Source organism: Ascaphus truei, unplaced genomic scaffold (genome assembly GCF_040206685.1).
Source record: "Ascaphus truei isolate aAscTru1 unplaced genomic scaffold, aAscTru1.hap1 HAP1_SCAFFOLD_905, whole genome shotgun sequence".
In the NCBI taxonomy this organism is placed as follows: Eukaryota; Metazoa; Chordata; class Amphibia; order Anura; family Ascaphidae; genus Ascaphus; species Ascaphus truei.
The window spans coordinates 11,595-151,618 of NW_027457244.1; the positions used below are offsets into that span (position 1 = coordinate 11,595).

General features: G+C 44.1%; 5 long non-coding RNA genes across 7 annotated transcripts; all 5 read left to right on the forward strand.

Moving 5' to 3' along the window:
• The first annotated feature begins 20,618 nt into the window (after positions 1–20,618).
• On the forward strand, positions 20,619–24,421 carry LOC142486496 (uncharacterized). Its single transcript, XR_012798992.1, has 3 exons — positions 20,619–21,542; positions 22,987–23,090; positions 24,322–24,421. It is a non-coding gene; the product is annotated as an uncharacterized LOC142486496 (long non-coding RNA).
• A 5,087-nt stretch (positions 24,422–29,508) lies between these two features.
• Positions 29,509–41,201, forward strand: LOC142486493 (uncharacterized). Of its 2 annotated transcripts, none has more exons than XR_012798988.1 (4): positions 29,509–29,614; positions 30,831–30,941; positions 33,464–33,583; positions 41,112–41,201. It is a non-coding gene; the product is annotated as an uncharacterized LOC142486493 (long non-coding RNA). The 2 variants fall into 2 exon arrangements; XR_012798989.1 differs by lacking the exon at positions 41,112–41,201 and adding an exon at positions 34,604–34,663 and having other exon boundaries at positions 33,464–33,585.
• Positions 41,202–66,218: 25,017 nt separating this feature from the next.
• Positions 66,219–70,026, forward strand: LOC142486495 (uncharacterized). The gene is made up of 3 exons (XR_012798991.1): positions 66,219–67,142; positions 68,587–68,690; positions 69,922–70,026. It is a non-coding gene; the product is annotated as an uncharacterized LOC142486495 (long non-coding RNA).
• Positions 70,027–75,108: 5,082 nt separating this feature from the next.
• Positions 75,109–86,818, forward strand: LOC142486492 (uncharacterized). 2 transcript variants are annotated; one of them, XR_012798986.1, is made up of 4 exons: positions 75,109–75,214; positions 76,431–76,541; positions 79,081–79,200; positions 86,729–86,818. It is a non-coding gene; the product is annotated as an uncharacterized LOC142486492 (long non-coding RNA). The 2 variants fall into 2 exon arrangements; XR_012798987.1 differs by lacking the exon at positions 86,729–86,818 and adding an exon at positions 80,221–80,280 and having other exon boundaries at positions 79,081–79,202.
• A 19,353-nt stretch (positions 86,819–106,171) lies between these two features.
• Positions 106,172–117,713, forward strand: LOC142486494 (uncharacterized). Its single transcript, XR_012798990.1, has 6 exons — positions 106,172–106,241; positions 107,683–107,794; positions 111,424–111,541; positions 112,530–112,627; positions 114,192–114,302; positions 117,615–117,713. It is a non-coding gene; the product is annotated as an uncharacterized LOC142486494 (long non-coding RNA).
• The last annotated feature ends 22,311 nt before the right edge of the window (positions 117,714–140,024 follow it).

Genomic DNA, 140,024 nt, shown 5'->3' on the forward strand with positions numbered 1-140,024 from the left:
TCAGAAATAGGCCCCTTGTTCAAAACAATATAACCATTTTCTCCTGGGATGTTGGAAGCATTAATATGCCTGATGACGCCATATGCTGGGCACAATGACCGAGATAGCAGCTGAGAGAAAGAGCAGAGAATGTAATAGTGTTTAAAATTGTTTCCCAATAGCTCAGATATAGCGATCAGTGAAAGAACAGTGTCCCATCAGCCGTGGCTGGACTGGATGTCTTGCTCACAAGTGCTATGTAATGTGGAAAAATGTTGCACACCAAAAATCAAAATAAATCTGAGATACTAATACCAGTGGGAGTCCGAGTGAAAAAATGGAGAGAAGGGAGAGTGAGAGAGAAGGGAGCGAGAAGGGAGTGGGAGAGGGAGAAGAGGTAGAGAGAGGTGATTAAAGATTGATTAGTTTGAGTCAGGGGAAGTGAGGCAAGGGTCATATAGAAGGAGATAAAGGGGGAGTGAGTGATAAAGGGAGAGAGAAAAGTTGAGAGATAAAGGGGGAGAGAATGAGCACTAAAAACAGGGCTGCTATAACGTCTTGAAAGCCTAAGAAATCAGATCAACATACATAGACCTGAAAATGGAGGATTTTTTAAACCGATCGAATTGGCAGAACCAGACTGAAACAGCTTCTTATCAGCCGTCTACCACTGAGATGTATATTCTTTCAGTGGTAGAGAATGTATCATACCCTCCATTAGCAGTGTCTGATTACAATGGCTGCAGTGAAAGAAGTTAGGGTTAGGGTATCCTGAAAACCTGGCCTGTTTGCGGCTCTCGAGGACTGGAACTGTGCAGGCCTGGCTTACAGCATAGCAAAGTAGGCCAATTCACATAAAGAGAGCTATTTAGAAGTGGTTTGCCTCACTTCAGAGTTACTAGAATAGGCCACAAAATCCTTTGCGGTGTACAGGAAAAAAGAGGCATAACATACCAAGGCTGCCATCTTTTAATATTACAAGGTTACTAGATGCTCTGCAGAATTTTATAAATGCAGTAATTAATTGAAGCCAACTAAAGTGTCACTAATTTTAAATATCTTGGCATTTGGTTTCACTCCCATTTAAAATTTGAGTTGCATATTGATAATCTGACATCCAAAATCATTGCCAAACTGGGTGTACTTTATAGGAACAAATCCTCCCTAGGCCAAGGTGCATGATGGGTTAACTTTTGTATCTTACAGACATGCTTAAATGTAGTTAGTACTGCATTGCTGTGAACAGGACACATAGTGGAAAGTTACCTTAATTAAGAGAAACTCTCCAGAGTTGTATGGGAGTCTCCTGGGCCCTCCCCTAGGTCATGCTTATAGTGCCAGCAACGCTACTGGCGAAGTGACGGGTGACGTCACCTGCGAAAGTTATAATTTAACTTTCGGGGATGTCGCTGGCGACATGGGCATTGATTGGTTCAGAGGCTGTCACATGTGGCGACAGCCTCTGAAAAATCTGATTTCCCCAGCTCCAAATTTTGAGTCGCCAGCATTACTCCCGTCGCGTCGCACTTACTATAAGCGCTGCCTAACTGGGATGTATACTGAATGCCTGGATGTGTTCTCTGACACATTTGTACAGCAGAGAAATGTGCCAGACTCTCAACTGTGGCAAAGCTGATAGTATACTCAGGACTGCGTGCAGTAAAAATTGATCACATAATAGCAACTATTGGGAGTCCCCTGGTTGTTGATGACATCATGAGCGCTATCCTGAGTGTCATAGAATGCTGAAATATATCCAAAGCTATGTATCCAATAAATTGAGCAGAAAGAGATAGGGGAAACTGTCCAAGCATTGCTGGAGTCAGAGGTAATATGGACCGCAGCCAGTTTGTTCAACTATCTGGGCTGTGGAAATACCAGATGGGTAGTGTAGGGTGGCTGTGCACTGTAGAACCCTAAACACAGTAGTGCCACTGTTGGTCGCTGTCATCGCTGACGTAGTTACTTTGGTGGAACATATGCTGTGAAGTATGTATATACAATTATACCAAGGTACAAAAATAGGAGAATGAGAAAAGGAACATAGAGTAGTACGTCTTTGGCTAAGAGAAGAAGAAACCACTTGATTGTCTCTCTCTCTCTCTCTCTCTTTTTATATATATATAAAAATATAAAAAAGTGTAAAATGGGGGGGTTTGCGAGGTGTGAAATAGGCCTTGCAACACTACCATTTGAGTAAAAGTTGTGCCCTAAAAAAAATGTCATGGTAGGTGTGCTATGGGGTAGGGAGGGGGGCCTGATCCTTGCATTTGTCCTGGGCCCCAAGATTTCTGCTGGCGGCCCTACTGACAAGGGATTCCTCAAATTGGGCCCAGCAGAAGCTACTTCCCAAGCAAGCAATTGCCTTTTTATATTATTTGTTCTGCTTTTTACTATTATCAGTATATATATGTAACATCGCCAAAAGAAGGGTCGTGCGGTCACTGCTGTATTTCATCTCCTGTCTGCACCGCTGATAAGAGGCATAGAGGAATTTGTGAGGGCGGACCCTCGCTCTCGCAGAGGGGAGGGGTTTGATGTCTGTCTGTCTGTGTGTGTGTGTGTGTGAGAGGGAGAGAGAGAGTGTGTGTGTAAGAGGGAGAGTGTGTGTGTGTGTGTGTGTGTGTGTGTGTGTGTGTGTGTGTGTGTGTGTGTGTGTGTGTGTGTGTGTGTGTGTGTGTGTGTGTGTGTGTGTGTGTGTGTGTGTGTGTGTGTCACCCACCCTGTTTCCCTCTGTCTCACTTTCTGTCGCCCTCTGTCTCACTTTCTGTCACCCTCTGTCTCACTTTCTGTCACCCTCTGTTTCCCCCTGTCACCCTCTGTCTCACCCTGTCACCCTCTGTCTCACCCTGTCACCCTGTGTCACACCATGTCACCCATTTTCTCCCTGTCAACCTCTGTATCTCTCGGTATCACCCTGTCATTCTCTGTCTCACCCTGTCACCCTCTGCCTCACCCTGTCACCCTCTGCCTCACCCTATCTCACACACTCTCTGTGTCTCACACACTCTCTGTGTCTCACACACTCTCTGTGTCTCACACACTCTCTGTGTCACACACACACGCACACTCTCTCTGTGTCACACACACACTCTTAACAAGGACTAATTGTAGTATAATGTAATACAATAAATAAACATGTCAAAAACGAATGTTGTTCTTACTAGGAATTTATTCAATTTTTTTTAAAGCGGGCCTGGGGCGGGGCTAGGTGATGAGTAGATTTTTTTGTTCAGCGAGTAGATTTTTGGGTGATTTGTCAACCACAATATATATATATATATATGTAAGGGGGCCACTCCCGGCTTCCCTGATGTTCCTTTGCCCCTTGCCTTACCCCTGTGGCAGTGGGGGAAGGGGATGGCGACTTTTCCCAGTTGGCGCTGCTATCTGTGCCGGCGCCGTCGGGGGCCCTGATGCTCGAGCATGCGCAGATAGCCACAGCGGCCATGTTGTGTTTGGTGCGAGGTTCGCGCAATACGCAGAGGTTGGCAAGGGTAGTGGTGGCCATTACAAGTGTACAGGAGATCTGGTAGGTTGCGCAGGTGCAGTTATGTGTAGCGGTGGCCACTACAGCTTTGCACAGGTGCAGTAGAGACCGCGCACACAGTCCCCATAGGAAAGAGGTTCTGAGTGGACTACATCCCCCAGCAGCCTCTGGTGAATGCCCTATGTTCCCTGTCACCTGCAACCAACCAGCCACTGAGACTTGCAGATTCTCTGCAGCAGGGAATTTGATACATTGTTTTGTGCAGTCAGGAAGCAGACTGGGAAGCACGTGAGTGAGTGAGACTTAGGGGACAAAGGGGGAAAGAAGGTGGGCAGAGAGCTGCGAGATTCTGCCCTAGGCCAGAAATCCCCAGGCTAGAGTTGAGGCCCTGACTTCCCACTAGTGAGGGTGGGTGGTCACAGGGACAGGCCCTAGTACAGGAACCTGTCACTTTAGAGAGAGAGAGAAGTGAAGGAAGCAGAGACTGTCGCAGCACCATTACAGAGGTTTAGGATCAGACCTCTTCAAGCACAGCAGCAACCAACCGGGTGGGATCGCCCTGGAAGGTAACCCTGACGTATCTTCACCGTCGGATCCTTTGCGAAGTCTGTTTGCAGGTCCTAGCGCTGGAGCGCTCGGCAGGTAACATCCATAAGTGCACCAACTATAAATCAGTACATAGTGGCTGTGCAGTCACACACACACATACCTTATTTTGGGGGTGGGGTTGTGGTGTGGGGAGTTGGACATGGTGTGGGTACACGGTGAGGGGTTGCATCCTGCGAGACACGTGAGTTACTGTGTCTCCTAGAAGAGAGACACTTAATGTATGACATGCATAGTTATGTTACTGTTAGAAAAGTCACTGTTCTTTTATATGCTGTGTGCGTGATATTATATTATTGTCCTGTGAGGAACAACTCCCGCTCTGCTTGGAGCCATCACAGGTGGAGGCGCTGCACCATATAGTATTGTTCAGGAGGATACACCCCAGGCTCTCATTGGCGGAGGCTCAGGCCTCCTGTGAGCCTCACAGGTAAAGCACCACACTGGTAATACATATAGCTCCCCTCACATGCACCCTATCTGCGATTGGGTGGGGGAATATGGGTTACATATATATATTATATATATATAGTACCGACACACTTTATTCGAGTGTGGCCGGTACCGCAAGCCGGGAGATTTCCCGGCTTGCTAGTGGCCGCCCCTCGGCGTGCCGCGCGTCATAGACGCGCGGTCACGCGTCTTCGGGAGCGTGCGCCCCCTGCACGCGCGTCCAGGGGCTCCCCGAGGGAGCCCTGGTGTCCCGCGATCGCGGGACAGCGGCAGGGGGTTCCGGGGGACCCGGCGGACCCGGCAGCGGTAGGGAGAGCGCCCCGATCGGAGGGCGCTCTTCCGCTGCTTCGGCGCGCGCCCGTCACTCTCGGGCGCGCGCCAGGCTACTGCTGCGGCCAAGAACGGGCAAATGCTCGAATAAACTTGGCCGCAGCAGTATATATATATATATATATATATATATATATATATATATACTTATTATTAGGCTATAACTGCAGCACTGATTATTGTGCTACCTAGTTCTTGTTGGTTCTTAATAGATTGCTATGAGGGATATTGTTATATGCACTTATGATATAATACACCTCATTTAGCAATCAGGACGCCACACTCCATATATTTTAGCACCCTCCCCATCAGTTACATATGTTGCTGGTACCATGGTTTTTTACCTCACTACTTCTTATTGGGACTCACACTGGTACTGTCATTTAGCGCATGAATATTTATTTTGTTCTAACAAAATTAACACAGTATAGGAAAATATGCATTTGTCAGAGGGAAAGGCCAATAATCTGGAGTCAGGTCACCCTAATGTATATTAAAAATAAACACAGGCCTGTCTGATACTCCCTGATATTATAAAGTAAAGAGGCCACTCTATAATAAATATTTACACAGGCCTTTTTAAGTCTGTCCCTAATAATCTGTAATCAGGAGGTCATTATAAGTGTTAAAACAGTAGTGGTACTGTGATATTAAAGTGACAATCCCATACAAGTTTAATTCAGCCCAAATCCACACAATAATGTTAATAAATGCATTATAAATATCACATGACCATATGTATACTGGCTTAGTTCATGGCTGTGTTATTACATCATTACATGTGTAATTAAATCCGTGACATTCTCAGGCTCCCCCCTTCTGTGACAATCATACAGCCGGGCCGTTACATTGCAACACACTAATCCCGCCCCTAGTGACATCACCTGATCAGTAACCAGTCAGAGAAGCTAGCAGGCAAAGAACTACATTTCCCACAATGCACCTCGTGGAGTGTGGCTAGCAGCTACACCTTCTCTCACTAGTTTGTCTCCTGCGAGCTTCCGTACACAGCGTCTTGTTAGAGTGGGGCGTGGACATGTGTAAACTTCAATGGTGGGAAAATGAGACAGTTTTAGCTGCTAGCTGAGCAGTGGTACAGCGCTCTGTAGAAGGCGCTCTCAGTCGGGTGAGTGATTTTTCAATGTGTGTGTTTATTTCATTTCTCATTTTACTTTCACTTTAAGTACTGCATGCTTATTTTTTTCTTTGGGCATTTAGAGATTTAAGTGCTCTGTGAGCCGATTCCTCCATTGAAGGAGGAGCTATGAGGCCAACCTATCACAGCTACTGTACCATCTTCAGTTGCTTTCAGTATACTGATTAATCCACGGCACAGAATATGCAACTTCAAATACATCTATCAACTGTCTATATGTTAAGCCCCCGGACAAGCAAGTGGTGAAACATGCATGTCAGGACTTGTCTGTCTCATCTAGGATGTGGTGGTGATCTCAGCTGTTTCTCCTTCTCTCCGCTGAATCTTGCAGTCTGTGCTCCAAGCAACCCTGGGAGCATGTGCTGAGACTCACTCTCCCTGAACCTACGAGCAGTTAAGCTGTGGATATATGCTATCACTCTGCTGGACACTTTGCTGTACACTCAGGACTGGTCTAAGTACTTTTGCTACCTATTTTGGCTTGTTAGTTATATCTGCCAATTTTTTGCTCATCTGTGTGTTTCATATCTATAGGCTTGGATCATATTACTAACTTATATAATTAACTTATTCATTTCCTTGCTTGTTAGTTATACACTAGTTTCATACAAGCACTTCACACAGGGGGCTTCAACTTAGGTAGTACTTGACCGGCCGGTCTGAGTGTTCTCATTTCCATATATTTCTTGCCTCTACACTTTATTTACACACTTTGTACTTATTACTGCAGTGTAGCATTTTTCCCCACACCTTAAGGTTCAGTTTATAACAGCTTTGTAGGTCACCACTGCTCCTCATTTTAACCATTTATGTGTATGTGATTAATAAACCTTTATTGATACAATTTGTGTATGTTAGAGTGCTATTCAGGGGATTCTTTTTTTCTGTGTTAGTTTTCATATATATGTGTGTGTGTGTGTGTGTGTGTGTGTGTGTGTGTATATATGTATATATTTATGTATATATATTTGTGTGTGTGTGACCTTGGGCAAGTCACTTCATATCCTCTGTGCCTCAGGCACCAATGTCATAGATTGTAAGCTCTATGGGGCAGGGACTTGTGTCTGCAAAATGTCTCTGTATAGCGCTACGTAAAACTAGCAGCGCTTTAAAAGAACATGCTGTTATTATTATTATATATAAATGTGTATGTATTTATTTATATAGCACTATTAATGTATATAGCGTTTCACAGTAGTAATACATGTGAAAATCCTATAAATAACAAATACAAATATCAGGTCATGGGAATAAGTGATTTGGACATAAAAGTAACATTTCGGAAGTGTGGACAACTAATACATCTTGTAGATTGCCTTTACAGTGTGATGTCATTGATTCAGTAGATTGTGTGCAGACCAGGACTGCAGTACAGTGTCACTCACATGGATGACTTGCGTGGTAGAAGCTCAAGAACAAGGATGTCAAACTCCAGTCCTCGAGGGCAGCAAACAGGCCAGGTTTTCAGGATATCCCTACTGAAAACCTGGCCTGTTTGGGACCCTCGAGGACTGGAGTTTGACATGCATGCTCTAGACGGAGCACAGCTGTGGGTGGGAGGTGGATTTGCTTTGCATCAAATGGTTTGGAGCAAGGTTTATTGTATGTATTATCATAATAACAATGCAATGCTTAACTTTTATTTCAGGAGGGATGACTGCAGAACAGAAGTGAATATTGAAGCCATGTGTTCCTTTTCTTGCAAAAGAGAAAATTTGAAGGACAGTTGAACAGAATGAAAATTACTACACAGAGACAGATAAGCAATGTGTATATTTCTCATTTACCATTTAGTATTTGTCGTTTTATTGACTCCACACAATCCAGCTGCTACGGGTTTCACATTGAACATTTTCATCTCTACTCTACCCCTTCCTGTGATCTGAACCATGCAAGTTTTCATTGATTCAATACATCATGAGTAGAGTGTGGCTACAGTATGAAGTAAAGACCCAAGGACCACATCTACTACCATTCATAACAAGAACATGTGCAGTAGCGCACAGCTGCAGTTCTATGTGATTGTTATGAAAGGTTGAGGTGGTTCAATTCTATGAATCTGGAGTGGGATGGATCCTGTTTGCATCACATGGTTTCATCTAGGCCAGTAGATTATATAACTCTCAGTACAGGTTACACATGGCATCAGTATTAGTGATGTAAAGAGGAGGAAAGCTTCAATGTGGAGTACAAAGCCAAGTAATGTTGAAGTTACTCCTTTTACCATTTACTTGGTCAGTCTGTACTGTCTACTCCCCACACAGCTGCTAAGGGTCTTCCATTTTAAATACTTTCACCTCCTATTCTGCACTGCTTTGCTGCCCATTATTTAGAAATGCGTTCCAGTCATGTTTACCACTCTGAATCTCTCTGCAGTCATTGATTCAGCACATCATGGGTAGAGCATGGCTACAGATACAGCAAGCTATTATTATTTTACCGGCTGATCACCCATAATATTGCATTAAAACATAGAATATCACTTAATTTCCAAAAGATTCAGTGATGCTGATAATGCAGAATCTCACAACATTTCCCATCATAATGCCATAATGCACCAGAGGAAGAAATAATCCTTGCTATATCTGTACATTGTGTGACGTATTACCTCCATGACCATTGATAGCAAGTACATCTTCTGTATAGAGCGGCTGTGTTATGATGCAGTTATTGATCATCATTGACATAATCACAAGAATCTTATGCAAAGGGAAATTGTCCGCAGCGAAGTGAGATGTGTGCCTGTTTTAAGTCCTCCAGCTTAACGCCCCTACACCTCCCACTACACAGACATACTTACTTATGCATACACTGACATCTGGCATACCTACACACACCCCAGGGCCACTTCCTTCCCCTGATGTCAGGGAGAGGATGGGCATGCAGAGTGCAGTAAGTCTCCACGTTACTCTGGCCAACAGTCTTGGCCTACCCCCAGCATCTGTCATCCACAACATCTGTTCCCTCCTTGTAAAGTGCTGAACTATCTCACCTGGGTCAGTGCTATAGCTGATCACAGTGCCCGATCATGATGTCACTGTGACAGGCAGCAGTGCAGATTGACCGGTCAATCAATGCAGTGCCGCACCATATGCACTAAATGAGATTTCCGTGCCCCCTGTCAGGTTACTCCCTGGGCAGTGACCCTGCTCACCCCCTTCCCTAGTTCCACCTCTGACCACAATTATCTCTCTTGGAGAGTGTAGCAAATTGGTGTTGGTGGAATCTCACCTCTGCCATGCATGGTCACAATCTGGGCACAGGACCCAAATAGTGGGCAATGTGGCACTTCTTACAGTAGAGAATAAGTAACTATATTCTTTACTTGTGTATTAAGGACCTTATTTGCATTAAAATTCAGTACCCATGGGACCAAGACTTTCTGGCTTACTGAACAAAGTGGAATTATTTCGTAGAGGGTGGAGAATTGTATTTTATCTGAAATTACCCCCTCTGCACAAAATACAAACAATTATACACATACATGTACCTTGTGGAAGTTGTTGCCCTCTATCTTCCTGTGGTCTCTCCCTGTTTCTCACCGTGCCTCCTCCCATTTCCTTGCACCTCTGCGTCTCCGCATATATCCCTATACTCAGAGCCGGCTCCGGTCAGTGACATGGGATGCCCAAATATGAGCATATCCATACATGGGCATCCATGCCACTGACCGGAGCCCACTCTGTTGCGGATATGGAGAGAGACTGGGAGATTTACATCCCCTTATAATTCATATGGTGCATAGTACCGGCACGTATTGTTTTACCGTTACTGTGTACCTTCCTACTTTCACACTGGTACAGTATGTGCTGCAGTGGGACTGAGAGGGATATATTGGTAACACATAGTTATTGTTGGGGGAATTCAATCCATTTTGAAAATAGTAATGCAATGTTTTATACTTTTTTTTTTTTGCAGTAATGAAGAATGAAAAAGTTCTGTTAAAATTGAATTGGAGGTGAACTGGAATCATCATCAACTCTGCACCAGTGTGAATTGATGTTCTTTAATGTTCTGATAAGGTACTTGCAACATCTCTTCCTCAACCCCTACACCACTCTCTGCCTCTTGCCTCTCTCTCTCCACCTCCCTGCTAAGCGTATTAACCCATCTAATGTAATCCACATTCCATGTCTCACTTTACTCTTCACTTCTCACGTGCCCTCTGGAATGTCTGCTCTCTGACTAACAAGGTCTATTTGTACATGACCTCTTCTGCTCTCATCATCCACCACTTCTCATTCCCCTCACCCCTGTCCTACTAGATACCTCAGCTTAATTGAACTCTCTCCTCTGACATCTACCCTTATCTCTAACCTCTCCTCACTTTCTGCTTAAACTAACTATCTTGTTAACTTTTACAATGCTATCATCTCCTCCTCCTCCCTCCTCCTCCCTCCTCCCTCCTCCATTATATATTTATATGCCCCTTCTAGGCTCTGACACACTCATCCCTCTAAGGCCATGATTATCATGGGCACATGCTTGGTCATCCACAGTGCGTGCGAGCGATGCAGAGCCGCCTCGGACCTCAGTGCAGGGATTGCTGCATACCCCAGCATCTGTCACCCACAAACAATACACACACTAATACTCCCCACAATACACACTATAATACCTCCTCAATACTAATCTCTCCAATAATATTATAGCTCCAAACACAATATACACAACACCCTTACACAAGATACACAATCTAGTACTCTCCTCTGCACCTCTACACACAATATAATACTCCCACACACACAATATACACACTACCCTCCTACCCCCATAAAATACAACCAATAATACACACACACTTTGTGGATGTTGGGACCAGCTCCCGGCATGCACCAGTGAAAGAGAGAGGCCAGCAGAAGCTCGGAAGAACTCCCTCTCTCCATCCGTGCCTCCCTCCGTTTCCCATCTTCTCCCTGTCTCTCTCCCTCCCTTTCCTTGCATCTCCCTGCGTCTTTACGTATACCCAGTCAGTGACGGCTCTGGTCACGTGATGCCTTAATATGGGCTTATCCATATATGTTCATCCACGTCACTAATGTGATGCCCGCACTGTTGCGGAGCTGGTACTTACGACGCGCACTTATTGTTTTATCAGTACTGCGTACCTGACTCTACCGGCCTACTTTCAACACTAGTACAATAAGTGCTTCACTACGAGTGAGTGGGGAATATTGGCATCACACAGTCACTGTTGAATATGCCATTCAATCCATTTTGAAAATAGTAATGCAATGTGGTTTTGTTTTGTTTGCTTTTTGCAGTAATGAAGAATGGATAAGTTATATTAAAATTAAATTGGAGGGGAACTGGATTCAGCATTTCATCATGAACTCTGCACTTGTGAGAATTTACCTTCTTGAATGCCCTGACAGGTACACGCAACTTTAAGACTATAATCTGCTGTGCAAGCTTTCGTGCTATACCTCCCCCTCAGGTTTTGATTTATACATTTGCTCCCTCAAGTCATGTCCTCTAATATTTGAAAGCTCTCTCCTAGCATTTTCTCTCTACCACAGAACGTCATCCCAATGTAACCTCTCTCTTGTTCTCTCTGCTTGCTGTTTCCTCACTCCTCTGTTAAACTTTTCTAATTTCTCTAACTTCCACACTCCTGCTTTTATCCACATGTTCTCTTTCCTTCCCCTACCTTTGCATGTGTCTACACACTGCACCATTTGTACAGACCTCTATTGCAGCTATTTCTGCACTGCTCAATGAAAAGCACTCTTTAATATCCTATTCTCTGTGCCCCCTCTCTCTGCGCCCCCTCTTTTGGCGCCTCCTCTCTCTGCGCCCCCTCTCTCTGCGCCTATCTGTCTCATTCTCTCTACGTCCCTCTCTCTCTACATAGAGCTATCTCTGTCTCTCTCTACACCTATCTCTGTGTCTCCTTCTATGTTTGCTGATGTGTGGGATATCTCTTATAATCTTGAACCTGCTCATATACACATCGGGCCTCCCTGCCTCTGCCTCCCTGCTAAGAGTGTTAACCTATCTAATGTAATCCACATTCCTTTCCTTACTTTTCTCTTCCCTTCTCCTGTGCCCTCTGGAATGTCCACTCTTACTAACAAGGGTCTAGTTGTACATGACCTCTTCTGCTCTCATCATTCACAATCAGTCATTCCCCTCACCCCATCTTACCTGTCCCACTGATTTTCCTCTGCTTAATTAAACTCTCCTCTGACATCTACTCTAACCTCTCTGCTCTCTCTCTCTCTTTCTGCTTAAACTGACAATCTTATTAACTCTTACAATGCTATCCTCTATATGCCCCTTCAAGCTCTGACACACTCGTCCCTCTAACCCACACCCTTGGCTAAATTCCCAAACATGTTCATCACACTTCCACTCGCTGTTCTTAATGCCTATGAAGGAAATCTCACACTTGATGTTTGATTTTTCTACAGTAAAAATGTCTCCAGTCCTGTATAAAGCTGCTCTCTGGGGCCAAACCACACTACTTTTTTTTCCATATTCATCAACACACAAATTTAATTTACGCTGTCTTTTTTCCCCTGTATTTGACTCCCTCCACTAACCTTCTTCTCACACTTGCCATCCTTCCTTCACTTCTCCTCAAGCATTTGACTACTTCAGAGGCAAGGTGGATGCCACCCACAAGGAGATTCCTTCTGTCCCTTCCCCCTTCTCTCCTTCTACCTAATTCTCCTTCTGCATTTGACTCCTTTTCTTCTCTTACAGAGCTGGAAGCTAATCATCTTCTCTTCTCCCTCTACCACATGCCCTCTAGATCGTATCCCCTCACACCTTACTGCATCTCTTAGTCCCCACTCTCACCCACATCTTCAATTCCTCCCTATTCTCTGGCTCTTTACCCTCTTACTTTAAGCCTGTAGTGGTCACCCTTTTCTCAGAAACAACCTACACCCTATACTAACCCTATACTAACTACCGCCCTGTATCCCTCCTGCTGTTTGTCTCCTAATTGCTAGAATGTCAACATTCTTAAATCACATTCCCTCCTGGATCCTTTACAACCTGCCTTTCGTACAGCTCGTTCTACAGACTGTGCTTAAAGCAAATTCCCAAGGTCACTTTTCCCTACTAATCCTACTTGATCTATCTGCTGCGTTTGATGCTCTCAATCACTCTCCTCCTTCATATTCTAAACTCTCTCTTGGTATCCGTAACACAGTTCTATCCTGGTTTTCATCATAACTTTCCTGTCACACATTCTCCATCTCTGTTGCTAACATGTCTTCGTCTTCTATTGATCTGTCTGTGGGTATACATCAGGGCTCTGTTCTGAGATCTCTCTTTCTCTCTACATACTATCATTTGGTGACCTCATCAACTCTTTGTGACAATCCTATAAATAACAAATACAAATATCAGGTCATGGGAATAAGTGATTTGGACATAAAAGTAACATTTCGGAAGTGTGGACAACTAATACATCTTGTAGATTGCCTTTACAGTGTGATGTCATTGATTCAGTAGATTGTGTGCAGACCAGGACTGCAGTACAGTGTCACTCACATGGATGACTTGCGTGGTAGAAGCTCAAGAACAAGGATGTCAAACTCCAGTCCTCGAGGGCAGCAAACAGGCCAGGTTTTCAGGATATCCCTACTGAAAACCTGGCCTGTTTGGGACCCTCGAGGACTGGAGTTTGACATGCATGCTCTAGAAGGAGCACAGCTGTGGGTGGGAGGTGGATTTGCTTTGCATCAAATGGTTTGGAGCAAGGTTTATTGTATGTATTATCATAATAACAATGCAATGCTTAACTTTTATTTCAGGAGGGATGACTGCAGAACAGAAGTGAATATTGAAGCCATGTGTTCCTTTTCTTGCAAAAGAGAAAATTTGAAGGACAGTTGAAGAGAAGGAAAATTACTACACAGAGACAGATAAGCAATGTGTATATTTCTCATTTACCATTTAGTATTTGTCGTTTTATTGACTCCACACAATCCGGCTGCTACGGGTTTCACATTGAATATTTTCATCTCTACTCTACCCCTTCCTGTGATCTGAACCATGCAAGTTTTCGTTGATTCAATACATCATGAGTAGAGGGTGGCTACAGTATGAAGTAAAGACCCAAGGACCACATCTACTACCATTCATAACAAGAACATGTGCAGTAGCGCACAGCTGCAGTTCTATGTGATTGTTATGAAAGGTTGAGGTGGTTCAATTCTATGAATCTGGAGTGGGATGGATCCTGTTTGCATCATATGGTTTCATCTAGGCCAGTAGATTATATAACTCTCAGTACAGGTTACACATGGCATCAGTATTAGTGATTTAAAGAGGAGGAAAGCTTCAATGTGGAGAACAAAGCCAAGTAATGTTGAAGTTACTCCTTTTACCATTTACTTGGTCAGTCTGTACTGTCTACTCTCCACACAGCTGCTAAGGATCTTCCATTTTAAATACTTTCACCTCCTATTCTGCACTGCTTTGCTGCCCATTATTCAGAGATGCGTTCCAGTCATGTTTAGCACTCTGAATCTCTCTGCAGTCATTGGTTCAGCACATCATGGGTAGAGCATGGCTACAGATACAGCAAGCTATTATTATTTTACCGGCTGATCACCCATAATATTGCATTAAAACATAGAATATCACTTAATTTCCAAAAGATTCAGTGATGCTGATAATGCAGAATCTCACAACATTTCCCATCATAATGCCATAATGCACAAGTGGGAGAAATAATCCTTGCTATATCTGTACATTGTGTGACGTATTACCTCAATGACCAATGAGAGCAAGTACATCTTCTGTATAGAGCGGCTGTGTTATGATGCAGTTATTGATCATCATTGACATAATCACAAGAATCTTATGCAAAGGGAAATTGTCCGCAGCGAAGTGAGATTTCAGCCCCCAAACATCTGTAATATTAATGCAATGTCTTACTTTTGTTGCAGTGAACACTGAAGAGACGGATCTACTACAACACTGTACAGGATGAGCATACGCTACAAGCAGCAAAATGATCTTGCAGTTGACAGTATGTTGTTCTGGTAATGTGCACAATTATTATTTATGGGCTACACACCACAGTGCTGGACATATTCTGTTAACTTCAACTCTACTCCTAACATGGAGATGTCTTCCTGGTGTTACTGATTCAGTACATCATATGCACAGTGTGGTTATGATATGATGGATTGATTTAATGAACCCACCAACCAATGATGACATCTGCATCATCTTCTGTAAAGTGCAGCTACAGCATGATATTATCAGCATTTGGTGCGGTATAATCAGAGGTATCTATGTGCTTTTGTGCCTGTTTTAAGTCCTCCAGCTTAACGCCCCTACACCTCCCACTACACAGGCATACTTACTTATGCATACACTGACATCTGGCATACCTACACACACCCCAGGGCCACTTCCTTCCCCTGATGTCAGGGAGAGGATGGGCATGCAGAGTGCAGTAAGTCTCCACGTTACTCTGGCCAACAGTCTTGGCCTACCTCCAGCATCTGTCACCCACAACATCTGTTCCCTCCTTGTAAAGTGCTGAACTATCTCACCTGGGTCAGTGCTATAGCTGATCACAGTGCCCGATCAGGATGTCACTGTGACAGGCAGCAGTGCAGATTGACCGGTCAATCAATGCAGTGCCGCAACATATGCACTAAATGAGATTTCCGTGCCCCCAGTCAGGTTACTCCCTGGGCAGTGACCCTGCTCACACCCTCCCCTAGTTCCACCTCTGATCACAATTATCTCTCTTGGAGAGTGTAGCAAATTGGAGTTGGGGGAATCTCACCTCTGCCATGCATGGTCACAATCTGGGCACAGGACCCAAATAGTGGGCAATGTGGCACTTCTTACAGTAGAGAATAAGTAACTTTATTCTTTACTTGTGTATTAAGGACCTTATTTGCATTAAATTCAGTCCACATGGGACCAAGACTTTCTGGCTTACTGAACAAAGTGGAATTGTTTCGTAGAGGGTGGAGAATTGTATTTTATCTGAAATTACCCCCTCTGCACAAAATACAAACAATTATACCCATACAAGTACCTTGTGGAAGTTGTTGCCCTCTATCTTCCTGTGGTCTCTCCCTGTTTCTCACCGTGCCTCCTCCCATTTCCTTGCACCTGTGCGTCTCCGCATATATCCCTATACTCAGAGCCGGCTCCGGTCAGTGACATGGGATGCCCAAATATGAGCATACCCATATATGGGCATCCATGCCACTGACCGGAGCCCGCTCTGTTGCGGATATGGAGAGAGACTGGGAGATTTACATCCCCTTATAATTCATATGGTGCATAGTACCGGCACGTATTGTTTTACCGGTACTGTGTACCTTCCTACTTTCACACTGGTACAGTATGTGCTGCAGTGGGACTGAGAGGGATATATTGGTAACACATAGTCATTGTTGGGGGAATTCAATCCATTTTGAAAATAGTAATGAAATGTTTTTTACTTTTCTTTTTTTTCAGTAATGAAGAATGAAACATTTCTGTTAAAATTGAATTGGAGGTGAACTGGATTCATCATCAACTCTGCACCAGTGTGAATTGATGTTCTTTAATGTTCTGATAAGGTACATGCAACATCTCTTCCTCAACCCCTGCACCACTCTCTGCCTCTTGCCTCTCTCTCTCCACCTCCCTGCTAAGCGTATTAACCCATCTAATGTAATCCACATTCCATGTCTCACTTTACTCTTCACTTCTCACGTGCCCTCTGGAATGACTGCTCTCTGACTAACAAGGTCTATTTGTACATGACCTCTTCTGCTCTCATCATCCACCACCTCTCATTCCCCTCACCCCTGTCCTACTCGATACCTCAGCTTAATTGAACTCTCTCCTCTGACATCTACCCTTATCTCTAACCTCTCCTCACTTTCTGCTTAAACTAACTATCTTGTTAACTTTTACAATGCTATCATCTCCTCCTCCTCCCTCCTCCTCCTCCCTCCTCCTCCTCCCTCCTCCATCATATATATGCCCCTTCTAGGCTCTGACACACTCATCCCTCTAAGGCCATGATTATCATGGGCACATGCTTGGTCATCCACAGTGTGTGCGAGCGATGCAGAGCCGCCTCGGACCTCAGTGCAGGGATTGCTGCATACCCCCAGCATCTGTCACCCACAAACAATACACACACTAATACTCCCCACAATACACACTATAATACCTCCTCAATACTAATCTCCCCAATAATATTATAGCTCCAAACACAATATACACAACACCCTTACACAAGATGCACAATCTAGTACTCTCCTCTGCACCTCTACACACAATATAATACTCCCACACACACAATATACACACTACCCTCCTACCCCCATAAAATACAACCAATAATACACACACACTTTGTGGATGTTGGGACCAGCTCCCGGCATGCACCAGTGAAAGAGAGAGGCCCGCAGAAGCTCGGAAGAACTCCCTCCATCCGTGCCTTCCTCCGTTTCACATCTTCTCCCTGTCTCTCTCCCTCCCTTTCCTTGCATCTCCCTGCGTCTTTACGTATACCCAGTCAGTGACGGCTCTGGTCACGTGATGCCTTAATATGGGCTTATCCATATATGTTCATCCACGTCACTAATGTGATGCCTGCACTGTTGCGGAGCTGGTACTTACGACGGGCACTTATTGTTTTATCAGTACTGCGTACCTGACTCTACCGGCCTACTTTCAACACTAGTACAATATGTGCTTCACTACGAGTGAGTGGGGAATATTGGCATCACACAGTCACTGTTGAATATGCCATTCAATCCATTTTGAAAATAGTAATGCAATGTGGTTTGGTTTTGTTTGCTTTTTGCAGTAATGAAGAATGGAAAAGTTATATTAAAATTAAATTGGAGGGGGACTAGATTCAGCATTTCATCATGAACTCTGCACTTGTGAGAATTTAACTTCTTGAATACCCTGACAGGTACACGCAACATTAAGACTATAATCTGCTGTGCAAGCTTTCGTGCTATACCTCCCCCTCAGGTTTTGATTTATACATTTGCTCCCTCAATTCATGTCCTCTAATATTTGAAAGCTCTCTCCTAGCATTTTCTCTTTACCACAGAACGTCATCCCAATGTAACCTCTCTCTTGTTCTTTCTGCTTGCTGTTTCCTCACTCCTCTGTTAAACTTTTCTAATTTCTCTAACTTCCACACTCCTGCTTTTATCCACATGTTCTCCTCTTTCCTTCCCCTACCTTTGCATGTGTCTACACACTGCACCATTTGTACAGACCTCTATTGCAGCTATTTCTGCACTGCTCAATGAAAAGCACTCTTTAATATCCTATTCTCTGGGCCCCCTCTCTCTGCGCCCCCTCTTTTGGCGCCTCCTCTCTCTGCGCCCCCTCTCTCTGCGCCTATCTGTCTCATTCTCTCTACGTCCCTCTCTCTCTACATAGAGCTATCTCTGTCTCTCTCTACACCTATCTCTGTGTCTCCTTCTATGTTTGCTGATGTGTGGGATATCTCTTATAATCTTGAACCTGCTCATATACACATCGGGCCTCCCTGCTAAGAGTGTTAACCTATCTAATGTAATCCACATTCCTTTCCTTACTTTTCTCTTCCCTTCTCCTATGCCATCTGGAATGTCCGTTCTCTGACTAACAAGGCTCTAGTTGTACATGACCTCTTCTGCTCTCATCATTCACAATCAGTCATTCCCCTCACCCCATCTTACCTGTCCCACTGATTTGCCTCTGCTTAATTAAACTCTCCTCTGACATCTACTCTAACCTCTCTGCTCTCTCTCTCTTTCCGCTTAAACTAACAATCTTATTAACTCTTACAATGCTATCCTCCTATCTATATGCCCCCTCTAGGCTCTGACACACTTGTCCCTCTAGCCCACACCCTTGGCTAAATTCCCAAACATGTTCATCACACTTCCACTCACTGTTCTTAATGCCTATGAAGGAAATCACACAATTGATATTTGATTTTTCTACAGTAAAAATGTCTCCAGTCCTGTATAAAGCTGCTCTCTGGGGCCAAACCACACTACTTTTTTTTCACATTCATCAACACTCAAATTTAATTTACGCTGTCTTTTTTCCCCTGTATTTGACTCCCTCCACTAACCTTCTCCTCACACTTGCCATCCTTCCTTCACTTCTCCTCAAGCATTTGACTACTTCAGAGGCAAGGTGGATGCCACCCACAAGGAGATTCCTTCTGTCCCTTCCCCCTTCTCTCCTTCTACCTAATTCTCCTTCTGCATTTGACTCCTTTTCTTCTCTTACAGAGCTGGAAGCTAATCATCTTCTCTTCTCCCTCTACCACATGCCCTCTAGATCGTATCCCCTCACACCTTACTGCATCTCTTAGTCCCCACTCTCACCCACATCTTCAATTCCTCCCTATTCTCTGGCTCTTTACCCTCTTACTTTAAGCCTGTAGTGGTCACCCTTTTCTCAGAAACAACCTACACCCTATGTGCCTTACTAACTACCGCCCTGTATCCCTCCTGCTGTTTGTCTCCTAATTGCTAGAATGTCAACATTCTTAAATCACATTCCCTCCTGGATCCTTTACAACCTGCCTTTCGTACAGCTCGTTCTACAGACTGTGCTTAAAACAAATTCCCAAGGTCACTTTTCCCTACTAATCCTACTTGATCTATCTGCTGCGTTTGATGCTCTCAATCACTCTCCTCCTTCATATTCTAAACTCTCTCTTGGTATCCGTAACACAGTTCTATCCTGGTTTTCATCATAACTTTCCTGTCACACATTCTCCATCTCTGTTGCTAACATGTCTTCGTCTTCTATTGATCTGTCTGTGGGTATACATCAGGGCTCTGTTCTGAGATCTCTCTTTCTCTCTACATACTATCATTTGGTGACCTCATCAACTCTTTGTGACAATCCTATAAATAACAAATACAAATATCAGGTCATGGGAATAAGTGATTTGGACATAAAAGTAACATTTCGGAAGTGTGGACAACTAATACATCTTGTAGATTGCCTTTACAGTGTGATGTCATTGATTCAGTAGATTGTGTGCAGACCAGGACTGCAGTACAGTGTCACTCACATGGATGACTTGCGTGGTAGAAGCTCAAGAACAAGGATGTCAAACTCCAGTCCTCGAGGGCAGCAAACAGGCCAGGTTTTCAGGATATCCCTACTGAAAACCTGGCCTGTTTGGGACCCTCGAGGACTGGAGTTTGACATGCATGCTCTAGAAGGAGCACCGCTGTGGGTGGGAGGTGGATTTGCTTTGCATCAAATGGTTTGGAGCAAGGTTTATTGTATGTATTATCATAATAACAATGCAATGCTTAACTTTTATTTCAGGAGGGATGACTGCAGAACAGAAGTGAATATTGAAGCCATGTGTTCCTTTTCTTGCAAAAGAGAAAATTTGAAGGACAGTTGAAGAGAAGGAAAATTACTACACCGAGACAGATAAGCAATGTGTATATTTCTCATTTACCATTTAGTATTTGTCGTTTTATTGACTCCACACAATCCGGCTGCTACGGGTTTCACATTGAATATTTTCATCTCTACTCTACCCCTTCCTGTGATCTGAACCATGCAAGTTTTCGTTGATTCAATACATCATGAGTAGAGGGTGGCTACAGTATGAAGTAAAGACCCAAGGACCACATCTACTACCATTCATAACAAGAACATGTGCAGTTGCGCACAGCTGCAGTTCTATGTGATTGTTATGAAAGGTTGAGGTGGTTCAATTCTATGAATCTGGAGTGGGATGGATCCTGTTTGCATCATATGGTTTCATCTAGGCCAGTAGATTATATAACTCTCAGTACAGGTTACACATGGCATCAGTATTAGTGATTTAAAGAGGAGGAAAGCTTCAATGTGGAGAACAAAGCCAAGTAATGTTGAAGTTACTCCTTTTACCATTTACTTGGTCAGTCTGTACTGTCTACTCTCCACACAGCTGCTAAGGATCTTCCATTTTAAATACTTTCACCTCCTATTCTGCACTGCTTTGCTGCCCATTATTCAGAGATGCGTTCCAGTCATGTTTAGCACTCTGAATCTCTCTGCAGTCATTGGTTCAGCACATCATGGGTAGAGCATGGCTACAGATACAGCAAGCTATTATTATTTTACCGGCTGATCACCCATAATATTGCATTAAAACATAGAATATCACTTAATTTCCAAAAGATTCAGTGATGCTGATAATGCAGAATCTGACAACATTTCCCATCATAATGCCATAATGCACAAGTGGGAGAAATAATCCTTGCTATATCTGTACATTGTGTGACGTATTACCTCCATGACCAATGAGAGCAAGTACATCTTCTGTATAGAGCGGCTGTGTTATGATGCAGTTATTGATCATCATTGACATAATCACAAGAATCTTATGCAAAGGGAAATTGTCCGCAGCGAAGTGAGATTTCAGCCCCCAAACGTCTGTAATATTAATGCAATGTCTTACTTTTGTTGCAGTGAACACTGAAGAGACGGATCTACTACAACACTGTACAGGATGAGCATACGCTACAAGCAGCAAAATGATCTTGCAGTTGACAGTATGTTGTTCTGGTAATGTGCACAATTATTATTTATGGGCTACACACCACAGTGCTGGACATATTCTGTTAACTTCAACTCTACTCCTAACATGGAGATGTCTTCCTGGTGTTACTGATTCAGTACATCATATGCACAGTGTGGTTATGATATGATGGATTGATTTAATGAACCCACCAACCAATGATGACATCTGCATCATCTTCTGTAAAGTGCAGCTACAGCATGATATTATCAGCATTTGGTGCGGTATAATCAGAGGTATGTATGTGCTTTTGTGCCTGTTTTAAGTCCTCCAGCTTAACGCCCCTACACCTCCCACTACACAGGCATACTTACTTATGCATACACTGACATCTGGCATACCTACACACACCCCAGGGCCACTTCCTTCCCCTGATGTCAGGGAGAGGATGGGCATGCAGAGTGCAGTAAGTCTCCACGTTACTCTGGCCAACAGTCTTGGCCTACCTCCAGCATCTGTCACCCACAACATCTGTTCCCTCCTTGTAAAGTGCTGAACTATCTCACCTGGGTCAGTGCTATAGCTGATCACAGTGCCCGATCAGGATGTCACTGTGACAGGCAGCAGTGCAGATTGACCGGTCAATCAATGCAGTGCCGCAACATATGCACTAAATGAGATTTCCGTGCCCCCAGTCAGGTTACTCCCTGGGCAGTGACCCTGCTCACACCCTCCCCTAGTTCCACCTCTGATCACAATTATCTCTCTTGGAGAGTGTAGCAAATTGGAGTTGGGGGAATCTCACCTCTGCCATGCATGGTCACAATCTGGGCACAGGACCCAAATAGTGGGCAATGTGGCACTTCTTACAGTAGAGAATAAGTAACTTTATTCTTTACTTGTGTATTAAGGACCTTATTTGCATTAAATTCAGTCCACATGGGACCAAGACTTTCTGGCTTACTGAACAAAGTGGAATTGTTTCGTAGAGGGTGGAGAATTGTATTTTATCTGAAATTACCCCCTCTGCACAAAATACAAACAATTATACCCATACAAGTACCTTGTGGAAGTTGTTGCCCTCTATCTTCCTGTGGTCTCTCCCTGTTTCTCACCGTGCCTCCTCCCATTTCCTTGCACCTCTGCGTCTCCGCATATATCCCTATACTCAGAGCCGGCTCCGGTCAGTGACATGGGATGCCCAAATATGAGCATACCCATATATGGGCATCCATGCCACTGACCGGAGCCCGCTCTGTTGCGGATATGGAGAGAGACTGGGAGATTTACATCCCCTTATAATTCATATGGTGCATAGTACCGGCACGTATTGTTTTACCGGTACTGTGTACCTTCCTACTTTCACACTGGTACAGTATATGCTGCAGTGGGACTGAGAGGGATATATTGGTAACACATAGTCATTGTTGGGGGAATTCAATCCATTTTGAAAATAGTAATGAAATGTTTTTTACTTTTCTTTTTTTTCAGTAATGAAGAATGAAACATTTCTGTTAAAATTGAATTGGAGGTGAACTGGATTCATCATCAACTCTGCACCAGTGTGAATTGATGTTCTTTAATGTTCTGATAAGGTACATGCAACATCTCTTCCTCAACCCCTGCACCACTCTCTGCCTCTTGCCTCTCTCTCTCCACCTCCCTGCTAAGCGTATTAACCCATCTAATGTAATCCACATTCCATGTCTCACTTTACTCTTCACTTCTCACGTGCCCTCTGGAATGACTGCTCTCTGACTAACAAGGTCTATTTGTACATGACCTCTTCTGCTCTCATCATCCACCACCTCTCATTCCCCTCACCCCTGTCCTACTCGATACCTCAGCTTAATTGAACTCTCTCCTCTGACATCTACCCTTATCTCTAACCTCTCCTCACTTTCTGCTTAAACTAACTATCTTGTTAACTTTTACAATGCTATCATCTCCTCCTCCTCCCTCCTCCTCCTCCCTCCTCCATCATATATATGCCCCTTCTAGGCTCTGACACACTCATCCCTGTAAGGCCATGATTATCATGGGCACATGCTTGGTCATCCACAGTGCGTGCGAGCGATGCAGAGCCGCCTCGGACCTCAGTGCAGGGATTGCTGCATACCCCCAGCATCTGTCACCCACAAACAATACACACACTAATACTCCCCACAATACACACTATAATACCTCCTCAATACTAATCTCCCCAATAATATTATAGCTCCAAACACAATATACACAACACCCTTACACAAGATACACAATCTAGTACTCTCCTCTGCACCTCTACACACAATATAATACTCCCACACACACAATATACACACTACCCTCCTACCCCCATAAAATACAACCAATAATACACACACACTTTGTGGATGTTGGGACCAGCTCCCGGCATGCACCAGTGAAAGAGAGAGGCCCGCAGAAGCTCGGAAGAACTCCCTCCATCCGTGCCTTCCTCCGTTTCACATCTTCTCCCTGTCTCTCTCCCTCCCTTTCCTTGCATCTCCCTGCGTCTTTACGTATACCCAGTCAGTGACGGCTCTGGTCACGTGATGCCTTAATATGGGCTTATCCATATATGTTCATCCACGTCACTAATGTGATGCCCGCACTGTTGCGGAGCTGGTACTTACGACGGGCACTTATTGTTTTATCAGTACTGCGTACCTGACTCTACCGGCCTACTTTCAACACTAGTACAATATGTGCTTCACTACGAGTGAGTGGGGAATATTGGCATCACACAGTCACTGTTGAATATGCCATTCAATCCATTTTGAAAATAGTAATGCAATGTGGTTTTGTTTTGTTTGCTTTTTGCAGTAATGAAGAATGGAAAAGTTATATTAAAATTAAATTGGAGGGGGACTAGATTCAGCATTTCATCATGAACTCTGCACTTGTGAGAATTTAACTTCTTGAATACCCTGACAGGTACACGCAACATTAAGACTATAATCTGCTGTGCAAGCTTTCGTGCTATACCTCCCCCTCAGGTTTTGATTTATACATTTGCTCCCTCAATTCATGTCCTCTAATATTTGAAAGCTCTCTCCTAGCATTTTCTCTTTACCACAGAACGTCATCCCAATGTAACCTCTCTCTTGTTCTTTCTGCTGGCTGTTTCCTCACTCCTCTGTTAAACTTTTCTAATTTCTCTAACTTCCACACTCCTGCTTTTATCCACATGTTCTCCTCTTTCCTTCCCCTACCTTTGCATGTGTCTACACACTGCACCATTTGTACAGACCTCTATTGCAGCTATTTCTGCACTGCTCAATGAAAAGCACTCTTTAATATCCTATTCTCTGTGCCCCCTCTCTCTGCGCCCCCTCTTTTGGCGCCTCCTCTCTCTGCGCCCCCTCTCTCTGCGCCTATCTGTCTCATTCTCTCTACGTCCCTCTCTCTCTACATAGAGCTATCTCTGTCTCTCTCTACACCTATCTCTGTGTCTCCTTCTATGTTTGCTGATGTGTGGGATATCTCTTATAATCTTGAACCTGCTCATATACACATCGGGCCTCCCTGCCTCTGCCTCCCTGCTAAGAGTGTTAACCTATCTAATGTAATCCACATTCCTTTCCTTACTTTTCTCTTCCCTTCTCCTATGCCATCTGGAATGTCCGTTCTCTGACTAACAAGGCTCTAGTTGTACATGACCTCTTCTGCTCTCATCATTCACAATCAGTCATTCCCCTCACCCCATCTTACCTGTCCCACTGATTTGCCTCTGCTTAATTAAACTCTCCTCTGACATCTACTCTAACCTCTCTGCTCTCTCTCTCTTTCCGCTTAAACTAACAATCTTATTAACTCTTACAATGCTATCCTCCTATCTATATGCCCCCTCTAGGCTCTGACACACTTGTCCCTCTAGCCCACACCCTTGGCTAAATTCCCAAACATGTTCATCACACTTCCACTCGCTGTTCTTAATGCCTATGAAGGAAATCACACAATTGATATTTGATTTTTCTACAGTAAAAATGTCTCCAGTCCTGTATAAAGCTGCTCTCTGGGGCCAAACCACACTACTTTTTTTTCACATTCATCAACACTCAAATTTAATTTACGCTGTCTTTTTTTCCCTGTATTTGACTCCCTCCACTAACCTTCTCCTCACACTTGCCATCCTTCCTTCACTTCTCCTCAAGCATTTGACTACTTCAGAGGCAAGGTGGATGCCACCCACAAGGAGATTCCTTCTGTCCCTTCCCCCTTCTCTCCTTCTACCTAATTCTCCTTCTGCATTTGACTCTTTTTCTTCTCTTACAGAGCTGGAAGCAAATCATCTTCTCTTCTCCCTCTACCACATGCCCTCTAGATCGTATCCCCTCACACCTTACTGCATCTCTTAGTCCCCACTCTCACCCACATCTTCAATTCCTCCCTATTCTCTGGCTCTTTACCCTCTTACTTTAAGCCTGTAGTGGTCACCCTTTTCTCAGAAACAACCTACACCCTATGTGCCTTACTAACTACCGCCCTGTATCCCTCCTGCTGTTTGTCTCCTAATTGCTAGAATGTCAACATTCTTAAATCACATTCCCTCCTGGATCCTTTACAACCTGCCTTTCGTACAGCTCGTTCTACAGACTGTGCTTAAAGCAAATTCCCAAGGTCACTTTTCCCTACTAATCCTACTTGATCTATCTGCTGCGTTTGATGCTCTCAATCACTCTCCTCCTTCATATTCTAAACTCTCTCTTGGTATCCGTAACACAGTTCTATCCTGGTTTTCATCATAACTTTCCTGTCACACATTCTCCATCTCTGTTGCTAACATGTCTTCGTCTTCTATTGATCTGTCTGTGGGTATACATCAGGGCTCTGTTCTGAGATCTCTCTTTCTCTCTACATACTATCATTTGGTGACCTCATCAACTCTTTGTGACAATCCTATAAATAACAAATACAAATATCAGGTCATGGGAATAAGTGATTTGGACATAAAAGTAACATTTCGGAAGTGTGGACAACTAATACATCTTGTAGATTGCCTTTACAGTGTGATGTCATTGATTCAGTAGATTGTGTGCAGACCAGGACTGCAGTACAGTGTCACTCACATGGATGACTTGCGTGGTAGAAGCTCAAGAACAAGGATGTCAAACTCCAGTCCTCGAGGGCCGCAAACAGGCCAGGTTTTCAGGATATCCCTACTGAAAACCTGGCCTGTTTGGGAACCTCGAGGACTGGAGTTTGACATGCATGCTCTAGAAGGAGCACAGCTGTGGGTGGGAGGTGGATTTGCTTTGCATCAAATGGTTTCGAGCAAGGTTTATTGTATGTATTATCATAATAACAATGCAATGCTTAACTTTTATTTCAGGAGGGATGACTGCAGAACAGAAGTGAATATTGAAGCCATGTGTTCCTTTTCTTGCAAAAGAGAAAATTTGAAGGACAGTTGAAGAGAAGGAAAATTACTACACAGAGACAGATAAGCAATGTGTATATTTCTCATTTACCATTTAGTATTTGTCGTTTTATTGACTCCACACAATCCGGCTGCTACGGGTTTCACATTGAATATTTTCATCTCTACTCTACCCCTTCCTGTGATCTGAACCATGCAGGTTTTCGTTGATTCAATACATCATGAGTAGAGGGTGGCTACAGTATGAAGTAAAGACCCAAGGACCACATCTACTACCATTCATAACAAGAACATGTGCAGTAGCGCACAGCTGCAGTTCTATGTGATTGTTATGAAAGGTTGAGGTGGTTCAATTCTATGAATCTGGAGTGGGATGGATCCTGTTTGCATCATATGGTTTCATCTAGGCCAGTAGATTATATAACTCTCAGTACAGGTTACACATGGCATCAGTATTAGTGATTTAAAGAGGAGGAAAGCTTCAATGTGGAGAACAAAGCCAAGTAATGTTGAAGTTACTCCTTTTACCATTTACTTGGTCAGTCTGTACTGTCTACTCCCCACACAGCTGCTAAGGGTCTTCCATTTTAAATACTTTCACCTCCTATTCTGCACTGCTTTGCTGCCCATTATTCAGAGATGCGTTCCAGTCATGTTTAGCACTCTGAATCTCTCTGCAGTCATTGGTTCAGCACATCATGGGTAGAGCATGGCTACAGATGCAGCAAGCTATTATTATTTTACCGGCTGATCATCCATAATATTGCATTAAAACATAGAATATCACTTAATTTCCAAAAGATTCAGTGATGCTGATAATGCAGAATCTCACAACATTTCCCATCATAATGCCATAATGCACCAGTGGGAGAAATAATCCTTGCTATATCTGTACATTGTGTGACGTATTACCTCCATGACCATTGATAGCAAGTACATCTTCTGTATAGAGCGGCTGTGTTATGATGTAGTTATTGATCATCATTGACATAATCACAAGAATCTTATGCAAAGGGAAATTGTCCGCAGCGAAGTGAGATTTCAGCCCCCAAACGTCTGTAATATTAATGCAATGTCTTACTTTTGTTGCAGTGAACACTGAAGAGATGGATCTACTACAACACTGCACAGGACGAGCATACACTACAAGCAGCAAAATGATCTTGCAGTTGACAGTATGTTGTTCTGGTAATGTGCACAATTATTATTTATGGGCTACACACCACAGTGCTGGACATATTCTGTTAACTTCAACTCTACCCCTAACATGGAGATGTCTTCCTGGTGTTACTGATTCAGTACATCATATGCACAATGTGGCTATGATATGATGGATTGATTTAATGAACCCACCAACAACTGATGACATCTGCATCATCTTCTGTAAAGTGCAGCTACAGCATGATATTATCAGCATTTGGTGCGGTATAATCAGAGGTATCTATGTGCTTTTGTGCCTGGTTTAAGTCCTCCAGATTAACGCCCCTACACCTCCCACTCCACAGGCATACTTACTTATGCATACACTGTCATCTGGCATACCTACACACACCCCAGGGCCACTTCCTTCCCCTGATGTCAGGGAGAGGATGGGCATGCAGAGTGCAGTAAGTCTCCACATTACTCTGGCCAACAGTCTTGGCCTACCCCCAGCATCTGTCACCCACAACATCTGTTCCCTCCTTGTAAAGTGCTGAACTATCTCACCTGGGTCAGTGCTATAGCTGATCACAGTGCCCGATCATGATGTCACTGTGACAGGCAGCAGTGCAGATTGACCGGTCAATCAATGCAGTGCCGCAACATATGCACTAAATGAGATTTCCGTGCCCCCAGTCAGGTAACTCCCTGGGCAGCGACCCTGCTCACCCACTCCCCTAGTTCCACCTCTGATCACAATTATCTCTCTTGGAGAGTGTAGCAAATTGGAGTTGGGGGAATCTCACCTCTGCCATGCATGGTCACAATCTGGGCACAGGACCCAAATAGTGGGCAATGTGGCACTTCTTACAGTAGAGAATAAGTAACTATATTCTTTACTTGTGTATTAAGGACCTTATTTGCATTAAATTCAGTCCACATGGGACCAAGACTTTCTGGCTTACTGAACAAAGTGGAATTGTTTCGTAGAGGGTGGAGAATTGTATTTTATCTGAAATTACCCCCTCTGCACAAAATACAAACAATTATACCCATACAAGTACCTTGTGGAAGTTGTTGCCCTCTATCTTCCTGTGGTCTCTCCCTGTTTCTCACCGTGCCTCCTCCCATTTCCTTGCACCTCTGCGTCTCCGCATATATCCCTATACTCAGAGCCGGCTCCGGTCAGTGACATGGGATGCCCAAATATGAGCATACCCATATATGGGCATCCATGCCACTGACCGGAGCCCGCTCTGTTGCGGATATGGAGAGAGACTGGGAGATTTACATCCCCTTATAATTCATATGGTGCATAGTACCGGCACGTATTGTTTTACCGGTACTGTGTACCTTCCTACTTTCACACTGGTACAGTATATGCTGCAGTGGGACTGAGAGGGATATATTGGTAACACATAGTCATTGTTGGGGGAACTCAATCCATTTTGAAAATAGTAATGCAATGTTTTTTACTTTTCTTTTTTTTCAGTAATGAAGAATGAAACATTTCTGTTAAAATTGAATTGGAGGTGAACTGGATTCATCATCAACTCTGCACCAGTGTGAATTGATGTTCTTTAATGTTCTGATAAGGTACATGCAACATCTCTTCCTCAACCCCTGCACCACTCTCTGCCTCTTGCCTCTCTCTCTCCACCTCCCTGCTAAGCGTATTAACCCATCTAATGTAATCCACATTCCATGTCTCACTTTACTCTTCACTTCTCACGTGCCCTCTGGAATGTCTGCTCTCTGACTAACAAGGTCTATTTGTACATGACCTCTTCTGCTCTCATCATCCACCACCTCTCATTCCCCTCACCCCTGTCCTACTCGATACCTCAGCTTAATTGAACTCTCTCCTCTGACATCTACCCTTATCTCTAACCTCTCCTCACTTTCTGCTTAAACTAACTATCTTGTTAACTTTTACAATGCTATCATCTCCTCCCTCCTCCATCATATATATGCCCCTTCTAGGCTCTGACACACTCATCCCTCTAAGGCCATGATTATCATGGGCACATGCTTGGTCGTCCACAGTGTGTGCGAGCGATGCAGAGCCGCCTCGGACCTCAGTGCAGGGATTGCTGTATACCCCCAGCATCTGTCACCCACAAACAATACACACACTAATACTCCCCACAATACACACTATAATACCTCCTCAATACTAATCTCCCCAATAATATTATAGCTCCAAACACAATATACACAACACCCTTACACAAGATACACAATCTAGTACTCTCCTCTGCACCTCTACACACAATATAATACTCCCACACACACAATATACACACTACCCTCCTACCCCCATAACATACAACCAATAATACACACATACTTTGTGGATGTTGGGACCAGCTCCCAGCATGCACCAGTGAAAGAGAGAGGCCCGCAGAAGCTCGGAAGAACTCCCTCTCTCCATCCGTGCCTTCCTCCGTTTCACATCTTCTCCCTGTCTCTCTCCCTCCCTTTCCTTGCATCTCCCTGCGTCTTTACGTATACCCAGTCAGTGACAGCTCTGGTCACGTGATGCCTTAATATGGGCTTATCCATATATGTTCATCCACGTCACTAATGTGATGCCCGCACTGTTGCGGAGCTGGTACTTACGACGGGCACTTATTGTTTTATCAGTACTGCATACCTGACTCTACCGGCCTTCTTTCAACACTAGTACAATATGTGCTTCACTACGAGTGAGTGGGGAATATTGGCATCACACAATCACTGTAGAATATGCCATTCAATCCATTTTGAAAATAGTAATGCAATGTGGTTTTGTTTTGTTTGCTTTTTGCAGTAATGAAGAATGGAAAAGTTATATTAAAATTAAATTGGAGGAGAACTAGATTCAGCATTTCATCATGAACTCTGCACTTGTGAGAATTTAACTTCTTGAATACCCTGACAGGTACACGCAACATTAAGACTATAATCTGCTGTGCAAGCTTTCGTGCTATACCTCCCCCTCAGGTTTTGATTTATACATTTGCTCCCTCAATTCATGTCCTCTAATATTTGAAAGCTCTCTCCTAGCATTTTCTCTTTACCACAGAACGTCATCCCAATGTAACCTCTCTCTTGTTCTTTCTGCTTGCTGTTTCCTCACTCCTCTGTTAAACTTTTCTAATTTCTCTAACTTCCACACTCCTGCTTTTATCCACATGTTCTCCTCTTTCCTTCCCCTACCTTTGCATGTGTCTACACACTGCACCATTTGTACAGACCTCTATTGCAGCTATTTCTGCACTGCTCAATGAAAAGCACTCATGTACATCCTATTCTCTGCGCCCCCTCTCTCTCTGCGCCCCCTCTCTCTCTGCGCCCCCTCTCTCTCTGCGCCCCCTCTCTCTCTGCGCCCCCTCTCTCTCTGCGCCCCCTCTCTCTCTGCGCCCCCTCTCTCTCTGCGCCCCCTCTCTCTCTGCGCCCCCTCTCTTTCTGCGCCCCCTCTCTCTGCGCCCCCTCTCTCTGCGCCTATCTGTCTCATTCTCTCTACGTCCCTCTCTCTCTACATAGAGCTATCTCTGGCTCTCTCTACACCTATCTCTGTGTCTCCTTCTATGTTTGCTGATGTGTGGGATATCTCTTATAATCTTGAACCTGCTCATATACACATCGGGTCTCTCTGCCTCTGCCTCCCTGCTAAGAGTGTTAACCTATCTAATGTAATCCACATTCCTTTCCTTACTTTTCTCTTCCCTTCTCCTATGCCCTCTGGAATGTCCGTTCTCTGACTAACAAGGCTCTAGTTGTACATGACCTCTTCTGCTCTCATCATTCACAATCAGTCATTCCCCTCACCCCATCTTACCTGTCCCACTGATTTTCCTCTGCTTAATTAAACTCTCCTCTGACATCTACTCTAACCTCTCTGCTCTCTCTCTCTCTCTCTTTCTGCTTAAACTGACAATCTTATTAACTCTTACAATGCTATCCTCTATATGCCCCTTCAAGCTGTGACACACTCGTCCCTCTAACCCACACCCTTGGCTAAATTCCCAAACATGTTCATCACACTTCCACTCGCTGTTCTTAATGCCTATGAAGGAAATCTCACACTTGATGTTTGATTTTTCTACAGTAAAAATGTCTCCAGTCCTGTATAAAGCTGCTCTCTTGGGCCAAACCACACTACTTTTTTTTCCACATTCATCAACACACAAATTTAATTTACGCTGTCTTTTTTCCCCTGTATTTGACTCCCTCCACTAACCTTCTTCTCACACTTGCCATCCTTCCTTCACTTCTCCTCAAGCATTTGACTACTTCAGAGGCAAGGTGGATGCCACCCACAAGGAGATTCCTTCTGTCCCTTCCCCCTTCTCTCCTTCTACCTAATTCTCCTTCTGCATTTGACTCCTTTTCTTCTCTTACAGAGCTGGAAGCTAATCATCTTCTCTTCTCCCTCTACCACATGCCCTCTAGATCGTATCCCCTCACACCTTACTGCATCTCTTAGTCCCCACTCTCACCCACATCTTCAAGTCCTCCCTATTCTCTGGCTCTTTACCCTCTTACTTTAAGCCTGTAGTGGTCACCCTTTTCTCAGAAACAACCTACACCCTATGTGCCTTACTAACTACCGCCCTATATCCCTCCTGCTGTTTGTCTCCTAATTGCTAGAATGTCAACATTCTTAAATCACATGCCCTCCTGGATCCTTTACAACCTGCCTTTCGTACAGCTCGTTCTACAGACTGTGCTTAAAGCAAATTCCCAAGGTCACTTTTCCCTACTAATCCTACTTGATCTATCTGCTGCGTTTGATGCTCTCAATCACTCTCCTCCTTCATATTCTAAACTCTCTCTTGGTATCCGTAACACAGTTCTATCCTGGTTTTCATCATAACATTCCTGTCACACATTCTCCATCTCTGTTGCTAACATGTCTTCGTCTTCTATTGATCTGTCTGTGGGTATACATCAGGGCTCTGTTCTGAGATCTCTCTTTCTCTGTACATACTATCATTTGGTGACCTCATCAACTCTTTGTGACAATCCTATAAATAACAAATACAAATATCAGGTCATGGGAATAAGTGATTTGGACATAAAAGTAACATTTCGGAAGTGTGGACAACTAATACATCTTGTAGATTGCCTTTACAGTGTGATGTCATTGATTCAGTAGATTGTGTGCAGACCAGGACTGCAGTACAGTGTCACTCACATGGATGACTTGCGTGGTAGAAGCTCAAGAACAAGGATGTCAAACTCCAGTCCTCGAGGGCAGCAAACAGGCCAGGTTTTCAGGATATCCCTACTGAAAACCTGGCCTGTTTGGGACCCTCGAGGACTGGAGTTTGACATGCATGCTCTAGAAGGAGCACAGCTGTGGGTGGGAGGTGGATTTGCTTTGCATCAAATGGTTTGGAGCAAGGTTTATTGTATGTATTATCATAATAACAATGCAATGCTTAACTTTTATTTCAGGAGGGATGACTGCAGAACAGAAGTGAATATTGAAGCCATGTGTTCCTTTTCTTGCAAAAGAGAAAATTTGAAGGACAGTTGAAGAGAAGGAAAATTACTACACAGAGACAGATAAGCAATGTGTATATTTCTCATTTACCATTTAGTATTTGTCGTTTTATTGACTCCACACAATCCGGCTGCTACGGGTTTCACATTGAATATTTTCATCTCTACTCTACCCCTTCCTGTGATCTGAACCATGCAAGTTTTCGTTGATTCAATACATCATGAGTAGAGGGTGGCTACAGTATGAAGTAAAGACCCAAGGACCACATCTACTACCATTCATAACAAGAACATGTGCAGTAGCGCACAGCTGCAGTTCTATGTGATTGTTATGAAAGGTTGAGGTGGTTCAATTCTATGAATCTGGAGTGGGATGGATCCTGTTTGCATCATATGGTTTCATCTAGGCCAGTAGATTATATAACTCTCAGTACAGGTTACACATGGCATCAGTATTAGTGATTTAAAGAGGAGGAAAGCTTCAATGTGGAGAACAAAGCCAAGTAATGTTGAAGTTACTCCTTTTACCATTTACTTGGTCAGTCTGTACTGTCTACTCTCCACACAGCTGCTAAGGATCTTCCATTTTAAATACTTTCACCTCCTATTCTGCACTGCTTTGCTGCCCATTATTCAGAGATGCGTTCCAGTCATGTTTACCACTCTGAATCTCTCTGCCGTCATTGGTTCAGCACATCATGGGTAGAGCATGGCTACAGATACAGCAAGCTATTATTATTTTACCGGCTGGTCACCCATAATATTGCATTAAAACATAGAATATCACTTAATTTCCAAAAGATTCAGTGATGCTGATAATGCAGAATCTCACAACATTTCCCATCATAATGCCATAATGCACAAGTGGGAGAAATAATCCTTGCTATATCTGTACATTGTGTGACGTATTACCTCAATGACCAATGAGAGCAAGTACATCTTCTGTATAGAGCGGCTGTGTTATGATGCAGTTATTGATCATCATTGACATAATCACAAGAATCTTATGCAAAGGGAAATTGTCCGCAGCGAAGTGAGATTTCAGCCCCCAAACGTCTGTAATATTAATGCAATGTCTTACTTTTGTTGCAGTGAACACTGAAGAGACGGATCTACTACAACACTGTACAGAATGAGCATACGCTACAAGCAGCAAAATGATCTTGCAGTTGACAGTATGTTGTTCTGGTAATGTGCACAATTATTATTTATGGGCTACACACCACAGTGCTGGACATATTCTGTTAACTTCAACTCTACTCCTAACATGGAGATGTCTTCCTGGTGTTACTGATTCAGTACATCATATGCACAGTGTGGTTATGATATGATGGATTGATTTAATGAACCCACCAACCAATGATGACATCTGCATCATCTTCTGTAAAGTGCAGCTACAGCATGATATTATCAGCATTTGGTGCGGTATAATCAGAGGTATCTATGTGCTTTTGTGCCTGTTTTAAGTCCTCCAGCTTAACGCCCCTACACCTCCCACTACACAGGCATACTTACTTATGCATACACTGACATCTGGCATACCTACACACACCCCAGGGCCACTTCCTTCCCCTGATGTCAGGGAGAGGATGGGCATGCAGAGTGCAGTAAGTCTCCACGTTACTCTGGCCAACAGTCTTGGCCTACCTCCAGCATCTGTCACCCACAACATCTGTTCCCTCCTTGTAAAGTGCTGAACTATCTCACCTGGGTCAGTGCTATAGCTGATCACAGTGCCCGATCAGGATGTCACTGTGACAGGCAGCAGTGCAGATTGACCGGTCAATCAATGCAGTGCCGCAACATATGCACTAAATGAGATTTCCGTGCCCCCAGTCAGGTTACTCCCTGGGCAGTGACCCTGCTCACACCCTCCCCTAGTTCCACCTCTGATCACAATTATCTCTCTTGGAGAGTGTAGCAAATTGGAGTTGGGGGAATCGCACCTCTGCCATGCATGGTCACAATCTGGGCACAGGACCCAAATAGTGGGCAATGTGGCACTTCTTACAGTAGAGAATAAGTAACTTTATTCTTTACTTGTGTATTAAGGACCTTATTTGCATTAAATTCAGTCCACATGGGACCAAGACTTTCTGGCTTACTGAACAAAGTGGAATTGTTTCGTAGAGGGTGGAGAATTGTATTTTATCTGAAATTACCCCCTCTGCACAAAATACAAACAATTATACCCATACAAGTACCTTGTGGAAGTTGTTGCCCTCTATCTTCCTGTGGTCTCTCCCTGTTTCTCACCGTGCCTCCTCCCATTTCCTTGCACCTCTGCGTCTCCGCATATATCCCTATACTCAGAGCCGGCTCCGGTCAGTGACATGGGATGCCCAAATATGAGCATACCCATATATGGGCATCCATGCCACTGACCGGAGCCCGCTCTGTTGCGGATATGGAGAGAGACTGGGAGATTTACATCCCCTTATAATTCATATGGTGCATAGTACCGGCACGTATTGTTTTACCGGTACTGTGTACCTTCCTACTTTCACACTGGTACAGTATATGCTGCAGTGGGACTGAGAGGGATATATTGGTAACACATAGTCATTGTTGGGGGAATTCAATCCATTTTGAAAATAGTAATGAAATGTTTTTTACTTTTCTTTTTTTTCAGTAATGAAGAATGAAACATTTCTGTTAAAATTGAATTGGAGGTGAACTGGATTCATCATCAACTCTGCACCAGTGTGAATTGATGTTCTTTAATGTTCTGATAAGGTACATGCAACATCTCTTCCTCAACCCCTGCACCACTCTCTGCCTCTTGCCTCTCTCTCTCCACCTCCCTGCTAAGCGTATTAACCCATCTAATGTAATCCACATTCCATGTCTCACTTTACTCTTCACTTCTCACGTGCCCTCTGGAATGACTGCTCTCTGACTAACAAGGTCTATTTGTACATGACCTCTTCTGCTCTCATCATCCACAACCTCTCATTCCCCTCACCCCTGTCCTACTCGATACTCAGCTTAATTGAACTCTCTCCTCTGACATCTACCCTTATCTCTAACCTCTCCTCACTTTCTGCTTAAACTAACTATCTTGTTAACTTTTACAATGCTATCATCTCCTCCTCCTCCCTCCTCCTCCTCCCTCCTCCATCATATATATGCCCCTTCTAGGCTCTGACACACTCATCCCTCTAAGGCCATGATTATCATGGGCACATGCTTGGTCATCCACAGTGTGTGCGAGCGATGCAGAGCCGCCTCGGACCTCAGTGCAGGGATTGCTGCATACCCCCAGCATCTGTCACCCACAAACAATACACACACTAATACTCCCCACAATACACACTATAATACCTCCTCAATACTAATCTCCCCAATAATATTATAGCTCCAAACACAATATACACAACACCCTTACACAAGATACACAATCTAGTACTCTCCTCTGCACCTCTACACACAATATAATACTCCCACACACACAATATACACACTACCCTCCTACCCCCATAAAATACAACCAATAATACACACACACTTTGTGGATGTTGGGACCAGCTCCCGGCATGCACCAGTGAAAGAGAGAGGCCCGCAGAAGCTCGGAAGAACTCCCTCCATCCGTGACTTCCTCCGTTTCACATCTTCTCCCTGTCTCTCTCTCTCCCTCCCTTTCCTTGCATCTCCCTGCGTCTTTACGTATACCCAGTCAGTGACGGCTCTGGTCACGTGATGCCTTAATATGGGCTTATCCATATATGTTCATCCACGTCACTAATGTGATGCCCGCACTGTTGCGGAGCTGGTACTTACGACGGGCACTTATTGTTTTATCAGTACTGCGTACCTGACTCTACCGGCCTACTTTCAACACTAGTACAATATGTGCTTCACTACGAGTGAGTGGGGAATATTGGCATCACACAGTCACTGTTGAATATGCCATTCAATCCATTTTGAAAATAGTAATGCAATGTGGTTTTGTTTTGTTTGCTTTTTGCAGTAATGAAGAATGGAAAAGTTATATTAAAATTAAATTGGAGGGGGACTAGATTCAGCATTTCATCATGAACTCTGCACTTGTGAGAATTTAACTTCTTGAATACCCTGACAGGTACACGCAACATTAAGACTATAATCTGCTGTGCAAGCTTTCGTGCTATACCTCCCCCTCAGGTTTTGATTTATACATTTGCTCCCTCAATTCATGTCCTCTAATATTTGAAAGCTCTCTCCTAGCATTTTCTCTTTACCACAGAACGTCATCCCAATGTAACCTCTCTCTTGTTCTTTCTGCTTGCTGTTTCCTCACTCCTCTGTTAAACTTTTCTAATTTCTCTAACTTCCACACTCCTGCTTTTATCCACATGTTCTCCTCTTTCCTTCCCCTACCTTTGCATGTGTCTACACACTGCACCATTTGTACAGACCTCTATTGCAGCTATTTCTGCACTGCTCAATGAAAAGCACTCTTTAATATCCTATTCTCTGTGCCCCCTCTCTCTGCGCCCCCTCTTTTGGCGCCTCCTCTCTCTGCGCCCCCTCTCTCTGCGCCTATCTGTCTCATTCTCTCTACGTCCCTCTCTCTCTACATAGAGCTATCTCTGTCTCTCTCTACACCTATCTCTGTGTCTCCTTCTATGTTTGCTGATGTGTGGGATATCTCTTATAATCTTGAACCTGCTCATATACACATCGGGCCTCCCTGCCTCTGCCTCCCTGCTAAGAGTGTTAACCTATCTAATGTAATCCACATTCCTTTCCTTACTTTTCTCTTCCCTTCTCCTATGCCATCTGGAATGCCCGTTCTCTGACTAACAAGGCTCTAGTTGTACATGACCTCTTCTGCTCTCATCATTCACAATCAGTCATTCCCCTCACCCCATCTTACCTGTCCCACTGATTTTCCTCTGCTTAATTAAACTCTCCTCTGACATCTACTCTAACCTCTCTCTCTCTTTCCGCTTAAACTAACAATCTTATTAACTCTTACAATGCTATCCTCCTATCTATATGCCCCCTCTAGGCTCTGACACACTTGTCCCTCTAGCCCACACCCTTGGCTAAATTCCCAAACATGTTCATCACACTTCCACTCGCTGTTCTTAATGCCTATGAAGGAAATCACACAATTGATATTTGATTTTTCTACAGTAAAAATGTCTCCAGTCCTGTATAAAGCTGCTCTCTGGGGCCAAACCACACTACTTTTTTTTTCACATTCATCAACACTCAAATTTAATTTACGCTGTCTTTTTTTCCCTGTATTTGACTCCCTCCACTAACCTTCTCCTCACACTTGCCATCCTTCCTTCACTTCTCCTCAAGCATTTGACTACTTCAGAGGCAAGGTGGATGCCACCCACAAGGAGATTCCTTCTGTCCCTTCCCCCTTCTCTCCTTCTACCTAATTCTCCTTCTGCATTTGACTCCTTTTCTTCTCTTACAGAGCTGGAAGCTTCTCCCTCTACCACATGCCCTCTAGATCGTATCCCCTCACACCTTACTGCATCTCTTAGTCCCCACTCTCACCCACATCTTCAATTCCTCCCTATTCTCTGGCTCTTTACCCTCTTACTTTAAGCCTGTAGTGGTCACCCTTTTCTCAGAAACAACCTACACCCTATGTGCCTTACTAACTACCGCCCTGTATCCCTCCTGCTGTTTGTCTCCTAATTGCTAGAATGTCAACATTCTTAAATCACATTCCCTCCTGGATCCTTTACAACCTGCCTTTCGTACAGCTCGTTCTACAGACTGTGCTTAAAGCAAATTCCCAAGGTCACTTTTCCCTACTAATCCTACTTGATCTATCTGCTGCGTTTGATGCTCTCAATCACTCTCCTCCTTCATATTCTAAACTCTCTCTTGGTATCCGTAACACAGTTCTATCCTGGTTTTCATCATAACTTTCCTGTCACACATTCTCCATCTCTGTTGCTAACATGTCTTCGTCTTCTATTGATCTGTCTGTGGGTATACATCAGGGCTCTGTTCTGAGATCTCTCTTTCTCTCTACATACTATCATTTGGTGACCTCATCAACTCTTTGTGACAATCCTATAAATAACAAATACAAATATCAGGTCATGGGAATAAGTGATTTGGACATAAAAGTAACATTTCGGAAGTGTGGACAACTAATACATCTTGTAGATTGCCTTTACAGTGTGATGTCATTGATTCAGTAGATTGTGTGCAGACCAGGACTGCAGTACAGTGTCACTCACATGGATGACTTGCGTGGTAGAAGCTCAAGAACAAGGATGTCAAACTCCAGTCCTCGAGGGCAGCAAACAGGCCAGGTTTTCAGGATATCCCTACTGAAAACCTGGCCTGTTTGGGACCCTCGAGGACTGGAGTTTGACATGCATGCTCTAGAAGGAGCACCGCTGTGGGTGGGAGGTGGATTTGCTTTGCATCAAATGGTTTCGAGCAAGGTTTATTGTATGTATTATCATAATAACAATGCAATGCTTAACTTTTATTTCAGGAGGGATGACTGCAGAACAGAAGTGAATATTGAAGCCATGTGTTCCTTTTCTTGCAAAAGAGAAAATTTGAAGGACAGTTGAAGAGAAGGAAAATTACTACACCGAGACAGATAAGCAATGTGTATATTTCTCATTTACCATTTAGTATTTGTCGTTTTATTGACTCCACACAATCCGGCTGCTACGGGTTTCACATTGAATATTTTCATCTCTACTCTACCCCTTCCTGTGATCTGAACCATGCAAGTTTTCGTTGATTCAATACATCATGAGTAGAGGGTGGCTACAGTATGAAGTAAAGACCCAAGGACCACATCTACTACCATTCATAACAAGAACATGTGCAGTAGCGCACAGCTGCAGTTCTATGTGATTGTTATGAAAGGTTGAGGTGGTTCAATTCTATGAATCTGGAGTGGGATGGATCCTGTTTGCATCATATGGTTTCATCTAGGCCAGTAGATTATATAACTCTCAGTACAGGTTACACATGGCATCAGTATTAGTGATTTAAAGAGGAGGAAAGCTTCAATGTGGAGAACAAAGCCAAGTAATGTTGAAGTTACTCCTTTTACCATTTACTTGGTCAGTCTGTACTGTCTACTCTCCACACAGCTGCTAAGGATCTTCCATTTTAAATACTTTCACCTCCTATTCTGCACTGCTTTGCTGCCCATTATTCAGAGATGCGTTCCAGTCATGTTTAGCACTCTGAATCTCTCTGCAGTCATTGGTTCAGCACATCATGGGTAGAGCATGGCTACAGATACAGCAAGCTATTATTATTTTACCGGCTGATCACCCATAATATTGCATTAAAACATAGAATATCACTTAATTTCCAAAAGATTCAGTGATGCTGATAATGCAGAATCTGACAACATTTCCCATCATAATGCCATAATGCACAAGTGGGAGAAATAATCCTTGCTATATCTGTACATTGTGTGACGTATTACCTCCATGACCAATGAGAGCAAGTACATCTTCTGTATAGAGCGGCTGTGTTATGATGCAGTTATTGATCATCATTGACATAATCACAAGAATCTTATGCAAAGGGAAATTGTCCGCAGCGAAGTGAGATTTCAGCCCCCAAACGTCTGTAATATTAATGCAATGTCTTACTTTTGTTGCAGTGAACACTGAAGAGACGGATCTACTACAACACTGTACAGGATGAGCATACGCTACAAGCAGCAAAATGATCTTGCAGTTGACAGTATGTTGTTCTGGTAATGTGCACAATTATTATTTATGGGCTACACACCACAGTGCTGGACATATTCTGTTAACTTCAACTCTACTCCTAACATGGAGATGTCTTCCTGGTGTTACTGATTCAGTACATCATATGCACAGTGTGGTTATGATATGATGGATTGATTTAATGAACCCACCAACCAATGATGACATCTGCATCATCTTCTGTAAAGTGCAGCTACAGCATGATATTATCAGCATTTGGTGCGGTATAATCAGAGGTATCTATGTGCTTTTGTGCCTGTTTTAAGTCCTCCAGCTTAACGCCCCTACACCTCCCACTACACAGGCATACTTACTTATGCATACACTGACATCTGGCATACCTACACACACCCCAGGGCCACTTCCTTCCCCTGATGTCAGGGAGAGGATGGGCATGCAGAGTGCAGTAAGTCTCCACGTTACTCTGGCCAACAGTCTTGGCCTACCTCCAGCATCTGTCACCCACAACATCTGTTCCCTCCTTGTAAAGTGCTGAACTATCTCACCTGGGTCAGTGCTATAGCTGATCACAGTGCCCGATCAGGATGTCACTGTGACAGGCAGCAGTGCAGATTGACCGGTCAATCAATGCAGTGCCGCAACATATGCACTAAATGAGATTTCCGTGCCCCCAGTCAGGTTACTCCCTGGGCAGTGACCCTGCTCACACCCTCCCCTAGTTCCACCTCTGATCACAATTATCTCTCTTGGAGAGTGTAGCAAATTGGAGTTGGGGGAATCTCACCTCTGCCATGCATGGTCACAATCTGGGCACAGGACCCAAATAGTGGGCAATGTGGCACTTCTTACAGTAGAGAATAAGTAACTTTATTCTTTACTTGTGTATTAAGGACCTTATTTGCATTAAATTCAGTCCACATGGGACCAAGACTTTCTGGCTTACTGAACAAAGTGGAATTGTTTCGTAGAGGGTGGAGAATTGTATTTTATCTGAAATTACCCCCTCTGCACAAAATACAAACAATTATACCCATACAAGTACCTTGTGGAAGTTGTTGCCCTCTATCTTCCTGTGGTCTCTCCCTGTTTCTCACCGTGCCTCCTCCCATTTCCTTGCACCTCTGCGTCTCCGCATATATCCCTATACTCAGAGCCGGCTCCGGTCAGTGACATGGGATGCCCAAATATGAGCATACCCATATATGGGCATCCATGCCACTGACCGGAGCCCGCTCTGTTGCGGATATGGAGAGAGACTGGGAGATTTACATCCCCTTATAATTCATATGGTGCATAGTACCGGCACGTATTGTTTTACCGGTACTGTGTACCTTCCTACTTTCACACTGGTACAGTATATGCTGCAGTGGGACTGAGAGGGATATATTGGTAACACATAGTCATTGTTGGGGGAATTCAATCCATTTTGAAAATAGTAATGAAATGTTTTTTACTTTTCTTTTTTTTCAGTAATGAAGAATGAAACATTTCTGTTAAAATTGAATTGGAGGTGAACTGGATTCATCATCAACTCTGCACCAGTGTGAATTGATGTTCTTTAATGTTCTGATAAGGTACATGCAACATCTCTTCCTCAACCCCTGCACCACTCTCTGCCTCTTGCCTCTCTCTCTCCACCTCCCTGCTAAGCGTATTAACCCATCTAATGTAATCCACATTCCATGTCTCACTTTACTCTTCACTTCTCACGTGCCCTCTGGAATGACTGCTCTCTGACTAACAAGGTCTATTTGTACATGACCTCTTCTGCTCTCATCCACCACCTCTCATTCCCCTCACCCCTGTCCTACTCGATACCTCAGCTTAATTGAACTCTCTCCTCTGACATCTACCCTTATCTCTAACCTCTCCTCACTTTCTGCTTAAACTAACTATCTTGTTAACTTTTACAATGCTATCATCTCCTCCTCCTCCCTCCTCCTCCTCCCTCCTCCATCATATATATGCCCCTTCTAGGCTCTGACACACTCATCCCTCTAAGGCCATGATTATCATGGGCACATGCTTGGTCATCCACAGTGTGTGCGAGCGATGCAGAGCCGCCTCGGACCTCAGTGCAGGGATTGCTGCATACCCCCAGCATCTGTCACCCACAAACAATACACACACTAATACTCCCCACAATACACACTATAATACCTCCTCAATACTAATCTCCCCAATAATATTATAGCTCCAAACACAATATACACAACACCCTTACACAAGATACACAATCTAGTACTCTCCTCTGCACCTCTACACACAATATAATACTCCCACACACACAATATACACACTACCCTCCTACCCCCATAAAATACAACCAATAATACACACACACTTTGTGGATGTTGGGACCAGCTCCCGGCATGCACCAGTGAAAGAGAGAGGCCCGCAGAAGCTCGGAAGAACTCCCTCCATCCGTGCCTTCCTCCGTTTCACATCTTCTCCCTGTCTCTCTCTCTCCCTCCCTTTCCTTGCATCTCCCTGCGTCTTTACGTATACCCAGTCAGTGACGGCTCTGGTCACGTGATGCCTTAATATGGGCTTATCCATATATGTTCATCCACGTCACTAATGTGATGCCCGCACTGTTGCGGAGCTGGTACTTACGACGGGCACTTATTGTTTTATCAGTACTGCGTACCTGACTCTACCGGCCTACTTTCAACACTAGTACAATATGTGCTTCACTACGAGTGAGTGGGGAATATTGGCATCACACAGTCACTGTTGAATATGCCATTCAATCCATTTTGAAAATAGTAATGCAATGTGGTTTTGTTTTGTTTGCTTTTTGCAGTAATGAAGAATGGAAAAGTTATATTAAAATTAAATTGGAGGGGGACTAGATTCAGCATTTCATCATGAACTCTGCACTTGTGAGAATTTAACTTCTTGAATACCCTGACAGGTACACGCAACATTAAGACTATAATCTGCTGTGCAAGCTTTCGTGCTATACCTCCCCCTCAGGTTTTGATTTATACATTTGCTCCCTCAATTCATGTCCTCTAATATTTGAAAGCTCTCTCCTAGCATTTTCTCTTTACCACAGAACGTCATCCCAATGTAACCTCTCTCTTGTTCTTTCTGCTTGCTGTTTCCTCACTCCTCTGTTAAACTTTTCTAATTTCTCTAACTTCCACACTCCTGCTTTTATCCACATGTTCTCCTCTTTCCTTCCCCTACCTTTGCATGTGTCTACACACTGCACCATTTGTACAGACCTCTATTGCAGCTATTTCTGCACTGCTCAATGAAAAGCACTCTTTAATATCCTATTCTCTGTGCCCCCTCTCTCTGCGCCCCCTCTTTTGGCGCCTCCTCTCTCTGCGCCCCCTCTCTCTGCGCCTATCTGTCTCATTCTCTCTATGTCCCTCTCTCTCTACATAGAGCTATCTCTGTCTCTCTCTACACCTATCTCTGTGTCTCCTTCTATGTTTGCTGATGTGTGGGATATCTCTTATAATCTTGAACCTGCTCATATACACATCGGGCCTCCCTGCCTCTGCCTCCCTGCTAAGAGTGTTAACCTATCTAATGTAATCCACATTCCTTTCCTTACTTTTCTCTTCCCTTCTCCTATGCCATCTGGAATGCCCGTTCTCTGACTAACAAGGCTCTAGTTGTACATGACCTCTTCTGCTCTCATCATTCACAATCAGTCATTCCCCTCACCCCATCTTACCTGTCCCACTGATTTTCCTCTGCTTAATTAAACTCTCCTCTGACATCTACTCTAACCTCTCTCTCTCTTTCCGCTTAAACTAACAATCTTATTAACTCTTACAATGCTATCCTCCTATCTATATGCCCCCTCTAGGCTCTGACACACTTGTCCCTCTAGCCCACACCCTTGGCTAAATTCCCAAACATGTTCATCACACTTCCACTCGCTGTTCTTAATGCCAATGAAGGAAATCACACAATTGATATTTGATTTTTCTACAGTAAAAATGTCTCCAGTCCTGTATAAAGCTGCTCTCTGGGGCCAAACCACACTACTTTTTTTTCACATTCATCAACACTCAAATTTAATTTACGCTGTCTTTTTTTCCCTGTATTTGACTCCCTCCACTAACCTTCTCCTCACACTTGCCATCCTTCCTTCACTTCTCCTCAAGCATTTGACTACTTCAGAGGCAAGGTGGATGCCACCCACAAGGAGATTCCTTCTGTCCCTTCCCCCTTCTCTCCTTCTACCTAATTCTCCTTCTGCATTTGACTCCTTTTCTTCTCTTACAGAGCTGGAAGCTAATCATCTTCTCTTCTCCCTCTACCACATGCCCTCTAGATCGTATCCCCTCACACCTTACTGCATCTCTTAGTCCCCACTCTCACCCACATCTTCAATTCCTCCCTATTCTCTGGCTCTTTACCCTCTTACTTTAAGCCTGTAGTGGTCACCCTTTTCTCAGAAACAACCTACACCCTATGTGCCTTACTAACTACCGCCCTGTATCCCTCCTGCTGTTTGTCTCCTAATTGCTAGAATGTCAACATTCTTAAATCACATTCCCTCCTGGATCCTTTACAACCTGCCTTTCGTACAGCTCGTTCTACAGACTGTGCTTAAAGCAAATTCCCAAGGTCACTTTTCCCTACTAATCCTACTTGATCTATCTGCTGCGTTTGATGCTCTCAATCACTCTCCTCCTTCATATTCTAAACTCTCTCTTGGTATCCGTAACACAGTTCTATCCTGGTTTTCATCATAACTTTCCTGTCACACATTCTCCATCTCTGTTGCTAACATGTCTTCGTCTTCTATTGATCTGTCTGTGGGTATACATCAGGGCTCTGTTCTGAGATCTCTCTTTCTCTCTACATACTATCATTTGGTGACCTCATCAACTCTTTGTGACAATCCTATAAATAACAAATACAAATATCAGGTCATGGGAATAAGTGATTTGGACATAAAAGTAACATTTCGGAAGTGTGGACAACTAATACATCTTGTAGATTGCCTTTACAGTGTGATGTCATTGATTCAGTAGATTGTGTGCAGACCAGGACTGCAGTACAGTGTCACTCACATGGATGACTTGCGTGGTAGAAGCTCAAGAACAAGGATGTCAAACTCCAGTCCTCGAGGGCAGCAAACAGGCCAGGTTTTCAGGATATCCCTACTGAAAACCTGGCCTGTTTGGGACCCTCGAGGACTGGAGTTTGACATGCATGCTCTAGAAGGAGCACAGCTGTGGGTGGGAGGTGGATTTGCTTTGCATCAAATGGTTTGGAGCAAGGTTTATTGTATGTATTATCATAATAACAATGCAATGCTTAACTTTTATTTCAGGAGGGATGACTGCAGAACAGAAGTGAATATTGAAGCCATGTGTTCCTTTTCTTGCAAAAGAGAAAATTTGAAGGACAGTTGAAGAGAAGGAAAATTACTACACAGAGACAGATAAGCAATGTGTATATTTCTCATTTACCATTTAGTATTTGTCGTTTTATTGACTCCACACAATCCGGCTGCTACGGGTTTCACATTGAATATTTTCATCTCTACTCTACCCCTTCCTGTGATCTGAACCATGCAAGTTTTCGTTGATTCAATACATCATGAGTAGAGGGTGGCTACAGTATGAAGTAAAGACCCAAGGACCACATCTACTACCATTCATAACAAGAACATGTGCAGTAGCGCACAGCTGCAGTTCTATGTGATTGTTATGAAAGGTTGAGGTGGTTCAATTCTATGAATCTGGAGTGGGATGGATCCTGTTTGCATCATATGGTTTCATCTAGGCCAGTAGATTATATAACTCTCAGTACAGGTTACACATGGCATCAGTATTAGTGATGTAAAGAGGAGGAAAGCTTCAATGTGGAGAACAAAGCCAAGTAATGTTGAAGTAACTCCTTTTACCATTTACTTGGTCAGTCTGTACTGTCTACTCCCCACACAGCTGCTAAGGGTCTTCCATTTTAAATACTTTCACCTCCTATTCTGCACTGCTTTGCTGCCCATTATTCAGAGATGCGTTCCAGTCATGTTTAGCACTCTGAATCTCTCTGCAGTCATTGATTCAGCACATCATGGGTAGAGCATGGCTACAGATACAGCAAGCTATTATTATTTTACCGGCTGATCATCCATAATATTGCATTAAAACATAGAATATCACTTAATTTCCAAAAGATTCAGTGATGCTGATAATGCAGAATCTCACAACATTTCCCATCATAATGCCATAATGCACCAGAGGAAGAAATAATCCTAGCTATATCTGTACATTGTGTGACGTATTACCTCCATGACCATTGATAGCAAGTACATCTTCTGTATAGAGCGGCTGTGTTATGATGTAGTTATTGATCATCATTGACATAATCACAAGAATCTTATGCAAAGGGAAATTGTCCGCAGCGAAGTGAGATTTCAGCCCCCAAAATGATCTTGCAGTTGACAGTATGTTGTTCTGGTAATGTGCACAATTATTATTTATGGGCTACACACCACAGTGCTGGACATATTCTGTTAACTTCAACTCTACCCCTAACATGGAGATGTCTTCCTGGTGTTACTGATTCAGTACATCATATGCACAATGTGGCTATGATATGATGGATTGATTTAATGAACCCACCAACAACTGATGACATCTGCATCATCTTCTGTAAAGTGCAGCTACAGCATGATATTATCAGCATTTGGTGCGGTATAATCAGAGGTATCTATGTGCTTTTGTGCCTGGTTTAAGTCCTCCAGATTAACGCCCCTACACCTCCCACTCCACAGGCATACTTACTTATGCATACACTGTCATCTGGCATACCTACACACACCCCAGGGCCACTTCCTTCCCCTGATGTCAGGGAGAGGATGGGCATGCAGAGTGCAGTAAGTCTCCACATTACTCTGGCCAACAGTCTTGGCCTACCCCCAGCATCTGTCACCCACAACATCTGTTCCCTCCTTGTAAAGTGCTGAACTATCTCACCTGGGTCAGTGCTATAGCTGATCACAGTGCCCGATCAGGATGTCACTGTGACAGGCAGCAGTGCAGATTGACCGGTCAATCAATGCAGTGCCGCAACATATGCACTAAATGAGATTTCCGTGCCCCCAGTCAGGTTACTCCCTGGGCAGTGACCCTGCTCACACCCTCCCCTAGTTCCACCTCTGATCACAATTATCTCTCTTGGAGAGTGTAGCAAATTGGAGTTGGGGGAATCTCACCTCTGCCATGCATGGTCACAATCTGGGCACAGGACCCAAATAGTGGGCAATGTGGCACTTCTTACAGTAGAGAATAAGTAACTTTATTCTTTACTTGTGTATTAAGGACCTTATTTGCATTAAATTCAGTCCACATGGGACCAAGACTTTCTGGCTTACTGAACAAAGTGGAATTGTTTCGTAGAGGGTGGAGAATTGTATTTTATCTGAAATTACCCCCTCTGCACAAAATACAAACAATTATACCCATACAAGTACCTTGTGGAAGTTGTTGCCCTCTATCTTCCTGTGGTCTCTCCCTGTTTCTCACCGTGCCTCCTCCCATTTCCTTGCACCTCTGCGTCTCCGCATATATCCCTATACTCAGAGCCGGCTCCGGTCAGTGACATGGGATGCCCAAATATGAGCATACCCATATATGGGCATCCATGCCACTGACCGGAGCCCGCTCTGTTGCGGATATGGAGAGAGACTGGGAGATTTACATCCCCTTATAATTCATATGGTGCATAGTACCGGCACGTATTGTTTTACCGGTACTGTGTACCTTCCTACTTTCACACTGGTACAGTATATGCTGCAGTGGGACTGAGAGGGATATATTGGTAACACATAGTCATTGTTGGGGGAACTCAATCCATTTTGAAAATAGTAATGCAATGTTTTTTACTTTTCTTTTTTTTCAGTAATGAAGAATGAAAAATTTCTGTTAAAATTGAATTGGAGGTGAACTGGATTCATCATCAACTCTGCACCAGTGTGAATTGATGTTCTTTAATGTTCTGATAAGGTACATGCAACATCTCTTCCTCAACCCCTGCACCACTCTCTGCCTCTTGCCTCTCTCTCTCCACCTCCCTGCTAAGCGTATTAACCCATCTAATGTAATCCACATTCCATGTCTCACTTTACTCTTCACTTCTCACGTGCCCTCTGGAATGTCTGCTCTCTGACTAACAAGGTCTATTTGTACATGACCTCTTCTGCTCTCATCATCCACCACCTCTCATTCCCCTCACCCCTGTCCTACTCGATACCTCAGCTTAATTGAACTCTCTCCTCTGACATCTACCCTTATCTCTAACCTCTCCTCACTTTCTGCTTAAACTAACTATCTTGTTAACTTTTACAATGCTATCATCTCCTCCCTCCTCCATCATATATATGCCCCTTCTAGGCTCTGACACACTCATCCCTCTAAGGCCATGATTATCATGGGCACATGCTTGGTCATCCACAGTGCGTGCGAGCGATGCAGAGCCGCCTCGGACCTCAGTGCAGGGATTGCTGCATACCCCCAGCATCTGTCACCCACAAACAATACACACACTAATACTCCCCACAATACACACTATAATACCTCCTCAATACTAATCTCCCCAATAATATTATAGCTCCAAACACAATATACACAACACCCTTACACAAGATACACAATCTAGTACTCTCCTCTGCACCTCTACACACCATATAATACTCCCACACACACAATATACACACTACCCTCCTACCCCCATAAAATACAACCAATAATACACACACACTTTGTGGATGTTGGGACCAGCTCCCGGCATGCACCAGTGAAAGAGAGAGGCCCGCAGAAGCTCGGAAGAACTCCCTCCATCCGTGCCTTCCTCCGTTTCACATCTTCTCCCTGTCTCTCTCCCTCCCTTTCCTTGCATCTCCCTGCGTCTTTACGTATACCCAGTCAGTGACGGCTCTGGTCACGTGATGCCTTAATATGGGCTTATCCATATATGTTCATCCACGTCACTAATGTGATGCCCGCACTGTTGCGGAGCTGGTACTTACGACGGGCACTTATTGTTTTATCAGTACTGCGTACCTGACTCTACCGGCCTACTTTCAACACTAGTACAATATGTGCTTCACTACGAGTGAGTGGGGAATATTGGCATCACACAGTCACTGTTGAATATGCCATTCAATCCATTTTGAAAATAGTAATGCAATGTGGTTTTGTTTTGTTTGCTTTTTGCAGTAATGAAGAATGGAAAAGTTATATTAAAATTAAATTGGAGGGGGACTAGATTCAGCATTTCATCATGAACTCTGCACTTGTGAGAATTTAACTTCTTGAATACCCTGACAGGTACACGCAACATTAAGACTATAATCTGCTGTGCAAGCTTTCGTGCTATACCTCCCCCTCAGGTTTTGATTTATACATTTGCTCCCTCAATTCATGTCCTCTAATATTTGAAAGCTCTCTCCTAGCATTTTCTCTTTACCACAGAACGTCATCCCAATGTAACCTCTCTCTTGTTCTTTCTGCTTGCTGTTTCCTCACTCCTCTGTTAAACTTTTCTAATTTCTCTAACTTCCACACTCCTGCTTTTATCCACATGTTCTCCTCTTTCCTTCCCCTACCTTTGCATGTGTCTACACACTGCACCATTTGTACAGACCTCTATTGCAGCTATTTCTGCACTGCTCAATGAAAAGCACTCTTTAATATCCTATTCTCTGTGCCCCCTCTCTCTGCGCCCCCTCTTTTGGCGCCTCCTCTCTCTGCGCCCCCTCTCTCTGCGCCTATCTGTCTCATTCTCTCTACGTCCCTCTCTCTCTACATAGAGCTATCTCTGTCTCTCTCTACACCTATCTCTGTGTGTCCTTCTATGTTTGCTGATGTGTGGGATATCTCTTATAATCTTGAACCTGCTCATATACACATCGGGCCTCCCTGCCTCTGCCTCCCTGCTAAGAGTGTTAACCTATCTAATGTAATCCACATTCCTTTCCTTACTTTTCTCTTCCCTTCTCCTATGCCATCTGGAATGTCCGTTCTCTGACTAACAAGGCTCTAGTTGTACATGACCTCTTCTGCTCTCATCATTCACAATCAGTCATTCCCCTCACCCCATCTTACCTGTCCCACTGATTTTCCACTGCTTAATTAAACTCTCCTCTGACATCTACTCTAACCTCTCTCTCTCTTTCCGCTTAAACTAACAATCTTATTAACTCTTACAATGCTATCCTCCTATCTATATGCCCCCTCTAGGCTCTGACACACTTGTCCCTCTAGCCCACACCCTTGGCTAAATTCCCAAACATGTTCATCACACTTCCACTCGCTGTTCTTAATGCCTATGAAGGAAATCACACAATTGATATTTGATTTTTCTACAGTAAAAATGTCTCCAGTCCTGTATAAAGCTGCTCTCTGGGGCCAAACCACACTACTTTTTTTTCCACATTCATCAACACACAAATTTAATTTACGCTGTCTTTTTTCCCCTGTATTTGACTCCCTCCACTAACCTTCTTCTCACACTTGCCATCCTTCCTTCACTTCTCCTCAAGCATTTGACTACTTCAGAGGCAAGGTGGATGCCACCCACAAGGAGATTCCTTCTGTCCCTTCCCCCTTCTCTCCTTCTACCTAATTCTCCTTCTGCGTTTGACTCCTTTTCTTCTCTTACAGAGCTGGAAGCTAATCATCTTCTCTTCTCCCTCTACCACATGCCCTCTAGATCGTATCCCCTCACACCTTACTGCATCTCTTAGTCCCCACTCTCACCCACATCTTCAATTCCTCCCTATTCTCTGGCTCTTTACCCTCTTACTTTAAGCCTGTAGTGGTCACCCTTTTCTCAGAAACAACCTACACCCTATGTGCCTTACTAACTACCGCCCTGTATCCCTCCTGCTGTTTGTCTCCTAATTGCTAGAATGTCAACATTCTTAAATCACATTCCCTCCTGGATCCTTTACAACCTGCCTTTCGTACAGCTCGTTCTACAGACTGTGCTTAAAGCAAATTCCCAAGGTCACTTTTCCCTACTAATCCTACTTGATCTATCTGCTGCGTTTGATGCTCTCAATCACTCTCCTCCTTCATATTCTAAACTCTCTCTTGGTATCCGTAACACAGTTCTATCCTGGTTTTCATCATAACTTTCCTGTCACACATTCTCCATCTCTGTTGCTAACATGTCTTCGTCTTCTATTGATCTGTCTGTGGGTATACATCAGGGCTCTGTTCTGAGATCTCTCTTTCTCTCTACATACTATCATTTGGTGACCTCATCAACTCTTTGTGACAATCCTATAAATAACAAATACAAATATCAGGTCATGGGAATAAGTGATTTGGACATAAAAGTAACATTTCGGAAGTGTGGACAACTAATACATCTTGTAGATTGCCTTTACAGTGTGATGTCATTGATTCAGTAGATTGTGTGCAGACCAGGACTGCAGTACAGTGTCACTCACATGGATGACTTGCGTGGTAGAAGCTCAAGAACAAGGATGTCAAACTCCAGTCCTCGAGGGCAGCAAACAGGCCAGGTTTTCAGGATATCCCTACTGAAAACCTGGCCTGTTTGGGACCCTCGAGGACTGGAGTTTGACATGCATGCTCTAGAAGGAGCACCGCTGTGGGTGGGAGGTGGATTTGCTTTGCATCAAATGGTTTGGAGCAAGGTTTATTGTATGTATTATCATAATAACAATGCAATGCTTAACTTTTATTTCAGGAGGGATGACTGCAGAACAGAAGTGAATATTGAAGCCATGTGTTCCTTTTCTTGCAAAAGAGAAAATTTGAAGGACAGTTGAAGAGAAGGAAAATTACTACACCGAGACAGATAAGCAATGTGTATATTTCTCATTTACCATTTAGTATTTGTCGTTTTATTGACTCCACACAATCCGGCTGCTACGGGTTTCACATTGAATATTTTCATCTCTACTCTACCCCTTCCTGTGATCTGAACCATGCAAGTTTTCGTTGATTCAATACATCATGAGTAGAGGGTGGCTACAGTATGAAGTAAAGACCCAAGGACCACATCTACTACCATTCATAACAAGAACATGTGCAGTAGCGCACAGCTGCAGTTCTATGTGATTGTTATGAAAGGTTGAGGTGGTTCAATTCTATGAATCTGGAGTGGGATGGATCCTGTTTGCATCATATGGTTTCATCTAGGCCAGTAGATTATATAACTCTCAGTACAGGTTACACATGGCATCAGTATTAGTGATTTAAAGAGGAGGAAAGCTTCAATGTGGAGAACAAAGCCAAGTAATGTTGAAGTTACTCCTTTTACCATTTACTTGGTCAGTCTGTACTGTCTACTCTCCACACAGCTGCTAAGGATCTTCCATTTTAAATACTTTCACCTCCTATTCTGCACTGCTTTGCTGCCCATTATTCAGAGATGCGTTCCAGTCATGTTTAGCACTCTGAATCTCTCTGCAGTCATTGGTTCAGCACATCATGGGTAGAGCATGGCTACAGATACAGCAAGCTATTATTATTTTACCGGCTGATCACCCATAATATTGCATTAAAACATAGAATATCACTTAATTTCCAAAAGATTCAGTGATGCTGATAATGCAGAATCTGACAACATTTCCCATCATAATGCCATAATGCACAAGTGGGAGAAATAATCCTTGCTATATCTGTACATTGTGTGACGTATTACCTCCATGACCAATGAGAGCAAGTACATCTTCTGTATAGAGCGGCTGTGTTATGATGCAGTTATTGATCATCATTGACATAATCACAAGAATCTTATGCAAAGGGAAATTGTCCGCAGCGAAGTGAGATTTCAGCCCCCAAACGTCTGTAATATTAATGCAATGTCTTACTTTTGTTGCAGTGAACACTGAAGAGACGGATCTACTACAACACTGTACAGGATGAGCATACGCTACAAGCAGCAAAATGATCTTGCAGTTGACAGTATGTTGTTCTGGTAATGTGCACAATTATTATTTATGGGCTACACACCACAGTGCTGGACATATTCTGTTAACTTCAACTCTACTCCTAACATGGAGATGTCTTCCTGGTGTTACTGATTCAGTACATCATATGCACAGTGTGGTTATGATATGATGGATTGATTTAATGAACCCACCAACCAATGATGACATCTGCATCATCTTCTGTAAAGTGCAGCTACAGCATGATATTATCAGCATTTGGTGCGGTATAATCAGAGGTATCTATGTGCTTTTGTGCCTGTTTTAAATCCTCCAGCTTAACGCCCCTACACCTCCCACTACACAGGCATACTTACTTATGCATACACTGACATCTGGCATACCTACACACACCCCAGGGCCACTTCCTTCCCCTGATGTCAGGGAGAGGATGGGCATGCAGAGTGCAGTAAGTCTCCACGTTACTCTGGCCAACAGTCTTGGCCTACCTCCAGCATCTGTCACCCACAACATCTGTTCCCTCCTTGTAAAGTGCTGAACTATCTCACCTGGGTCAGTGCTATAGCTGATCACAGTGCCCGATCAGGATGTCACTGTGACAGGCAGCAGTGCAGATTGACCGGTCAATCAATGCAGTGCCGCAACATATGCACTAAATGAGATTTCCGTGCCCCCAGTCAGGTTACTCCCTGGGCAGTGACCCTGCTCACACCCTCCCCTAGTTCCACCTCTGATCACAATTATCTCTCTTGGAGAGTGTAGCAAATTGGAGTTGGGGGAATCTCACCTCTGCCATGCATGGTCACAATCTGGGCACAGGACCCAAATAGTGGGCAATGTGGCACTTCTTACAGTAGAGAATAAGTAACTTTATTCTTTACTTGTGTATTAAGGACCTTATTTGCATTAAATTCAGTCCACATGGGACCAAGACTTTCTGGCTTACTGAACAAAGTGGAATTGTTTCGTAGAGGGTGGAGAATTGTATTTTATCTGAAATTACCCCCTCTGCACAAAATACAAACAATTATACCCATACAAGTACCTTGTGGAAGTTGTTGCCCTCTATCTTCCTGTGGTCTCTCCCTGTTTCTCACCGTGCCTCCTCCCATTTCCTTGCACCTCTGCGTCTCCGCATATATCCCTATACTCAGAGCCGGCTCCGGTCAGTGACATGGGATGCCCAAATATGAGCATACCCATATATGGGCATCCATGCCACTGACCGGAGCCCGCTCTGTTGCGGATATGGAGAGAGACTGGGAGATTTACATCCCCTTATAATTCATATGGTGCATAGTACCGGCACGTATTGTTTTACCGGTACTGTGTACCTTCTTACTTTCACACTGGTACAGTATATGCTGCAGTGGGACTGAGAGGGATATATTGGTAACACATAGTCATTGTTGGGGGAACTCAATCCATTTTGAAAATAGTAATGCAATGTTTTTTACTTTTCTTTTTTTTCAGTAATGAAGAATGAAAAATTTCTGTTAAAATTGAATTGGAGGTGAACTGGATTCATCATCAACTCTGCACCAGTGTGAATTGATGTTCTTTAATGTTCTGATAAGGTACATGCAACATCTCTTCCTCAACCCCTGCACCACTCTCTGCCTCTTGCCTCTCTCTCTCCACCTCCCTGCTAAGCGTATTAACCCATCTAATGTAATCCACATTCCATGTCTCACTTTACTCTTCACTTCTCACGTGCCCTCTGGAATGACTGCTCTCTGACTAACAAGGTCTATTTGTACATGACCTCTTCTGCTCTCATCATCCACCACCTCTCATTCCCCTCACCCCTGTCCTACTCGATACCTCAGCTTAATTGAACTCTCTCCTCTGACATCTACCCTTATCTCTAACCTCTCCTCACTTTCTGCTTAAACTAACTATCTTGTTAACTTTTACAATGCTATCATCTCCTCCCTCCTCCATCATATATATGCCCCTTCTAGGCTCTGACACACTCATCCCTCTAAGGCCATGATTATCATGGGCACATGCTTGGTCATCCACAGTGTGTGCGAGCGATGCAGAGCCGCCTCGGACCTCAGTGCAGGGATTGCTGCATACCCCCAGCATCTGTCACCCACAAACAATACACACACTAATACTCCCCACAATACACACTATAATACCTCCTCAATACTAATCTCCCCAATAATATTATAGCTCCAAACACAATATACACAACACCCTTACACAAGATACACAATCTAGTACTCTCCTCTGCACCTCTACACACCATATAATACTCCCACACACACAATATACACACTACCCTCCTACCCCCATAAAATACAACCAATAATACACACACACTTTGTGGATGTTGGGACCAGCTCCCGGCATGCACCAGTGAAAGAGAGAGGCCCGCAGAAGCTCGGAAGAACTCCCTCCATCCGTGCCTTCCTCCGTTTCACATCTTCTCCCTGTCTCTCTCCCTCCCTTTCCTTGCATCTCCCTGCGTCTTTACGTATACCCAGTCAGTGACGGCTCTGGTCACGTGATGCCTTAATATGGGCTTATCCATATATGTTCATCCACGTCACTAATGTGATGCCCGCACTGTTGCGGAGCTGGTACTTACGACGGGCACTTATTGTTTTATCAGTACTGCGTACCTGACTCTACCGGCCTACTTTCAACACTAGTACAATATGTGCTTCACTACGAGTGAGTGGGGAATATTGGCATCACACAGTCACTGTTGAATATGCCATTCAATCCATTTTGAAAATAGTAATGCAATGTGGTTTTGTTTTGTTTGCTTTTTGCAGTAATGAAGAATGGAAAAGTTATATTAAAATTAAATTGGAGGGGGACTAGATTCAGCATTTCATCATGAACTCTGCACTTGTGAGAATTTAACTTCTTGAATACCCTGACAGGTACACGCAACATTAAGACTATAATCTGCTGTGCAAGCTTTCGTGCTATACCTCCCCCTCAGGTTTTGATTTATACATTTGCTCCCTCAATTCATGTCCTCTAATATTTGAAAGCTCTCTCCTAGCATTTTCTCTTTACCACAGAACGTCATCCCAATGTAACCTCTCTCTTGTTCTTTCTGCTTGCTGTTTCCTCACTCCTCTGTTAAACTTTTCTAATTTCTCTAACTTCCACACTCCTGCTTTTATCCACATGTTCTCCTCTTTCCTTCCCCTACCTTTGCATGTGTCTACACACTGCACCATTTGTACAGACCTCTATTGCAGCTATTTCTGCACTGCTCAATGAAAAGCACTCTTTAATATCCTATTCTCTGTGCCCCCTCTCTCTGCGCCCCCTCTTTTGGCGCCTCCTCTCTCTGCGCCCCCTCTCTCTGCGCCTATCTGTCTCATTCTCTCTACGTCCCTCTCTCTCTACATAGAGCTATCTCTGTCTCTCTCTACACCTATCTCTGTGTGTCCTTCTATGTTTGCTGATGTGTGGGATATCTCTTATAATCTTGAACCTGCTCATATACACATCGGGCCTCCCTGCCTCTGCCTCCCTGCTAAGAGTGTTAACCTATCTAATGTAATCCACATTCCTTTCCTTACTTTTCTCTTCCCTTCTCCTATGCCATCTGGAATGTCCGTTCTCTGACTAACAAGGCTCTAGTTGTACATGACCTCTTCTGCTCTCATCATTCACAATCAGTCATTCCCCTCACCCCATCTTACCTGTCCCACTGATTTTCCACTGCTTAATTAAACTCTCCTCTGACATCTACTCTAACCTCTCTCTCTCTTTCCGCTTAAACTAACAATCTTATTAACTCTTACAATGCTATCCTCCTATCTATATGCCCCCTCTAGGCTCTGACACACTTGTCCCTCTAGCCCACACCCTTGGCTAAATTCCCAAACATGTTCATCACACTTCCACTCGCTGTTCTTAATGCCTATGAAGGAAATCACACAATTGATATTTGATTTTTCTACAGTAAAAATGTCTCCAGTCCTGTATAAAGCTGCTCTCTGGGGCCAAAGCACACTACTTTTTTTTCCACATTCATCAACACACAAATTTAATTTACGCTGTCTTTTTTCCCCTGTATTTGACTCCCTCCACTAACCTTCTTCTCACACTTGCCATCCTTCCTTCACTTCTCCTCAAGCATTTGACTACTTCAGAGGCAAGGTGGATGCCACCCACAAGGAGATTCCTTCTGTCCCTTCCCCCTTCTCTCCTTCTACCTAATTCTCCTTCTGCGTTTGACTCCTTTTCTTCTCTTACAGAGCTGGAAGCTAATCATCTTCTCTTCTCCCTCTACCACATGCCCTCTAGATCGTATCCCCTCACACCTTACTGCATCTCTTAGTCCCCACTCTCACCCACATCTTCAATTCCTCCCTATTCTCTGGCTCTTTACCCTCTTACTTTAAGCCTGTAGTGGTCACCCTTTTCTCAGAAACAACCTACACCCTATGTGCCTTACTAACTACCGCCCTGTATCCCTCCTGCTGTTTGTCTCCTAATTGCTAGAATGTCAACATTCTTAAATCACATTCCCTCCTGGATCCTTTACAACCTGCCTTTCGTACAGCTCGTTCTACAGACTGTGCTTAAAGCAAATTCCCAAGGTCACTTTTCCCTACTAATCCTACTTGATCTATCTGCTGCGTTTGATGCTCTCAATCACTCTCCTCCTTCATATTCTAAACTCTCTCTTGGTATCCGTAACACAGTTCTATCCTGGTTTTCATCATAACTTTCCTGTCACACATTCTCCATCTCTGTTGCTAACATGTCTTCGTCTTCTATTGATCTGTCTGTGGGTATACATCAGGGCTCTGTTCTGAGATCTCTCTTTCTCTCTACATACTATCATTTGGTGACCTCATCAACTCTTTGTGACAATCCTATAAATAACAAATACAAATATCAGGTCATGGGAATAAGTGATTTGGACATAAAAGTAACATTTCGGAAGTGTGGACAACTAATACATCTTGTAGATTGCCTTTACAGTGTGATGTCATTGATTCAGTAGATTGTGTGCAGACCAGGACTGCAGTACAGTGTCACTCACATGGATGACTTGCGTGGTAGAAGCTCAAGAACAAGGATGTCAAACTCCAGTCCTCGAGGGCAGCAAACAGGCCAGGTTTTCAGGATATCCCTACTGAAAACCTGGCCTGTTTGGGACCCTCGAGGACTGGAGTTTGACATGCATGCTCTAGAAGGAGCACAGCTGTGGGTGGGAGGTGGATTTGCTTTGCATCAAATGGTTTGGAGCAAGGTTTATTGTATGTATTATCATAATAACAATGCAATGCTTAACTTTTATTTCAGGAGGGATGACTGCAGAACAGAAGTGAATATTGAAGCCATGTGTTCCTTTTCTTGCAAAAGAGAAAATTTGAAGGACAGTTGAAGAGAAGGAAAATTACTACACAGAGACAGATAAGCAATGTGTATATTTCTCATTTACCATTTAGTATTTGTCGTTTTATTGACTCCACACAATCCGGCTGCTACGGGTTTCACATTGAATATTTTCATCTCTACTCTACCCCTTCCTGTGATCTGAACCATGCAAGTTTTCGTTGATTCAATACATCATGAGTAGAGGGTGGCTACAGTATGAAGTAAAGACCCAAGGACCACATCTACTACCATTCATAACAAGAACATGTGCAGTAGCGCACAGCTGCAGTTCTATGTGATTGTTATGAAAGGTTGAGGTGGTTCAATTCTATGAATCTGGAGTGGGATGGATCCTGTTTGCATCATATGGTTTCATCTAGGCCAGTAGATTATATAACTCTCAGTACAGGTTACACATGGCATCAGTATTAGTGATTTAAAGAGGAGGAAAGCTTCAATGTGGAGAACAAAGCCAAGTAATGTTGAAGTTACTCCTTTTACCATTTACTTGGTCAGTCTGTACTGTCTACTCTCCACACAGCTGCTAAGGATCTTCCATTTTAAATACTTTCACCTCCTATTCTGCACTGCTTTGCTGCCCATTATTCAGAGATGCGTTCCAGTCATGTTTAGCACTCTGAATCTCTCTGCAGTCATTGGTTCAGCACATCATGGGTAGAGCATGGCTACAGATACAGCAAGCTATTATTATTTTACCGGCTGATCACCCATAATATTGCATTAAAACATAGAATATCACTTAATTTCCAAAAGATTCAGTGATGCTGATAATGCAGAATCTCACAACATTTCCCATCATAATGCCATAATGCACAAGTGGGAGAAATAATCCTTGCTATATCTGTACATTGTGTGACGTATTACCTCAATGACCAATGAGAGCAAGTACATCTTCTGTATAGAGCGGCTGTGTTATGATGCAGTTATTGATCATCATTGACATAATCACAAGAATCTTATGCAAAGGGAAATTGTCCGCAGCGAAGTGAGATTTCAGCCCCCAAACATCTGTAATATTAATGCAATGTCTTACTTTTGTTGCAGTGAACACTGAAGAGACGGATCTACTACAACACTGTACAGGATGAGCATACGCTACAAGCAGCAAAATGATCTTGCAGTTGACAGTATGTTGTTCTGGTAATGTGCACAATTATTATTTATGGGCTACACACCACAGTGCTGGACATATTCTGTTAACTTCAACTCTACTCCTAACATGGAGATGTCTTCCTGGTGTTACTGATTCAGTACATCATATGCACAGTGTGGTTATGATATGATGGATTGATTTAATGAACCCACCAACCAATGATGACATCTGCATCATCTTCTGTAAAGTGCAGCTACAGCATGATATTATCAGCATTTGGTGCGGTATAATCAGAGGTATCTATGTGCTTTTGTGCCTGTTTTAAGTCCTCCAGCTTAACGCCCCTACACCTCCCACTACACAGGCATACTTACTTATGCATACACTGACATCTGGCATACCTACACACACCCCAGGGCCACTTCCTTCCCCTGATGTCAGGGAGAGGATGGGCATGCAGAGTGCAGTAAGTCTCCACGTTACTCTGGCCAACAGTCTTGGCCTACCTCCAGCATCTGTCACCCACAACATCTGTTCCCTCCTTGTAAAGTGCTGAACTATCTCACCTGGGTCAGTGCTATAGCTGATCACAGTGCCCGATCAGGATGTCACTGTGACAGGCAGCAGTGCAGATTGACCGGTCAATCAATGCAGTGCCGCAACATATGCACTAAATGAGATTTCCGTGCCCCCAGTCAGGTTACTCCCTGGGCAGTGACCCTGCTCACACCCTCCCCTAGTTCCACCTCTGATCACAATTATCTCTCTTGGAGAGTGTAGCAAATTGGAGTTGGGGGAATCTCACCTCTGCCATGCATGGTCACAATCTGGGCACAGGACCCAAATAGTGGGCAATGTGGCACTTCTTACAGTAGAGAATAAGTAACTTTATTCTTTACTTGTGTATTAAGGACCTTATTTGCATTAAATTCAGTCCACATGGGACCAAGACTTTCTGGCTTACTGAACAAAGTGGAATTGTTTCGTAGAGGGTGGAGAATTGTATTTTATCTGAAATTACCCCCTCTGCACAAAATACAAACAATTATACCCATACAAGTACCTTGTGGAAGTTGTTGCCCTCTATCTTCCTGTGGTCTCTCCCTGTTTCTCACCGTGCCTCCTCCCATTTCCTTGCACCTGTGCGTCTCCGCATATATCCCTATACTCAGAGCCGGCTCCGGTCAGTGACATGGGATGCCCAAATATGAGCATACCCATATATGGGCATCCATGCCACTGACCGGAGCCCGCTCTGTTGCGGATATGGAGAGAGACTGGGAGATTTACATCCCCTTATAATTCATATGGTGCATAGTACCGGCACGTATTGTTTTACCGGTACTGTGTACCTTCCTACTTTCACACTGGTACAGTATGTGCTGCAGTGGGACTGAGAGGGATATATTGGTAACACATAGTCATTGTTGGGGGAATTCAATCCATTTTGAAAATAGTAATGAAATGTTTTTTACTTTTCTTTTTTTTCAGTAATGAAGAATGAAACATTTCTGTTAAAATTGAATTGGAGGTGAACTGGATTCATCATCAACTCTGCACCAGTGTGAATTGATGTTCTTTAATGTTCTGATAAGGTACATGCAACATCTCTTCCTCAACCCCTGCACCACTCTCTGCCTCTTGCCTCTCTCTCTCCACCTCCCTGCTAAGCGTATTAACCCATCTAATGTAATCCACATTCCATGTCTCACTTTACTCTTCACTTCTCACGTGCCCTCTGGAATGACTGCTCTCTGACTAACAAGGTCTATTTGTACATGACCTCTTCTGCTCTCATCATCCACCACCTCTCATTCCCCTCACCCCTGTCCTACTCGATACCTCAGCTTAATTGAACTCTCTCCTCTGACATCTACCCTTATCTCTAACCTCTCCTCACTTTCTGCTTAAACTAACTATCTTGTTAACTTTTACAATGCTATCATCTCCTCCTCCTCCCTCCTCCTCCTCCCTCCTCCTCCTCCCTCCTCCATCATATATATGCCCCTTCTAGGCTCTGACACACTCATCCCTCTAAGGCCATGATTATCATGGGCACATGCTTGGTCATCCACAGTGTGTGCGAGCGATGCAGAGCCGCCTCGGACCTCAGTGCAGGGATTGCTGCATACCCCCAGCATCTGTCACCCACAAACAATACACACACTAATACTCCCCACAATACACACTATAATACCTCCTCAATACTAATCTCCCCAATAATATTATAGCTCCAAACACAATATACACAACACCCTTACACAAGATGCACAATCTAGTACTCTCCTCTGCACCTCTACACACAATATAATACTCCCACACACACAATATACACACTACCCTCCTACCCCCATAAAATACAACCAATAATACACACACACTTTGTGGATGTTGGGACCAGCTCCCGGCATGCACCAGTGAAAGAGAGAGGCCCGCAGAAGCTCGGAAGAACTCCCTCCATCCGTGCCTTCCTCCGTTTCACATCTTCTCCCTGTCTCTCTCCCTCCCTTTCCTTGCATCTCCCTGCGTCTTTACGTATACCCAGTCAGTGACGGCTCTGGTCACGTGATGCCTTAATATGGGCTTATCCATATATGTTCATCCACGTCACTAATGTGATGCCTGCACTGTTGCGGAGCTGGTACTTACGACGGGCACTTATTGTTTTATCAGTACTGCGTACCTGACTCTACCGGCCTACTTTCAACACTAGTACAATATGTGCTTCACTACGAGTGAGTGGGGAATATTGGCATCACACAGTCACTGTTGAATATGCCATTCAATCCATTTTGAAAATAGTAATGCAATGTGGTTTGGTTTTGTTTGCTTTTTGCAGTAATGAAGAATGGAAAAGTTATATTAAAATTAAATTGGAGGGGGACTAGATTCAGCATTTCATCATGAACTCTGCACTTGTGAGAATTTAACTTCTTGAATACCCTGACAGGTACACGCAACATTAAGACTATAATCTGCTGTGCAAGCTTTCGTGCTATACCTCCCCCTCAGGTTTTGATTTATACATTTGCTCCCTCAATTCATGTCCTCTAATATTTGAAAGCTCTCTCCTAGCATTTTCTCTTTACCACAGAACGTCATCCCAATGTAACCTCTCTCTTGTTCTTTCTGCTTGCTGTTTCCTCACTCCTCTGTTAAACTTTTCTAATTTCTCTAACTTCCACACTCCTGCTTTTATCCACATGTTCTCCTCTTTCCTTCCCCTACCTTTGCATGTGTCTACACACTGCACCATTTGTACAGACCTCTATTGCAGCTATTTCTGCACTGCTCAATGAAAAGCACTCTTTAATATCCTATTCTCTGGGCCCCCTCTCTCTGCGCCCCCTCTTTTGGCGCCTCCTCTCTCTGCGCCCCCTCTCTCTGCGCCTATCTGTCTCATTCTCTCTACGTCCCTCTCTCTCTACATAGAGCTATCTCTGTCTCTCTCTACACCTATCTCTGTGTCTCCTTCTATGTTTGCTGATGTGTGGGATATCTCTTATAATCTTGAACCTGCTCATATACACATCGGGCCTCCCTGCTAAGAGTGTTAACCTATCTAATGTAATCCACATTCCTTTCCTTACTTTTCTCTTCCCTTCTCCTATGCCATCTGGAATGTCCGTTCTCTGACTAACAAGGCTCTAGTTGTACATGACCTCTTCTGCTCTCATCATTCACAATCAGTCATTCCCCTCACCCCATCTTACCTGTCCCACTGATTTGCCTCTGCTTAATTAAACTCTCCTCTGACATCTACTCTAACCTCTCTGCTCTCTCTCTCTTTCCGCTTAAACTAACAATCTTATTAACTCTTACAATGCTATCCTCCTATCTATATGCCCCCTCTAGGCTCTGACACACTTGTCCCTCTAGCCCACACCCTTGGCTAAATTCCCAAACATGTTCATCACACTTCCACTCACTGTTCTTAATGCCTATGAAGGAAATCACACAATTGATATTTGATTTTTCTACAGTAAAAATGTCTCCAGTCCTGTATAAAGCTGCTCTCTGGGGCCAAACCACACTACTTTTTTTTCACATTCATCAACACTCAAATTTAATTTACGCTGTCTTTTTTCCCCTGTATTTGACTCCCTCCACTAACCTTCTCCTCACACTTGCCATCCTTCCTTCACTTCTCCTCAAGCATTTGACTACTTCAGAGGCAAGGTGGATGCCACCCACAAGGAGATTCCTTCTGTCCCTTCCCCCTTCTCTCCTTCTACCTAATTCTCCTTCTGCATTTGACTCCTTTTCTTCTCTTACAGAGCTGGAAGCTAATCATCTTCTCTTCTCCCTCTACCACATGCCCTCTAGATCGTATCCCCTCACACCTTACTGCATCTCTTAGTCCCCACTCTCACCCACATCTTCAATTCCTCCCTATTCTCTGGCTCTTTACCCTCTTACTTTAAGCCTGTAGTGGTCACCCTTTTCTCAGAAACAACCTACACCCTATGTGCCTTACTAACTACCGCCCTGTATCCCTCCTGCTGTTTGTCTCCTAATTGCTAGAATGTCAACATTCTTAAATCACATTCCCTCCTGGATCCTTTACAACCTGCCTTTCGTACAGCTCGTTCTACAGACTGTGCTTAAAACAAATTCCCAAGGTCACTTTTCCCTACTAATCCTACTTGATCTATCTGCTGCGTTTGATGCTCTCAATCACTCTCCTCCTTCATATTCTAAACTCTCTCTTGGTATCCGTAACACAGTTCTATCCTGGTTTTCATCATAACTTTCCTGTCACACATTCTCCATCTCTGTTGCTAACATGTCTTCGTCTTCTATTGATCTGTCTGTGGGTATACATCAGGGCTCTGTTCTGAGATCTCTCTTTCTCTCTACATACTATCATTTGGTGACCTCATCAACTCTTTGTGACAATCCTATAAATAACAAATACAAATATCAGGTCATGGGAATAAGTGATTTGGACATAAAAGTAACATTTCGGAAGTGTGGACAACTAATACATCTTGTAGATTGCCTTTACAGTGTGATGTCATTGATTCAGTAGATTGTGTGCAGACCAGGACTGCAGTACAGTGTCACTCACATGGATGACTTGCGTGGTAGAAGCTCAAGAACAAGGATGTCAAACTCCAGTCCTCGAGGGCAGCAAACAGGCCAGGTTTTCAGGATATCCCTACTGAAAACCTGGCCTGTTTGGGACCCTCGAGGACTGGAGTTTGACATGCATGCTCTAGAAGGAGCACCGCTGTGGGTGGGAGGTGGATTTGCTTTGCATCAAATGGTTTGGAGCAAGGTTTATTGTATGTATTATCATAATAACAATGCAATGCTTAACTTTTATTTCAGGAGGGATGACTGCAGAACAGAAGTGAATATTGAAGCCATGTGTTCCTTTTCTTGCAAAAGAGAAAATTTGAAGGACAGTTGAAGAGAAGGAAAATTACTACACCGAGACAGATAAGCAATGTGTATATTTCTCATTTACCATTTAGTATTTGTCGTTTTATTGACTCCACACAATCCGGCTGCTACGGGTTTCACATTGAATATTTTCATCTCTACTCTACCCCTTCCTGTGATCTGAACCATGCAAGTTTTCGTTGATTCAATACATCATGAGTAGAGGGTGGCTACAGTATGAAGTAAAGACCCAAGGACCACATCTACTACCATTCATAACAAGAACATGTGCAGTTGCGCACAGCTGCAGTTCTATGTGATTGTTATGAAAGGTTGAGGTGGTTCAATTCTATGAATCTGGAGTGGGATGGATCCTGTTTGCATCATATGGTTTCATCTAGGCCAGTAGATTATATAACTCTCAGTACAGGTTACACATGGCATCAGTATTAGTGATTTAAAGAGGAGGAAAGCTTCAATGTGGAGAACAAAGCCAAGTAATGTTGAAGTTACTCCTTTTACCATTTACTTGGTCAGTCTGTACTGTCTACTCTCCACACAGCTGCTAAGGATCTTCCATTTTAAATACTTTCACCTCCTATTCTGCACTGCTTTGCTGCCCATTATTCAGAGATGCGTTCCAGTCATGTTTAGCACTCTGAATCTCTCTGCAGTCATTGGTTCAGCACATCATGGGTAGAGCATGGCTACAGATACAGCAAGCTATTATTATTTTACCGGCTGATCACCCATAATATTGCATTAAAACATAGAATATCACTTAATTTCCAAAAGATTCAGTGATGCTGATAATGCAGAATCTGACAACATTTCCCATCATAATGCCATAATGCACAAGTGGGAGAAATAATCCTTGCTATATCTGTACATTGTGTGACGTATTACCTCCATGACCAATGAGAGCAAGTACATCTTCTGTATAGAGCGGCTGTGTTATGATGCAGTTATTGATCATCATTGACATAATCACAAGAATCTTATGCAAAGGGAAATTGTCCGCAGCGAAGTGAGATTTCAGCCCCCAAACGTCTGTAATATTAATGCAATGTCTTACTTTTGTTGCAGTGAACACTGAAGAGACGGATCTACTACAACACTGTACAGGATGAGCATACGCTACAAGCAGCAAAATGATCTTGCAGTTGACAGTATGTTGTTCTGGTAATGTGCACAATTATTATTTATGGGCTACACACCACAGTGCTGGACATATTCTGTTAACTTCAACTCTACTCCTAACATGGAGATGTCTTCCTGGTGTTACTGATTCAGTACATCATATGCACAGTGTGGTTATGATATGATGGATTGATTTAATGAACCCACCAACCAATGATGACATCTGCATCATCTTCTGTAAAGTGCAGCTACAGCATGATATTATCAGCATTTGGTGCGGTATAATCAGAGGTATGTATGTGCTTTTGTGCCTGTTTTAAGTCCTCCAGCTTAACGCCCCTACACCTCCCACTACACAGGCATACTTACTTATGCATACACTGACATCTGGCATACCTACACACACCCCAGGGCCACTTCCTTCCCCTGATGTCAGGGAGAGGATGGGCATGCAGAGTGCAGTAAGTCTCCACGTTACTCTGGCCAACAGTCTTGGCCTACCTCCAGCATCTGTCACCCACAACATCTGTTCCCTCCTTGTAAAGTGCTGAACTATCTCACCTGGGTCAGTGCTATAGCTGATCACAGTGCCCGATCAGGATGTCACTGTGACAGGCAGCAGTGCAGATTGACCGGTCAATCAATGCAGTGCCGCAACATATGCACTAAATGAGATTTCCGTGCCCCCAGTCAGGTTACTCCCTGGGCAGTGACCCTGCTCACACCCTCCCCTAGTTCCACCTCTGATCACAATTATCTCTCTTGGAGAGTGTAGCAAATTGGAGTTGGGGGAATCTCACCTCTGCCATGCATGGTCACAATCTGGGCACAGGACCCAAATAGTGGGCAATGTGGCACTTCTTACAGTAGAGAATAAGTAACTTTATTCTTTACTTGTGTATTAAGGACCTTATTTGCATTAAATTCAGTCCACATGGGACCAAGACTTTCTGGCTTACTGAACAAAGTGGAATTGTTTCGTAGAGGGTGGAGAATTGTATTTTATCTGAAATTACCCCCTCTGCACAAAATACAAACAATTATACCCATACAAGTACCTTGTGGAAGTTGTTGCCCTCTATCTTCCTGTGGTCTCTCCCTGTTTCTCACCGTGCCTCCTCCCATTTCCTTGCACCTCTGCGTCTCCGCATATATCCCTATACTCAGAGCCGGCTCCGGTCAGTGACATGGGATGCCCAAATATGAGCATACCCATATATGGGCATCCATGCCACTGACCGGAGCCCGCTCTGTTGCGGATATGGAGAGAGACTGGGAGATTTACATCCCCTTATAATTCATATGGTGCATAGTACCGGCACGTATTGTTTTACCGGTACTGTGTACCTTCCTACTTTCACACTGGTACAGTATATGCTGCAGTGGGACTGAGAGGGATATATTGGTAACACATAGTCATTGTTGGGGGAATTCAATCCATTTTGAAAATAGTAATGAAATGTTTTTTACTTTTCTTTTTTTTCAGTAATGAAGAATGAAACATTTCTGTTAAAATTGAATTGGAGGTGAACTGGATTCATCATCAACTCTGCACCAGTGTGAATTGATGTTCTTTAATGTTCTGATAAGGTACATGCAACATCTCTTCCTCAACCCCTGCACCACTCTCTGCCTCTTGCCTCTCTCTCTCCACCTCCCTGCTAAGCGTATTAACCCATCTAATGTAATCCACATTCCATGTCTCACTTTACTCTTCACTTCTCACGTGCCCTCTGGAATGACTGCTCTCTGACTAACAAGGTCTATTTGTACATGACCTCTTCTGCTCTCATCATCCACCACCTCTCATTCCCCTCACCCCTGTCCTACTCGATACCTCAGCTTAATTGAACTCTCTCCTCTGACATCTACCCTTATCTCTAACCTCTCCTCACTTTCTGCTTAAACTAACTATCTTGTTAACTTTTACAATGCTATCATCTCCTCCTCCTCCCTCCTCCTCCTCCCTCCTCCATCATATATATGCCCCTTCTAGGCTCTGACACACTCATCCCTGTAAGGCCATGATTATCATGGGCACATGCTTGGTCATCCACAGTGCGTGCGAGCGATGCAGAGCCGCCTCGGACCTCAGTGCAGGGATTGCTGCATACCCCCAGCATCTGTCACCCACAAACAATACACACACTAATACTCCCCACAATACACACTATAATACCTCCTCAATACTAATCTCCCCAATAATATTATAGCTCCAAACACAATATACACAACACCCTTACACAAGATACACAATCTAGTACTCTCCTCTGCACCTCTACACACAATATAATACTCCCACACACACAATATACACACTACCCTCCTACCCCCATAAAATACAACCAATAATACACACACACTTTGTGGATGTTGGGACCAGCTCCCGGCATGCACCAGTGAAAGAGAGAGGCCCGCAGAAGCTCGGAAGAACTCCCTCCATCCGTGCCTTCCTCCGTTTCACATCTTCTCCCTGTCTCTCTCCCTCCCTTTCCTTGCATCTCCCTGCGTCTTTACGTATACCCAGTCAGTGACGGCTCTGGTCACGTGATGCCTTAATATGGGCTTATCCATATATGTTCATCCACGTCACTAATGTGATGCCCGCACTGTTGCGGAGCTGGTACTTACGACGGGCACTTATTGTTTTATCAGTACTGCGTACCTGACTCTACCGGCCTACTTTCAACACTAGTACAATATGTGCTTCACTACGAGTGAGTGGGGAATATTGGCATCACACAGTCACTGTTGAATATGCCATTCAATCCATTTTGAAAATAGTAATGCAATGTGGTTTTGTTTTGTTTGCTTTTTGCAGTAATGAAGAATGGAAAAGTTATATTAAAATTAAATTGGAGGGGGACTAGATTCAGCATTTCATCATGAACTCTGCACTTGTGAGAATTTAACTTCTTGAATACCCTGACAGGTACACGCAACATTAAGACTATAATCTGCTGTGCAAGCTTTCGTGCTATACCTCCCCCTCAGGTTTTGATTTATACATTTGCTCCCTCAATTCATGTCCTCTAATATTTGAAAGCTCTCTCCTAGCATTTTCTCTTTACCACAGAACGTCATCCCAATGTAACCTCTCTCTTGTTCTTTCTGCTGGCTGTTTCCTCACTCCTCTGTTAAACTTTTCTAATTTCTCTAACTTCCACACTCCTGCTTTTATCCACATGTTCTCCTCTTTCCTTCCCCTACCTTTGCATGTGTCTACACACTGCACCATTTGTACAGACCTCTATTGCAGCTATTTCTGCACTGCTCAATGAAAAGCACTCTTTAATATCCTATTCTCTGTGCCCCCTCTCTCTGCGCCCCCTCTTTTGGCGCCTCCTCTCTCTGCGCCCCCTCTCTCTGCGCCTATCTGTCTCATTCTCTCTACGTCCCTCTCTCTCTACATAGAGCTATCTCTGTCTCTCTCTACACCTATCTCTGTGTCTCCTTCTATGTTTGCTGATGTGTGGGATATCTCTTATAATCTTGAACCTGCTCATATACACATCGGGCCTCCCTGCCTCTGCCTCCCTGCTAAGAGTGTTAACCTATCTAATGTAATCCACATTCCTTTCCTTACTTTTCTCTTCCCTTCTCCTATGCCATCTGGAATGTCCGTTCTCTGACTAACAAGGCTCTAGTTGTACATGACCTCTTCTGCTCTCATCATTCACAATCAGTCATTCCCCTCACCCCATCTTACCTGTCCCACTGATTTGCCTCTGCTTAATTAAACTCTCCTCTGACATCTACTCTAACCTCTCTGCTCTCTCTCTCTTTCCGCTTAAACTAACAATCTTATTAACTCTTACAATGCTATCCTCCTATCTATATGCCCCCTCTAGGCTCTGACACACTTGTCCCTCTAGCCCACACCCTTGGCTAAATTCCCAAACATGTTCATCACACTTCCACTCGCTGTTCTTAATGCCTATGAAGGAAATCACACAATTGATATTTGATTTTTCTACAGTAAAAATGTCTCCAGTCCTGTATAAAGCTGCTCTCTGGGGCCAAACCACACTACTTTTTTTTCACATTCATCAACACTCAAATTTAATTTACGCTGTCTTTTTTTCCCTGTATTTGACTCCCTCCACTAACCTTCTCCTCACACTTGCCATCCTTCCTTCACTTCTCCTCAAGCATTTGACTACTTCAGAGGCAAGGTGGATGCCACCCACAAGGAGATTCCTTCTGTCCCTTCCCCCTTCTCTCCTTCTACCTAATTCTCCTTCTGCATTTGACTCTTTTTCTTCTCTTACAGAGCTGGAAGCAAATCATCTTCTCTTCTCCCTCTACCACATGCCCTCTAGATCGTATCCCCTCACACCTTACTGCATCTCTTAGTCCCCACTCTCACCCACATCTTCAATTCCTCCCTATTCTCTGGCTCTTTACCCTCTTACTTTAAGCCTGTAGTGGTCACCCTTTTCTCAGAAACAACCTACACCCTATGTGCCTTACTAACTACCGCCCTGTATCCCTCCTGCTGTTTGTCTCCTAATTGCTAGAATGTCAACATTCTTAAATCACATTCCCTCCTGGATCCTTTACAACCTGCCTTTCGTACAGCTCGTTCTACAGACTGTGCTTAAAGCAAATTCCCAAGGTCACTTTTCCCTACTAATCCTACTTGATCTATCTGCTGCGTTTGATGCTCTCAATCACTCTCCTCCTTCATATTCTAAACTCTCTCTTGGTATCCGTAACACAGTTCTATCCTGGTTTTCATCATAACTTTCCTGTCACACATTCTCCATCTCTGTTGCTAACATGTCTTCGTCTTCTATTGATCTGTCTGTGGGTATACATCAGGGCTCTGTTCTGAGATCTCTCTTTCTCTCTACATACTATCATTTGGTGACCTCATCAACTCTTTGTGACAATCCTATAAATAACAAATACAAATATCAGGTCATGGGAATAAGTGATTTGGACATAAAAGTAACATTTCGGAAGTGTGGACAACTAATACATCTTGTAGATTGCCTTTACAGTGTGATGTCATTGATTCAGTAGATTGTGTGCAGACCAGGACTGCAGTACAGTGTCACTCACATGGATGACTTGCGTGGTAGAAGCTCAAGAACAAGGATGTCAAACTCCAGTCCTCGAGGGCCGCAAACAGGCCAGGTTTTCAGGATATCCCTACTGAAAACCTGGCCTGTTTGGGAACCTCGAGGACTGGAGTTTGACATGCATGCTCTAGAAGGAGCACAGCTGTGGGTGGGAGGTGGATTTGCTTTGCATCAAATGGTTTCGAGCAAGGTTTATTGTATGTATTATCATAATAACAATGCAATGCTTAACTTTTATTTCAGGAGGGATGACTGCAGAACAGAAGTGAATATTGAAGCCATGTGTTCCTTTTCTTGCAAAAGAGAAAATTTGAAGGACAGTTGAAGAGAAGGAAAATTACTACACAGAGACAGATAAGCAATGTGTATATTTCTCATTTACCATTTAGTATTTGTCGTTTTATTGACTCCACACAATCCGGCTGCTACGGGTTTCACATTGAATATTTTCATCTCTACTCTACCCCTTCCTGTGATCTGAACCATGCAGGTTTTCGTTGATTCAATACATCATGAGTAGAGGGTGGCTACAGTATGAAGTAAAGACCCAAGGACCACATCTACTACCATTCATAACAAGAACATGTGCAGTAGCGCACAGCTGCAGTTCTATGTGATTGTTATGAAAGGTTGAGGTGGTTCAATTCTATGAATCTGGAGTGGGATGGATCCTGTTTGCATCATATGGTTTCATCTAGGCCAGTAGATTATATAACTCTCAGTACAGGTTACACATGGCATCAGTATTAGTGATTTAAAGAGGAGGAAAGCTTCAATGTGGAGAACAAAGCCAAGTAATGTTGAAGTTACTCCTTTTACCATTTACTTGGTCAGTCTGTACTGTCTACTCCCCACACAGCTGCTAAGGGTCTTCCATTTTAAATACTTTCACCTCCTATTCTGCACTGCTTTGCTGCCCATTATTCAGAGATGCGTTCCAGTCATGTTTAGCACTCTGAATCTCTCTGCAGTCATTGGTTCAGCACATCATGGGTAGAGCATGGCTACAGATGCAGCAAGCTATTATTATTTTACCGGCTGATCATCCATAATATTGCATTAAAACATAGAATATCACTTAATTTCCAAAAGATTCAGTGATGCTGATAATGCAGAATCTCACAACATTTCCCATCATAATGCCATAATGCACCAGTGGGAGAAATAATCCTTGCTATATCTGTACATTGTGTGACGTATTACCTCCATGACCATTGATAGCAAGTACATCTTCTGTATAGAGCGGCTGTGTTATGATGTAGTTATTGATCATCATTGACATAATCACAAGAATCTTATGCAAAGGGAAATTGTCCGCAGCGAAGTGAGATTTCAGCCCCCAAACGTCTGTAATATTAATGCAATGTCTTACTTTTGTTGCAGTGAACACTGAAGAGATGGATCTACTACAACACTGCACAGGACGAGCATACACTACAAGCAGCAAAATGATCTTGCAGTTGACAGTATGTTGTTCTGGTAATGTGCACAATTATTATTTATGGGCTACACACCACAGTGCTGGACATATTCTGTTAACTTCAACTCTACCCCTAACATGGAGATGTCTTCCTGGTGTTACTGATTCAGTACATCATATGCACAATGTGGCTATGATATGATGGATTGATTTAATGAACCCACCAACAACTGATGACATCTGCATCATCTTCTGTAAAGTGCAGCTACAGCATGATATTATCAGCATTTGGTGCGGTATAATCAGAGGTATCTATGTGCTTTTGTGCCTGGTTTAAGTCCTCCAGATTAACGCCCCTACACCTCCCACTCCACAGGCATACTTACTTATGCATACACTGTCATCTGGCATACCTACACACACCCCAGGGCCACTTCCTTCCCCTGATGTCAGGGAGAGGATGGGCATGCAGAGTGCAGTAAGTCTCCACATTACTCTGGCCAACAGTCTTGGCCTACCCCCAGCATCTGTCACCCACAACATCTGTTCCCTCCTTGTAAAGTGCTGAACTATCTCACCTGGGTCAGTGCTATAGCTGATCACAGTGCCCGATCATGATGTCACTGTGACAGGCAGCAGTGCAGATTGACCGGTCAATCAATGCAGTGCCGCAACATATGCACTAAATGAGATTTCCGTGCCCCCAGTCAGGTAACTCCCTGGGCAGCGACCCTGCTCACCCACTCCCCTAGTTCCACCTCTGATCACAATTATCTCTCTTGGAGAGTGTAGCAAATTGGAGTTGGGGGAATCTCACCTCTGCCATGCATGGTCACAATCTGGGCACAGGACCCAAATAGTGGGCAATGTGGCACTTCTTACAGTAGAGAATAAGTAACTATATTCTTTACTTGTGTATTAAGGACCTTATTTGCATTAAATTCAGTCCACATGGGACCAAGACTTTCTGGCTTACTGAACAAAGTGGAATTGTTTCGTAGAGGGTGGAGAATTGTATTTTATCTGAAATTACCCCCTCTGCACAAAATACAAACAATTATACCCATACAAGTACCTTGTGGAAGTTGTTGCCCTCTATCTTCCTGTGGTCTCTCCCTGTTTCTCACCGTGCCTCCTCCCATTTCCTTGCACCTCTGCGTCTCCGCATATATCCCTATACTCAGAGCCGGCTCCGGTCAGTGACATGGGATGCCCAAATATGAGCATACCCATATATGGGCATCCATGCCACTGACCGGAGCCCGCTCTGTTGCGGATATGGAGAGAGACTGGGAGATTTACATCCCCTTATAATTCATATGGTGCATAGTACCGGCACGTATTGTTTTACCGGTACTGTGTACCTTCCTACTTTCACACTGGTACAGTATATGCTGCAGTGGGACTGAGAGGGATATATTGGTAACACATAGTCATTGTTGGGGGAACTCAATCCATTTTGAAAATAGTAATGCAATGTTTTTTACTTTTCTTTTTTTTCAGTAATGAAGAATGAAACATTTCTGTTAAAATTGAATTGGAGGTGAACTGGATTCATCATCAACTCTGCACCAGTGTGAATTGATGTTCTTTAATGTTCTGATAAGGTACATGCAACATCTCTTCCTCAACCCCTGCACCACTCTCTGCCTCTTGCCTCTCTCTCTCCACCTCCCTGCTAAGCGTATTAACCCATCTAATGTAATCCACATTCCATGTCTCACTTTACTCTTCACTTCTCACGTGCCCTCTGGAATGTCTGCTCTCTGACTAACAAGGTCTATTTGTACATGACCTCTTCTGCTCTCATCATCCACCACCTCTCATTCCCCTCACCCCTGTCCTACTCGATACCTCAGCTTAATTGAACTCTCTCCTCTGACATCTACCCTTATCTCTAACCTCTCCTCACTTTCTGCTTAAACTAACTATCTTGTTAACTTTTACAATGCTATCATCTCCTCCCTCCTCCATCATATATATGCCCCTTCTAGGCTCTGACACACTCATCCCTCTAAGGCCATGATTATCATGGGCACATGCTTGGTCGTCCACAGTGTGTGCGAGCGATGCAGAGCCGCCTCGGACCTCAGTGCAGGGATTGCTGTATACCCCCAGCATCTGTCACCCACAAACAATACACACACTAATACTCCCCACAATACACACTATAATACCTCCTCAATACTAATCTCCCCAATAATATTATAGCTCCAAACACAATATACACAACACCCTTACACAAGATACACAATCTAGTACTCTCCTCTGCACCTCTACACACAATATAATACTCCCACACACACAATATACACACTACCCTCCTACCCCCATAACATACAACCAATAATACACACATACTTTGTGGATGTTGGGACCAGCTCCCAGCATGCACCAGTGAAAGAGAGAGGCCCGCAGAAGCTCGGAAGAACTCCCTCTCTCCATCCGTGCCTTCCTCCGTTTCACATCTTCTCCCTGTCTCTCTCCCTCCCTTTCCTTGCATCTCCCTGCGTCTTTACGTATACCCAGTCAGTGACAGCTCTGGTCACGTGATGCCTTAATATGGGCTTATCCATATATGTTCATCCACGTCACTAATGTGATGCCCGCACTGTTGCGGAGCTGGTACTTACGACGGGCACTTATTGTTTTATCAGTACTGCATACCTGACTCTACCGGCCTTCTTTCAACACTAGTACAATATGTGCTTCACTACGAGTGAGTGGGGAATATTGGCATCACACAATCACTGTAGAATATGCCATTCAATCCATTTTGAAAATAGTAATGCAATGTGGTTTTGTTTTGTTTGCTTTTTGCAGTAATGAAGAATGGAAAAGTTATATTAAAATTAAATTGGAGGAGAACTAGATTCAGCATTTCATCATGAACTCTGCACTTGTGAGAATTTAACTTCTTGAATACCCTGACAGGTACACGCAACATTAAGACTATAATCTGCTGTGCAAGCTTTCGTGCTATACCTCCCCCTCAGGTTTTGATTTATACATTTGCTCCCTCAATTCATGTCCTCTAATATTTGAAAGCTCTCTCCTAGCATTTTCTCTTTACCACAGAACGTCATCCCAATGTAACCTCTCTCTTGTTCTTTCTGCTTGCTGTTTCCTCACTCCTCTGTTAAACTTTTCTAATTTCTCTAACTTCCACACTCCTGCTTTTATCCACATGTTCTCCTCTTTCCTTCCCCTACCTTTGCATGTGTCTACACACTGCACCATTTGTACAGACCTCTATTGCAGCTATTTCTGCACTGCTCAATGAAAAGCACTCATGTACATCCTATTCTCTGCGCCCCCTCTCTCTCTGCGCCCCCTCTCTCTCTGCGCCCCCTCTCTCTCTGCGCCCCCTCTCTCTCTGCGCCCCCTCTCTCTCTGCGCCCCCTCTCTCTCTGCGCCCCCTCTCTCTCTGCGCCCCCTCTCTCTCTGCGCCCCCTCTCTCTCTGCGCCCCCTCTCTTTCTGCGCCCCCTCTCTCTGCGCCCCCTCTCTCTGCGCCTATCTGTCTCATTCTCTCTACGTCCCTCTCTCTCTACATAGAGCTATCTCTGGCTCTCTCTACACCTATCTCTGTGTCTCCTTCTATGTTTGCTGATGTGTGGGATATCTCTTATAATCTTGAACCTGCTCATATACACATCGGGTCTCTCTGCCTCTGCCTCCCTGCTAAGAGTGTTAACCTATCTAATGTAATCCACATTCCTTTCCTTACTTTTCTCTTCCCTTCTCCTATGCCCTCTGGAATGTCCGTTCTCTGACTAACAAGGCTCTAGTTGTACATGACCTCTTCTGCTCTCATCATTCACAATCAGTCATTCCCCTCACCCCATCTTACCTGTCCCACTGATTTTCCTCTGCTTAATTAAACTCTCCTCTGACATCTACTCTAACCTCTCTGCTCTCTCTCTCTCTCTCTTTCTGCTTAAACTGACAATCTTATTAACTCTTACAATGCTATCCTCTATATGCCCCTTCAAGCTGTGACACACTCGTCCCTCTAACCCACACCCTTGGCTAAATTCCCAAACATGTTCATCACACTTCCACTCGCTGTTCTTAATGCCTATGAAGGAAATCTCACACTTGATGTTTGATTTTTCTACAGTAAAAATGTCTCCAGTCCTGTATAAAGCTGCTCTCTTGGGCCAAACCACACTACTTTTTTTTCCACATTCATCAACACACAAATTTAATTTACGCTGTCTTTTTTCCCCTGTATTTGACTCCCTCCACTAACCTTCTTCTCACACTTGCCATCCTTCCTTCACTTCTCCTCAAGCATTTGACTACTTCAGAGGCAAGGTGGATGCCACCCACAAGGAGATTCCTTCTGTCCCTTCCCCCTTCTCTCCTTCTACCTAATTCTCCTTCTGCATTTGACTCCTTTTCTTCTCTTACAGAGCTGGAAGCTAATCATCTTCTCTTCTCCCTCTACCACATGCCCTCTAGATCGTATCCCCTCACACCTTACTGCATCTCTTAGTCCCCACTCTCACCCACATCTTCAAGTCCTCCCTATTCTCTGGCTCTTTACCCTCTTACTTTAAGCCTGTAGTGGTCACCCTTTTCTCAGAAACAACCTACACCCTATGTGCCTTACTAACTACCGCCCTATATCCCTCCTGCTGTTTGTCTCCTAATTGCTAGAATGTCAACATTCTTAAATCACATGCCCTCCTGGATCCTTTACAACCTGCCTTTCGTACAGCTCGTTCTACAGACTGTGCTTAAAGCAAATTCCCAAGGTCACTTTTCCCTACTAATCCTACTTGATCTATCTGCTGCGTTTGATGCTCTCAATCACTCTCCTCCTTCATATTCTAAACTCTCTCTTGGTATCCGTAACACAGTTCTATCCTGGTTTTCATCATAACATTCCTGTCACACATTCTCCATCTCTGTTGCTAACATGTCTTCGTCTTCTATTGATCTGTCTGTGGGTATACATCAGGGCTCTGTTCTGAGATCTCTCTTTCTCTGTACATACTATCATTTGGTGACCTCATCAACTCTTTGTGACAATCCTATAAATAACAAATACAAATATCAGGTCATGGGAATAAGTGATTTGGACATAAAAGTAACATTTCGGAAGTGTGGACAACTAATACATCTTGTAGATTGCCTTTACAGTGTGATGTCATTGATTCAGTAGATTGTGTGCAGACCAGGACTGCAGTACAGTGTCACTCACATGGATGACTTGCGTGGTAGAAGCTCAAGAACAAGGATGTCAAACTCCAGTCCTCGAGGGCAGCAAACAGGCCAGGTTTTCAGGATATCCCTACTGAAAACCTGGCCTGTTTGGGACCCTCGAGGACTGGAGTTTGACATGCATGCTCTAGAAGGAGCACAGCTGTGGGTGGGAGGTGGATTTGCTTTGCATCAAATGGTTTGGAGCAAGGTTTATTGTATGTATTATCATAATAACAATGCAATGCTTAACTTTTATTTCAGGAGGGATGACTGCAGAACAGAAGTGAATATTGAAGCCATGTGTTCCTTTTCTTGCAAAAGAGAAAATTTGAAGGACAGTTGAAGAGAAGGAAAATTACTACACAGAGACAGATAAGCAATGTGTATATTTCTCATTTACCATTTAGTATTTGTCGTTTTATTGACTCCACACAATCCGGCTGCTACGGGTTTCACATTGAATATTTTCATCTCTACTCTACCCCTTCCTGTGATCTGAACCATGCAAGTTTTCGTTGATTCAATACATCATGAGTAGAGGGTGGCTACAGTATGAAGTAAAGACCCAAGGACCACATCTACTACCATTCATAACAAGAACATGTGCAGTAGCGCACAGCTGCAGTTCTATGTGATTGTTATGAAAGGTTGAGGTGGTTCAATTCTATGAATCTGGAGTGGGATGGATCCTGTTTGCATCATATGGTTTCATCTAGGCCAGTAGATTATATAACTCTCAGTACAGGTTACACATGGCATCAGTATTAGTGATTTAAAGAGGAGGAAAGCTTCAATGTGGAGAACAAAGCCAAGTAATGTTGAAGTTACTCCTTTTACCATTTACTTGGTCAGTCTGTACTGTCTACTCTCCACACAGCTGCTAAGGATCTTCCATTTTAAATACTTTCACCTCCTATTCTGCACTGCTTTGCTGCCCATTATTCAGAGATGCGTTCCAGTCATGTTTACCACTCTGAATCTCTCTGCCGTCATTGGTTCAGCACATCATGGGTAGAGCATGGCTACAGATACAGCAAGCTATTATTATTTTACCGGCTGGTCACCCATAATATTGCATTAAAACATAGAATATCACTTAATTTCCAAAAGATTCAGTGATGCTGATAATGCAGAATCTCACAACATTTCCCATCATAATGCCATAATGCACAAGTGGGAGAAATAATCCTTGCTATATCTGTACATTGTGTGACGTATTACCTCAATGACCAATGAGAGCAAGTACATCTTCTGTATAGAGCGGCTGTGTTATGATGCAGTTATTGATCATCATTGACATAATCACAAGAATCTTATGCAAAGGGAAATTGTCCGCAGCGAAGTGAGATTTCAGCCCCCAAACGTCTGTAATATTAATGCAATGTCTTACTTTTGTTGCAGTGAACACTGAAGAGACGGATCTACTACAACACTGTACAGAATGAGCATACGCTACAAGCAGCAAAATGATCTTGCAGTTGACAGTATGTTGTTCTGGTAATGTGCACAATTATTATTTATGGGCTACACACCACAGTGCTGGACATATTCTGTTAACTTCAACTCTACTCCTAACATGGAGATGTCTTCCTGGTGTTACTGATTCAGTACATCATATGCACAGTGTGGTTATGATATGATGGATTGATTTAATGAACCCACCAACCAATGATGACATCTGCATCATCTTCTGTAAAGTGCAGCTACAGCATGATATTATCAGCATTTGGTGCGGTATAATCAGAGGTATCTATGTGCTTTTGTGCCTGTTTTAAGTCCTCCAGCTTAACGCCCCTACACCTCCCACTACACAGGCATACTTACTTATGCATACACTGACATCTGGCATACCTACACACACCCCAGGGCCACTTCCTTCCCCTGATGTCAGGGAGAGGATGGGCATGCAGAGTGCAGTAAGTCTCCACGTTACTCTGGCCAACAGTCTTGGCCTACCTCCAGCATCTGTCACCCACAACATCTGTTCCCTCCTTGTAAAGTGCTGAACTATCTCACCTGGGTCAGTGCTATAGCTGATCACAGTGCCCGATCAGGATGTCACTGTGACAGGCAGCAGTGCAGATTGACCGGTCAATCAATGCAGTGCCGCAACATATGCACTAAATGAGATTTCCGTGCCCCCAGTCAGGTTACTCCCTGGGCAGTGACCCTGCTCACACCCTCCCCTAGTTCCACCTCTGATCACAATTATCTCTCTTGGAGAGTGTAGCAAATTGGAGTTGGGGGAATCGCACCTCTGCCATGCATGGTCACAATCTGGGCACAGGACCCAAATAGTGGGCAATGTGGCACTTCTTACAGTAGAGAATAAGTAACTTTATTCTTTACTTGTGTATTAAGGACCTTATTTGCATTAAATTCAGTCCACATGGGACCAAGACTTTCTGGCTTACTGAACAAAGTGGAATTGTTTCGTAGAGGGTGGAGAATTGTATTTTATCTGAAATTACCCCCTCTGCACAAAATACAAACAATTATACCCATACAAGTACCTTGTGGAAGTTGTTGCCCTCTATCTTCCTGTGGTCTCTCCCTGTTTCTCACCGTGCCTCCTCCCATTTCCTTGCACCTCTGCGTCTCCGCATATATCCCTATACTCAGAGCCGGCTCCGGTCAGTGACATGGGATGCCCAAATATGAGCATACCCATATATGGGCATCCATGCCACTGACCGGAGCCCGCTCTGTTGCGGATATGGAGAGAGACTGGGAGATTTACATCCCCTTATAATTCATATGGTGCATAGTACCGGCACGTATTGTTTTACCGGTACTGTGTACCTTCCTACTTTCACACTGGTACAGTATATGCTGCAGTGGGACTGAGAGGGATATATTGGTAACACATAGTCATTGTTGGGGGAATTCAATCCATTTTGAAAATAGTAATGAAATGTTTTTTACTTTTCTTTTTTTTCAGTAATGAAGAATGAAACATTTCTGTTAAAATTGAATTGGAGGTGAACTGGATTCATCATCAACTCTGCACCAGTGTGAATTGATGTTCTTTAATGTTCTGATAAGGTACATGCAACATCTCTTCCTCAACCCCTGCACCACTCTCTGCCTCTTGCCTCTCTCTCTCCACCTCCCTGCTAAGCGTATTAACCCATCTAATGTAATCCACATTCCATGTCTCACTTTACTCTTCACTTCTCACGTGCCCTCTGGAATGACTGCTCTCTGACTAACAAGGTCTATTTGTACATGACCTCTTCTGCTCTCATCATCCACAACCTCTCATTCCCCTCACCCCTGTCCTACTCGATACTCAGCTTAATTGAACTCTCTCCTCTGACATCTACCCTTATCTCTAACCTCTCCTCACTTTCTGCTTAAACTAACTATCTTGTTAACTTTTACAATGCTATCATCTCCTCCTCCTCCCTCCTCCTCCTCCCTCCTCCATCATATATATGCCCCTTCTAGGCTCTGACACACTCATCCCTCTAAGGCCATGATTATCATGGGCACATGCTTGGTCATCCACAGTGTGTGCGAGCGATGCAGAGCCGCCTCGGACCTCAGTGCAGGGATTGCTGCATACCCCCAGCATCTGTCACCCACAAACAATACACACACTAATACTCCCCACAATACACACTATAATACCTCCTCAATACTAATCTCCCCAATAATATTATAGCTCCAAACACAATATACACAACACCCTTACACAAGATACACAATCTAGTACTCTCCTCTGCACCTCTACACACAATATAATACTCCCACACACACAATATACACACTACCCTCCTACCCCCATAAAATACAACCAATAATACACACACACTTTGTGGATGTTGGGACCAGCTCCCGGCATGCACCAGTGAAAGAGAGAGGCCCGCAGAAGCTCGGAAGAACTCCCTCCATCCGTGACTTCCTCCGTTTCACATCTTCTCCCTGTCTCTCTCTCTCCCTCCCTTTCCTTGCATCTCCCTGCGTCTTTACGTATACCCAGTCAGTGACGGCTCTGGTCACGTGATGCCTTAATATGGGCTTATCCATATATGTTCATCCACGTCACTAATGTGATGCCCGCACTGTTGCGGAGCTGGTACTTACGACGGGCACTTATTGTTTTATCAGTACTGCGTACCTGACTCTACCGGCCTACTTTCAACACTAGTACAATATGTGCTTCACTACGAGTGAGTGGGGAATATTGGCATCACACAGTCACTGTTGAATATGCCATTCAATCCATTTTGAAAATAGTAATGCAATGTGGTTTTGTTTTGTTTGCTTTTTGCAGTAATGAAGAATGGAAAAGTTATATTAAAATTAAATTGGAGGGGGACTAGATTCAGCATTTCATCATGAACTCTGCACTTGTGAGAATTTAACTTCTTGAATACCCTGACAGGTACACGCAACATTAAGACTATAATCTGCTGTGCAAGCTTTCGTGCTATACCTCCCCCTCAGGTTTTGATTTATACATTTGCTCCCTCAATTCATGTCCTCTAATATTTGAAAGCTCTCTCCTAGCATTTTCTCTTTACCACAGAACGTCATCCCAATGTAACCTCTCTCTTGTTCTTTCTGCTTGCTGTTTCCTCACTCCTCTGTTAAACTTTTCTAATTTCTCTAACTTCCACACTCCTGCTTTTATCCACATGTTCTCCTCTTTCCTTCCCCTACCTTTGCATGTGTCTACACACTGCACCATTTGTACAGACCTCTATTGCAGCTATTTCTGCACTGCTCAATGAAAAGCACTCTTTAATATCCTATTCTCTGTGCCCCCTCTCTCTGCGCCCCCTCTTTTGGCGCCTCCTCTCTCTGCGCCCCCTCTCTCTGCGCCTATCTGTCTCATTCTCTCTACGTCCCTCTCTCTCTACATAGAGCTATCTCTGTCTCTCTCTACACCTATCTCTGTGTCTCCTTCTATGTTTGCTGATGTGTGGGATATCTCTTATAATCTTGAACCTGCTCATATACACATCGGGCCTCCCTGCCTCTGCCTCCCTGCTAAGAGTGTTAACCTATCTAATGTAATCCACATTCCTTTCCTTACTTTTCTCTTCCCTTCTCCTATGCCATCTGGAATGCCCGTTCTCTGACTAACAAGGCTCTAGTTGTACATGACCTCTTCTGCTCTCATCATTCACAATCAGTCATTCCCCTCACCCCATCTTACCTGTCCCACTGATTTTCCTCTGCTTAATTAAACTCTCCTCTGACATCTACTCTAACCTCTCTCTCTCTTTCCGCTTAAACTAACAATCTTATTAACTCTTACAATGCTATCCTCCTATCTATATGCCCCCTCTAGGCTCTGACACACTTGTCCCTCTAGCCCACACCCTTGGCTAAATTCCCAAACATGTTCATCACACTTCCACTCGCTGTTCTTAATGCCTATGAAGGAAATCACACAATTGATATTTGATTTTTCTACAGTAAAAATGTCTCCAGTCCTGTATAAAGCTGCTCTCTGGGGCCAAACCACACTACTTTTTTTTTCACATTCATCAACACTCAAATTTAATTTACGCTGTCTTTTTTTCCCTGTATTTGACTCCCTCCACTAACCTTCTCCTCACACTTGCCATCCTTCCTTCACTTCTCCTCAAGCATTTGACTACTTCAGAGGCAAGGTGGATGCCACCCACAAGGAGATTCCTTCTGTCCCTTCCCCCTTCTCTCCTTCTACCTAATTCTCCTTCTGCATTTGACTCCTTTTCTTCTCTTACAGAGCTGGAAGCTTCTCCCTCTACCACATGCCCTCTAGATCGTATCCCCTCACACCTTACTGCATCTCTTAGTCCCCACTCTCACCCACATCTTCAATTCCTCCCTATTCTCTGGCTCTTTACCCTCTTACTTTAAGCCTGTAGTGGTCACCCTTTTCTCAGAAACAACCTACACCCTATGTGCCTTACTAACTACCGCCCTGTATCCCTCCTGCTGTTTGTCTCCTAATTGCTAGAATGTCAACATTCTTAAATCACATTCCCTCCTGGATCCTTTACAACCTGCCTTTCGTACAGCTCGTTCTACAGACTGTGCTTAAAGCAAATTCCCAAGGTCACTTTTCCCTACTAATCCTACTTGATCTATCTGCTGCGTTTGATGCTCTCAATCACTCTCCTCCTTCATATTCTAAACTCTCTCTTGGTATCCGTAACACAGTTCTATCCTGGTTTTCATCATAACTTTCCTGTCACACATTCTCCATCTCTGTTGCTAACATGTCTTCGTCTTCTATTGATCTGTCTGTGGGTATACATCAGGGCTCTGTTCTGAGATCTCTCTTTCTCTCTACATACTATCATTTGGTGACCTCATCAACTCTTTGTGACAATCCTATAAATAACAAATACAAATATCAGGTCATGGGAATAAGTGATTTGGACATAAAAGTAACATTTCGGAAGTGTGGACAACTAATACATCTTGTAGATTGCCTTTACAGTGTGATGTCATTGATTCAGTAGATTGTGTGCAGACCAGGACTGCAGTACAGTGTCACTCACATGGATGACTTGCGTGGTAGAAGCTCAAGAACAAGGATGTCAAACTCCAGTCCTCGAGGGCAGCAAACAGGCCAGGTTTTCAGGATATCCCTACTGAAAACCTGGCCTGTTTGGGACCCTCGAGGACTGGAGTTTGACATGCATGCTCTAGAAGGAGCACCGCTGTGGGTGGGAGGTGGATTTGCTTTGCATCAAATGGTTTCGAGCAAGGTTTATTGTATGTATTATCATAATAACAATGCAATGCTTAACTTTTATTTCAGGAGGGATGACTGCAGAACAGAAGTGAATATTGAAGCCATGTGTTCCTTTTCTTGCAAAAGAGAAAATTTGAAGGACAGTTGAAGAGAAGGAAAATTACTACACCGAGACAGATAAGCAATGTGTATATTTCTCATTTACCATTTAGTATTTGTCGTTTTATTGACTCCACACAATCCGGCTGCTACGGGTTTCACATTGAATATTTTCATCTCTACTCTACCCCTTCCTGTGATCTGAACCATGCAAGTTTTCGTTGATTCAATACATCATGAGTAGAGGGTGGCTACAGTATGAAGTAAAGACCCAAGGACCACATCTACTACCATTCATAACAAGAACATGTGCAGTAGCGCACAGCTGCAGTTCTATGTGATTGTTATGAAAGGTTGAGGTGGTTCAATTCTATGAATCTGGAGTGGGATGGATCCTGTTTGCATCATATGGTTTCATCTAGGCCAGTAGATTATATAACTCTCAGTACAGGTTACACATGGCATCAGTATTAGTGATTTAAAGAGGAGGAAAGCTTCAATGTGGAGAACAAAGCCAAGTAATGTTGAAGTTACTCCTTTTACCATTTACTTGGTCAGTCTGTACTGTCTACTCTCCACACAGCTGCTAAGGATCTTCCATTTTAAATACTTTCACCTCCTATTCTGCACTGCTTTGCTGCCCATTATTCAGAGATGCGTTCCAGTCATGTTTAGCACTCTGAATCTCTCTGCAGTCATTGGTTCAGCACATCATGGGTAGAGCATGGCTACAGATACAGCAAGCTATTATTATTTTACCGGCTGATCACCCATAATATTGCATTAAAACATAGAATATCACTTAATTTCCAAAAGATTCAGTGATGCTGATAATGCAGAATCTGACAACATTTCCCATCATAATGCCATAATGCACAAGTGGGAGAAATAATCCTTGCTATATCTGTACATTGTGTGACGTATTACCTCCATGACCAATGAGAGCAAGTACATCTTCTGTATAGAGCGGCTGTGTTATGATGCAGTTATTGATCATCATTGACATAATCACAAGAATCTTATGCAAAGGGAAATTGTCCGCAGCGAAGTGAGATTTCAGCCCCCAAACGTCTGTAATATTAATGCAATGTCTTACTTTTGTTGCAGTGAACACTGAAGAGACGGATCTACTACAACACTGTACAGGATGAGCATACGCTACAAGCAGCAAAATGATCTTGCAGTTGACAGTATGTTGTTCTGGTAATGTGCACAATTATTATTTATGGGCTACACACCACAGTGCTGGACATATTCTGTTAACTTCAACTCTACTCCTAACATGGAGATGTCTTCCTGGTGTTACTGATTCAGTACATCATATGCACAGTGTGGTTATGATATGATGGATTGATTTAATGAACCCACCAACCAATGATGACATCTGCATCATCTTCTGTAAAGTGCAGCTACAGCATGATATTATCAGCATTTGGTGCGGTATAATCAGAGGTATCTATGTGCTTTTGTGCCTGTTTTAAGTCCTCCAGCTTAACGCCCCTACACCTCCCACTACACAGGCATACTTACTTATGCATACACTGACATCTGGCATACCTACACACACCCCAGGGCCACTTCCTTCCCCTGATGTCAGGGAGAGGATGGGCATGCAGAGTGCAGTAAGTCTCCACGTTACTCTGGCCAACAGTCTTGGCCTACCTCCAGCATCTGTCACCCACAACATCTGTTCCCTCCTTGTAAAGTGCTGAACTATCTCACCTGGGTCAGTGCTATAGCTGATCACAGTGCCCGATCAGGATGTCACTGTGACAGGCAGCAGTGCAGATTGACCGGTCAATCAATGCAGTGCCGCAACATATGCACTAAATGAGATTTCCGTGCCCCCAGTCAGGTTACTCCCTGGGCAGTGACCCTGCTCACACCCTCCCCTAGTTCCACCTCTGATCACAATTATCTCTCTTGGAGAGTGTAGCAAATTGGAGTTGGGGGAATCTCACCTCTGCCATGCATGGTCACAATCTGGGCACAGGACCCAAATAGTGGGCAATGTGGCACTTCTTACAGTAGAGAATAAGTAACTTTATTCTTTACTTGTGTATTAAGGACCTTATTTGCATTAAATTCAGTCCACATGGGACCAAGACTTTCTGGCTTACTGAACAAAGTGGAATTGTTTCGTAGAGGGTGGAGAATTGTATTTTATCTGAAATTACCCCCTCTGCACAAAATACAAACAATTATACCCATACAAGTACCTTGTGGAAGTTGTTGCCCTCTATCTTCCTGTGGTCTCTCCCTGTTTCTCACCGTGCCTCCTCCCATTTCCTTGCACCTCTGCGTCTCCGCATATATCCCTATACTCAGAGCCGGCTCCGGTCAGTGACATGGGATGCCCAAATATGAGCATACCCATATATGGGCATCCATGCCACTGACCGGAGCCCGCTCTGTTGCGGATATGGAGAGAGACTGGGAGATTTACATCCCCTTATAATTCATATGGTGCATAGTACCGGCACGTATTGTTTTACCGGTACTGTGTACCTTCCTACTTTCACACTGGTACAGTATATGCTGCAGTGGGACTGAGAGGGATATATTGGTAACACATAGTCATTGTTGGGGGAATTCAATCCATTTTGAAAATAGTAATGAAATGTTTTTTACTTTTCTTTTTTTTCAGTAATGAAGAATGAAACATTTCTGTTAAAATTGAATTGGAGGTGAACTGGATTCATCATCAACTCTGCACCAGTGTGAATTGATGTTCTTTAATGTTCTGATAAGGTACATGCAACATCTCTTCCTCAACCCCTGCACCACTCTCTGCCTCTTGCCTCTCTCTCTCCACCTCCCTGCTAAGCGTATTAACCCATCTAATGTAATCCACATTCCATGTCTCACTTTACTCTTCACTTCTCACGTGCCCTCTGGAATGACTGCTCTCTGACTAACAAGGTCTATTTGTACATGACCTCTTCTGCTCTCATCCACCACCTCTCATTCCCCTCACCCCTGTCCTACTCGATACCTCAGCTTAATTGAACTCTCTCCTCTGACATCTACCCTTATCTCTAACCTCTCCTCACTTTCTGCTTAAACTAACTATCTTGTTAACTTTTACAATGCTATCATCTCCTCCTCCTCCCTCCTCCTCCTCCCTCCTCCATCATATATATGCCCCTTCTAGGCTCTGACACACTCATCCCTCTAAGGCCATGATTATCATGGGCACATGCTTGGTCATCCACAGTGTGTGCGAGCGATGCAGAGCCGCCTCGGACCTCAGTGCAGGGATTGCTGCATACCCCCAGCATCTGTCACCCACAAACAATACACACACTAATACTCCCCACAATACACACTATAATACCTCCTCAATACTAATCTCCCCAATAATATTATAGCTCCAAACACAATATACACAACACCCTTACACAAGATACACAATCTAGTACTCTCCTCTGCACCTCTACACACAATATAATACTCCCACACACACAATATACACACTACCCTCCTACCCCCATAAAATACAACCAATAATACACACACACTTTGTGGATGTTGGGACCAGCTCCCGGCATGCACCAGTGAAAGAGAGAGGCCCGCAGAAGCTCGGAAGAACTCCCTCCATCCGTGCCTTCCTCCGTTTCACATCTTCTCCCTGTCTCTCTCTCTCCCTCCCTTTCCTTGCATCTCCCTGCGTCTTTACGTATACCCAGTCAGTGACGGCTCTGGTCACGTGATGCCTTAATATGGGCTTATCCATATATGTTCATCCACGTCACTAATGTGATGCCCGCACTGTTGCGGAGCTGGTACTTACGACGGGCACTTATTGTTTTATCAGTACTGCGTACCTGACTCTACCGGCCTACTTTCAACACTAGTACAATATGTGCTTCACTACGAGTGAGTGGGGAATATTGGCATCACACAGTCACTGTTGAATATGCCATTCAATCCATTTTGAAAATAGTAATGCAATGTGGTTTTGTTTTGTTTGCTTTTTGCAGTAATGAAGAATGGAAAAGTTATATTAAAATTAAATTGGAGGGGGACTAGATTCAGCATTTCATCATGAACTCTGCACTTGTGAGAATTTAACTTCTTGAATACCCTGACAGGTACACGCAACATTAAGACTATAATCTGCTGTGCAAGCTTTCGTGCTATACCTCCCCCTCAGGTTTTGATTTATACATTTGCTCCCTCAATTCATGTCCTCTAATATTTGAAAGCTCTCTCCTAGCATTTTCTCTTTACCACAGAACGTCATCCCAATGTAACCTCTCTCTTGTTCTTTCTGCTTGCTGTTTCCTCACTCCTCTGTTAAACTTTTCTAATTTCTCTAACTTCCACACTCCTGCTTTTATCCACATGTTCTCCTCTTTCCTTCCCCTACCTTTGCATGTGTCTACACACTGCACCATTTGTACAGACCTCTATTGCAGCTATTTCTGCACTGCTCAATGAAAAGCACTCTTTAATATCCTATTCTCTGTGCCCCCTCTCTCTGCGCCCCCTCTTTTGGCGCCTCCTCTCTCTGCGCCCCCTCTCTCTGCGCCTATCTGTCTCATTCTCTCTACGTCCCTCTCTCTCTACATAGAGCTATCTCTGTCTCTCTCTACACCTATCTCTGTGTCTCCTTCTATGTTTGCTGATGTGTGGGATATCTCTTATAATCTTGAACCTGCTCATATACACATCGGGCCTCCCTGCCTCTGCCTCCCTGCTAAGAGTGTTAACCTATCTAATGTAATCCACATTCCTTTCCTTACTTTTCTCTTCCCTTCTCCTATGCCATCTGGAATGCCCGTTCTCTGACTAACAAGGCTCTAGTTGTACATGACCTCTTCTGCTCTCATCATTCACAATCAGTCATTCCCCTCACCCCATCTTACCTGTCCCACTGATTTTCCTCTGCTTAATTAAACTCTCCTCTGACATCTACTCTAACCTCTCTCTCTCTTTCCGCTTAAACTAACAATCTTATTAACTCTTACAATGCTATCCTCCTATCTATATGCCCCCTCTAGGCTCTGACACACTTGTCCCTCTAGCCCACACCCTTGGCTAAATTCCCAAACATGTTCATCACACTTCCACTCGCTGTTCTTAATGCCAATGAAGGAAATCACACAATTGATATTTGATTTTTCTACAGTAAAAATGTCTCCAGTCCTGTATAAAGCTGCTCTCTGGGGCCAAACCACACTACTTTTTTTTCACATTCATCAACACTCAAATTTAATTTACGCTGTCTTTTTTTCCCTGTATTTGACTCCCTCCACTAACCTTCTCCTCACACTTGCCATCCTTCCTTCACTTCTCCTCAAGCATTTGACTACTTCAGAGGCAAGGTGGATGCCACCCACAAGGAGATTCCTTCTGTCCCTTCCCCCTTCTCTCCTTCTACCTAATTCTCCTTCTGCATTTGACTCCTTTTCTTCTCTTACAGAGCTGGAAGCTAATCATCTTCTCTTCTCCCTCTACCACATGCCCTCTAGATCGTATCCCCTCACACCTTACTGCATCTCTTAGTCCCCACTCTCACCCACATCTTCAATTCCTCCCTATTCTCTGGCTCTTTACCCTCTTACTTTAAGCCTGTAGTGGTCACCCTTTTCTCAGAAACAACCTACACCCTATGTGCCTTACTAACTACCGCCCTGTATCCCTCCTGCTGTTTGTCTCCTAATTGCTAGAATGTCAACATTCTTAAATCACATTCCCTCCTGGATCCTTTACAACCTGCCTTTCGTACAGCTCGTTCTACAGACTGTGCTTAAAGCAAATTCCCAAGGTCACTTTTCCCTACTAATCCTACTTGATCTATCTGCTGCGTTTGATGCTCTCAATCACTCTCCTCCTTCATATTCTAAACTCTCTCTTGGTATCCGTAACACAGTTCTATCCTGGTTTTCATCATAACTTTCCTGTCACACATTCTCCATCTCTGTTGCTAACATGTCTTCGTCTTCTATTGATCTGTCTGTGGGTATACATCAGGGCTCTGTTCTGAGATCTCTCTTTCTCTCTACATACTATCATTTGGTGACCTCATCAACTCTTTGTGACAATCCTATAAATAACAAATACAAATATCAGGTCATGGGAATAAGTGATTTGGACATAAAAGTAACATTTCGGAAGTGTGGACAACTAATACATCTTGTAGATTGCCTTTACAGTGTGATGTCATTGATTCAGTAGATTGTGTGCAGACCAGGACTGCAGTACAGTGTCACTCACATGGATGACTTGCGTGGTAGAAGCTCAAGAACAAGGATGTCAAACTCCAGTCCTCGAGGGCAGCAAACAGGCCAGGTTTTCAGGATATCCCTACTGAAAACCTGGCCTGTTTGGGACCCTCGAGGACTGGAGTTTGACATGCATGCTCTAGAAGGAGCACAGCTGTGGGTGGGAGGTGGATTTGCTTTGCATCAAATGGTTTGGAGCAAGGTTTATTGTATGTATTATCATAATAACAATGCAATGCTTAACTTTTATTTCAGGAGGGATGACTGCAGAACAGAAGTGAATATTGAAGCCATGTGTTCCTTTTCTTGCAAAAGAGAAAATTTGAAGGACAGTTGAAGAGAAGGAAAATTACTACACAGAGACAGATAAGCAATGTGTATATTTCTCATTTACCATTTAGTATTTGTCGTTTTATTGACTCCACACAATCCGGCTGCTACGGGTTTCACATTGAATATTTTCATCTCTACTCTACCCCTTCCTGTGATCTGAACCATGCAAGTTTTCGTTGATTCAATACATCATGAGTAGAGGGTGGCTACAGTATGAAGTAAAGACCCAAGGACCACATCTACTACCATTCATAACAAGAACATGTGCAGTAGCGCACAGCTGCAGTTCTATGTGATTGTTATGAAAGGTTGAGGTGGTTCAATTCTATGAATCTGGAGTGGGATGGATCCTGTTTGCATCATATGGTTTCATCTAGGCCAGTAGATTATATAACTCTCAGTACAGGTTACACATGGCATCAGTATTAGTGATGTAAAGAGGAGGAAAGCTTCAATGTGGAGAACAAAGCCAAGTAATGTTGAAGTAACTCCTTTTACCATTTACTTGGTCAGTCTGTACTGTCTACTCCCCACACAGCTGCTAAGGGTCTTCCATTTTAAATACTTTCACCTCCTATTCTGCACTGCTTTGCTGCCCATTATTCAGAGATGCGTTCCAGTCATGTTTAGCACTCTGAATCTCTCTGCAGTCATTGATTCAGCACATCATGGGTAGAGCATGGCTACAGATACAGCAAGCTATTATTATTTTACCGGCTGATCATCCATAATATTGCATTAAAACATAGAATATCACTTAATTTCCAAAAGATTCAGTGATGCTGATAATGCAGAATCTCACAACATTTCCCATCATAATGCCATAATGCACCAGAGGAAGAAATAATCCTAGCTATATCTGTACATTGTGTGACGTATTACCTCCATGACCATTGATAGCAAGTACATCTTCTGTATAGAGCGGCTGTGTTATGATGTAGTTATTGATCATCATTGACATAATCACAAGAATCTTATGCAAAGGGAAATTGTCCGCAGCGAAGTGAGATTTCAGCCCCCAAAATGATCTTGCAGTTGACAGTATGTTGTTCTGGTAATGTGCACAATTATTATTTATGGGCTACACACCACAGTGCTGGACATATTCTGTTAACTTCAACTCTACCCCTAACATGGAGATGTCTTCCTGGTGTTACTGATTCAGTACATCATATGCACAATGTGGCTATGATATGATGGATTGATTTAATGAACCCACCAACAACTGATGACATCTGCATCATCTTCTGTAAAGTGCAGCTACAGCATGATATTATCAGCATTTGGTGCGGTATAATCAGAGGTATCTATGTGCTTTTGTGCCTGGTTTAAGTCCTCCAGATTAACGCCCCTACACCTCCCACTCCACAGGCATACTTACTTATGCATACACTGTCATCTGGCATACCTACACACACCCCAGGGCCACTTCCTTCCCCTGATGTCAGGGAGAGGATGGGCATGCAGAGTGCAGTAAGTCTCCACATTACTCTGGCCAACAGTCTTGGCCTACCCCCAGCATCTGTCACCCACAACATCTGTTCCCTCCTTGTAAAGTGCTGAACTATCTCACCTGGGTCAGTGCTATAGCTGATCACAGTGCCCGATCAGGATGTCACTGTGACAGGCAGCAGTGCAGATTGACCGGTCAATCAATGCAGTGCCGCAACATATGCACTAAATGAGATTTCCGTGCCCCCAGTCAGGTTACTCCCTGGGCAGTGACCCTGCTCACACCCTCCCCTAGTTCCACCTCTGATCACAATTATCTCTCTTGGAGAGTGTAGCAAATTGGAGTTGGGGGAATCTCACCTCTGCCATGCATGGTCACAATCTGGGCACAGGACCCAAATAGTGGGCAATGTGGCACTTCTTACAGTAGAGAATAAGTAACTTTATTCTTTACTTGTGTATTAAGGACCTTATTTGCATTAAATTCAGTCCACATGGGACCAAGACTTTCTGGCTTACTGAACAAAGTGGAATTGTTTCGTAGAGGGTGGAGAATTGTATTTTATCTGAAATTACCCCCTCTGCACAAAATACAAACAATTATACCCATACAAGTACCTTGTGGAAGTTGTTGCCCTCTATCTTCCTGTGGTCTCTCCCTGTTTCTCACCGTGCCTCCTCCCATTTCCTTGCACCTCTGCGTCTCCGCATATATCCCTATACTCAGAGCCGGCTCCGGTCAGTGACATGGGATGCCCAAATATGAGCATACCCATATATGGGCATCCATGCCACTGACCGGAGCCCGCTCTGTTGCGGATATGGAGAGAGACTGGGAGATTTACATCCCCTTATAATTCATATGGTGCATAGTACCGGCACGTATTGTTTTACCGGTACTGTGTACCTTCCTACTTTCACACTGGTACAGTATATGCTGCAGTGGGACTGAGAGGGATATATTGGTAACACATAGTCATTGTTGGGGGAACTCAATCCATTTTGAAAATAGTAATGCAATGTTTTTTACTTTTCTTTTTTTTCAGTAATGAAGAATGAAAAATTTCTGTTAAAATTGAATTGGAGGTGAACTGGATTCATCATCAACTCTGCACCAGTGTGAATTGATGTTCTTTAATGTTCTGATAAGGTACATGCAACATCTCTTCCTCAACCCCTGCACCACTCTCTGCCTCTTGCCTCTCTCTCTCCACCTCCCTGCTAAGCGTATTAACCCATCTAATGTAATCCACATTCCATGTCTCACTTTACTCTTCACTTCTCACGTGCCCTCTGGAATGTCTGCTCTCTGACTAACAAGGTCTATTTGTACATGACCTCTTCTGCTCTCATCATCCACCACCTCTCATTCCCCTCACCCCTGTCCTACTCGATACCTCAGCTTAATTGAACTCTCTCCTCTGACATCTACCCTTATCTCTAACCTCTCCTCACTTTCTGCTTAAACTAACTATCTTGTTAACTTTTACAATGCTATCATCTCCTCCCTCCTCCATCATATATATGCCCCTTCTAGGCTCTGACACACTCATCCCTCTAAGGCCATGATTATCATGGGCACATGCTTGGTCATCCACAGTGCGTGCGAGCGATGCAGAGCCGCCTCGGACCTCAGTGCAGGGATTGCTGCATACCCCCAGCATCTGTCACCCACAAACAATACACACACTAATACTCCCCACAATACACACTATAATACCTCCTCAATACTAATCTCCCCAATAATATTATAGCTCCAAACACAATATACACAACACCCTTACACAAGATACACAATCTAGTACTCTCCTCTGCACCTCTACACACCATATAATACTCCCACACACACAATATACACACTACCCTCCTACCCCCATAAAATACAACCAATAATACACACACACTTTGTGGATGTTGGGACCAGCTCCCGGCATGCACCAGTGAAAGAGAGAGGCCCGCAGAAGCTCGGAAGAACTCCCTCCATCCGTGCCTTCCTCCGTTTCACATCTTCTCCCTGTCTCTCTCCCTCCCTTTCCTTGCATCTCCCTGCGTCTTTACGTATACCCAGTCAGTGACGGCTCTGGTCACGTGATGCCTTAATATGGGCTTATCCATATATGTTCATCCACGTCACTAATGTGATGCCCGCACTGTTGCGGAGCTGGTACTTACGACGGGCACTTATTGTTTTATCAGTACTGCGTACCTGACTCTACCGGCCTACTTTCAACACTAGTACAATATGTGCTTCACTACGAGTGAGTGGGGAATATTGGCATCACACAGTCACTGTTGAATATGCCATTCAATCCATTTTGAAAATAGTAATGCAATGTGGTTTTGTTTTGTTTGCTTTTTGCAGTAATGAAGAATGGAAAAGTTATATTAAAATTAAATTGGAGGGGGACTAGATTCAGCATTTCATCATGAACTCTGCACTTGTGAGAATTTAACTTCTTGAATACCCTGACAGGTACACGCAACATTAAGACTATAATCTGCTGTGCAAGCTTTCGTGCTATACCTCCCCCTCAGGTTTTGATTTATACATTTGCTCCCTCAATTCATGTCCTCTAATATTTGAAAGCTCTCTCCTAGCATTTTCTCTTTACCACAGAACGTCATCCCAATGTAACCTCTCTCTTGTTCTTTCTGCTTGCTGTTTCCTCACTCCTCTGTTAAACTTTTCTAATTTCTCTAACTTCCACACTCCTGCTTTTATCCACATGTTCTCCTCTTTCCTTCCCCTACCTTTGCATGTGTCTACACACTGCACCATTTGTACAGACCTCTATTGCAGCTATTTCTGCACTGCTCAATGAAAAGCACTCTTTAATATCCTATTCTCTGTGCCCCCTCTCTCTGCGCCCCCTCTTTTGGCGCCTCCTCTCTCTGCGCCCCCTCTCTCTGCGCCTATCTGTCTCATTCTCTCTACGTCCCTCTCTCTCTACATAGAGCTATCTCTGTCTCTCTCTACACCTATCTCTGTGTGTCCTTCTATGTTTGCTGATGTGTGGGATATCTCTTATAATCTTGAACCTGCTCATATACACATCGGGCCTCCCTGCCTCTGCCTCCCTGCTAAGAGTGTTAACCTATCTAATGTAATCCACATTCCTTTCCTTACTTTTCTCTTCCCTTCTCCTATGCCATCTGGAATGTCCGTTCTCTGACTAACAAGGCTCTAGTTGTACATGACCTCTTCTGCTCTCATCATTCACAATCAGTCATTCCCCTCACCCCATCTTACCTGTCCCACTGATTTTCCACTGCTTAATTAAACTCTCCTCTGACATCTACTCTAACCTCTCTCTCTCTTTCCGCTTAAACTAACAATCTTATTAACTCTTACAATGCTATCCTCCTATCTATATGCCCCCTCTAGGCTCTGACACACTTGTCCCTCTAGCCCACACCCTTGGCTAAATTCCCAAACATGTTCATCACACTTCCACTCGCTGTTCTTAATGCCTATGAAGGAAATCACACAATTGATATTTGATTTTTCTACAGTAAAAATGTCTCCAGTCCTGTATAAAGCTGCTCTCTGGGGCCAAACCACACTACTTTTTTTTCCACATTCATCAACACACAAATTTAATTTACGCTGTCTTTTTTCCCCTGTATTTGACTCCCTCCACTAACCTTCTTCTCACACTTGCCATCCTTCCTTCACTTCTCCTCAAGCATTTGACTACTTCAGAGGCAAGGTGGATGCCACCCACAAGGAGATTCCTTCTGTCCCTTCCCCCTTCTCTCCTTCTACCTAATTCTCCTTCTGCGTTTGACTCCTTTTCTTCTCTTACAGAGCTGGAAGCTAATCATCTTCTCTTCTCCCTCTACCACATGCCCTCTAGATCGTATCCCCTCACACCTTACTGCATCTCTTAGTCCCCACTCTCACCCACATCTTCAATTCCTCCCTATTCTCTGGCTCTTTACCCTCTTACTTTAAGCCTGTAGTGGTCACCCTTTTCTCAGAAACAACCTACACCCTATGTGCCTTACTAACTACCGCCCTGTATCCCTCCTGCTGTTTGTCTCCTAATTGCTAGAATGTCAACATTCTTAAATCACATTCCCTCCTGGATCCTTTACAACCTGCCTTTCGTACAGCTCGTTCTACAGACTGTGCTTAAAGCAAATTCCCAAGGTCACTTTTCCCTACTAATCCTACTTGATCTATCTGCTGCGTTTGATGCTCTCAATCACTCTCCTCCTTCATATTCTAAACTCTCTCTTGGTATCCGTAACACAGTTCTATCCTGGTTTTCATCATAACTTTCCTGTCACACATTCTCCATCTCTGTTGCTAACATGTCTTCGTCTTCTATTGATCTGTCTGTGGGTATACATCAGGGCTCTGTTCTGAGATCTCTCTTTCTCTCTACATACTATCATTTGGTGACCTCATCAACTCTTTGTGACAATCCTATAAATAACAAATACAAATATCAGGTCATGGGAATAAGTGATTTGGACATAAAAGTAACATTTCGGAAGTGTGGACAACTAATACATCTTGTAGATTGCCTTTACAGTGTGATGTCATTGATTCAGTAGATTGTGTGCAGACCAGGACTGCAGTACAGTGTCACTCACATGGATGACTTGCGTGGTAGAAGCTCAAGAACAAGGATGTCAAACTCCAGTCCTCGAGGGCAGCAAACAGGCCAGGTTTTCAGGATATCCCTACTGAAAACCTGGCCTGTTTGGGACCCTCGAGGACTGGAGTTTGACATGCATGCTCTAGAAGGAGCACCGCTGTGGGTGGGAGGTGGATTTGCTTTGCATCAAATGGTTTGGAGCAAGGTTTATTGTATGTATTATCATAATAACAATGCAATGCTTAACTTTTATTTCAGGAGGGATGACTGCAGAACAGAAGTGAATATTGAAGCCATGTGTTCCTTTTCTTGCAAAAGAGAAAATTTGAAGGACAGTTGAAGAGAAGGAAAATTACTACACCGAGACAGATAAGCAATGTGTATATTTCTCATTTACCATTTAGTATTTGTCGTTTTATTGACTCCACACAATCCGGCTGCTACGGGTTTCACATTGAATATTTTCATCTCTACTCTACCCCTTCCTGTGATCTGAACCATGCAAGTTTTCGTTGATTCAATACATCATGAGTAGAGGGTGGCTACAGTATGAAGTAAAGACCCAAGGACCACATCTACTACCATTCATAACAAGAACATGTGCAGTAGCGCACAGCTGCAGTTCTATGTGATTGTTATGAAAGGTTGAGGTGGTTCAATTCTATGAATCTGGAGTGGGATGGATCCTGTTTGCATCATATGGTTTCATCTAGGCCAGTAGATTATATAACTCTCAGTACAGGTTACACATGGCATCAGTATTAGTGATTTAAAGAGGAGGAAAGCTTCAATGTGGAGAACAAAGCCAAGTAATGTTGAAGTTACTCCTTTTACCATTTACTTGGTCAGTCTGTACTGTCTACTCTCCACACAGCTGCTAAGGATCTTCCATTTTAAATACTTTCACCTCCTATTCTGCACTGCTTTGCTGCCCATTATTCAGAGATGCGTTCCAGTCATGTTTAGCACTCTGAATCTCTCTGCAGTCATTGGTTCAGCACATCATGGGTAGAGCATGGCTACAGATACAGCAAGCTATTATTATTTTACCGGCTGATCACCCATAATATTGCATTAAAACATAGAATATCACTTAATTTCCAAAAGATTCAGTGATGCTGATAATGCAGAATCTGACAACATTTCCCATCATAATGCCATAATGCACAAGTGGGAGAAATAATCCTTGCTATATCTGTACATTGTGTGACGTATTACCTCCATGACCAATGAGAGCAAGTACATCTTCTGTATAGAGCGGCTGTGTTATGATGCAGTTATTGATCATCATTGACATAATCACAAGAATCTTATGCAAAGGGAAATTGTCCGCAGCGAAGTGAGATTTCAGCCCCCAAACGTCTGTAATATTAATGCAATGTCTTACTTTTGTTGCAGTGAACACTGAAGAGACGGATCTACTACAACACTGTACAGGATGAGCATACGCTACAAGCAGCAAAATGATCTTGCAGTTGACAGTATGTTGTTCTGGTAATGTGCACAATTATTATTTATGGGCTACACACCACAGTGCTGGACATATTCTGTTAACTTCAACTCTACTCCTAACATGGAGATGTCTTCCTGGTGTTACTGATTCAGTACATCATATGCACAGTGTGGTTATGATATGATGGATTGATTTAATGAACCCACCAACCAATGATGACATCTGCATCATCTTCTGTAAAGTGCAGCTACAGCATGATATTATCAGCATTTGGTGCGGTATAATCAGAGGTATCTATGTGCTTTTGTGCCTGTTTTAAATCCTCCAGCTTAACGCCCCTACACCTCCCACTACACAGGCATACTTACTTATGCATACACTGACATCTGGCATACCTACACACACCCCAGGGCCACTTCCTTCCCCTGATGTCAGGGAGAGGATGGGCATGCAGAGTGCAGTAAGTCTCCACGTTACTCTGGCCAACAGTCTTGGCCTACCTCCAGCATCTGTCACCCACAACATCTGTTCCCTCCTTGTAAAGTGCTGAACTATCTCACCTGGGTCAGTGCTATAGCTGATCACAGTGCCCGATCAGGATGTCACTGTGACAGGCAGCAGTGCAGATTGACCGGTCAATCAATGCAGTGCCGCAACATATGCACTAAATGAGATTTCCGTGCCCCCAGTCAGGTTACTCCCTGGGCAGTGACCCTGCTCACACCCTCCCCTAGTTCCACCTCTGATCACAATTATCTCTCTTGGAGAGTGTAGCAAATTGGAGTTGGGGGAATCTCACCTCTGCCATGCATGGTCACAATCTGGGCACAGGACCCAAATAGTGGGCAATGTGGCACTTCTTACAGTAGAGAATAAGTAACTTTATTCTTTACTTGTGTATTAAGGACCTTATTTGCATTAAATTCAGTCCACATGGGACCAAGACTTTCTGGCTTACTGAACAAAGTGGAATTGTTTCGTAGAGGGTGGAGAATTGTATTTTATCTGAAATTACCCCCTCTGCACAAAATACAAACAATTATACCCATACAAGTACCTTGTGGAAGTTGTTGCCCTCTATCTTCCTGTGGTCTCTCCCTGTTTCTCACCGTGCCTCCTCCCATTTCCTTGCACCTCTGCGTCTCCGCATATATCCCTATACTCAGAGCCGGCTCCGGTCAGTGACATGGGATGCCCAAATATGAGCATACCCATATATGGGCATCCATGCCACTGACCGGAGCCCGCTCTGTTGCGGATATGGAGAGAGACTGGGAGATTTACATCCCCTTATAATTCATATGGTGCATAGTACCGGCACGTATTGTTTTACCGGTACTGTGTACCTTCTTACTTTCACACTGGTACAGTATATGCTGCAGTGGGACTGAGAGGGATATATTGGTAACACATAGTCATTGTTGGGGGAACTCAATCCATTTTGAAAATAGTAATGCAATGTTTTTTACTTTTCTTTTTTTTCAGTAATGAAGAATGAAAAATTTCTGTTAAAATTGAATTGGAGGTGAACTGGATTCATCATCAACTCTGCACCAGTGTGAATTGATGTTCTTTAATGTTCTGATAAGGTACATGCAACATCTCTTCCTCAACCCCTGCACCACTCTCTGCCTCTTGCCTCTCTCTCTCCACCTCCCTGCTAAGCGTATTAACCCATCTAATGTAATCCACATTCCATGTCTCACTTTACTCTTCACTTCTCACGTGCCCTCTGGAATGACTGCTCTCTGACTAACAAGGTCTATTTGTACATGACCTCTTCTGCTCTCATCATCCACCACCTCTCATTCCCCTCACCCCTGTCCTACTCGATACCTCAGCTTAATTGAACTCTCTCCTCTGACATCTACCCTTATCTCTAACCTCTCCTCACTTTCTGCTTAAACTAACTATCTTGTTAACTTTTACAATGCTATCATCTCCTCCCTCCTCCATCATATATATGCCCCTTCTAGGCTCTGACACACTCATCCCTCTAAGGCCATGATTATCATGGGCACATGCTTGGTCATCCACAGTGTGTGCGAGCGATGCAGAGCCGCCTCGGACCTCAGTGCAGGGATTGCTGCATACCCCCAGCATCTGTCACCCACAAACAATACACACACTAATACTCCCCACAATACACACTATAATACCTCCTCAATACTAATCTCCCCAATAATATTATAGCTCCAAACACAATATACACAACACCCTTACACAAGATACACAATCTAGTACTCTCCTCTGCACCTCTACACACCATATAATACTCCCACACACACAATATACACACTACCCTCCTACCCCCATAAAATACAACCAATAATACACACACACTTTGTGGATGTTGGGACCAGCTCCCGGCATGCACCAGTGAAAGAGAGAGGCCCGCAGAAGCTCGGAAGAACTCCCTCCATCCGTGCCTTCCTCCGTTTCACATCTTCTCCCTGTCTCTCTCCCTCCCTTTCCTTGCATCTCCCTGCGTCTTTACGTATACCCAGTCAGTGACGGCTCTGGTCACGTGATGCCTTAATATGGGCTTATCCATATATGTTCATCCACGTCACTAATGTGATGCCCGCACTGTTGCGGAGCTGGTACTTACGACGGGCACTTATTGTTTTATCAGTACTGCGTACCTGACTCTACCGGCCTACTTTCAACACTAGTACAATATGTGCTTCACTACGAGTGAGTGGGGAATATTGGCATCACACAGTCACTGTTGAATATGCCATTCAATCCATTTTGAAAATAGTAATGCAATGTGGTTTTGTTTTGTTTGCTTTTTGCAGTAATGAAGAATGGAAAAGTTATATTAAAATTAAATTGGAGGGGGACTAGATTCAGCATTTCATCATGAACTCTGCACTTGTGAGAATTTAACTTCTTGAATACCCTGACAGGTACACGCAACATTAAGACTATAATCTGCTGTGCAAGCTTTCGTGCTATACCTCCCCCTCAGGTTTTGATTTATACATTTGCTCCCTCAATTCATGTCCTCTAATATTTGAAAGCTCTCTCCTAGCATTTTCTCTTTACCACAGAACGTCATCCCAATGTAACCTCTCTCTTGTTCTTTCTGCTTGCTGTTTCCTCACTCCTCTGTTAAACTTTTCTAATTTCTCTAACTTCCACACTCCTGCTTTTATCCACATGTTCTCCTCTTTCCTTCCCCTACCTTTGCATGTGTCTACACACTGCACCATTTGTACAGACCTCTATTGCAGCTATTTCTGCACTGCTCAATGAAAAGCACTCTTTAATATCCTATTCTCTGTGCCCCCTCTCTCTGCGCCCCCTCTTTTGGCGCCTCCTCTCTCTGCGCCCCCTCTCTCTGCGCCTATCTGTCTCATTCTCTCTACGTCCCTCTCTCTCTACATAGAGCTATCTCTGTCTCTCTCTACACCTATCTCTGTGTGTCCTTCTATGTTTGCTGATGTGTGGGATATCTCTTATAATCTTGAACCTGCTCATATACACATCGGGCCTCCCTGCCTCTGCCTCCCTGCTAAGAGTGTTAACCTATCTAATGTAATCCACATTCCTTTCCTTACTTTTCTCTTCCCTTCTCCTATGCCATCTGGAATGTCCGTTCTCTGACTAACAAGGCTCTAGTTGTACATGACCTCTTCTGCTCTCATCATTCACAATCAGTCATTCCCCTCACCCCATCTTACCTGTCCCACTGATTTTCCACTGCTTAATTAAACTCTCCTCTGACATCTACTCTAACCTCTCTCTCTCTTTCCGCTTAAACTAACAATCTTATTAACTCTTACAATGCTATCCTCCTATCTATATGCCCCCTCTAGGCTCTGACACACTTGTCCCTCTAGCCCACACCCTTGGCTAAATTCCCAAACATGTTCATCACACTTCCACTCGCTGTTCTTAATGCCTATGAAGGAAATCACACAATTGATATTTGATTTTTCTACAGTAAAAATGTCTCCAGTCCTGTATAAAGCTGCTCTCTGGGGCCAAAGCACACTACTTTTTTTTCCACATTCATCAACACACAAATTTAATTTACGCTGTCTTTTTTCCCCTGTATTTGACTCCCTCCACTAACCTTCTTCTCACACTTGCCATCCTTCCTTCACTTCTCCTCAAGCATTTGACTACTTCAGAGGCAAGGTGGATGCCACCCACAAGGAGATTCCTTCTGTCCCTTCCCCCTTCTCTCCTTCTACCTAATTCTCCTTCTGCGTTTGACTCCTTTTCTTCTCTTACAGAGCTGGAAGCTAATCATCTTCTCTTCTCCCTCTACCACATGCCCTCTAGATCGTATCCCCTCACACCTTACTGCATCTCTTAGTCCCCACTCTCACCCACATCTTCAATTCCTCCCTATTCTCTGGCTCTTTACCCTCTTACTTTAAGCCTGTAGTGGTCACCCTTTTCTCAGAAACAACCTACACCCTATGTGCCTTACTAACTACCGCCCTGTATCCCTCCTGCTGTTTGTCTCCTAATTGCTAGAATGTCAACATTCTTAAATCACATTCCCTCCTGGATCCTTTACAACCTGCCTTTCGTACAGCTCGTTCTACAGACTGTGCTTAAAGCAAATTCCCAAGGTCACTTTTCCCTACTAATCCTACTTGATCTATCTGCTGCGTTTGATGCTCTCAATCACTCTCCTCCTTCATATTCTAAACTCTCTCTTGGTATCCGTAACACAGTTCTATCCTGGTTTTCATCATAACTTTCCTGTCACACATTCTCCATCTCTGTTGCTAACATGTCTTCGTCTTCTATTGATCTGTCTGTGGGTATACATCAGGGCTCTGTTCTGAGATCTCTCTTTCTCTCTACATACTATCATTTGGTGACCTCATCAACTCTTTGTGACAATCCTATAAATAACAAATACAAATATCAGGTCATGGGAATAAGTGATTTGGACATAAAAGTAACATTTCGGAAGTGTGGACAACTAATACATCTTGTAGATTGCCTTTACAGTGTGATGTCATTGATTCAGTAGATTGTGTGCAGACCAGGACTGCAGTACAGTGTCACTCACATGGATGACTTGCGTGGTAGAAGCTCAAGAACAAGGATGTCAAACTCCAGTCCTCGAGGGCAGCAAACAGGCCAGGTTTTCAGGATATCCCTACTGAAAACCTGGCCTGTTTGGGACCCTCGAGGACTGGAGTTTGACATGCATGCTCTAGAAGGAGCACAGCTGTGGGTGGGAGGTGGATTTGCTTTGCATCAAATGGTTTGGAGCAAGGTTTATTGTATGTATTATCATAATAACAATGCAATGCTTAACTTTTATTTCAGGAGGGATGACTGCAGAACAGAAGTGAATATTGAAGCCATGTGTTCCTTTTCTTGCAAAAGAGAAAATTTGAAGGACAGTTGAAGAGAAGGAAAATTACTACACAGAGACAGATAAGCAATGTGTATATTTCTCATTTACCATTTAGTATTTGTCGTTTTATTGACTCCACACAATCCGGCTGCTACGGGTTTCACATTGAATATTTTCATCTCTACTCTACCCCTTCCTGTGATCTGAACCATGCAAGTTTTCGTTGATTCAATACATCATGAGTAGAGGGTGGCTACAGTATGAAGTAAAGACCCAAGGACCACATCTACTACCATTCATAACAAGAACATGTGCAGTAGCGCACAGCTGCAGTTCTATGTGATTGTTATGAAAGGTTGAGGTGGTTCAATTCTATGAATCTGGAGTGGGATGGATCCTGTTTGCATCATATGGTTTCATCTAGGCCAGTAGATTATATAACTCTCAGTACAGGTTACACATGGCATCAGTATTAGTGATTTAAAGAGGAGGAAAGCTTCAATGTGGAGAACAAAGCCAAGTAATGTTGAAGTTACTCCTTTTACCATTTACTTGGTCAGTCTGTACTGTCTACTCTCCACACAGCTGCTAAGGATCTTCCATTTTAAATACTTTCACCTCCTATTCTGCACTGCTTTGCTGCCCATTATTCAGAGATGCGTTCCAGTCATGTTTACCACTCTGAATCTCTCTGCAGTCATTGGTTCAGCACATCATGGGTAGAGCATGGCTACAGATACAGCAAGCTATTATTATTTTACCAGCTGATCACCCATAATATTGCATTAAAACATAGAATATCACTTAATTTCCAAAAGATTCAGTGATGCTGATAATGCAGAATCTCACAACATTTCCCATCATAATGCCATAATGCACAAGTGGGAGAAATAATCCTTGCTATATCTGTACATTGTGTGACGTATTACCTCAATGACCAATGAGAGCAAGTACAGTACATCTTCTGTATAGAGCGGCTGTGTTATGATGCAGTTATTGATCATCATTGACATAATCACAAGAATCTTATGCAAAGGGAAATTGTCCGCAGCGAAGTGAGATTTCAGCCCCCAAACGTCTGTAATATTAATGCAATGTCTTACTTTTGTTGCAGTGAACACTGAAGAGACGGATCTACTACAACACTGTACAGGATGAGCATATGCTACAAGCAGCAAAATGATCTTGCAGTTGACAGTATGTTGTTCTGGTAATGTGCACAATTATTATTTATGGGCTACACACCACAGTGCTGGACATATTCTGTTAACTTCAACTCTACTCCTAACATGGAGATGTCTTCCTGGTGTTACTGATTCAGTACATCATATGCACAGTGTGGTTATGATATGATGGATTGATTTAATGAACCCACCAACCAATGATGACATCTGCATCATCTTCTGTAAAGTGCAGCTACAGCATGATATTATCAGCATTTGGTGCGGTATAATCAGAGGTATGTATGTGCTTTTGTGCCTGTTTTAAGTCCTCCAGCTTAACGCCCCTACACCTCCCACTACACAGGCATACTTACTTATGCATACACTGACATCTGGCATACCTACACACACCCCAGGGCCACTTCCTTCCCCTGATGTCAGGGAGAGGATGGGCATGCAGAGTGCAGTAAGTCTCCACGTTACTCTGGCCAACAGTCTTGGCCTACCTCCAGCATCTGTCACCCACAACATCTGTTCCCTCCTTGTAAAGTGCTGAACTATCTCACCTGGGTCAGTGCTATAGCTGATCACAGTGCCCGATCAGGATGTCACTGTGACAGGCAGCAGTGCAGATTGACCGGTCAATCAATGCAGTGCCGCAACATATGCACTAAATGAGATTTCCGTGCCCCCAGTCAGGTTACTCCCTGGGCAGTGACCCTGCTCACACCCTCCCCTAGTTCCACCTCTGATCACAATTATCTCTCTTGGAGAGTGTAGCAAATTGGAGTTGGGGGAATCTCACCTCTGCCATGCATGGTCACAATCTGGGCACAGGACCCAAATAGTGGGCAATGTGGCACTTCTTACAGTAGAGAATAAGTAACTTTATTCTTTACTTGTGTATTAAGGACCTTATTTGCATTAAATTCAGTCCACATGGGACCAAGACTTTCTGGCTTACTGAACAAAGTGGAATTGTTTCGTAGAGGGTGGAGAATTGTATTTTATCTGAAATTACCCCCTCTGCACAAAATACAAACAATTATACCCATACAAGTACCTTGTGGAAGTTGTTGCCCTCTATCTTCCTGTGGTCTCTCCCTGTTTCTCACCGTGCCTCCTCCCATTTCCTTGCACCTCTGCGTCTCCGCATATATCCCTATACTCAGAGCCGGCTCCGGTCAGTGACATGGGATGCCCAAATATGAGCATACCCATATATGGGCATCCATGCCACTGACCGGAGCCCGCTCTGTTGCGGATATGGAGAGAGACTGGGAGATTTACATCCCCTTATAATTCATATGGTGCATAGTACCGGCACGTATTGTTTTACCGGTACTGTGTACCTTCTTACTTTCACACTGGTACAGTATGTGCTGCAGTGGGACTGAGAGGGATATATTGGTAACACATAGTCATTGGTGGGGGAATTCAATCCATTTTGAAAATAGTAATGCATTGTTTTTTACTTTTTTTTTGCAGTAATGAAGAATGAAAAAGTTCTGTTAAAATTGAATTGGACGTGAACTGGATTCAGCATTTCATCATCAACTCTGCACCAGTGTGAATTGACGTTCTTTAATGTTCTGACAAGGTACATGCAACATCTCTTCCTCTACCCCTACACCACCCTCTGCCTCTTGCCTCTCTCTCCACCTCCCTGCTAAGCGTATTAACCCATCTAATGTAATCCACATTCCTTGTCTCACTTTACTCTTCCCTTCTCACGTGCCCTCTGGAATGTCTGCTCTACGACTAACATGGTCTATTTGTACATGACCTCTTCTGCTCTCATCATCCACCACTTCTCATTCCCCTCACCCCTGTCCTACTCGATACCTCAGCTTAATTGAACTCTCTCCTCTGACATCTACCCTTATCTCTAACCTCTCCTCACTTTCTGCTTAAACTAACTATCTTGTTAACTCTTACAATGCTATCATCTCCTCCTCCCTCCTCCTCCATCATCTATATGCCCCTTCTAGGCTCTGACACACTCATCCCTCTAAGGCCGTGATTATCATGGGCACACGCTTGGTCGTCCACAGTGCGTGCGAGCGATGCAGGGCCTCCCCGTCGCCTCGGACCTCAGTGCGGGGATTGCTGGAGCGACAGGCATGCGCTAACTTTGCCTTCTGTTGTGTGCTTACTATAGACGCAGCCTAAACCATGCATTGGTTTAATTCACAAGCACGCTCTCATCACACTTCATCACATCACACTGCTGCTCTTAACACCTATGGAGGAAATCTCACAGTCTGATTTTCTACACTAAACCTTTGTCCTGTTCTGTAAAACTCTGCTCCTTTTTTTAAGGTCAAACACTACTTTTTCCTCACTCATCAACACTCCAATTTCATTCACACTGTCTTCTATGTATTTGAGTCCCACCACTGACTTTCTCCTCCCACTTAACATCCATCCTTTATTTCTCCTCAAGCCTTTGCTCACTTGAGGCAAGGTGGATGCCATCCACAAGTAGATTCGTTCTCTCCCTTCCCCCTCTCTCTTTTTCTATCTAGATCTCATTGCACTCTTGACTCCTTTTCTCCTGTCACAAAGCTGGAACCTGATCTTCTCTTCTCCCTCTACCACATGCCCTCTCAATCCTATATTCTCACTCTCACCCACATCTTCAATTCCTCCATATCCTTTGGCTCTTTCAACTCTTCCTTTTAAGCATGCAGTGGTCACCCCTATTCTCAAAAATAACCTTGACCTTGTGTGAATTTCTAACTATCGCCCTGTATCCGTCCTACCATTTGCCTCCTAATTGCTAGAACGTCTTGTGATCTCCCGTTTGATCAACATTCTTAAATCACATGCTCCTCTGGGCCCTTCACAATCTGCCTTTCCCAATGTAACCAATTATGTACATAAAGAAAATTCCCAAGGTCCATTTTACTTACTAATCCTGCTTGATCTCTCTTCTGCTTTTGATACTGTCAATCACTCTTCTCATTCATATTCTAAACTCTTTCTTCGTATCCGCAGCAAACTTATATCCTGGTTTTCATCATACTTCTCCATCACACATTCTCCATCTCTGTTGCTAACGTGTCTTTGTCTCCTGTTGTTTTGTCTGTTGGTATACCTCAGGACTCTGTTCTGGGACCTCTCTCACTACATACTATCACTAGTTGACCTTATCAACTATTTTGGCCCTTGATATCATCTCTATGCAGATGATACACACACCTATCCACCCTACCGTCACTCCTGCCATTTAGTTCCTAGTTTCGGGTCGCCTCCTGGCTATATCCTCCATGGATGACACTCTTCTGCCTTAAACCTAATGTCTAAAACTGAGCTCCTCATATTTCCCCCTAAATCTGGCCTAATATCACCTTTCTCCATCGCAGTAAACAGTACTACCATCATCCTGTCATGAAAGCACATTGCCTAGGAGTAACATTTGACTCTTCCCTTTCCATCTTCATTCACGACACTGGCTAAAGTTTGTCGATTCTTTCTCTGTAATATTTCCAAGATTTGCCCTTTTCTCTGTCAATCTACTGCTAAAACGCCAATGCATGCCCTTATCGTATGGGTTAACATACTGCTAACAGGGCTCCCTGCTTCACAACTTTCTCATTTGCAATCTATCCAAAACTCTGCTGCTTGAATAATTTCCCTTTCTCCCACAACAGTATCTGCTCATCTCCTCCTCCTCCTTAAATCCCTCTCCTTGCTTCCCATCAAGTTTCAGATCACCTACAAAGTTCTCCTCCTTACCTTTTTGTTAAGGTTCTCTATTAGTGGTGTACCGAGTACCCGGCGTTACCCGACACATTTCCAGCTACCCGGACATTACTCGAAACCGGCCACTGAGAAGTGGACTTGGCCGGGTAATACCCGGCGTCGGGTAATGTCAGGGCAGCTGGAAATAATCTTTTATACTTACCTTTCCTAAGACATCTAGGATCAGCAGCAGCAGTCCTCTGATGTTGGCAGCATCAGAGGTGTCTTCACCTGGCGGGGGGAGCTGCAGGAATCACTTCCACAGCACCGAAGCAGGTAAGCTGTGTCTGTGAGCCTGCAGCTCCCCCGCCGGCTGAAGACACCACAGATGCTGCCACCGTCACAGGACTGCTGCTGATCCTAGATGTCACCGCCACCCGGAAGGTAAGTGCCAAACCGTGTACCCGACCGGGTAGAACCTTTCATTTTGGCCGGGTACCCGTTACCCATTTTTTTATAGTTGAGGACCCAGTCCAACACTATTCTCTATTCATCTGCTCCTTCCTACATATCATCTTTGGTCTCGTTATGCCCTTCCTCGTCTCCTAAGCTCTACTAATAACTGTCTCCATTATACTTCTTACACCTCTACTGCGCACTCGCTCTCTTGCCTGAAACCCTTTCCCATCAATTTACCTGTGAAACTCACACACACTCAGTATATGCCAACATACCCTCTTCCACCCACATTTAAGATCAACCTTAAAATTCACAACTTAAATGAAGCATTTCAATAGCTTTTACTCGTTGCTACTGTCACTCATTCAGTCACTAACTATTGTTCCCAAGAAGTGCTTTATACTACAAGTACCCACCATTAAGGACAAGCATTGTCATCTACTGCACTTGTTCCCCCACCTGTTGTCTCTCTGTAAGTCTCCTTACATTTCTCTTAGATTGTAAACTACCCAGGACAGGGATTTACTTTCCTATTGTCTGTTTTTGTTTGTTGAACTTATTGTATAATAATTTCCTGTACTTTTTGGTCTCTCTTGTAAAGCGCTGAGTACACAATGGGTGGTATATAAATAGAGATATATGCAGAGTCTAGAGACAAGGCACACGTGTATAGGTAGCTACAGTTTATCCGGGACCGTATGCATCCTTGAAGTGCCTGTCCCAGTTATTTTCTATTGATTGCAATGTAGGAGTGTCTGTCCTGTCTTATTTTTTTTATTATTATTATCATTATTATTATTATATATACAAAGATATATACAAAGATTGTTTCCTGTCGTTAGCATGACATTGTGTGACACAGTGTGATGTCATTGATTCAGTAGATTGTGTGCAGACCGGGACTGCAGTACAGTTTCACTGACATGAATAACTTGTGTGGTAGAAGCTCTAGAAGGAGCACAGCTGTGGGAGGGAGGTGGATTTGCTTTGTATCACATGGTTTGGAGCAAGGTTCATTGTATGTATCGTCAATAATAATAATTATAATAATAATAATGCAATGCTTAACTTTTTTATTTCAAGAGGAAAGACTGCAGAACAGAAGTGAATATTGAAGCCATGTGTTCATTTTCTTGCAAAATAGAAAATTGAAGGACAGTTGAAGAGGAGGAAAATGACTACACAGAGACAGATAAGCAATGTGTATATTTCTCATTTAGTATTTGTCGTTTTATTGACTCCAAAAAATCCGGCTGCTAAGGGTTTCGCATTGGACATATTCACCTCTACTCCACCCCTTCCTGTGATCTGTACCATGCAGATTTTTGTTGATTCAATACATCATGAATAGAGTGTGGCTACAGTATGAAGTACTGACCCAAGGACCACATCTACTACCATTCATAACAAGAACATGTGCAGTAGCGCACTGCTGCAGTTCTATGTTATTGCTATGAAAGGTTGAGGTGGTGCAATCATATGAATCTTGAGTGGGAGGGATCCTGTTTGCATCATTTAATTTGATCTAGGCCAGTAGAGTATATAACTCTCAGTACAGGTTACATATGGCATCAGTATTAGTGATTTAAAGAACAGAAAAACAGGAGTGGAGAACAAAACCAAGTAATGTTGAAGTTACTACTTTTTACTATTTACTTGGTCAGTCTGTACTGTCTACTCCCCACACAGCTGCTAAGGGTTTCCATTTGAGATACATTCACCTTCTACTCTGCACTACTGTGCTACCCTCTATTCAGAGATGAGTTCAAGTCATGTTTACCACTCTAAATCGCTCTGCAGTCATTGATTCAGCACATCATGGGTAGAGCATGGCTATAGATACAGCAAGCTTTATTTTACCCTAATATTGCATTAAAAAATAGAATATCACTCAGTTTCCTACAGATTTACTGATGCTGATAATGCAGAATCTCACCCTCCCATCATAATACACCAGAGGAAGAAATAATCCTTGCTATATATGTACATTGTGTGACATATTGCCTCCATGACCATTGATGGCAAATACATATTCTGTATAGAGCAGCTGTGTTATGATGTAGTTGTTATTGATCATCATTGAGATATAATCACAAGAATCTTATGCAAAGGGAAACTGTCATTAGCATAGTGGGATTTCAGCCCCCAAACTTCTGTAATATTAATGCAATGTCTTACTTTTATTGCAGTGAACACCGAAGAGACGGATCTACTACAACACTGCACAGGACAAGAGTATACACTACAAGCAGCAAAATGATCATGCAGTTGACAATATGTTGTTCTGGTAATGTGCACAATTATTATGTATGGGCTCCACACCACAGTGCTGGACATATTTTGTTAACTTCAACACTACCCCTACCATGGAGATGTCTTCCTGTGATTGGTGTTACTGATTCAGTACATCATATGCACAGTGTGGCTATTATATGATGGATTGATTTAATGAACCCACCAAACACTGATGACATCTGTATCATCTTCTGTAAAGTGCATCTACAGCAGGATATTATCAGCATTTGGGGTGATATAATCAGAGGCATCTATGTGCTTTTGTGCTGGGTAAAGTCCTCCAGCTGAACCGCCCCCCGCCCCCCACCCCCCTACACCTCCTGCCACACAGGCAAACTTACTTACACACACAGCACACTTACTTATGCACACTGACACTTGGCATACCTACACACACACACCCCACAGCCACTGGCATGCATGCAGAGTCCTGGGCATGCAGGATGGGCATGCAGAGTACAGAATATCTCCACCTTGCTCTGGCCCGTACTCTTGGCCTACCCCCAGCATCTGTCACCCACAACCTCTGTTCCCTCCCTGTAAATTGCTGCACTAACACACCTTGGTCAGCGCTGCAACCGATCACAGCACCGGATCATGTCACTGTGATAGGAAGCAGTGCTAATTGACCGGTCAATCAATGCCACGTGGCAACATACGCACCAAAAGAGATTTCCATGCCCCCTGACAGGCTACTCCCTGGGCAGTGACCCTGCTCATCTTCCACCTCTGATCACAATATTCTCTCTTGGAGAGTGTAGCAAATTGGAGTTGGGGGAATTTCACCTCTGCAGTGCATGTAGAGTCCTGTATGCAGAGTACAGAAAGTCTCCACCTTAGTCTGGCCCGTACTCTTGGCCTACCCACAGCATCTGTCACCCACAAATAATACATACACTAATACTCCCCACAATACACACTTTAATACCTCCTCAATAATAATCTCCCCAATAATATTATAGTCTTAAACACAATATACACAATACCCCCTAACACAAGATACCCAATCTAACACTCTCCTCTGCACCTCAACATAATATACACACTATAATACCCTACACACAATATAATACTCCCACACACACACACAATATACACACTATCCTCCTACCACCATAAAACACAACCAATAATACACACACACTTTGTGGATGTTGGGACCAGCTCCTTGCATGCACCAGTGAAAGAGAGAGGCCTGCCATCCGTGCCTCCCTCCGTTTCCCATCTTCTCCCTGTCTCCCTCCCTTTCTTTGCATCTCCCTGCATCTTTACGTATACCCAGTCAGTGACGGCTCCGGTCACGTGATGCCTTAATATGGGCTTATCCATATATCTGTTGCAGAGATGGAGAGAGACCTGGAGATTTTACATTTCCTTATAATTCATATTGGTACTTAGTACGGGCACTTATTGTTTTATCAGTACTGGGTACCTGACCGTACTGGCCTACGAGTGAGAAGGCAATATTGGCATCACACAGTTACTGTTGAATATGTCATTCAATCCATTTTGAAAATAGTAATGCAATGTGGTTTTGTTTTGTTTGCTTTTTGCAGTAATGAAGAATGAAAAAGTTATATTAAAATTAAATTGGAGGGGAACTGGATTCAGCATTTCTTCATGAACTCTGCACTTGTGAGCATTGACCTTCTTGAGTGCCCTGACAGGTACACGCAACTTTAAGACTATAATCTTCATCAACTGCTGTGCAAGCTTTCGTGCTATACCTCCCCCTCCGGTTTTGATTTATACATTTGCTCTCTCAATTCATGTCCTCTAATATCTGGAGGCTCTCTCCTAGCATTTCTCTCTACCACAGCACGTCATCCCAATGTAACCTCTCTCTTGTTCTTTCTGTTTACTGTTTCCTCACTCCTCTGTAAAACTTTTCTAATTTCTCTAACTTCCACACTCCTGCTTTTATCCACATGTTCTATACACTTTCCTTCCCCTACCTTTGCATGTGTCTACACAAAGCACCATTTGTACAGACCTCTATTGCAGCTATTTCTGCACTGCTCAATGAAATGCACTCCTGCACATCCTATTCTCTTCCACCTTCCCTCATTCTCTACGCCCCCCTCTCAAAGCCCCCTCTCTCTATGTCTCCTCTCTCTACGCCTATCTGTCTCATTCTCTTGACGCCCTTCTCTCTCTACATATCCCTATCTCTGTCTCTCTCTACACCTATCTCTGTGTCTCCTTCTATGCTCGCTGATGTTGGGGGATATCTCTTATAATCTTGGACCGGCTCATATACACATCAGGCCTCCCTACTAAGAGTGTTAACCTATCTAATGTAATCCACATTCCTTTCCTTACTTTTCTCTTCCCTTCTCCTGTGCCCTCTGGAATGTCCACTCTTACTAACAAGGCTCTAGTTGTACATAACCTCTTCTGCTCTCATCAGTCACAATCAGTCATTCCCCTCACCGCATCTTACCTGTCCCACTGATTTGCCTCTGCTTAATTAAACTCTCCTCTGACATCTACTCTAACCTCTCTTCTCTCTTCTCTCTCTTTCTTTCTGCTTAAACTAACAATCTTATTAACTCTTACACTGCTATCCTCCTATCTATATGCCCCCTATAGGCTCTGACACACTCATCCCTCTAACCCACACCTTTGGCTAAATTCCCAAACACACTCATCACACTTCCACTCGCTGTTCTTAATACCTACGGAGGAAATCTCACACTTTGTTTGATTTTTCTACAGTAAAAATGTCTCCTGTCCTGTATAAAGCTGCTCTCTAGGGCTAAATACACTACTTTTTTCCACACTCATCAACACTCAAATTTAATTTACGCTGTTTTTTTTCTCTGTATTTGACTCCCTCCACTGACCTTCTCCTCCCACTTGCCATCCTTCCTTCACTTCTCCTCAAGCATTTGACTACTTCAGAGGCAAGGTGGATGCCACCCAAAAGGAGATTCCTTCTGTCCCTTCCCCCTTCTCTCCTTCTACCCAAATCTCCTTCTGCACTTGACTCCTTTTCTTCTCTTACAGAGCTGGAAGCTAATCATCTTCTATTCTCCCTCTACCACATGCCCTCTAGATCGTATCCCCTCACACCTTACTGCATCTCTTAGTCCCCACTCTCACCCACATCTTCAATTTCTCCCTATTCTCTGGATTTTTGCCCTCTTACTTTAAGCCTGTAGCGGTCACCCTTTTGTCAGAAACAAACTACACCCTATGTGCCTTACTAACTACCGCTCTGTATCCCTCATGCTGTTTGCCTTCTAATTGCTAGTGTCAACATTCTTAAATCACATGCCCTCCTGGATCCTTTACAACCTGCCTTTCGTACAGCACGTTCTACAGACTGTGCTTAAAGCTAATTCCCAAGGTTTTTCCCTACTAATCCTACTTGATCTATCGGCTGCGTTTGATGCTCTCAATCACTCTCCTCCTTCATATTCTAAACTCTCTCTTGGTATCAGTAACAAAGTTCTATCCTGGTTTTCATCATAACTTTCCTGTCACACATTCTCCATCTCTGTTGCTAACATGTCTTCGTCTTCTATTGATCTGTCTGTGGGTATACATCAGGGGTCTGTTCTGAGATCTCTCTTTCTCTCTACATACTATCATTTGGTGACTTCATCAATGCTTTTGGCCTTAGATATAATCTCTATGCGGATGATACACACACAAATCTATCCACCCCTGTTCTCACTCCTGCAATCCAGTCCCTACTCTTGGGTTGTCTCCTGGCTATATGCTCATGGATGGCACTCCACTGCCTTAAACTTAATGTCTAACACTGGGCTCATATTATCCCCTTTCTCCATCACAGTAAACAGTACTACCATCTATCTTGTCATCAAACATGTTGCATAGGAGTAACATTTGGCTCTTCAATTCCATCTCCATTCACATGCACGGCTATGGGTAAAATGTGTTGCCTCTTTCTCTGTAATATTGCCAAGATCTTCCCTTTCCCCTCTCAACCTACTGCTAAAACTCCAATGTATACTGTTATCCTATAGGTTATTTTAACATACTACTAACAGGCCTCCATGCTTCACAACTTTCTCCTATGCAAAACTCTGCTGCTTGAATTATCTCACTTTCTCCCACAACAGTCTCTGCTCATCTCCTTAAATCCCTGTCCTGGCATCCCATCAAGTTTTTGTATCACCTACAAAGTTCTCCTCCTTACCTTTTTGTTAAGGCTCTCCATTAATCTGCTCCTTCTTGCATATCATCTTTGATCTCTCGTTATGCCCTTGCTTGTCTCTTGCACTATAACCATAACTGTCTCCTGTAAACTTCTTTCACCTCTACTGTTCTCTCACTTGCCTGAAACCATTTTCCATCACTGCACCGTACATGTGAAACTTCCTCACACTCAGTATATGCCAACATAACCTCTTCCACCCACATGTATGACCAATCTTAAAATTCACGACTTAAATCAAGCATTTAAAAAACTTTGACTCGTGGCTACTGTCCCACACCCACAGTCACTGCTAACAACTATTGTTCCCAAGATGTGCTTTCTACTAATTGTACCCACCATTAAGGACAAGCATTGTCATCTACTGCACTTCTTCCCCCAACTGCTGCCTCTCTTTAAGTCTTCTAACATTTCTATTAGATTGTAAAGTTCCCAGGGCAAGGATTTACTTTCCTATAATCTGTTTTTATTTGTCGCACTTATTTTTTAATTATTTTTCCCCTCTCCCCTAATGATATACATATAGGTTTTCCTGTCATTTGCATGACAGAGTTATTATGGTTAACTATTGCATCATGTAGACTGCCTTTTCAGTGTGATGTAATTGATTCAGTACTTTGTGTGCAGACTGTGACTGCAGTACAGTGTCACGAACATTAATGACTTGTGTGGTAGAAGCTCTAGAAGGAACACAGCTATGGGAGGGAGGTGGATTTACTTTGGATCACATGGTTTGGCGCAAGGTTCATTGTATGTATGATCATAACCATGCAATGCTTAACTTTTATTTCAGGAGGGAAGAACAGTGAATATTGAAGCCATGTGTTTCTTTTCTGTCAGAAGAGAAATTTTGAAAGACAGTTGAAGAGGAGGAAAATGACTACACAGAGACAGATAAGCAATGTGTATATTTCTCATTTAGTATTTGTCGTTTTGTTGACTCCACACAATCCAGCTGCTAAGGGTTTCGCATTGGACATATTCCCCTCTACTCTACCCTTCCTGTGATCTGTACCATGCAGGTTTTTGTTGATTCAATACATCATGAGTAGAGTGTGGCTGCTGTATGAAGTATTGACCCAAGGACCACATCTACTACCATTCATAACAAGAACATGTGCAGTAGCGCACTGCTGTAGTTCTATGTGTTTTATTAAAGGTTGAAGTGGTGCAATCATATGAATCTGGAGTGGGATGAATCCTGTTTGCATCATATGGTTTCATCTAGGCCAGTAGAGTATATCTCTCAGTACAGGTTACACATGGCATCAGTAGTAGTGATTTAAAGAACAGAAAAAACAAGAGAAACTTCAATGTTGATAACAAAGCCAAGTAATGTTGAAGATACTCCTTTAACTATTTATTTGATCAGTCTGTACTGTCTACTCCCCACACAGCTACTAAGTCTTCCATTTGAGATACATTCACCTCCTACTCTGCACTGCTGTTCTGTCCTCTATTCAGAGATGAGTTCCAGTCATGTTTACCACTCTGAATCACTCTGCAGTCATTGATTCAGCACATCATGGGTAGAGCATGGCTACAGATACAGTAAGCTTTATTTTACCGGCTGATCATCCATAATATTGCATTAAAACATAGAATATTACTCAGTTTCCAAAAGATTCAGTGATGCTAATAATGCAGAATCTTACAACACATCCCATCATAATGCACCAGAGGAAGAAATAATCCTTGCTACACTACCGACACGTTTTATTGAAGCACGGCTAGCACCGCAAGCCGGGGGATGCCCCGGCGTGCTAGCCGCACTCCCTCAGCGTGCCGCGCATCACCGATGCACGGTCACGCGTCATCGGGTGCCTGCGCCCCCTGCACGCGCGTCCAGGGCTCCCCGAGGGAGCACTGGTGTCCCGCGATGTGGGGGACAGCGGCAGGGGGTTCCGGGGGACCCGACGGACCCGGCAGCGGAAGGGAGAAAGCCCCGATCGGAGGGCGCTCCTCCGCTGCTTCGGCGTGCGCCCGGCACCCTCCGGCGCGCGCCAGGTTACTGCTGCGGCCAAGAACGGGCAAATGCTCGAATAAACTCGGCCGCAGCAGTATATCTGTACATTGTGTGACGTTTGGCCTCCATGACCATTGATAGCAAATACATATTTTGTATTGAGCGGCTGTGTTATGATGTAGTTGTTATTGATCATCATTGAGATATAATCACAAGAATCTTATGCAAAGGGAAAATGTCTGCAGCATAGTGGGATTTCAGCTCCCAAACTTCTGTAATATTAATGCAATGTCTTACTTTTATTGCAGTGAACACTGAAGAGACGGATCTACGACAACACTGCACAGGACAAGAGCAAACACTACAAGCAGCAAAATGATCTTGCAGTTGCAAGTATGTTCTGTAATGTGCACAATTATTATTTATGGGCTACACACCACAGTGCTGGACATATTCTGTTAACTTCTACCCCTACCATGGAGATGTCTTCCTGTGATTGATTCAGTACATCATATGCACAGTGTGGCTATGATATGATGGATGGATTTAATGAACCCACCACCCACTGACATCTGCATCATCTTCTGTAAAGTGCAGCAGGATATTATCAGCATTTGGGGTGGTATAATCTGGGGCATCTATGTGCTTTTGTGCCTGGATAAGTTCCTCCAGCTGAACCACCCCCCTATACCTGCCACACAGGCATACTTACAGAGCACACTTACTTATGCACACTGACACTTGGAATACACACACACACACAGACACTGTCATGCATGCAGTGTCCTGTATGCAGAGTACAGAAAGTCTCCACCTTACTCTGGCCCGTACTCATGGCCTATCCCCAGCATCTGTCATCCACAACCTCTGTTCCCTCCCTGTAAAGTGCTGCACTAACACACCTGGGTCAGCGCTGCAGCTGATCACAGTGCCGGATCATGATGTCAATGGGATAGGCAGCAGAGCTGATTGACAAGTCAATCAATGCAGCTCCGCAATATATGCACCAAAAGAGATTTCTGTACCCCCTGTCAGGCTACTCCCTGGGCAGCGACCCTTCTCACCCCTCTCATTCCACCTCTGATCACAATAATCTCTCTTGGAGTGTGTAGCAAATTGGAGTTGGGGGAATCTCACCTCTGTAGTGCATGGTCACAATCTGGGCACTGTACCCAAATATTGGGCAATGTGGCACGTCTTACAGTAGAGAATAGAATAAGTAACTATATTCTTTACTTGTGTATTAAGGAACTTATTTGCAATAAAAATTCAGTCCACCTGGGACCAAGACTTTCTGGTTTTCTGAACAAAGTGGAATTGTTTTCCTATAATTTTATATTCTCTGAAATGTAACATCACAATAAAGTACTCCTATTTTTTTCCTTTGTGCTTTTTTATGGACTATTCCTTTATGTATTTCACTTAATGGGACTAATTACCTTACGATTAGATTTCACTTGTATTTTCTTGGGTTACTCTTTGGAATTTCTCTCTGTGTTCATTTATACTATCTTATTTAGAGCAGTCTTTGCCATTGGACCCCATTTCTTGCCAGAGAGATCTGTAACACAGAGTATTGAAGAGAGTACAGAACAGTGGTGAAGTAGATTTTTATGCTTCTAGGCAGCCTCCCTTCTCACCATGTATTCTGCCCCCGACGGTCTCTTGCACTGCTCCCTCCTACACCCACTCTCCTCACTCTTCCCTCCCCTCCCCGCTATCACTCAATGACCCCCTCTCATTCAATCCTGCTCCCTTACTCCCCCCTCACTCATTCTTCCTTCTGCACACACAATCCTCCCGAATATCACTCCCAAACAACACACACACTAATTCTCCCCACAATACACACTATAATACCTCCTTGTGACGATAGCTTCCACAGGCTTATTAATATTACACAAAAATAATTGGGTTTGAACTGAACGAGGCTTAAGATATAATAAATTGTATTTATTCCTTAGAATATAGGTGAACACAACAGATAATACAGTAACGAACAAGAAGTACACTTACTTAAGGGTTGGGGAATGAGAAGTATGATGTAGCATTTCTTTCAGCAGTGAGGAAATCATTCAGGTGATATCAGGTAACCATATCAGCAAACGAAGACAAAGGATATATGGGTGGACAGCAGTTTATAAACCATTCTCCTTCTATTCTTAACCTTAAGCACAGGGGATTGGTTTACAATTACCTCCAGCCACTCACTAACGTGGGAAAGCATTCTGACCCATGCCCCCCTGCTAGTTGGCACATGCGCAGTAGAACTCTGGGGGTCTCATTTCTGAAGCCCCACATTTACGTCAGGAATGCCAGACAGTCTACCATTTGGAGTTCTGGCAGGAAAACCTTTGTTGAAAGGTGTTAACTGGAACACTTAAGACCTGCCCTGGTTTGGGCTTCGGATAAACAGTGAGGGTGATAAAACTCTTTGAACAGCACTTAAATCCTAGACATAGCGGCGTCCCCAGGGCCATCTGCTACCTTATGGCCCAAAAGAATCTCTTCTGGGTCTTTGTCCATACCTTAAGATACACTATTAAGCATAAAACATAAACGTATTAAAATATCCGGTTCCGTTAGGTTTAGCAGGTCCAAACTTCCCAGTTCGCATTGCCAGAACTGGGACACCATATGGTCCAAAAAGCGACTTGCTACGACCTAAGAAACCGGAGTTACACCAATGCACATTAAATCATTTTAATACAAAAATCTCCATTGAAAAAGAAATCTCAGCTTTTCACTAAATCCCCATTGAAAACAACGGGCAGCTCCGCCATAGACTTTCAATGGTAAATCGCCGCCATTGAAGTCAATGGGGGTTTTCTGCCATTGAAGTTTATGGGAAAAGTCCCGAACTTCAAGGGGGTCCATACTCCGTCGGGTTGGTCCAAGCGGGTCAAGGATGGTTCTGCAGCGATGCCGGAGCAGTGGCTACAGATACCCCAAACCCTGATCCGCTGAACCCTCCGGAACCGGAGATATGGATTCCTAAAATGCAGCATTTCTCACTTAGTCATTTTTCTGAGCCGTTTCTGCCGCCGCCGGCAAAGCCTATGGCGCGACCCGCTCTATCTGGTTCGACCCTTATCGGGGGTCCAGGATTCGGGGACCCGGTGGTGGTCGAGTGGGGGGACGCTTAGGAACTAGGGGCAAAAAGAATTTTATCCCTAGGTGCCCTAAAACAGTTTATTTCCCCGCTAATTGACGTTGAACTTGACCCAGTGATTTTAGCTCTTTTGAAGGACATTGTATCCGCTTTGCGGTTTGCGGTCTGGACGGCAGCCAACTAGGTTACCTCGAGGCATCTCCATTGAAGTCAATGAGCCCATTGACTTTCAATGGGAAACCGCCGCTCTCCCTCTCGGACGCCACCTGCTGGTCACTACAGGAAACAGGACGAAAACAGCACAAATTCCTATTGAAATGCATTGAGCCCTAATGGCGGCCAATGGGGACCTGCAAAATGGTGCCCGAAAAGGCGGGAAACTTACACAAAGAGCTATAATCATTAAAGAATTATTAACCCTTGTGCTCCCGGATGGATTCTAGTGTGTGTGTGATGCAAACACTGAGTAACCAGACATTACAATGGAACAGGGGAAAATACATTTACATGTCATAACAAGGGTTACATCACATTTCTGGACCTCAGCCCAGTTAACCCCTTGTCTCCCTGGTGCGGTCAGGGGTGGCCAAATGGGGTGCAACCCCTTTAATACCGGGCCACCCCCTCTCTCCCTCTACACCTCCCCTTCTTAATGCGTGTCCTGTGGCCCACTGGCCCTGACGGGGAGTGGGGCACTGCTGGCACCATTAATGAATTCAGTCTCAGAGGGATAGTCCTGGCGTGAAAGTCCATCAGCATTGCTGTTTTCACTACCCTTTTTGTGCTGAATGGTGAATTCAAATTCTTGCAAAGCCAAGCTCCATCTCAGCAGTTTGGCATTTTCCCCTGATACCCTCTGTAGCCAGCTCAGGGGATTGTGGTCGGTAATGACCATGAAAGCGCTCCCATAGACATAGGGCTGGAGCTTTTTGAGTGCCCACACAATGGCCAAGCACTCCTTTTCAATGGTGGCATATGCCACCTCCCTGGGGAGCAGTTTGCGACTGAGATACACCACAGGGTGCTCTTTGCCGTCGTCCCCCACCTGGCTCAACACAGCCCCCACACCAAAGTCTGAGGCATCAGTCTGAATAAGAAAATGCTTGGTATAATCTGGGGCAGCCAGGATGGGGGCCTCAGCAAGCGCAGCTTTCAGTGCCTGGAAAGCAGTTTCACAGCAGGAGACCAGGTAATAAGCACAGGCAGTTGCTTCTTAGTCAGATCAGTCAGGGGTTTGGCCACGGCGCTGTACTGTGGGACAAATTTCCTGTAGTACCCTGCGGTGCCCAAAAAGGCCATGACCTGTTTCTTGGTTTTTGGAACAGGCCACTGAACTATGGCTTCTACCTTGGCTGGCTCTGGCTTGAAATGCCCTCCACCCACCCTGTGCCCTAAGTACAGGACTTCTGCCATACCTACCATACACTTAGTGGGTTTTAAGGTAAGCCCAGCCTCCCTGATTCTATCCAGCACCGCAGCTACATGTCCTATGTGGGATTCCCAGGAATTACTAAAGACAGCAATGTCATCTAAGTAAGCCCTGGCATAGCTCTGCATCCCTTCCAGTAACCTATTGACCAGGCGTTGGAAGGTAGCCGGGGCATTCTTCATCCCAAATGGCATCACCAAAAACTCATAGAGGCCACTTGGAGTGAAGAATGCTGACTTCTCCCTAGCCTCCAGGGTCAGGGGAATCTGCCAGTAGCCTTTGCTCAGATCCATGGTGGTCAGATACTTTGCCCCCGCGAGTTCATCTAGTAACTCATCCATGCGGGGCATGGGGTAAGCATCTGACACCGTCCCAGCGTTGAGCAACCGGTAGTACACACAAAACCGGGTGGTTTTGTCCTTCTTAGGCACTAGGACTACTGGACTTGCCCAAGGGCTCTGGGACGGAGTAATTACCCCTAGGGTCAGCATCTCCTCAATCTCTCTCTCCATACTTGTCTTGACCTCTGCTGACACTCTATAAGCGTGCTTATGCAGAGGCTGCAGGTCCCCTGTGTGTACTGGGTGTTTGGTGAGATGTGTGGTCCCTGGCATGTCAGTGAAGAGGGCGCTATACTGAGCTAGCATGTCCCTGGCTTCTCCCTTCTGCCTAGCACTCAACTGTGCCCCGATCTCTACCTGCTCAACAGTGTTTCCTTGCTTTGCCTCCCCTAGGAAATCAGGCAGAGCATTGCTCGCCGGATCCTCCAGCAGTGGGCTACAAATGGCCATTACTGCTCCCATACTCGGTGCTCTGTATTCCTTTAACATATTAATGTGATATGTCTTGTGCCTCTCAGGCGCTACCTGTACAACATAGTTGCACTCATTCACCTTTCGGATAACCGGGTACGGTCCCGACCAGGCAGCCATCAGCTTGTTCTCCCGAGTGGGTTTGAGAACAAGCACCTGCTGTCCTGGGATGAATTCTCTGCTACGGCCTGCTGGTCATACCATTGCTTCTGCTTGGTCTGAGCAGCCCTGAGGTGGTCCTGGGCCACCCCCATAAGCATCTCTAACCGGTCTCTGAGATCTACTACATACTGGATCACTGAAGCATCAGTAGCAGTAGTCTTCCCCTCCCATCCCTCACGGAAGAGGTCCAGAGGTCCACGTACCCTGCGGCCATATAGTAGCTCGAAGGGGGAGAAGCCTGTAGATTCTTGCGGTACCTCTCGGTATGCAAACAGCAAGTGCTGCAGGTGAATCTCCCAGTCTTTCCCCTCCGCCTCTATAAAGGTCCGAAGCATCTGCTTCAGGGTACCATTAAACCTCTCACATAATCCGTTTGTTTGGGGATGGTAAGGGGTAGTGCGCTGGTGCTGTACACCGCAGGCATCCCAGAGACAATGTAACAGTTCACTCATGAACTGCGACCCCTGATCAGTTAGGATCTCACTAGGGAAACCTACCCTAGCAAAAATGTTCAGCAAAGCTGCTGCCACTGTCTTGGCACTTATGGTGCCCAGCGCTACCGCCTCAGGGTACCGGGTGGCAAAATCCACCACTGTGAGGATGTAGCACTTCCCTGACCTGCTAGGAATCATGAGGGGTCCTATCAGGTCCATCGCTACCTTCTGGAAGGGTTCCCCTATTATCGGTAGGGGTCTCAGGGGTGCCTTCACACGGTCGCCCGCCTTACCTACTCGCTGGCAGGCATCACAGGAGCGGCAGAAATCAGCCGCATCCCTGGATGCCCCCGGCCAGAAATAACGCTGCAATAACCGGGCTCGCGTTCTGGTGACCCCCTGATGTCCCGCTAACGGAATAGAGTGAGCTACCCATAACAATTGCTGTCGGTACCCCTGGGGTACTACTAGCTGTCGCTTACCGGTCAATCCCTTCTCTATTCTCGGGTTCCCTTCTTCTCTGTATAGGAGTCCCTTATGCCATAGGCAGCGCTCAGTGCCCTCCCCTGCCTGAGATTCGGACGCCCGAAGTCTCACGCCGGCCAGGGTAGGGTCTGCCTTCACTGCCTCCCTAAACTGGGCTCCTAAATCTGCCCCCCCCCAGTCATGTCATTGTCAGGGGAAGGGGACACGGTAAGGGGGAACAGTAAGTCAGCCTGTGGTTGCAACTGATCCTGGCTTACCTCCCTGGGCTCCTCTGTGCCCTCCGCTAACGTTGGTCCCAAAGGCTGGGGGACTGGGGTGGCCACCGCCGACATTGCCGCGGTCTGGCTCCGGGTAACCGCCGCCACTGCAGCGGGCTGGGGCACACGGTCGTAGGTGCAGGTCATCGGTCCCAGGTCATTGCCCAAAAGAATTTCAGCATCCAAACCTGGTAAAACCCCCACCTCCCGCACACTCTTGCCCACCCCCCAATCCAAAAAAATGCGGGCCACCTGCAGGAAACGTGGCTCTCCGTCAGCCACAGTGATCTGTATCCCAGGGCCTGGGATCAATTCCTCTGGCCGGACCATATCAGGTCGGACCAGGGTCACTGCAGCTCCTGAATCAAGTAAGCCAACTGCTTGCCGGTCACCGACTGTGACCGGGGTGAGATGCTTGCTCCTGCCGTCCGTCTGCTGCAGGTCTGCGCTGTGATGTCCTCCGCTCCTGGCTGTAGGCACTGAAGAAACCGGGGTAGGGGTGACATGGGACGTCTCGCTGGGAGTTGTTTCCATGACCGGTCCTGGTTCTTTGGTGGAAGCCACCCGCACGCGGGCTACCGGCTTTGCAGCTGGGGTGCGTTGCACTCGATAGGGTCCGTTGGAACGCAGGGGTTCCGGGCAATCTGGTCTGATGTGACCAGTGCTGTTGCAATTGTAGCACCGGCGCTCATGCCGGAGCTCTCCCGCCTTCTGTGACCCGCTGCCCGCAGGCGGCTTTTGGGTCCACTGGGGGGTACTCACAGCTTTCTTGGCCGGCGCCGGTGGGGTTACCACTTTGGCTGGTACCTTGGCGGTCATCTGGGACCGGCTGACCACATAGTCATCTGCCATCCTCGCCGCCTCGGTGTAGGTCTTGGGCTTTTTATCATACACAAAAGCCCTCACCGCCGGCGGGCACTGCTGCATGAGCTGCTCCTGAAAGATGAGGTCCAGCAGGCGTTGGTAAGTCTTGGCCTCAGAGCCCTCCACCCAGTGTAACCCATACAAAGCCATGCGGGTCACATAAGTGACATAGGTCTCCTGAGGGTGCCTCTCCTCCAGCCGGAACTTACCCCGGTAAGCTTCAGGGGTAAAACCATGCTGAAACAGCAAAAGTTCTTTCAGGTGGTCATAGTCATCAGCAAACTCCTCTGTAAGCGCCATCAAAGTCTGTTTAGCCAAGCTGGAGAGTAGCGGGTCCAGGCGTGCAACCCTATGCTGGGGAAGCACCCCGTACCGCCGGCACTGCGTTTCAAAGTTCCTTAGAAACATGTCAATCCGATCAGTGCCCTCCACATACTTGGTGAGACTGTGCTTGTCCAGTTGGAGTCCATCTCTGGGGGGTCGGACCAGGGGGCAATAAGCGGGTCTGTTCATTGCCATAGAGATAAACGTTAGGGTTAGGGTTAGGGTTATAGGGGAATACGAAAATTTAGGTATGTGACTCATTTGGGTACTAACCAATCAGAGAAGAGTTAGGGTTGAAAGTTAGGGTTGAAAGTTAGGGTTGAAAGTTAGGGTTGAAAGTTAGGGTTGACACTTAGGATTATTTTTCTATTTTTGTTTGGCCCAGGGTTATAGGGGAATATGAAAATTTAGGTATGTGACTCATTTGGGTACTAACCAATCAGAGAAGAGTTAGGGTTGAAAGTTAGGGTTGAAAGTTAGGGTTGACACTTAGGATTATTTTTCTATTTTTGTTTGGCCCAGGGTTATAGGGGAATACGAAAATTTAGGTATGTGACTCATTTGGGTACTAACCAATCAGAGAAGAGTTAGGGTTGAAAGTTAGGGTTGAAAGTTAGGGTTGAAAGTTAGGGTTGAAAGTTAGGATTATTTTTCTATTTTTGTTTGGCCCAGGGTTATAGGGGAATACGAAAATTTAGGTATGTGACTCATTTGGGTACTAACCAATCAGAGAAGAGTTAGGGTTGAAAGTTAGGGTTGAAAGTTAGGGTTGACACTTAGGATTATTTTTCTATTTTTGTTTGGCCCAGGGTTATAGGGGAATACGAAAATTTAGGTATGTGACTCATTTGGGTACTAACCAATCAGAGAAGAGTTAGGGTTGAAAGTTAGGGTTGAAAGTTAGGGTTGAAAGTTAGGGTTGACACTTAGGATTATTTTTCTATTTTTGTTTGGCCCAGGGTTATAGGGGAATACGAAAATTTAGGTATGTGACTCATTTGGGTACTAACCAATCAGAGAAGAGTTAGGGTTGAAAGTTAGGGTTGAAAGTTAGGGTTGAAAGTTAGGGTTGAAAGTTAGGGTTGAAAGTTAGGGTTGACACTTAGGATTATTTTTCTATTTTTGTTTGGCCCAGGGTTATAGGGGAATACGAAAATTTAGGTATGTGACTCATTTGGGTACTAACCAATCAGAGAAGAGTTAGGGTTGAAAGTTAGGGTTGAAAGTTAGGGTTGAAAGTTAGGGTTGAAAGTTAGGGTTGAAAGTTAGGGTTGACACTTAGGATTATTTTTCTATTTTTGTTTGGCCCAGGGTTATAGGGGAATACGAAAATTTAGGTATGTGACTCATTTGGGTACTAACCAATCCGAGAAGAGTTAGGGTTGAAAGTTAGGGTTGAAAGTTAGGGTTGAAAGTTAGGGTTGACACTTAGGATTATTTTTCTATTTTTGTTTGGCCCAGGGTTATAGGGGAATACGAAAATTTAGGTATGTGACTCATTTGGGTACTAACCAATCAGAGAAGAGTTAGGGTTGAAAGTTAGGGTTGAAAGTTAGGGTTGAAAGTTAGGGTTGAAAGTTAGGGTTGACACTTAGGATTATTTTTCTATTTTTGTTTGGCCCAGGGTTATAGGGGAATACGAAAATTTAGGTATGTGACTCATTTGGGTACTAACCAATCAGAGAAGAGTTAGGGTTGAAAGTTAGGGTTGAAAGTTAGGGTTGAAAGTTAGGGTTGAAAGTTAGGGTTGAAAGTTAGGATTATTTTTCTATTTTTGTTTGGCCCAGGGTTATAGGGGAATACGAAAATTTAGGTATGTGACTCATTTGGGTACTAACCAATCAGAGAAGAGTTAGGGTTGAAAGTTAGGGTTGAAAGTTAGGGTTGAAAGTTAGGGTTGAAAGTTAGGATTATTTTTCTATTTTTGTTTGGCCCAGGGTTATAGGGGAATACGAAAATTTAGGTATGTGACTCATTTGGGTACTAACCAATCAGAGAAGAGTTAGGGTTGAAAGTTAGGGTTGAAAGTTAGGGTTGAAAGTTAGGGTTGACACTTAGGATTATTTTTCTATTTTTGTTTGGCCCAGGGTTATAGGGGAATACGAAAATTTAGGTATGTGACTCATTTGGGTACTAACCAATCAGAGAAGAGTTAGGGTTGAAAGTTAGGGTTGAAAGTTAGGGTTGAAAGTTAGGATTATTTTTCTATTTTTGTTTGGCCCAGGGTTATAGGGGAATACGAAAATTTAGGTATGTGACTCATTTGGGTACTAACCAATCAGAGAAGAGTTAGGGTTGAAAGTTAGGGTTGAAAGTTAGGGTTGACACTTAGGATTATTTTTCTATTTTTGTTTGGCCCAGGGTTATAGGGGAATACGAAAATTTAGGTATGTGACTCATTTGGGTACTAACCAATCAGAGAAGAGTTAGGGTTGAAAGTTAGGGTTGAAAGTTAGGGTTGAAAGTTAGGGTTGACACTTAGGATTATTTTTCTATTTTTGTTTGGCCCAGGGTTATAGGGGAATACGAAAATTTAGGTATGTGACTCATTTGGGTACTAACCAATCAGAGAAGAGTTAGGGTTGAAAGTTAGGGTTGAAAGTTAGGGTTGAAAGTTAGGGTTGAAAGTTAGGGTTGACACTTAGGATTATTTTTCTATTTTTGTTTGGCCCAGGGTTATAGGGGAATACGAAAATTTAGGTATGTGACTCATTTGGGTACTAACCAATCAGAGAAGAGTTAGGGTTGAAAGTTAGGGTTGAAAGTTAGGGTTGAAAGTTAGGGTTGACACTTAGGATTATTTTTCTATTTTTGTTTGGCCCAGGGTTATAGGGGAATACGTAAATTTAGGTATGTGACTCATTTGGGTACTAACCAATCAGAGAAGAGTTAGGGTTGAAAGTTAGGGTTGAAAGTTAGGGTTGAAAGTTAGGGTTGAAAGTTAGGGTTGACACTTAGGATTATTTTTCTATTTTTGTTTGGCCCAGGGTTATAGGGGAATACGAAAATTTAGGTATGTGACTCATTTGGGTACTAACCAATCAGAGAAGAGTTAGGGTTGAAAGTTAGGGTTGAAAGTTAGGGTTGACACTTAGGATTATTTTTCTATTTTTGTTTGGCCCAGGGTTATAGGGGAATACGAAAATTTAGGTATGTGACTCATTTGGGTACTAACCAATCAGAGAAGAGTTAGGGTTGAAAGTTAGGGTTGAAAGTTAGGGTTGAAAGTTAGGGTTGACACTTAGGATTATTTTTCTATTTTTGTTTGGCCCAGGGTTATAGGGGAATACGAAAATTTAGGTATGTGACTCATTTGGGTACTAACCAATCAGAGAAGAGTTAGGGTTGAAAGTTAGGGTTGAAAGTTAGGGTTGAAAGTTAGGGTTGAAAGTTAGGGTTGAAAGTTAGGGTTGACACTTAGGATTATTTTTCTATTTTTGTTTGGCCCAGGGTTATAGGGGAATACGAAAATTTAGGTATGTGACTCATTTGGGTACTAACCAATCAGAGAAGAGTTAGGGTTGAAAGTTAGGGTTGAAAGTTAGGGTTGAAAGTTAGGGTTGAAAGTTAGGATTATTTTTCTATTTTTGTTTGGCCCAGGGTTATAGGGGAATACGAAAATTTAGGTATGTGACTCATTTGGGTACTAACCAATCAGAGAAGAGTTAGGGTTGAAAGTTAGGGTTGAAAGTTAGGGTTGACACTTAGGATTATTTTTCTATTTTTGTTTGGCCCAGGGTTATAGGGGAATACGAAAATTTAGGTATGTGACTCATTTGGGTACTAACCAATCAGAGAAGAGTTAGGGTTGAAAGTTAGGGTTGAAAGTTAGGGTTGAAAGTTAGGGTTGACACTTAGGATTATTTTTCTATTTTTGTTTGGCCCAGGGTTATAGGGGAATACGAAAATTTAGGTATGTGACTCATTTGGGTACTAACCAATCAGAGAAGAGTTAGGGTTGAAAGTTAGGGTTGAAAGTTAGGGTTGAAAGTTAGGGTTGAAAGTTAGGGTTGAAAGTTAGGGTTGAAAGTTAGGGTTGACACTTAGGATTATTTTTCTATTTTTGTTTGGCCCAGGGTTATAGGGGAATACGAAAATTTAGGTATGTGACTCATTTGGGTACTAACCAATCAGAGAAGAGTTAGGGTTGAAAGTTAGGGTTGAAAGTTAGGGTTGAAAGTTAGGGTTGAAAGTTAGGGTTGACACTTAGGATTATTTTTCTATTTTTGTTTGGCCCAGGGTTATAGGGGAATACGAAAATTTAGGTATGTGACTCATTTGGGTACTAACCAATCAGAGAAGAGTTAGGGTTGAAAGTTAGGGTTGAAAGTTAGGGTTGAAAGTTAGGGTTGAAAGTTAGGGTTGAAAGTTAGGGTTGACACTTAGGGTTAGGGTTAGGGTTATAGGGGAATACGAAAATTTAGGTATGTGACTCATTTGGGTACTAACCAATCAGAGAAGAGTTAGGGTTGAAAGTTAGGGTTGAAAGTTAGGGTTGAAAGTTAGGGGTTGACACTTAGGATTATTTTTCTATTTTTGTTTGGCCCAGGGTTATAGGGGAATACGAAAATTTAGGTATGTGACTCATTTGGGTACTAACCAATCAGAGAAGAGTTAGGGTTGAAAGTTAGGGTTGAAAGTTAGGGTTGAAAGTTAGGGTTGAAAGTTAGGGTTGACACTTAGGATTATTTTTCTATTTTTGTTTGGCCCAGGGTTATAGGGGAATACGAAAATTTAGGTATGTGACTCATTTGGGTACTAACCAATCAGAGAAGAGTTAGGGTTGAAAGTTAGGGTTGAAAGTTATTGTTGAAAGTTAGGGTTGAAAGTTAGGGTTGAAAGTTAGGGTTGAAAGTTAGGGTTGAAAGTTAGGGTTGAAAGTTAGGGTTGAAGGTTAGGGTTAGGGTTAGGGTTAGGGTTGAAGGTTAGGGTTAGGGTTAGGGTTAGGGTTAGGGTTAGGGTTAGGGTTAGGGTTATAGGGGAATACGAAAATTTAGGTATGTGACTCATTTGGGTACTAACCAATCAGAGAAGAGTTAGGGTTGAAAGTTAGGGTTGAAAGTTAGGGTTGACACTTAGGGTTGACACTTAGGATTATTTTTCTATTTTTGTTTGGCCCAGGGTTATAGGGGAATACGAAAATTTAGGTATGTGACTCATTTGGGTACTAACCAATCAGAGAAGAGTTAGGGTTGAAAGTTAGGGTTGAAAGTTAGGGTTGAAAGTTAGGGTTGACACTTAGGATTATTTTTCTATTTTTGTTTGGCCCAGGGTTATAGGGGAATACGAAAATTTAGGTATGTGACTCATTTGGGTACTAACCAATCAGAGAAGAGTTAGGGTTGAAAGTTAGGGTTGAAAGTTAGGGTTGAAAGTTAGGGTTGAAAGTTAGGATTATTTTTCTATTTTTGTTTGGCCCAGGGTTATAGGGGAATACGAAAATTTAGGTATGTGACTCATTTGGGTACTAACCAATCAGAGAAGAGTTAGGGTTGAAAGTTAGGGTTGAAAGTTAGGGTTGAAAGTTAGGGTTGAAAGTTAGGGTTGAAAGTTAGGGTTGACATTTAGGATTATTTTTCGATTTAGGGTTAGGGTTAGGGTTAGGGTTAGGGTTAGGGTTAGGGTTAGGGTTAGGGTTATAGGGGAATACGAAAATTTAGGTATGTGACTCATTTGGGTACTAACCAATCAGAGAACAGTTAGGGTTGAAAGTTAGGGTTGAAAGTTAGGGTTGAAAGTTAGGGTTGAAAGTTAGGGTTGAAAGTTAGGATTATTTTTCTATTTTTGTTTGGCCCAGGGTTATAGGGGAATACGAAAATTTAGGTATGTGACTCATTTGGGTACTAACCAATCAGAGAAGAGTTAGGGTTGAAAGTTAGGGTTGAAAGTTAGGGTTGAAAGTTAGGGTTGAAAGTTAGGGTTGACACTTAGGATTATTTTTCTATTTTTGTTTGGCCCAGGGTGATAGGGGAATACGAAAATTTAGGTATGTGACTCATTTGGGTACTAACCAATCAGAGAAGAGTTAGGGTTGAAAGTTAGGGTTGAAAGTTAGGGTTGAAAGTTAGGGTTAGGGTTAGGAGAGTGGGTAGGTGGTGTTGAAGGTGGATTAGGGAGGGTGAGTAAATGTGTCTGGGAGGGTGAGGATGAAGGTGGGTGAAAAAAGTGTGGGTCAGTTCAGGTATGGGTGAGTGGGCAAGGGTGAGGCTGGGTATTGGTGTGCAGGTAAGGGTGGTGAAGGTGAATTTTAATATGGATGATGAGGGTAGAAGGTGGGTGAGGGAGGTTGGGTGAAGGAGGGTGTGGGAAGGTGATGTTGAAGGTGGGTGAGGGATGGTTAATATGGGTATAGGAGGCTTTGTAGGTAAGGTTGAGGCCAGTAAGGTAGAGTGAACGTGGGTGAGGGAGGGTGAGGATTAAGGTGGAAGAGGGAGGGTGTGTTTAAGTGGGGTTAAAGGTTGGTGAATGTAGGTGAGGTAGGGGGATGAGTGAAGGTGTGGGTGAGTGAAGGTGTTGGTGAGGGGGCAATGGTGGGTGGGTGAAGGTGGATGAGTGTGAGGGTGAAGGTGGATGAGGTGGTGGGTGATAGTGAACATGGGTCAAGAGCGGGTGAGGGAGGGCATGGAATCAGTCTGTGAGCCTGCCCTTTCTATTTTGTTGTATATATTCTATTCCCTATCCAATTGACATGTTGCATTTATATGCAGTTAGTCATTCAAAAATTTGAAAACTCTTGCATTCGTTGCATGTTAGCGAGAGGCACCCTTAGAGGTAAAGAGCTAGCTTTTACCTCACTACTAAGTACTTGGACATTGAGGACTAGATCCGTTTTGTACAGAGCGGAGCTTCTCCTCTGCCGTATGCTAGGAGTGAAGAAGCACTACTGTCTATCGTCCGTAAAGGGGTATGCTTTCTTCCCCCAATTTACAGTCGAGCTAGCGCTGCAGATGGGACAGTAGCGAAGAGTTCACTGCCTGACTCTAAAAGGGCACACTCGTGTAAAGGGAGAGAAATCAACTCAAAGCTTTATATCCTGAGAGATAAAAGCAATGCATTGTGTAGGTGTACTCACTTACCTCAACTACTTACCTCCTTGTTAGTATGTCCTTTGTGAACATCATCTTGATAGACGAACTTACCTATTTTCATACTGCAAATAAATTTTACCCAAGATAAGTGAAAAAATATAATGCAATCCCCTTTAGAGCAATGCAGTTGAGGACCCTCTTTCACTGATGGACTAAATAAACAATGCTTAGACTGAGTGAGAGAGGGGTTTGTGAGAGAGAGGGGAGAGTGGTAGTCCTTGAAAGAGAGAGAGAAAGAAAGGACATTTGTGAGAGTAAAATACAGGTGATTTAGAAGGAGCAGGGATGCTAGTCAGGGAGAGTAATAGAGAGCAGGGAGAGAAAGAGAGGGTGTGAGAAAGAAAAAGAGAGAGAGAGAAGTGGAAGAAAGAAATGTGTGTGAGAGCAAGAGACGGGTTGAAGTGAAAGAGATAGAGTGGGAGTAAGAGAGAAAAAAAATTGAGAGAAGGGAGAGGGAGAGAGAAGGGAGAGGGAGAGAGAAGGGAGAGGGAGAGAGAAGGGAGTGACAAGTGTGAGAGGAGGGACAGAGAAGGGAGAGGGAGAGAGAAGGGAGAGGGAGAGAAAAGGAAAAGGGAGAGAAAAGGAAAAGGGAGAGAAAAGGAAAAGGGAGAGAAAAGGAAAAGGGAGAGAAAAGGAAAAGGGAGAGAAAAGGAAAAGGGAGAGAAAAGGAAAAGGGAGAGAAAAGCAAAAGGGAGAGAAAAGCAAAAGGGAGAGAAAGGGGAGAGAAAGGGGAGAGAAAGGGGAGAGAAAGGGGAGAGAAAAGGGAGAGAAAAGGAAAGGGAGATAGAAGGAAAAGGGAGAGAAAAGGAAGAGGGAGAGAGAATGGAGAGACAAGGGAGAGACAAGGAAAGGGAGAGAGAAGGGATAGGGAGAGAGAAGGGAGAGGGAGAGAGATGGGAGTGACAAGGGAGAGAGGAGGGAGAGCGAAGGAAGAGGGAGAGAGAAAAGGGAGAGAGAGAGAGAAGGGAGAGAAAGAGAGTGATGAGGGAGTGACAAGGAAAAGGGAGAGAGAAGGGAGAGGGAGAGAGAAGGGAGAGGGAGAGAGGAGAGAGAAAAGGGAGAGAGAGAGAAGGGAGAGGGAGAGAGAGAGGTAGAGGGAATGACGAGGGAGTTATAAGGGAGAGGGAGAGAGAAGGGAGGGGGAGAGAGAGAGAAGGGAGTGGAGAGAGAGAGAAGGGAGTGGAGAGAGAGAGAAGGGAGAGGGAGAGCGAAGGAAAGGGGAGGCAAGGAAAAGGGAGAGAATGGAGAGATAAGGAAAAGGGAGAGAGCATGGAAAGGGAGAGAGCATGGAAAGGGAGAGAGAAGTAAGAGGGAGAGAGAAGGAAGAGGGAGAGAGAAGGGATAGGGAGAGAGAATGGAGAGACAAGGGAGAGGGAGAGACAAGGAAAGGGAGAGAGAAGGGATAGGGAGAGAGAAGGGAGAGGGAGAGAGAAGGGGGTGACAAGGGAGAGAGGAGGGAGAGAGAAGGGAGAGGGAGAGAGAAGGAAAAGGGAGGGGAAAGGAAGAGGGAGGGAGAAGGAAGATGGAGAGAGAAGGAAGATGGAGAGAGAAGGAAGATGGAGAGAGAAGGAAGATGGAGAGAGAAGGAAGAGGGAGAGAGAAGGAAGAGGGAGAGAGAAGGAAGAGGGAGAGAGAAGGAAGAGGGAGAGAGAAGGAAGAGGGAGAGAGAAGGAAGAGGGAGAGAGAAGGAAGAGGGAGAGAGAAGGAAGAGGGAGAGAGAATGGAGAGACAAGGGAGAGGTAGAAACAAGGGAGAGGGAGCGACAAGGGATAGGGAGAGAGAAGGAAGAGGGAGAGAGAGAAGGAAGAGGGAGAGAGAGAAGGAAGAGGGAGAGAGAGAAGGAAGAGGGAGAGAGAGAAGGGATACGGAGAGAGAGAAGGTAGATGTAGAGAGAAGGGAGATGGAGAAGAATGAAGATGGAGAAGGGAGAGAGAGAGAGAGAGAGAGAGAGAGAGAGAGAGAGAGAGAGAGAGAGAGAGAGAGAGAGAGATGAGGGAGTGACAAGGAAAATGGAGAGAGAAGGGAGAGTGAGAGAGAAGGGAGAGGGAGAGAGGAGAGAGAAGGGAGAGAGAGAAGAGAGAGGGAGAGACAGAGAGAAGGAAGAGGGTGAGAGAGAAAGGAATGGTTGAGAGAGAGAAGGGAGAGGGAGAGGGAATGACGAGGGAGTTATAAGGGAGAGGGAGAGAGAAGGCAGGGGGAGAGAGAGAAGGGAGTGGAGAGAGAGAGAAGGGAGAGGGAGAGCGAAGGAAAGGGTAGGGGAAAGGAAAAGGGAGAGAATGGAGAGATAAGGAAAAGGTAGATAGCATGGAAAGGGAGAGAGACGGAAGAGGGAGAGAGAAGGAAGAGGGAGAGAGAAGGGATAGGGAGAGAGAAGGGAGAGAAAGGCAGAGGGATAGAGAAGGGAGTGAGAAAAGGGAGAGAGAAAGAAAAGGGAGAGAGAAGGGAAAAGGAGAGAGAAGGAAAAGGGAGAGAGAAGGAAAAGGGAGAGAGAAGGAAAGGGAGAGGGAAGGAAAAGGGAGAGAGAATGGAGAGACAAGGGAGAGGGAGAGACAAGGAAAGGGAGAGAGAAGGGATAGGGAGAGAGAAGGGAGAGGGAGAGAGGAGGGGGTGACAAGGGAGAGAGGAGGGAGAGAGAAGGGAGAGGGAGAGAGAAGGAAAAGGGAGCGGAAAGGAAAAGGGAGAGAGAATGGAAAGGGAGAGAGAAGGAAGATGGAGAGAGAAGGAAGATGGAGAGAGAAGGAAGATGGAGAGAGAAGGAAGAGGGAGAGGGAAGGAAGAGGGAGAGGAAAGGAAGAGGGAGAGAGAATGGAGAGACAAGGGAGAGGTAGAAACAAGGCAGAGGGAGCGACAAGGGATAGGGAGAGAGAAGGAAGAGGGAGAGAGAAAAGGGATAGGGAGAGAGAGAAGGGATAGGGAGAGAGAGAAGGGATAGGGAGAGAGAGAAGGTAGATGTAGAGAGAAGGGAGATGGAGAAAGAAGGAAGATGGAGAAGGGAGAGAGAGAGAAGGGAGAGAGAGAGAGTGATGAGGGAGTGACAAGGAAAAGGGATTGAGAAGGGAGAGGGAGAGAGAAGGTAGAGGGAGAGAGGAGAGAGAGAAGGGAGAGAGAGAAGGGAGAGGGAGAGGGAAGGAAGAGGGAGAGAGAAGGAAGAGGGAGAGAGAAGGAAGAGGGAGAGAGAAGGAAGAGGGAGAGAGAATGGAGAGACAAGGGAGAGGTAGAAACAAGGGAGAGGGAGCGACAAGGGATAGGGAGAGAGAAGGAAAAGGGAGAGAGAGAAGGGATAGGGAGAGAGAGAAGTGATAGGGAGAGAGAGAAGGGATACGGAGAGAGAGAAGGTAGATGTAGAGAGAAGGGAGATGGAGAAGAAGGAAGATGGAGAAGGGAGAGAGAGAGAGAGAGAGAGAGAGAGAGAGAGATGAGGGAGTGACAAGGAAAATGGAGAGAGAAGGGAGAGTGAGAGAGAAGGGAGAGGGAGAGAGGAGAGAGAAGGGAGAGAGAGAAGAGAGAGGGAGAGACAGAGAGAAGGAAGAGGGTGAGAGAGAAAGGAATGGTTGAGAGAGAGAAGGGAGAGGGAATGACGAGGGAGTTATAAGGGAGAGGGAGAGAGAAGGGAGGGGGAGAGAGAGAAGGGAGTGGAGAGAGAGAGAAGGGAGAGGGAGAGCGAAGGAAAGGGTAGGGGAAAGGAAAAGGGAGAGAATGGAGAGATAAGGAAAAGGGAGATAGCATGGAAAGGGAGAGAGACGGAAGAGGGAGAGAGAAGGAAGAGGGAGAGAGAAGGGATAGGGAGAGAGAAGGGAGAGAAAGGCAGAGGGATAGAGAAGGGAGTGAGAAAAGGGAGAGAGAAAGAAAAGGGAGAGAGAAGGGAAAAGGAGAGAGAAGGAAAAGGGAGAGAGAAGGAAAAGGGAGAGAGAAGGAAAGGGAGAGGGAAGGAAAAGGGAGAGAGAATGGAGAGACAAGGGAGAGGGAGAGACAAGGAAAGGGAGAGAGAAGGGATAGGGAGAGAGAAGGGAGAGGGAGAGAGGAGGGGGTGACAAGGGAGAGAGGAGGGAGAGAGAAGGGAGAGGGAGAGAGAAGGAAAAGGGAGCGGAAAGGAAAAGGGAGAGAGAATGGAAAGGGAGAGAGAAGGAAGATGGAGAGAGAAGGAAGATGGAGAGAGAAGGAAGATGGAGAGAGAAGGAAGAGGGAGAGGGAAGGAAGAGGGAGAGGAAAGGAAGAGGGAGAGAGAATGGAGAGACAAGGGAGAGGTAGAAACAAGGCAGAGGGAGCGACAAGGGATAGGGAGAGAGAAGGAAGAGGGAGAGAGAAAAGGGATAGGGAGAGAGAGAAGGGATACGGAGAGAGAGAAGGGATACGGAGAGAGAGAAGGGATACGGAGAGAGAGAAGGGATACGGAGAGAGAGAAGGTAGATGTAGAGAGAAGGGAGATGGAGAAAGAAGGAAGATGGAGAAGGGAGAGAGAGAGAAGGGAGAGAGAGAGAGAGAGGGAGAGAGAGAGAGTGATGAGGGAGTGACAAGGAAAAGGGAGAGAGAAGGGAGAGAGAAGGGAGAGGGAGAGAGGAGAGAGAGAAGGGAGAAAGAGAGAAGGGAGAGGGAGAGACAGAGAGAAGGAAGAGGGTGAGAGAGAAGGGAAAGGGAGAGAGAGAGAAGGGAGAGAGAGAAGGGAGAGGGAGAGAGAGAGGTAGAGGGAATGACGAGGGAGTTATAAGGGAGAGGGAGAGAGAAGGGAGGGGGAGAGAGAGAGAGAAGGGAGTGGAGAGAGAGAGAAGGGAGAGGGAGAGCGAAGGAAAGGGGAGGGGAAAGGAAAAGGGAGAGAATGGAGAGATAAGGAAAAGGGAGAGAGCATGGAGAGGGAGAGAGAAGGGAGAGGGAGAGAGGAGAGAGAGAAGGGAGAGTGAGAGAAGGGAGAGGGAGAGACAGAGAGAAGGAAGAGGGTGAGAGAGAAGGGAAAGGGAGAGAGAGAGAGAAGGGAGAGGGAGAGAGAGAGGTAGAGGGAATGACGAGGGAGTTATAAGGGAGAGGGAGAGAGAAGGGAGGGGGAGAGAGAGAGAGAAGGGAGTGGAGAGAGAGAGAGAAGGGAGAGGGAGAGCGAAGGAAAGGGGAGGGGAAAGGAAAAGGGAGAGAATGGAAAGATAAGGAAAAGGGAGAGAGCATGGAAAGGGAGAGAGAAGTAAGAGGGAGAGAGAAGGAAGAGGGAGAGAGAAGGTATAGGGAGAGAGAAGGGAGAGGGAGATAGAAGGGGGTGACAAGGGAGAGAGGAGGGAGAGAGAAGGGAGAGGGAGAGAGAAGGAAAAGGGAGGGAAAAGGAAAAGGGAGAGAGAATGGAAAGGGAGAGAGAAGGAAGATGGAGAGAGAAGGAAGATGGAGAGAGAAGGAAGATGGAGAGAGAAGGAAGATGGGGAGAGAAGGAAGAGGGAGAGGGAAGGAAGAGGGAGAGAGAATGGAGAGACAAGGGAGTGGTAGAAACAAGGGAGAGGGAGCGACAAGGGATAGGGAGAGAGAAGGAAGAGGGAGAGAGAGAAGGGATAGGGAGAGAGAGAAGGGATAGGGAGAGAGAGAAGGGATAGGGAGAGAGAGAAGGTAGATGTAGAGAGAAGGGAGATGGAGAAAGAAGGAAGATGGAGAAGGGAGAGAGAGAGAAGGGAGAGAGAGAGAGTGATGAGGGAGTGACAAGGAAAAGGGATTGAGAAGGGAGAGGGAGAGAGAAGGTAGAGGGAGAGAGGAGAGAGAGAAGGGAGAGAGAGAAGGGAGAGGGAGAGGGAAGGAAGAGGGAGAGAGAAGGAAGAGGGAGAGAGAAGGAAGAGGGAGAGAGAAGGAAGAGGGAGAGAGAATGGAGAGACAAGGGAGAGGTAGAAACAAGGGAGAGGGAGCGACAAGGGATAGGGAGAGAGAAGGAAAAGGGAGAGAGAGAAGGGATAGGGAGAGAGAGAAGTGATAGGGAGAGAGAGAAGGGATACGGAGAGAGAGAAGGTAGATGTAGAGAGAAGGGAGATGGAGAAGAAGGAAGATGGAGAAGGGAGAGAGAGAGAGAGAGAGAGAGAGAGAGAGAGAGATGAGGGAGTGACAAGGAAAATGGAGAGAGAAGGGAGAGTGAGAGAGAAGGGAGAGGGAGAGAGGAGAGAGAAGGGAGAGAGAGAAGAGAGAGGGAGAGACAGAGAGAAGGAAGAGGGTGAGAGAGAAAGGAATGGTTGAGAGAGAGAAGGGAGAGGGAGAGGGAATGACGAGGGAGTTATAAGGGAGAGGGAGAGAGAAGGGAGGGGGAGAGAGAGAAG